Consider the following 144,179-nt stretch of genomic DNA (forward strand, 5'->3'; position numbering starts at 1 on the left):
ACCATGGTCAATTCATCATATTCTTCAGCATCCTGCTTCCTTCAACAGAAGAAAGAGATATTGGTAACATATGAATCCGTGGGAGACTTAGAGAAAACAAAATGTTTCTAGATAAACACTTCGAATTGCATATTTTTTTGCTATATGTTTGTATTTTCTGAAACATCTTTGGAAAGCACCATAGAAATGTTCTCTTTTCTTCAGCATTGCTACCTTTCAGGATTTCATTACCCCCTCTCCTCTTCATACCCATGCTGCACGTTGGGATAGCCTCTATACATATGAGGTTATTTCAATTTAAATTCATTACAACATAGTAATTTTAATTGCTTAGTCTAAACCTGCCAAATTCATGGCTACTTATTCCTGTGGTGGGCAGCATAGAATGAAGAACTTTGGACTTTTCTATGACCTCAAAAGGCCCTATTGCAATTTAATTGCATATATATAAGGTCTGAAGCAAACACTCCTATATGAGAAAGGACATGTTTTACTTTCTGAGGCTGGTGTCTCTCCATCAGAATGATCATTTCCAGGTCCAACAACTTAACTACAATTATCAGGATTTCATTTTTTTTTACACCTGAATAATATTGTATTGTGTGAATGTACCCCATTTTCTTTATGCATTCATTTGCTGATGAACATCTAGGTTGTTTCCATTTTCATCTTATTATAAATACAGCAGCAGTGAGTATGGACAAGGAAATGTCATAGAAATTAACACAATCATCATAACGATGCAGTAACCTATTATAGAAGATAGACTCCTTTTTGGTATATGCCCGAGAGTCCTATCTCTTGGATGAAGACCTCTTGCCCACAGTGGGAAATTATTAGGGACCATGAGAGGTGCTTTCAAACAAGAGGCGATAGAATGTAGATGATGTTATAAAGAGGGAACAGAGAATAACAGAGCAGAAAAAGATTATTTGGCATGGAGATGGGAAGACACTGAAGACGAGGGAGTGTGCTGAGTAATGACAAACACTAAAGGCTGTTGAAAAGTCATACGGAAACCTACTACTTTCAAAGCTTCCTAAAACATCTATGTATAAACACACACACACACACACACACACACACACACACACACACACGGACCCAATTTTAGGAAAAATGCACTATGAAGGTCATCCCTTTGCCAGAAGTGCATAATGAGGGAGGCCCGGGACTGAAAACACATGTAGAGATGTAGAACAGTGGTTCTCAGCCTTTGGGTGGTGACCCCTTTGAAGGTTGAAGGACCCCTTCTCAGGGGTCATCTGAGACCATCGGCAATGTCAGATATTTACATTATGATTCACAACCCATTTACAAAATAATTCATAAGCTTAAATGAAGCTGTCCTATAACAAGGGTACAATGCCTCCTTAGTTACTTTAGCTATAACAAAAAGTCCAGTGACCAGAATGGGTCACCTCTTTAGGAGTTGGGTCACTGAATTCAGAAAAGACTTCACTTAATGGATCAGTGAAGTCCCCATAGACCCCAAACATTACAAGCTATTGTCAATATCCTTGAAGGTGTTGCTTTCATAAATTGATAGCAGGACCATATAGCTGCAGACATCACATACAGGAGTCATAGAACATGAAAAAAATCAAGCTGGAGATGATTCCAAAGCGTCACACCTACTGGCTAGCTTTCATAGTGCTGAAAGGTACTATCTGTGCACACTACTGCAAGAGAAAGGCAAGCATCAGTTTTAGCCTACTGTAAACCCTATGAACTTCAGTGACAACTGGCCTGGAAAGACATGCTCCCTGGGATAGTAGTGGCCTTGACTGCAGCAAGAGTCTTGGCTCACAGGTTCCTGAATGAAAAAAAAAAATTAAGTGGGACTTGGTAGTCAAATAATCAGTCTAGGATTTAATTTGAGTAGAGCAAGCAAGGAAATAAAAATACTTTTTTTTTTTTTTTTTTTTTTTGGTTTTTCGAGACAGGGTTTTTCTGTGGCTTTGGAGCCTGTCCTGGAACTAGCTCTGTAGACCAGGCTGGTCTCGAACTCACAGAGATCTGCCTGCCTCTGCCTCCTGATGCTGGGATTAAAGGCGTGCGCCACCATCGCCCGGCCAGAATACATTTTTTTTAGACAAAGCACAGGCTGAGCATCAGTGGTCTTAAAGTTGGCAGTTGTGATGATTATATTCCTCTACACCAGTGGTTCTCAACCTTCCTAATGCTGTGGCCCTTTAATACAGTTCCTCATTTTGTGGTGACTCCTCAGTCATAAAATTACTTTCATTGTTACTTCATAACTGTAATTTTGCAACTGTTATGAATCATAGTGCAAATAGCTGACATTTCCCGTGGTCTTAGATGACCCCCGTGAAAGGGTCGTTCAACCCTCAAAGGAGTCACAACCCAAAAGTTGAGAACTTCTGTTCTCTGCATGTATCTTCAGGCTTGTGCCTCCCCTCGGTAGCAGGTACAGCAAAGGGGCAATCTTCAAAGTGTATTCTTTCTAAAATTGAGTCCATTATAACTATATGTAAGGACACAAACCCTTAAAGTTGAAATAATCACTGGGGAAAGGGTAACAGCTCTGCAAGCATGTTTCCCTGACGGATTGCAATCCAGATGGACACCAGTATCACCTTTTGTCCTCGGCATTCAGTTATGGAAACCCTGCAATGACCCATCTGGAGGACCACACCCGCTATTTTTGTACCTTGATTACAAGTCCACCACCACCATCATCTTTGCATCCTGTTTTATTTTTTTTATTTGTTTTGTTTTGTTTTTTGTTTTGTTTTGTTTAGTTTTGGTTTTGGTTTTTCGAGACAGGGTTTCTCTGTGGTTTTGGAACCTGTCCTGGAACTAGCTCTTGTAGACCAGGCTGGTCTCGAACTCACAGAGATCCGCCTGCCTCTGCCTCCCAAGTGCTGGGATTAAAGGCGTGCACCACCACCGCCCGGCTGCATCCTGTTTTAAAGCCCTGAGCAAGCTTACTAGTACTTCTTATATCCTGTATTGAGGGATCTGGTAGTTATTCCTTCCCATAGTTAATCTCCTGTCTAACCCCACACCTTACTTGTAATTGAAATAGAAAAAAGTCATTTTCCCCACTTCCTTTCCTCTATTGATCCCCTCCTAGCTACTGTCTCTCAAACTCTTTCTCCCCTCATCTCAAATTAATAGCCTCGTTTTCTTTAAATGTTGTTGTTACACACATACACACACACATAAGTTAATTAAGATCTTCTGAGTCTATTTTTGTTATTCTTGTATATGTGAGCACAAGCCTAACCACTTCACACTGGACAACCAACAAGGGTGCTCATCCTTCTCCAAACAGTCATTGGTTGCTCTTTGTCTAGGGGTGGGAAGCCACAAGCTTTCCAGCTCCATGTTACCATGTTAATGGTATTTCAATTGTTCCACTCCTGTTTGTGCAACCATTTCTAAGAGAGACTTGCACAGAAGACTTCTTGGTGTTCTGGTTCCTGCGGTCTTGGTGACACCTTTGTTCCCATGTTCCCTGAGCTATATCTCCACAAGTTGGATTATAAATGGAGCCACTGGGACTGTTGATCTCTGCATTCTGTCCAGTTGCAGTTTTCTGTGGTGCTATTCATTTGCTGTACAGAGAGACTTCTTTGATGAGACGTGGTAGCAATACTTACCTAAGGGTACAAGTATCAGGTTTAGAATATAGTAAGGAATTATTCTGATCTAACAAATTCAAGGTAGTAGATTTTTCTCTAATGTCTGTGACTAGGTTTCTAATACCACATTTCCCCCATATTGACTAGGCCTCAACTAGCTGTCCAATTAGACAACTCTTTATCGCCATTGACATGTGGCTGTCACCTTTTTGCACTTTTATGCATATCTTACCATGCTGGCTGAAACTGCTTAACTGTTCCCTTTCCTCAGTAGCTTCTCGAGAACCATAGAAGCTGAACCACAGAAAACAGACTTTCATGTCAGATCTAGTTGGACTCATCCCAATTTTGTGTCCTTAGTGTGCAGAGCCTTTAGCAATAGGGTCCCACATTTAATTCCTAAGAGGCAATCAAGGGTTATATTGATAATCTATATTGTTCAGGGAGTCACTAACTTCTCTGGCCAACCATTCAAAAGGTTTCTTGTTTCTGGTACTGGAGTTGTGGTTCATCTATGGCTCTTGTGGGGAGCACTTTCAGCCCCAGTAGCTTAATGGTGTGTGGGGTGTGTGTGAAGCTACAGTATGTGCCTCTGTTTCTGAGTAATCTTGTTGCAGTTCTAATAAAACCATTGGAGAATAGAAAGAGCTTTGGTAAGGATAAAATGTTGTTCTTTCTCTAATCAAGGAGAAGGCCTGTGTACAGCCACTCTCCTGTAAATCCACACCCCAAAACACAGAGATTCACAGAATTTTAGGCATCGGCTGCTAAAAATCCTTTGGTAACAAAATACTCCCAACATCAGCACCATAAAGTGCATTTACTGGACATCTGATGTGAGCAAACAGTTGTGCTAGCGTAGATGCTCACAGTCTCTAGGGAACAACTCGTTTAAGGGCTCTCTGTAGCATAAAGTCAGGCTGTAGTTTCTGGAGAATGGCAATCTCAACCTACATGTCTTACTTTGTCTTAGTGGCACACTCCTCTTCAAAAATTAGAAAGTTTGGTTTTACAATTCCCAGATTTCTTGTAGCTAGATGATGGATCTGACTATGTTCTAATCTTTTCTTCCAAATCTTGCACCATCATTTTCAAGTTTTATCTGCTTGTTTGCTTTTGTTTTGGTTTTGGTACTTCCCTTTCTTATCTCACCACTGGCAACATTGACATTATGCTCTTGAGAAAGCTGAGGATTCATGGGCATACTCAATTCCAGAGCCTAACACATTGCCTGGAGTACACTAAATACTTCATAAAGCACTGCAACTCTTATGAAGGGGAAGAAAGGAAATGCCCTTTCTAAGTCTTGCTCCAGGAGAACTGCCGAGAAAGGGAGCAGAATGCACCACGTGGTATCTAACTATGGCAGGCATAGTGCAGCTCTGGAGAAGCCATTGTAACCGAGGCTTTCATGTACTAGTTCATACTGGTGATGTGCACTTGCTCCCTTCTCTTGGCATGAACGTCTTCTGATTACCTAACTTTCTGCCTATGGCAGAGACAGCTAATATCTTGGTGGTGGGCCAATTCTGCCATGTTGTTTTGGCAGTTATATCGATAATCCCAGCCTAAAGCTTTGCGCCCTGTTTGTCTGAGGATGTTCTACGTGATTTTTCTTTCTGTTCAAATACCCCTGTTTGTGCTGATGTGGTGGTACATGCCTGTGAGCCCAGCATTTGGAAGACTGAAGCAGGAGCGTTGCCACAAGTCCCAGTCTAATACAGGCTACATAATGAGATGAAGATTGGTCTATACTTCCAAGTGAGACTTTGACTCAAAAAAGGCAGAATGCAACAACAAATCATGTTGAAAATAACAAAATGACTTGCGTTGTACAACAATCTGAAGTGGGTGGAATGAAAGAAGAAGAGTCATGTCTGAACCGAGCACACTGTGCTGGCTTTCTGAGGTCTGCATTCTGCAGTGGGGTCTGTTGAAGGTTACAGGCCATTGTCCATTATTGAGGAAAAACAAGGCAGGAAACTGGAGGCAGGGAGCAAAGCAGAGACCATGGAAGAATGCCATTTACTGGCATGTTGGCATGTTCAGCTTGACAGCTTGTTTTCACACACAGCCCCAGGACCACCTGCCCAGGGGTGGCTCTAACCACAATGGGTTGTGTCCTCCCACATCAATCATTAATCAAGATAGTAACCCATGGAGTTTCCTACAGGCCTATCTGATGGAGGCAATTTTTTAATTGAGGGACCCTCTTCCTAGGTGAATCTAAATTGTATCAAGTTGGCAATTGTTAACCAAGAGAGCGTGACAGGGAGACAGTGAGACAGCAAGACAGGTGGAGAGTGAGAGAGCAAGAGTATTCTATCATGAACACACCAGGCACTGGGGAAAGCATTTGTGCACTCAAGTAACAAGCACACATGCTAGAACCACCAGGCGTGGTCATATCTGACCTAACATGCCATTGTCCACTGCTATTCTACATTGTCTCTAGACTACAAATGAGCTCCTAAAAATTCAGTTGAAAATGTGATTCATAAAGTATATAAGATACCCAATTAACTACCAAGTTTTGCCAGTTCATTTCAATACAAAACTGGAAACTATGTATGGGAATGTATTCAAACTATTTTAGGACAGAAATACCACATTGGGCAAGACAATATTGATTTTTTTTTACTGGTTAACATTCTATCATTGGTGTGTTTGGGGAACTAAGAATTCTGATAGTTTAGTGTGTTAGTTAACTAAAACATGAATTAAAGGAGGTATTGTTAATGAAGGTGACATGCAGAAGAGGCTATTCAAAAGTCTAGGGAGACTGAGATTCAAACATGACTTAGCTTGTGGAAACCTTTTCATCCAGGCTCTAGATCACTGCTTCTCAGCCTTGCTAAGGTTGTGACCCTTTAATGTAGTTCTCATGTTGTGCACTCAAGTAACATAAAATTATTTCTTTCCTACTTCAGAACTGTAATTTTGCTATGGTTGTGAATCGTAATGTAAATTACTGATCCCAGTGAAAAGGTCCTTGGACCACCCGAAAGGGTAGTAACCCACAGATTGAGAACCAGTGCTCCAGCTCCTCTAACGAAATTCAGAGAGTCCTTTCTCAAGCCCATATGAAGCACATTTCTGAGGAAGACCATGGACCTTCTTGAACAACTTTACAGTGGTTATTGTCTGTAGAAAAGACCATGTTGGGAGTTGTTGCCATTGAAACGAAATCCTCAGATTCATGAAGAAGATGACAGAATAGCCAGCTTGAGTTCCAGCCACACTTCAGTCGACTGTTTTTCGAAATCGCTTAAGACTGGAGGAAGTTCTCTGCCAATGCTAGGAGCACTGTGATGGCATCCTCTTTCTCACTTTATCTTCCAGACTGAAAATAGAAAAGGAAAGTCCTGGCTAAAAATGTTAGTCCAGGTAAGGCACTCATGGAACTGCAGCTGGAGGATTGCCGTGAGTCTGAGGGAAGTCTAGGCTACAGATTGATGCTGTCCCAACTCTTGATATGGGTTATTATTGGTAGAATTAATTGCTTTAGAAAATAGACTAAACTAATGCTACTTAGAGGTAGAGTGCTTGCCTAGCCTGCTTGGAGACGTGGGTCCAGTTCTAAGTAGTAAGATAAAAATAAAAAGCAAAGTAGATCAAAGAAAACAGCAGTGAACAGGAAGAGGGCGGAGGAGTACATGCACGGGGATATTTGTGCAGAAGTCGTCTATCAGCTTACAATGCTTGAGTGTTGAACCAAAAGCAGACTCAACAAGACAGCGTTCAAGGCCTCTCTCAAACCGTTCCACATGTTCCCAAAAAGGGAAGAGAGTATCAAAGGAAGGAAAAGAACTTCTGAGTTGCATGAGATAATGCTTTGGACATGACACGGGAAAAAACTTGAATGTGTGAAGAGCCCAATTCCAGCACACTCCCCAACCCAGAATACAACACAAATATATACATATATATGTTCACATGAGTTCACCCCAGCTTGAACACACCATCTGCTGTGGTTGACATGAAGATGTCTTAAATATTTGGGAAGCTTTGACTTGAGTGTGAAATAGCATCAGAGGCATCGAGTAGAGGTGGGAAGGCTGCCTCGTGGCTTCATGCATCAAATTTCATCTTGGCCGCATCCCTCAAGGGAAGTGTGGCTTACCCTTTGCCTTGGATTTGGAGGCTAAGAAGAGTCTAGCAGACAGTATCGTCATTCCCACTTATGGCTGCAGAGTCACCTTAAGGGGTTTTCATAACCAGATAGAACAATTATTAATCAAGTCACAGTCACTTGCAGATAGAGTTACTCTACCTTAGGGGATTGGTATCTGACAGGCAATCTGGAAGCTTGTCCTCAAAAAGTGTCTTTGGAGCTCATTGTGGGAGGTGCAGTCCAAAGGTGAGTTTACACATAGGTGACTAAAGTTTCCTGTCACTGAGCATAAGAAGTCACTCCTGAGCAGCGTCCTCAAACCACAGCTACAGGATGTGGGCACAAGCCCTTGTATAATTGTTGGCCAAAAGCCAGTGAGCATTCATCCCTGTGCAAATACTTGAGCTTGTGTGTGTGTGTGTGTGTGTGTGTGTGCTGTTGTTCTTAACCTTTGAAAACCACAGGCATTAGCCTCTCTCTTTCTTCCCGTTGGCATAAGTCATCTTCTTTTCTCCAGCATGGTCTCTTGTCTGTGAAGAATTTCTAAGGAGCTTTTAAGCCTAAATTTAATACCTTTGCCCTCTCTCTGCTGCCCTACGGAATGCCAGGTAGACGTAAAGCTACCTTACAAAACATCTGCTGGCCCTGCTGGCTTCCGCAGCTTTGTTTGGGCGTTTTTTGATCAGATAGGAAATCAGAGTGTTCCAGGAGTGACCTGAGCCTTTAAGAAAATAAAGGTAATTTCTGGAAATCCCCCCTAAACAACTGTGGTCTATTGTTTTCTTGCTTTAGAATTAACCCAGCTGTATGATATGATGATCACAATGAAATTGTCCCTGAAAATAGAGGTGCTATATAGGACAGAGCAGTGGGTCAAAGAAAGGAACAGGAAAATTTAGTGTAATTTCAAAGTTGCCAAGAATTTACTATCTTTTTCAATACATGTTTTCTAGTTTCTAGGCCTATGCTTCATGTTCCGTGAAATGAAAGCATTGGTTTGGCAGGTTTCTATCCTTCCTTAGCCCCAGGGCTCGGTAAAGCGGCTCCTTGAGTAATATTTCAACAAAGGGACCACGAAACTGGGACTCAAGGCCAAAGATCTGGCAACAAATAAGCTAGTTTCTCCTTTCTATGTTAAAAGATGGGCAGATGTTCGGACACGAAAGCACCCAACGGACCCCTGGGAAGTCAGGCATGTCAACCATTACCAGCCCTTCATCATCAGCTAAGATACGTGGCAGCCTTACTTCTGGTCCCAAATGCCCCCCACCCTGGCCTACAGAGTTAAACTACTCTACACCAGTCAGCATGTCTTTAAATTCAAAAAACCTGGTAGATAAACATGACTTGTTCTGTGGCAATAGGAGGAGTTTTTTTGTTTGTTTGTTTGTTTGTTTGTTTGTTTGTTTTTTCTGAGATGCATCAGAAGACTGTGAGGGGTCTATCATTGGAAATTCAAGTAGATTCTGAAGGAAGCCTTATTAGAAATCTTGCATTGGGAAAAAGTGAAAGAAACAAAGATAGATGAAAAGCTCACCAAGCATCACAGGTCTGCGGTGATGTTTTGGCGTTAAGGTTCTCGTGTCCGGTCCAGTTTCAAATTAGATTGACAACTGCCCTAGGGAAGTGCTAGTGAAGGTTTCAGATGGCAGAGGGATGACAGGAAAAAGCCGAGGCACACACGTGGCTCCCCTGGTTTGTGGCTCTCAGTTGAGCCTAAGGACAAAGAACCCAGTGAGAGCATCAAGCATTAAATAATAGTAGCATCGTGGGACAAAGAAATAATTCACGTTGGGAACTGAATTGAGTTATTGTAGATGATGCCCCATGGTCTTTGGCAGAAGTCTCTTTAGAGAGGCAGGAGCTCAGTGTTTTATGTGTCAGTGAGAGGGTTTGACATCATCTCACTGAGGCGCCACATCTGGGAAATAAGCGTCAAGTGTCCCCAGTTTGGATATTAGAACATTAAGCATTAGGAAAGTTGAAGTAAATTTTCAGAAACTCACAGAACTAATTCGGTTCTTTCCAAAAAGAGGTCTCTAGCTATCTGAATGATTAGCAACAGTTGTTTAGAGAATAACAGGCCAATGGCCTTAAAGGATTGTATTGTCTTCTCAGATATTACACGACATAAACGCCATTCAGTGTACATGGTTTCTAATTATCTTTATATCAAGTCAGTTGAGGCTCCACACTTCAAGAAGTAACCCTTCAATCTTTGGATATTTGACACTGAAAAGATTTTCTTTTCTACCATGAAATGCTACTCAAATTCCTGAGTCCTCACTTAGCGGATGGCTCTGCTTTGGAGAACTGATTTATTAGTTTGTCAATGTCTTGTACAGATATCACTAGAGAGAGTTTGCAGGGAAGTTCTGTGCTCACTGTTCACCACACGAAACACAGATACCAGCTCTCACAGTCTAAAAGTCTCCCCCTCCTCTCCTCCATTTTGGGTAGTTTCTGCTAAGGGCGCTATACTGTGTCCTATTAGAAATTCACTTGGGAGTGTCTGAATGAGATTTAAAAGCGGGACAGACATGCACAGGGCAATCCATCATCAGGAAAATCCTTAAATGGTAACTCAAGAGAATAAGCTGGGCATTTCAGAGGCTTCTGCCAGTAAATGCCACTACCTGGAGGCATATGGGAATTTTCAGGCCACAATATTAAAATAATTTGCCAATAATGCCTGCCTCAGAAGCCCTGCCAAAACAATTGAATGACTTTTCATTCCACTACTGTTGACAGGACAGCTAAGGATTTCAACATTTCCTCTCCCAGTCTCAATAGAAGTTCCTTGCCTTAGGGACTTGAACAATATTTGCCATCATGGGGGGAAGAGGGAGGTGTGACAAAGAAGGATGAAGGAAGGAGCAAAATAGTAATGGAAGTAAACAAAATGAAATAAGGGCTCTTCAGGTTCTGGTTTGGAATGTGTGTACCAGACTGATAACTGCCTGCTCCTGAGTCTTTGAATCTGAGGACGAAAGCTTTCAAAAAAAGGGGGGAGAGGGGGAAACAGTGTAAAAGTAAACTTCAGAGGAGCCAAAGAATAAATTAGCTGGAACTTTCCATCTTAGCATCAAGGTAAGTGTCTCAACTTTGGGTCTCAGGAGAGGCAAAAGGCTTCCCGTGATGTTTATAGTGATTGGCATTCAGAGCTTCTAAGCTAAGTTAAATGCAAGATTTAATTTTTTTTAAAGGAAGAAACCAAAAGAAATAAAATACTGTCATAATTTGTTCAAAGTCAGAGCTAAGTCAAGAGGACACCAGAAGAAATAGAAGGAAAAGGAGATGGGGATTAAATTAATAAAGGCAGTGTTTTGAAATCATGCCCCCCATATCCTCTGAGATAGTGAACCTAGCAGAGGAGAAAGCCAGTCCCAACCTCACTCTAACCCTGGGGCTTTTGTTTCTTCTGTGTCCTATGCTGACATTCCACAAAAAAATGTCACTGGGAGAGGAGATGTTGTTAAAAAGAATACTTGAAAATAATACTGCAAAGTAGAACGAGCTATTGGCCAGGATTGACGGACAGTGCTATGATCAAACTGTGCTTTAGGAACTGACAGGAGGTGAAAGCCTCATTGAAAAAGCCTTGGAGTGGAGCTCCTAATTAAGAGAGCATGTTAACAGTTGAAGACCTGATCCAACATCGCCAGTGAAAGATGGAACTGAGAAGGCTGTGGGTGGTTTTTTGACGTTTGATTCATCTTTTTCTCGTCAATGTTAAGAATCAAATTCAAGGCTTTCTACAATTTGGGAAAGCTCTATGCTAATGAGCTATACCTATAGTCTTAAGAGAAGGTATTCTACGTTTGGATACAATGTTATGCCACATATCCATGTGTTATTATAATGGAATGCATTTGACTTAGAATTCAAGCCAATTGAAATTGGTAGGTTTGAGGAGTGGATTATACAAAAGAATCACAGAATATTCTGGATTTGGAAAGTGATTAATGTAAGGCAGCATCAGAAAGGCTGACGTAGGGATGAGTGGAAGATAGAAGGCGTATTCTCAGCCTTGGGATAAATATGAGAAATAGGACTATGGATGAGGATGCCCTCATAAACGGCAGCTACAATAGGAGAACCCGTGAGAGCTTTGTGAGAAGGAAACAGGGTTCAGGGGCTGAAAACTGAACCGTTGAAAGTTTAGATGCAAGAAAGAGAAAGACAAAAGTTTAAACTTTAGCAAATTTAAAATTAAGTTGCATCATGGATTCTGTCCAGAGATTTTAAATTACATAACATTCTAAAATTATATAGCATTTCATGAGCTCAGAAGTGTCTAGTTGGGTTTTACAGAAATTTGACTTCTCTCCTATGAGACTTCAAATGTCTATCAGTCTAATCAAGCTTTTAATAATAGTAATAAATCAGTCCTTTAAATGTTATTTGAAAGTAACTATTGGAATCCAAACAACATAGTGAATTTAAACACATAGGTTATCTACAGGTGATGAACTTTGTTACAAAGAGTCTCAAAAGCCAATACTCCCCCTAGCAAGGGAATAGCCAAGTTTGTTTCGGTTCCCAATAAATGACATGAGCCCGGCGTAGGTCTCGATCAGAATGGGTTGGGTTAACACCATCAGTTCCTCTTCTCTTCCAGATCCAGCAGAATTCTTGTGAGCCTTCTCAATAGCTGGGATGAGCTTGGATGTGAATCCAGACAACTGAAGAACAAAGAAGAAGCATACATTTAGTGCCTCCAGGATTCTCTGAACATCCCCACTCAGTCAGCCTCAGTGGAGGAGACTACTCTGCTGGGGGCAGCAGCTCTTCCTTCTTAAACATGAATGACCCCTCAGAAATGTTGGGATTGCTTTTATTTACCTTTTAGTATAGTACTCAGCCAATAAAGAATGCACATAGTAATATTATCTCCCTTATTTGTTTTCTATTAGTCATAACTTATGGAACATTAAGGAATCAACTTAATCAATATTTGCCCATTGTCTGTTATGAATTAGATACTTGTTGGACACTGCTCCATGCTAAAGGCCAAATATGAACATCTGCTGCCCTCAAAGACAATTGACTATGATGCAGTCTACAAAGCACATCTGTTGCGGGAAATCAAAGATAACAGACAGAAAGAGGGACAGAAATGCCTATGAAGAACGGTGTCAAAAGCGGAACCTAAGGTCTTTTTTTGCAGAATTTCCATGGGTAGAAATGGGGTTCAACAAGTCAGAGAAGGCCTAGAGATGGGCACTATGTCTTCCAGCTCAGCCTCCTTCCTGCCACATGAAAATCCCCAGGAAACATCCCTGTTTCTCATTACTCCAAAGGCACAGACAGAGAAAATACTGAATCCCATAATTCCAAACCATGTTCCTTAAGCACAATACCTAACTGACAGTGTGAACCTTTTGTTTCTGGTTTTCTTAATTTTTAGATGACTACATACATGAATATTGCATCTATATCACTCCAGTCCCCCAAAGCCTCCAAATTCCTCTCTTGCTTGCTCTTTCCTCCCTGATTCATGACCTCCTCTTTAATTATTATTGTTACACACACGTGCACATGTATGCGCATAGATATGCACCCTTTTAATCAAGTCCATTTAGCAGTGTGTGTATGTATGGTATACGTGTACAAGGCTGACCGTTTGGCTTAGACAACACTATGTGGGAGCTTATCCCTGGAGGAAACTGATTCTCCCTTCCCTCTGCAGCCTTTGGCCACTTGTCTACTCCTTCAAGCAGAGCAAAGACCTTATGAATTTCCCTCTATCCATGCCAGCATGCCAACTGATATCATGCAGGTCTTGATAAGGAAACCATATTGTTGAAAATTTCCCATCACTTCTAAAAGACATCAACTATAACCAGGCATCCTGGTCTGCTGGCTCTCCCAGACTTTGAACTCCTGTTCTCAAAGTTGCCTGACCCCTAGGTGTGGGGGTTGTGTTGCAGATGCATGAATTAGGGTTGGGCATTCCAGGGACCCTTAGTCTCTCCATGTTGGCCAGGTGTGAATTTCTGGAAAAATCTCCATCTGTTCCACAAAGAAGCTTCGTTGATGAGAGATGAGAACTACACTAACCCGTATAACTTATACCACAGCTACAAATCAGTGTTTTGATAAGCAGATTGGTGCTATTATTAATAATGTTGCTTTAACAGGTTTCTTTGGGCTGGAGATAAGCATTGTAAAAGAAAATGTAAGCCAAGCAGGTAATCTGCTTCAATCTCTTCACTCAACCCAATAGGATAGCTTTATTCCTTTCATTGTACTTAGTTTAGAGTCATGTTTTACTTTAAAAAGAGATTAATATTAATTAAAACAATTAAACTGCTCCTAACTGGTTCAGCCATTATTCAACCCAAAACATTTTGCAGTTTCCATTTTCAAAGCCAAGTTCAAGATTTCCACTTCCATAATGCCTCCCTGTTGTAGCCTGTAGCCTATTAAAAACGTTCTTATATTTTTGGTTGTGAGCCTAGCCTTTAACGGCTGAGCCATCTTGGGCTGGAGAGATGGCTCAGTGGTTAGGAAAACTGACTGCTCTTCCAGAGGTCCTGAGTTCAATTCCCAGCAACCACATGGTGGCTCACAGCCATCTATAATGAGACCTGGTGCCCCCTTCTGGCTTGCGGGCACACATGGAAGGAATGCTGTACACATAATAAATAAATAAATATTTAAAAAAAAAAAAAAAAAAAAAACGTTCTTTCCTTCTGTAGCTGGAGAGCTGTCTCAGCAGTTAGGAGTCCTTGCTACCCTTGCAGAGTACCTGGGTTGAGTTCCCAGCACCCACAGAGTGGCTCACAACCATCTGTAACTCCAGTAGCAGAGAATCCGGCACTCTCTTCTGTCCTCCAACAGCACCATGGCATGCAGACATAATATTCATGCACATAACATAAAAATAAATAGCCGGGCAGTGTTGCGCACGCCTTTAATCCCAGCACTCGGGAGGCAGAGACAGGTGGATCTCTGTGAGTTCGAGGCCAGCCTGGTCTACAAGAGCTAGTTCCAGGACAGGAACCAAAAAGCTACGGAGAAACCCTGTCTCGAAAAAAATGAAAAAATAAAAATAAATAGTTTAAAAATAATCGTCATCTTTTCTTCTCTTTCATTTCACTAATATCTCCACTCCAACATATTAACAAGTTTTCTAAGCTGAGGGGCAAGTGTGACTTTTACATGGTAAGCCATCACCAGGCTATTACTATTTGGAAATCAAATATAGTTTTACTATGGGGAAGAATACCTTTTACAGTCTGAGAGCACAGCATACTCTGTTCATCTGTCCCTCAGGCACCTATAGAATTTCTGCCACACAAAAATCTCTACTCATTCAAATGTCCACCCTCATCCTAACCCCTCTAAACACACACACACACACACACACTTTAAATTCCACATATTCTTAGCCATTATCTAAGAACATTATATATAGCTTTGCAGTTGCAGCTTTGGGTCATGTTACCTTCGCTCAAAATGCCTTATTTTGCCTTGACTCTAGAACTTTGGGAATCAAAAGGAGACATAACTAAATATCCTTTGGCAATCCAAACCCCCTCTTTCTAAGATGGATGAAAAGTTTGGTTCCAGCCTGGGCTATATACCGAGACCCTAGCTCACTAAAATGTCTCACTGAATTACGGAACACACAGCTTCATGATACATGCAGTATTAAGTACTGGGATTAAATACATGTTAAGTTGTCAATAAGGTACTCACTGGCTGTGTGCCCTTGGATAAATTATTAAGCCTTCCTGAGTTTCATATTCTCTATCCCTAAAAATGGGTATACTGATAATATCACATTCACAGGTAAAACAAGTGAGAGTGATAGACAATGGTGACATGCTCAAATAAAGCAGTAGGAGCCAGAGTTAGCAATGAGACAAGACTGGTATTCAGAATCAATGCAAAAAAAAATTAATAAGTTTGTTTCTTACAAACAAAATCATTAGCTCCATTATCATCATCATCACCATCATCATCAAGAAACCACCGCCTCCTAAAAGGTAAAAGACAGTCTCAGCATTTCTCTTTGCCAAAGCCATCTGCATTAACACGATGCCATCTCAGAGTTTAGTGTTTGTCCAACAGGATTACTGAACACTGCTTCAGCTCTCATTGTAACCGTCATTTCTTGAGACTCCCCTGTGGTCTCCAAATCTAAGGGCTGAAAGGACAATATTGACACTATTTCCTGCTCCACACATCGCGTTTCAATGGATACTCTTCATTCCCAGCCATGTCTGGAACACTCTCAAAGGGGGTCGGCATGCTTACAGAGACAAGCTGCTCCTTAAAGGAGTGGCAGACAAAAGGCCATGTCCCCAAGCTGGCTCTTGAGCATTTCAAGCACCTGAACTCAATCTGTGTGACAGGAGCACTGTGTCATCTGATATGAATGCCACCAGCCACATACTTTTGTCTAAAAGCTTTTATACACCCACCTCTGTCTCCCGCTTTTCTTTCTGTCTCAAAAAACATAGGGTCAAGTTTTAACAACTCCAGTTACACAGGGGCCATGTGTTGGTTGTGGGGGAACACAGTAGTGTTCATGGAGGAGGGGGTGCAGTATTCTTGACTTCACAGCGATTATTTACCAGCTGAGTGCCTGGGCCCCTGGTTGCTTCAGGTGTTGTCTGCCAGCAACTCCCGCATAGAATCTCAGTTTTCTTTATTACAACCATCACTTGCTTCCTGTTTATACTGGGCAGAGAGACCAGGTTTCATGCCTGCAGGCCTACATTCCTTAGCTTGGCAGGTTTTCCTAGCCTTGGGGCCACAGGTTTCAACCTTTCTCTCTGTAGAGAGGAAGGGCACCCTGGGATGAGGAACAAATCCTCATCCAATAGTGAAGATATGAAACCACTTGGCAAGTTACAATGCTGACCAAAATGTGTGTCACTTGTGCACATTTTCTCGGCAATTATCAATTGCTTTGCACGGACCCTGTAACTGTGAGTAATTTAAAGTGTACAGAAACACAAAAAGATGATGAGACAGAAGTTTCTTTTCTACACAAGAAGTTTCCACTCATTCTGTCTTTCAATCTCATCCTATCCACTCCAGCTCTCCCTTCTGAAAACTACACACACACACACACACACACAGAGAGAGAGAGAGAGAGAGAGAGAGAGAGAGAGAGAGAGAATCACATGCATACAACAAAGAAGTCCTTTAGGCTTATACCTAGTTCCATGAATATTAGTAACTGCTAAGGTTTGGATATATATTTATCATTGTATAGTCTCAGCTCATTTACTTAATCCCCGTGTTTAAGAGAATTGACTTTTAAAATGAAGATATTTACTCCTATCTTAGATGTTTTCTTAGTAAATTTACATGACAATATCACTCATGCCAAAAGCAATAAAGATAAAGTAAAAAGTATATAATATGTAAAATTATCTTTATGTGCTATGCAAGTACCTTAAATGCAACATAACCTAGTATCCTACATTTCCATAGCTGTGCATTGTGAGTAGTATATGGCATGTATGCAGATTTGAAAAGATTTCAAGGTGGGCAGGTTATGCAGACTTCTGGGGAGAATCTGCTTGAGCCCCGTGTTTGCACAACATAGACATGGCCTACACTTCTCATGGGTAATGGGAGGTATCATATTTTTACATCACATGATAGAAACATGAAGGTTGAGTTACACGTAGCCAAACTGTTCAATGACTTACAAGCTAATGAATCAACCTATCATTAATAGGCAATGTTTACAGATAGTTTAAACTTGAATTTGAACACCTGTGTATATTAACACATCTCTCTCGAGTACCTTGCTATACTACCTTAGTAACTCAGCCTTGATACAATGATGAAGGCATAATTAAGGACATCCATGAGAGCCTGGAAAACAGAATTACAACTGTTCATTTGGGAAAAACTCACACTAAGAAAGCTACCACTGTCCTCAGCTATTAAATAGTCTACGTTACCTTGCTATTTATCTTAGACTGGACATTTAGTGTGTGTTTCTTGCTTGATGTCGCTCATGTTGGTTGTAGTTCTATTTTTTGTGTATGTTTTGGTCTTTTTCTTTTGGACAATACTTGATATTTGTTCTTACTGCATATTGTTTTGTATTAGATTTAGTGCCCTCTTATTTAGACAAGATGGGGAGGTGTTGTGGGAATTCATTCAGCCAATAACATTTTGGGTATCAGCATCATTAGGACATGGTCTGAAGTACTGCATGTGGACTGATGAGCTCAGATGAAAAGCGAGCTCGCTCTCTTGGCTGGTGATCAAGTTTCTGTACACAGTTCCCCAGCACGAACAGAGCAGAGGACCACAACGGCTTTCTTATTGTGAATATTTCCCAAATAAACAGTTGTGATCTGTTGAGATTCCAGGCTGCTCATGGACTTCCTTAATTACACCTAACCAATGTCACCAAATCTGAATTGTCTATCTCCAACTTTCTCTACGGCAATTTATAAAGTTCTAACCACCTAACTATTTGATGGATGATTCAAGCTCAATATCTCATAAACTAATCTAACCCCTCACATTCTTAGTTATTGCCATTCAAATTCAAGTAATCACCATCTAACCACCCAGTAACTACCTTGCCAACTTCTCTGCTGTTTTCTGTATCTTATTGGTCATGTGTTTTAGTACATTTCTGCTGAGTAATTTGAAATTTCCTTACTCCCTCTTACTATCACTCCAACTTACCTGGGCTCTTATAACTGTTATCTAAGCCATTATATATTCCTATTGGGGAACTATATAAGATTACCACCAGATAAACAACTCTTTCTCTTCACGGACATTACGGACACCCTGACCCACCTTCATTTTTTGTCACTGGAAGCAAACTTGCATTTTAGTCCATTGGTTTTCATTTTAAATCTTTAAACATTTCCTTGCTGCTGTTGTCAAACCCTACCTTGAAGGTGACTCAAATATTATCTAATTTGTGTTTGCATCCTTAGCGACAACTATACCTGTATTCTGTTGATCCCAGAAAATGTAAAGTGAATAAAGAGATTCTAAGAAAAATAACCAGGAAAGAATGAAGAATGGCTGAGGTTTGTTTTTTTTTTTTAATAGACTGACTCATTAGCTTGTAAGTAATTTGAACAGCTTGATTATGTGTACCTCGACCTTACAGTTCCTCTCCCCTGGGACACAATATTTGCAACATTGAGTGGAATTGCTTCTTGACTTAGATTAAGTTATGCGTGTCTCCAAGTTTCCTCTATTTTATTCATAAGAGAAATGGAAAGATCTCAACTTTTTAAAAAATCTCATTGCATGAAAATATTCACATAAGATTCGGCAAAGGATCCCTCTTCAAATCTCCACTTCTGTGTTAGCATAGCAAGGCCTTAGTCAGACTCAGACCCAGAAAAAGTGCTAATGACATATAATATTATAACATGTAAACCAACAACAAAAAGGAGCTAAGACTTGGACACTTAGATCAAAGACTAACTCACATCTCAGATGGAGACCATTTGCGTTTGTAGAAAGCTTCATTTGTGATGATCTTTTTTTGTTGTTGTTTTTTTTGTTTTGTTTTGTTTTTTTCGAAACAGGGTTTCTCTGTGGTTTTGGAGCCTGTCCTGGAACTAGCTCTTGTAGACCAGGCTGGTCTCGAACTCACAGAGATCCGCCTGCCTCTGCCTCCCGAGTGCTGGGATTAAAGGCGTGCGCCACCACCGCCCGGCTGTGATGATCTTTGAATAAGAATTGACTTTAGCAAATGAAAGTTCCAGGCTGGTGCCAGAAAGGGAAAGGAAGGAGGAGGAGGAGAAGGAGATGAAGAAGACAGACCTTATACTAATAATTCAATAAGATATGATCATGCAGTGGTTTCTCTTGCCATGTCTAAATTCATCCCTCCAGACTATGTCCTGTGCAATGTCCCCTTTGATCATTGTTTGTTCTCATCTATTGAACCAGCTTCCCACTCTACTCTGTAAGAAATTCTGCCAACCTTCTTTACAGTCACACAAAGAAACAAAAGGGGAAAAAGCCTTAAAATCAACACATTTAACAGAGCCATAAGGTAATATGATTGACTAGAAATGATCAATATTTATAATATTTGCATGAGCATGCATACACATCACACACACACACACACACACACATACACATACACACCAGGAGCTCTAGTGCTAAGCGCAGTGCTCTGGTCTCCCAGCTATATTCATGAATACTTAGGCAATGATTCTAACTCCCTCCAGTATTTCACCTTTCACGCTCTTTGAAAAAAAAAAAATATTTGATTGCATCTGTATGTAGGAGACCAAAACAAAGTACCATCAAACCATCACATTTCTCTGTAGGCAACAGAACGTAGTCCTTCAATCTTTCATTGTGAACTTCTTCCAGCAAAGGCCATTCAGAAATAAGTACCTACTGCATCCGGTACAAGGAACAAGAGAAGGCTTGTCCCGGGGAGTGACACATTTAATAGCTAAGTTAGGTAAGTATTTGTATTGGCTAATAGTGAAGTTCAACTATTAATACAAAAATATATATCATTTTAATGATTAAAAAATGGTTTTCCTTTAAAGAAAGGAAATTCCCATGAGAAAATATCATTATTATACATTTTAGTCTGGATTAGCAGGTATCTTAATAAATGTCTTCCATTGCAAGTAGTAATAACAATGAAAACTGGGAGTTTGGGGAGGGTATGGACTGAAGAGGCAGAGGCTATGATGCAGGCATGTGTGTGTTACTAATAAGGACTTTTGAACACAAGGGGAGCTGGTACCACCTCTGAAGTTGGGTACTTTACCTTGGCACACATTCTCCCTCTGCCTTTCAACCCCCTCCACAAGTCCGCTCTCACAGTCGGGCTTGGTGGGAGTGTTCTGGTGTTGGTCTTGGTTTTCACTTTGTTTTGTTTTGTTTTGCTGGCTTTAGGTGGTAAAGCATCAGCCTAGGAGCTGCTGTTGATGGCTTGGTTGGGGGATTGTGAAACGGGTATCATATGAAGTGGAGCAACGTGATCCCCGAACTAATTCAGTGCTTGCAATGGCGGGAGCCAGAGTCAGCCATGAAAGCCTGGGCCTCTGGGGACACCTGCATCAATCCCAGCAGGATCACCGACTTTTCCTGGGAGTAGACTGTATCAAAGCCAATTTATCTGTTTATTAGGGAGAATTAAGACCCCGTCTAGTTTCTAATCACAGACACATTGCCTCAAGGGCACTTGCCAATTTACAGTTGTTTATTTACACCACACAAATTTACTTCCATAAATAGGTACATGTATATTAATGCCAGAATTTTAATATGCCATCAATGGGACTCCAGACACTAACTGGCAAGTTTGGAATGCATGCTAAATTAGGTATTAGTGTTTTAAAGTGAAAGACAAATGTTAAGGTAAACATTAAAACAGGACAGAAAAGACAATGACTTCTCAATCTCTGTGCACACACTCATGTGTGTATTTGGTTTTGTAAAAATAGTTTGATTTTTCAGCAAATCTTCCACTCCGACTGGTTTACTTTCTAATTATGAGGAGTGTCTCTGAGCTTTAGCATTTCATCTATGATAAGTAGATTAACTCTATTTAAGTAATAGAAAGCCACATTGGCTGTTTGAATTATAGCATTTGAAGTGTTGCGCTTGAATGCTTTCTTGATTGGTGGCTGCTTTTGAGCCAATGATGGTTCGATATTTTAAGATTTATTCGCTACTAAAGATTGCTTCCATTCATGAGGAGCTGCCCCTCTCTAGGCTAACCAGAAGCGATGAGAGAACAGCACAAGAGACTCTCTGTCACCAAAGAGATAAATGTCTGCTTGAGAGGATGAAAATGGAGGCATAAAAAGAGCCACCGTGGCTTTGTGATGTATGGAGCATCTAGACATGCTATCCATGTCTAAATAACAGTCTAGTGAGATTAGACGAAAGGGCAGTATCCACCACACTCTCTCTAGAGATGAGACCACCAACACTATCCCATGGAAAGAAATGACTTCATAAAGTCTGACCAAAGAGCCAGTATGACGAAACATACTTTACACTATCCCATATTTCTTTCCAGATTAACGCAACCAATATGAATCTATATAGAGAATGTCCCATGCACCCTCTTGCAATAAATATAACTAGCCAACATAAGTACTCTAACTTGCTATAATATTCCATTAAAAGATGACAGCAAGAGGGAAGGGACACATTATGGCTACATAAACATGACACATGACGTCTATGAAATAGCTATACTCTTCATACAAGTGTCTAAAGAGGCATTAAATTTTTAGCGACACACCTTCAGGTTGAGTCTTAACAGTTTTTAAGACAGAGCTTGTTCTAGAAGCACACAGCTTCACCGAAAGAGCTAATATGTGACAAAGTACCATCTACCTTGCAAATCTCAAGGAACTTCTCATTGGTGTGTTTCATAGGATGCTCAGTGAAGGTAGCATAAGGAACCTCAGTGGACCACGGATTCCAGCGTGACAATAGAGACTGTCCCTCGGTGCTCCCCCAGCAAATCCGAAGGCCTTCTCCTGGTCTCCTAAAGGAAGCAGATTTTTATTAGACTGGACATTTCTGTTAAATTCTTTGCAGGATAATTGATCACACTGTGTAAAAAGAGTCTCCTGATTCATTTAATAAAGAGTGAAATGGCCAATAGCTAGGCAAGGGAGAATAGGCAGGACTTCTGGAAAAAGAGAGGAACTTGGGATGAATCTAGACACAGCAAGACGTGGAGCAAGACTTAGGACTCTCAGGTCCCTAAGTCAGTGACTCCTCCCTTGTATCTCCCAGTCCTCTATTCCCTGCACAAAGCTTAGCTGATGAAGCTGCAGCGAGAGACACACCAATGTGTATAGAGACTCTGCCGGCTCCTATCCCTAACCCCACTACTGACTCCTGATGTCCAGAAGGAAGTCATTGTCTAACAGAACCCAGGCCTGGTCCTCTGTTGCATACAAATACAAAGCAAGGGAAAGGCAAACAGGAATAGGAGGCAGGAAGCCATGACAGAAGAACAATGCTACGTGACTAGAACTGGCATGTATTTGGCATCTTCTTTTCAATGTGTCCAACTGAATTTTGGGTTTGTGGTTTCATGGGGCTCTGAATGCAGAAAGGTGCCTGAAGGACTAGCCAAACCCAGGTGCATTCAACAAGCTTTAGAACCAATGGGCTGCAGTTCTGAGCAGCGGCTCCATGAAGCATTCATTCAGTTCATTTCTTCTAGAAATTCAATCCCGGGATTTTGAGAATGAAAAACCAGAGCTTAATGGTGGTGCCTCCACAAAGCTGTCACTTCCTGTATTAAAGAAGGATTCCTTTGGGAAGAGCATGTGGTTTCTGAATGTTTATTCGTTCAGAAATGAGTGTAAACAGTCTCCCACATGCTCACACAGCTCCGCCTCTTAATGGCTGATGCCAAGCTGAGTCTTACAAAAGGAAAGAAAGAAAGGAACACTGCCTGCCCAGTTCTCAGGTATTTGGTGATTGCGTTTGAAAGGTGAAACTCAACGTGTATGTGTGTGTTGTTTTGTTTTTATTTAGTCCTTTGCCTAAGAAGAAGAAGAGGAGGAGGAGGATGGAGGAGGAAGAGAAGAAAGAAATGAAAAAAGAAAAGAAGGAAGGAAGGAAAATAAAATCCGAGTCAAGCCTCTGAAGTTTCCTTTGCAAACCCCACCTTCTCAGATTCTGTATTGATTCTGGTCACAGCCTTGCATTTTTGTTTTGTTTTCTTTTTCTGTCCTGACAATAAATCGCAAACTATGAATACGAGCTTGCTCATTTGAGGAGCATTCTGGCTTGAGCCAATTAACACAACTTGCACAATGGAATTATTTACTACTTCATATGTCAATTTTTGCACCAAGTACAATTTTGTTTCTCCAAAAGGAATGAAAAATCTGTCAAGAAAGCCTCCATAATAAGTAAACTTGTCTTTTTTTTTTTTCCTTTAAGGACTTGAATGAAAGGCAAGCATAAAATTCAAGAAGGATATTATTGTTAAATATCTGATCACTTTAACCATGACAATGGCCTTTTCCGGAACAATAAGAGCTGCTAAGAAGTTGGAGGGAAAATATAAAACTAAGCGTTCACTCCATAGGTGGCATCTGAGGTGAGGCTTGTCAGGCTCTGTAGCATAGGACTTTGATAAACGTTGTGGTTCGCTCCTCTTCTGTTAAATGTTTTTGGGAGAACTGTGATGATTGAACACACCTTATGGCCAGAAATAGTTGATGCTGCAGTAAACTATGCTCACAGAGAGACTAATGCAAATGTGAGTTAATAAAACAGAGAGCAAAGGACAATGAATGAGTGTTCAATATGTTAGTCAGACTGTGAACAATCACGTTCCCCTTTCTGAGTGTTGTACGAATTAGAATCTGATTTATTCATCCTACTGAACCTTCAGAATATGTTTGGACATTCAATAAAAATTGTATGACCTCCACATCCATTCTTCAGTCACTGGGGGTTTAGATATTGTAACATTTAGTTATGTCAGTACTGGGAGTGATATAAAAACTTTGATCACGTCATACATATAACTCAGAAACATCTATAACAAAGCTCCACATGATTTGATGCCCTCTTCCAGCACCCCATTCCCCCAAACACATACATATACCCATATATAAATAAAATAAATCTTTCTTTAAAAGAATAGATAAAAACCATTGTATATGCTATATATGAAATTATTCCATTAACACATTCAAAGCTTCATATTTTTAAATCTGTTTAATCTAGACAATAGTATGTTTGGAGCTAACTTGATAGACATAGGAAACACAGAATGGAATTAATCAGGCCAACAAATCAAGAACTGCTAGTGAACTAAAGCAAACAGGAGGGAACAACCTTCAGCACACAGGAAGTCCCAGGAGGTTCTGTGCTTGTCAAGGTCATCAGCCCCTTTCCTCCACCTGACTCTGCCCTCGAACACTTTCCTTTGTGCTCTGTCTGCTTTTCAAGTCATAGTTTAGTGTTGATGATTCCAGGAACTTAAGGTCTTCGGACAGACCTCCCCACGGCTAGCTTAAACCAGCTTTCAAACCTGTTTTCTTTAGAAGTAAACGCAGCCCCTTAGCTGTTCTAACGGGTTAAGAGAACCTCTGCAATGGGCTCGGAAGTCGGCACCTAACCTGTGGCCTCCGTTCTGTCCTTAGTGCTACTACTTAATTAGAACAGCTTCTGTTTGTGCAATTGTAGGTAAGAGGGGACCCAGACCCCATGTTCCAGGAGCAAATCAGATGATCTCTGAGCCAGGTTGGCCACTGTTTTATCTTTCCAGACCTGCACATACACACAGAAACCTGGCAGCAATGGAAGATTCTCACCGAGACTCCTTCTATTGTTCCTTTCTACCCTCTGAATCTGGCCTGCATTTTCATAGTTCTAGGCGTAAGAAAGATGATGTCTTTACCTGGACTGCATTTTCATCATTCTGGAGGTAAGAAAGTTGCTGTGGTCTTTGCTCCTGACCAACTTCAAAGTCTCACAGACACAGGCCAAAATAGAGCAACTTTCCTAGAGAACTTGGTGAAATGTTTGAGATGATCCTAGACTTCTTAAGTTAGAAGGAACATTCCACGATGGTTTCCACATTATTCTATCTCTTTCTCTCTTGCACACACAGACACTCACATGCATACACATACATATACTCAGTCACATACAAACATACACACACACACACACACACATTCTAAGAGCTAGAAATTTCAAAGGCCTCAGTTCCTTTCAGAGCCATGTTAATTATCTGTTCTCCTCAGTGACTCAGAAGTCTAAAATACAGTTCTTGGTCGGGAAGAAAGCCTAGGCAATCACAGTTTTCAGTCACCACAGCCAACCAGGTTTGCCTTCTACAGTAACAAAGCAAGAAGCACGTTTATCATGAAGGAATTACTCATACAAGAGCCAGAGAACTATGTGTGTGGAGAGAGAAGTATGGTTTAAAGTGACTCCGAGTTGAATGGAGAGAAGCGTTTCTCCAGTCAGGCTTGAGTCTTTTCAGGAAGGCCTCCCGTCCCTCCTAGGAAATGTGCCCTGCCACTGCCTTCTCTGGCTTAACACTTGTCCACTCCACAGATTTTTCTTCCTTGGGGGGGCGAAGCCATGCATCATTTTGCCTAGGTCAGCACAGCCAACTTCCCTGACTCCTGCTCTTCTACCTTGGCCTCCCAAGATTCTCCGCTAAGGCCTGAGCCAAAGACTGCTCCCAAGAATGAGAGCTAGCAGCTTCCATTATTACCTCGTCAGCTGCCCCTCCTTTCCCCTCATCTCAAATCTCAAAGCCGCACCACAGAATTAAAAACATAGCCTGAGGTGCTGAATGGAGATTTATGAGGAAGCACAGATATTAACTCTTACTCTAAACGCAGGGCGTGTGCTTGTAAGTAACTGGTGAGCAAACACAGGGCAGCCCAGGCAGGGGACGGGGGGGGGGGGGGGGGGTGCAGTTCAGAACAGCCCAGCCTATTTTCTTCCTGTCTCCTTTTTCGTAACTTCCAGCTTTCATTGTTGAAAGGCGGATCTGCTAGCCCCATGAAATGTTAGTCCCTTGCTTATTTAATCTGGACAAAAGCAGGGGGCCGAGTTGGCATCGTGGTAGGTATTCAGAATCTCCCTTGCTCATTGAATGACCTCAGATGAAATATTTTCCATGACAAGAACCCAAAAGATGCTGGCACAGAGTCAGACAATGAGATTTGCAGAATGTGTTTACATTTTCTCGGTGTCCCTAGGCTGTTCCAAGCCCATGGGCAGGTGCTGTCTTTATCTCCTCTCTTTGCTCACCTGGCTCTCTCCCAGAAGTCTCCAGGGCCTTGGGCTCGGTGAGATTAACCATTTACTGGCACGAATAACCACAAAATCCTGTAGGTGATGTTACCGGAGGAAAGGTAAGTGGTGACATCGGAAGGACGGCAGTGTCATAACCAACCTCAGACGGGCTATGGTGGCATGGTAAGAGCATACAAAAACTCCTGCAGCCTGACTGACAGCTATTTTATTTGATGTCTTGAACCCTTAACTTCTTTCCAAGTGTCCATCTATGAAACCAGGCAGATGATGTTAGACGGTCTCTTAGGGGCTTTTTTTGTTTTGTTTTTCTCTTCTAAAACAGGACCTGTGCTGAAAGTCCAAATTTAATAATACACTCACTAAACAGGAGTTAAACAAGCAAACAAAACAAAAAGGCTGCTTGATGACTATAAAAAGTCCTCAGGCAGTTGCTCAGGATTGTCCAAAGATGGTTTAAGAAGACATAAAGACCTCAAGGTATGAACTCAAAAGTGGAACTCAAAGAAAGTGAGAGTGAAGAGGTCCAAAGAGGGTGACCAAGGTGGCTGCAGAGCTCCCAGGCTCATGGTCCTTACAAAGTCTGCCCATCTGCCTAGAAGAGCTGCCTCTGACCAGTCAGGCCCGTGGGGAAGAAGTGTAAGGCCTACACCAAGGGTTTACCCAAGTGTCTAGGGTTCCCAGTGTTAAAGTGTGCCCAGGAGTGAGGCTGCCGAATCACTCCACCACTGGAAAGCGACAGTTTCGGGTAATAAGCTCTCTAGACTGGCAATCAGGAAAACTGGGTTCAGTCCCACAGTAACTCTCTTTGTGCCTTGAACCTGGGTACATTTCTGAGTCACTATTTTGCTTCTTACAAAATCATGGTAGTTCTAGATTAGATCCTCTCCAGAGGAATCGCGCTGTATAACACTCCTGACCCACCAGGGCGAAGGAGTCAGTGCTTTTCCATTTTGTTTAAATGACAGAGAAGTACAGCTTTTGTTTTTTCCTTCAGAGTTTGTGTGGTTAGATTATTTAGAGGGAAATTGTTCTAAAAATCGTCCACTTATTTTCTTTGATAATCCTAAAAATAATTCATTCTTCAATCACATGATCAAAGTTGCCCCAGTCCCCATGCTTTGGCCAAGAAGGGATTTTCCGTTCAGCATTTTTGTCCTATCATCCTGGATTTTTTTTTTGTTTATTATTTTTTGGTTTTTTTGTTTGTTTTTTGTTTTTCTTTGTTTTTTGAGACAGAGTTTCTCTGTAGCTTTGGAGTCTGTCCTAGAACTAACTCTTGTAGACCAAGCTGACCTCGAACTCACAAAGATCCACCTGCCTCTCTGCCTCCTGCTGGGATTAAAGGCATGTGCCACCACCATCGGGCTTCACCCTGGATTCTTTAATGCTACGGAAACAGAGAGCAGATCTGGAAGGATGCTGAAGCCCTCAGAGGACCAGCACGTGCTCTAGCACTTTCCTCTCCGAAAGAGGCTGTCAATCATTGAGAGTGAGATGATTTGTCCCTTGACTAAAGGATGCTAGACTGCTGAGTTTATTGGTTGTGTGTCAGCCATCTCTCCATAAACCATCTCCCTGCCATTTCTTGCTCTTATCAACATGTCACTGACTGGAGTAACATTCTACTGACTAGAGTAAAATTCTAGTTTGAATTTTTTTAAACTCATAACAGGAGCATACTTACTAATACTATTGGATCCATAGGCAAATGATTAAATAAAAATATTCCTCTTTGCGGGCCATTTTCTCTAACGGAAATACATAGTTCAAGGGGAAAAGCTGAATTTCTCTGGTGCCTTTTAAGTAGAGACCTAATGCAGTGGCACTGGCGCGAAAAGACAAAACCTGCAATTCTTTTGGACCGGGGCACTTAAGTGGTCCAGGCTGTTCTTATAGTGCTGGCATTTAACATGACGGCTTGGATTGGAGGTAGCTCAAATGATAAAGTCCTTCATGTCAAAAGCATGAAGACCTGAGTTTGGATTCCCCACAACCCACCCAAAAGCTGAGTGTGGCCACATAAATCTGGAATCTTACAGCCAGGAAGACAGGAGGACCCATGGAGCTTGTTGGTCCATCTGATCTCCCCAAGTCAGTGAGTTCTAGGTTCACTGAAGACTTGATCTCAAAAATAAAGGTAAAAAGTCATAAAGGAAGACAGTTGACATCATTCTCTGGCTTTCACATGCTTGAGCACACACATAAACCCATCCATGAATACATCTACATGCATACACCACACAGACACAGAGAGACAAACAGATATACATGCATATGTATACACACACATGTCCACACACACAAATGACACAAATGTACACATAAACACACACGTCTTTCTATGGATGGAACTGACATAAAATTTTGTCATTCCTAGAGTCATTCTCTGGCAAATACTAGCATTGTCATTTTCTGGATAAAAAAACTGATATCCTGTAACGCTCTAAAGTGTTTTGGAATGCTATTTCAATAATATTTAACTATTACTTCAATTAGAAATATTTACGTTCATCTCTACTAACCTATCTTCTAGAGAACAAGGGATGTTTCTCTGGATAACATAGCAATGAGAATTCAGAGAAAGGAGCAACCTTCTACAATCCGATGCTGAAAGAAGGTTTACTGCCTTACAGGAGGGTTTAAAAAACAGACAACCTTTTATATGGTAGTTGGTGAACATGAAGACTAGAAAACATGAGAAAGCAAGTTTGAAAATATAAATATAACGTGAAGTTAATGAAGAGAAAGGAACCCATGAAATCTATATAATAAAAAATGCATCATGAGGTATGATTTCTGCCTTTATGTGATAATATTTATTTCTAGTTGGAATATCTTAAACAAACAGTTGATAGAGACAGGCCAGAACTCTAGAAATCTGTAGAAGTTGTGATGGAAAGTTCTGGGGACTTGAGCAAGCCTGTGAACCATCTAACATAGCCTAATTCTATCATGGAAGTCTCTGTGGGGAGTGGCTTAATTAACTGAAGAAACTTGTCTCTCTCTCTGGCTGCCAAACTCAAAACTGGAGAATGAAGAGGCATTGTGTTCACAGAGGTGAGGGGGAAACACTGCCAAGCCAGATGTCCTTCTTGGTCCTTAGCCATTAGTGGAGCCTAGCTTTGTCCTCTGCCAGTCTCCTAGTCCACATCATCAAGAAGAGTAAAGATGAAGGTACGGAGAAGAGCATCAAGGTTTCAGCGGTAGCAGTGGTGACAGAGAAGGCAAGAAACAAAAGACGAACCATTAAATGACACACAACAAGCTAAGTATCTGGCTTTCTGCCATTTAAATAAAGACAGTGAGAACTTTAAGACATCCTGTATGAGCTGAAATGGACCATTTGGAGCTACATTTTCTGAAGACTAGGCATTCAATATTTGCTAGTCAGACTGTGCTATGGAGAACACAAAACACTTTTAACATGCATGACCCCACTGTTCTCTGTGAAACTGCCATTACTTCAAGACAGATCATATGAAAACCTGAATACACAGAGCTACTAGAATTAATGCACAGATACTTCTGAGGATGAAGTGGCATTCACTTTATTTTTTAGTCCACAGATTTGAGCCAAGTCTGCACATTGCAAATGCTAGCTAATAAGATGACACTTTCAGGAGAGGTTACCCATTCCCAGCTATGTTCATAGCCAGGTCTGGAGCTGACCTATATCTGCAGCGGTGGAAAAGCAAGGCCACATGCAAGAATCCATAGCCAGTGTGGTTAATTCTAGTTCTACTTGCAAACCAAAAAGCAAGCTTGCCTAGCAATGGGAACTTTTTGCCAGTCCATGGACCTAACATTGAACATGAGGGACAATCACAGAAAATGTTTTTTTTAAAAATAAATAAATAAATAAAAATACTAGGAAGTTAGCACTCTTGCTACAACTAGGGCATTGTTTTTCTTCATTTAAAAGGTCTTACTGTAAAGGGTTTACGCTGATTTAGTGTGGATATAATAACCTACATGTTTAAGAAATAAATGTCAGCATATATAGCAAAGACTAACTGCCAGGCAAGAGGTCAGAGGTCTACTTTCAACATCTCCAAATCTCATTGGAAGCTCACAGTGTAGGCTTCCAGTCTCTACACAGGATGAAACTGAGGCCCAAAGTCTTCAAACAGCAAGGGCCAGAACCGATATCTGAACTACGTTCCCCAGCTCCTAACCATCCCATGGTCTCCTACTACCAAACAAGACCGTGAAGAATACAAAGTGTTCATCCCCCACAAGCAGAAGAAATCGGTGTGTTGAGAGTGCCCAATCTTATCGGTTGCCACTCTTCCCCTGAATCCACCCTAACATTTACTTCTAGCTTTTAAAACACACATTTATTGATTGATTTGGTTTTTTGTTGTTTAATACACATTGGGCTTTGCCTGTGTGTATGTCTGTATGTCCCCTCCTGTTTACTGCTTCCATTCACCCCAAGTTTACCTAGAAGATCTCATCTAATTCCCCTTCCCAGAGCAATCCATGTGGCCCTCTTAGGGTCTTCCTTGTTTTCTAGCTTCTCTGGAGCTGTGAACTGTAGTCTGGTTATCCTTTGCTTTACATCCTATATCTACTTAGGAGTGAGTATATACTGTGTTGATCTTTCTGAGTCTGAATTTTTTTTCTAGTTTCATCCATTTGCCTGCAAATTTCATGAAGTTATTGATTTTTTTTATGGCAGAGTGGTACTCCATTGTGTAAATGTACCACATTTTCTTTATCCATTCTTTAACTGAAGGGCATCTAGGCTGTTTCCAGGTTCTGGCTGTTATGAATAATGCTGCTATGAACATTGTTTAGCAAGTGTCCTTGTGGTAGGATTGATTATATGCCCAAATTGAGTATGAGTACTTTACCTACATGTGAATAGCTATATTGTATCTATGCCTGCTGCCCAAGAAGGTCAGAAGAGGGCTTCAGATCCCCTGTAAATGGAATTCTGGGTGATTGTGAGCTACCATGTGAGTCCTGAGAAACAAATTCAACTCCTCTGCAAGACTAGTACTTAAGCATTGAGTCATGTCTCCACCCTATTATCTGTAACTTCTAACAGACAGAGTGCATAGTCTACACTGAACATTTTCCCTTCTGTTATGGTCAACAAGAGTCATTCAAGTTGTCCTACAAGAATAATGTGGTCAATGGCCTGTTCCCTCCCAGTCAAAGTGGTTGATTCTACCAAACACGGAAGAAACATCCATGTCAACAAACATCCGTGTTTCTCATGAGGTACTTTGATGTCATGAAAGCAAAGCCCTAGTTCAGAGAATCCAGGTTATAATCCTACATTAAACATTTTTACAATATCTATTTCTGTATTGGAGAAGCCACTACAAACTCACAGTCCATTTTCACATCTATCTGTTTAGCTGACCCACCCACAGCCCTGTATGTAGAGTGCTGGCTTCCTCTGATTTTAAGCTCCCCTTGAGCTGTATTAAAATGTCAACATGATGGCGATGAGAACTCCATGTATTCCTGCGAGGCTTTTTGCTCTAAGCCTACCAATTCAGAAACTGATGGGGTAGAGAGGAAGAAGAGAGTGAGTTTGAAAATACTAAACTACACACAAAAAAAAACTTAAGAAATTCTAGACATTTCCTGAACTGGGAATGATTCACCTACAGTCCATAGTGTACATGTGTCTTGGGGGCAAGTGAGCTAAAGTTTCCTGGGGTTTTTGATCTATCATTGTGCCCCAACAGTATTACCCTATGCATTTGAATTTGAGGTTTCATAATTTCTTTTGACCATTGAGTTTTGCATTTCTCCCCAGGTAAAAGCAGCACAGTAGAGGCAGAACTGGATCTTCTTGAATATTTTTTTTCAACATGAGTGTCTGTTCCTTTCTTGTCAGGCTTTTGCCTTCATGGATTAAACAGAATCATCAGCTTAGGCTTCAATGTACCCTCACACAGTCACTTCCCAAAAGAACAACTCTTAGTCACCCCTTGGGCCTAAGTATATATCTGATGACAGCATAATATTCTCTTTGGTGGGAAGAATTATCAAAGAGCTCCAACAGGCCTGGAAAGTAAATGGAGGACCATTGAGACACAGGAGTTTGGATTCTCAGGCAGATGGATCATAGTCTAGAGCAGTGGTTCCCAACCTTCCCTAATGCTGTGATCCTTCAATACAGTTCCTCATGTTGTGAACCCCAACCATAAAACTATTTCATTGCTACTTGAAACTGTAATTTTGTTGTTAGGAATTGTAATGTAATTATCTGATGTGCACGATATCAGATATGCAACCCCCAAAGGGGTCTTGACCTACAGGTTGAGAAGCACTGGTCTAGAATAATGCTTGACTAACTTTGATATGCATTGAAATCATCCAAGACCTACTGGAGTGTTGATTCTGATTCAGATGATCTGTTGTGGAGCCCGAAGTTCCCAGTTCTGTACATCTAAGTTCCCAGGCATCCTGTTGCCACTGGACCTAAGCACAACTATCTGGATAGAGATGGCGAGTCCCTGTGTAACCAAGAGCTTTTTGGGCAGATACACTCTTTAAGAGTAAAGCAGTGTTGTGTGAAATGTGGGTCCAGGGCATGGGTTTTCATTGAGCAGTGAAAGTCACCAAGAGTTTTATCTGATGACAGGTCAAGAATCTGTGCAGAAGAAGTCTCTAGCAATGATCTGTGATTAAAGTCAGTCTGCTGTCTCAATAACCATCCCACCACAGAGGAATTATTGAAATCTCTCCTCAAGTTCATTTTTCGTTAAAAAAGAAAAACCAAGCTGCTTCTGTGTTTAATAATCACAAAATGTTAAAGTGAGGTAATTATTTTATTAGACTAGATTCTCTCTCCATTCAGGGGTGGTGTGTGTGTGTGTGTGTGTGTGTGTGTGTGTGTGTGCATGTAACTTACTTATTTTAGAAAATACCAGCCACAACAAACACTTCATTATTATTATTTCAACTCCTCCTCACTCAAGAAAAAAAAATTCCCTGGTCAGCCAGGCTCCTCTTGTCTGTATGTGTTTTAGTTCTCTAATGCCCTTATTAAGATAGAGGATCAAGTAAGGAAAACAATACTCTGACAGTGAGCCCATCCCTGGGGACCATGCCATGGCAGCCTCCCCCTCCTTTCTGTAGGCAGAACACCTACCCCTTGTAGCCAACAACGCCGTCATTGTGTTGGTGACTTACCACACTGAGGCTCACCTGGAGTTCACCCTCAAATAACAGTCTCTAACTTCTGTTTTTCCTGCTCCTCGATGGGATTTCCAGCAAAGGTAAGTGTGGCAGCAACAGGGGGGGATTTCTGCGTCGCTGTCACACCTGCTGCTGCTAAGTACATTGCGAAAAGTTGATTTTTCTAATTGACTTTGGGAGGCATTAGGCACGGAAAATGTACCTCATAGTTTAATTCCACATTTGGCAGCTGATCTTTCATAAGGAAGCTTTTGATCAGAAACTGTAAGGCAGAACAAACAATCCATCCTGATGACTTATTTAGGCTAAGCGCTCAAGGCAAAAGCCAAAGTACAGAATGTGTGCTGTCTTGGGAGGACAGGCCCTCAGCTACCATCATGAAGTGTACCCACATTTCAGAAATGTTCCTGAAATGAGGAATGGGATCTTAACCGGGTTCCCAAGTATATACCTTGGTCAAAGCTTAAGAAACAGCTTCCACGGTCGAAGACCAACTAAGACTATCATTGGAAAGGAAAACAAATCCGCCATCTTTTCACAGCTTCATTAAGAAGAGGCAGAACAATTCGATATCTCGCAAATTAATCTATTTGAGTTGTAAGTGTCATCCAAGTGTGGGGAAGAGCCAAGAAGGCGGTGCTTGAGCCCGGCTCTTAATTAATCCTGCAGCATGCCTAAGGCAGACGTGTACCCTTGAGAGGGCTTGATCATTTACATTTCAAGTTCCCAGAACATACTTTGGTTACAAATGATGTCTTCTCCCAGCACGTCCCACATATTTTTACAGAAAGCGGAGATGAATAATGAGTTTAGGAGAGCAAAACAGCTTCTTCATAAAAATGTGTTGGTCAAAGATACCAAGAATTTTTTTTTTTTTGAAGAGCACCCAAGAGTTTATGTCAAGTAACTGCTGGATGCAATAGTAAACAAAACATGTTCTTATTTACAGCCGCAAAGACCAAGGCATGTAAAAGACAAAAGAGTAAAGGACAACCAACATTATTATTGGCTAATATACGTGATAATTAAATTTGTCACAATAATTTATCCAATAATGTATTATTGGATAATACAATGTGGCTCATCAACATTCCTAATAATCAACAAAGTATACTAAATGGAACTATGTTCAAACTACTAGTCTAGGCAGCATTCAGCTGGGTGACCAAGGAAATTCTCCTATGTCCAGGCTGCTCACTATCTATTAGGAAAGACCATTCTAAGAAAGGCAGAAGGAGAAAAGCCATGAGAGAAGAAACTAACACTGCAGAGAATGAGATTATACCACAGACTTGATGAACAGTCAATCCTGGAGGAAATTGCAATTGGTTTGAATGTTACCAGATAAGAAAAGGACATCCAAAGGTTGTGAGGATGCTATCACAAAGAGCAATATATATGAGGCTTCGTACTGAAGTTCCCTAAATAGGAAGAAAATGAGCTTTCTCTTTAAACTTGAAGTATTTAGTAAGCAGCACCTTCCAGCCCCACCCAGCCCCAAGCAAGTGGAGTAGTACAGAAAGCAACGTGGTAGAGAAAAGCAAGCATTCGTGTTCTGCATGGATGCATTATATTTACACACAGCAAAAGACCCATGGTGAGTAACAGCCTGGAATGATAAGAGACCTTGTGGCTACTTATTAACCGGGTGCTTTATAACCACAGTCTACATAACCCATAGCAAATTATGAATCAAACATTACTTTCTATATTTAACAAAGAAATGAAAGTTCACAGAATCTACTTTCAATTGCCAAAGTAATTAGGGTCTCTGGTCTGCTGGACCTCAGAGCTTGTATTTCCCTCTCAGGACACTCATTCCATTTGTCATCTGTCTACAGGGATAAGGGTTTGGGATCTTGTAATAGGGAGTGGTACTTTCATATGTATTTCCAAGACAAATCTCCTGCAAGAGTCTTGTAGAGTAGAGAATGGTTCAGGGATGTCAATTTATCATTGAAGATCAATCCTTCAACCATTTTCTTCCACACAAGGAACAAAGTAAGCCCGATGGATGATTATAGTTCTTTCATGTGTTGTGAGGAGATGTTATGCCACCAGCATGTCTATTACAAGATTTAGAATCGCTTTCAGGAGAGCTTTCTTCTCTTTCTTAGCCCCGTGGGTTTATCACTGCAGATACAATACCGGATGCCTAGTTGTCTTCGTTATCATTGTCAGAACATAAACTTCACCCTAAAATTCATGCAAGTGCTCCATGGTCATCCCTGTGATGAGAAAGGTAAACCGACAGAGAGAGCCTCCAATTTCATGCATCTCTTATCTTTCTACTTCACATTCCATATAGTATAATCAGAAGAAATTGTAAAGCTCTGTACAGAAGCTATGTTTTAGCATGCCTTAAACTTATGGAATACATTAGCCAAAAGGTTGGAGTTGGGAAATTGAGGGTGTCAAAGGACAGTCTAAGCAGGCTGTCTTTTTCTATTATTGTACAAATGGGGCAAAGGGAGGGTTTCATTGATCGTCTTAGTTAGGGTTTCTCTTGTTGTGGAGAGACACCATGGCCATGGCAACTCTTATAAAGGAAAACATTTCATTCTAGTAACTGGCTTACAGGTCAGAGGTTTAGTCCATTATGGTCATGGTGGGAAACAGTGCAGCACAGGCAGGCAGACATGGTGCTAAGAGAAGAAACTGAGAGTTTTACATCTTGATACACAGGCAATCAAAAGCTATCTGAAACACTGGGCGGTATCTTGAGCATATATGAGACTTAAAGCCCACCTCCACAGTGACACACTTCCTGCAACAAGACCACACCTACTCCAGCAAGGCCACACCTCCTAATAGTGCCATTCCTGTTGGGGGCCATTTTCTTTCAAATCGCCACAGGGAGGAAAGAGATATGATCTTGACTATGATTTTGTATTTTGAAGAATAAGCGACAGATTTTGACAACAGGGTAGATTTAGAAGCTTATAAACAACTAAAAACCAGACAGCATCCTCTGGAGCAAGTGTGAGGATCCGAACTGGGAATGTGATAGTAACACAAAGAACAGATTCCAGAGTCAAAGACAACAGGATCTAAATCTTCAGCTGGGATTATTCTTGAAAAATCACATCACAGACTCCTCTCTGCTGCTGAGGCTTTTCCTCTCAGACCAGAACATAGAAGAGAGCAGGGCCCTAACCCAAGCATCCCCTGCTGAGTATTTGTGTAAGGCAAGAGATTTACTCCTGGGCCTGCTGAACTAGAGGATTCTGGGGGTTGCAAGCTCATCCTTGACACATGAGCTTCCTTTCTTGACACTCCTTCCCCTACGTTCCTCTGCCAAACCCCTCCAGGGTGAGAGAGCAGTTGAGTTACTCAAGATGCAGGTCAGGAAGCCCTCAATTTGAAGTCAACAGAAAGGAAGACAGTGGCTTGCCCCTCAGGGCATGTTACCACCAGTTTGTGGAGGTGGAGAAAGGAGCTGAGGGCCTCCCTCCCCAACAAACCCAGACTGCAACTTGCTGAATTTGGCAGTGAAGCTAAGCACGCGGCCAGACCAGCCTGCACATCACCTCATTTATAACTCGGGGAGCAACAAAGCAGATATGGGTGGTACAAAGTCTCTCCCCACAATCTGGCATCCGGCTGCCAACTCTCAAGAAAAGGAATTCCAAATGGATGACATAAGCCAATTAGAGAGGACCTAAGCTGAGCCCAGCTCCACAAAAGAGGCTCTGGCTCCGATCTGGTGAAGGGATCTAAACAAGGCCAAGATGAGCAGACGCAGGACCCTGAAATGCTTGCACCCCAGCCTGTCTTGGAAGGCAGCCTGCGGTACAATGCAGAGAGCCTTTCTGTTGTCCCCTAACTTTGCAGCACTGTTCCTAGGATAATCTAGACAAGTGTCTCTGCCTGTTACCGAGCAGCATTTCGCTAAGGAGCATAGGCGAGCCAGTCTTCAAAGGACACCTGGGAAAGAATGGAGAACTGGGGCTAAAAGTCACCTTAAAGGCTATGCTTACATGCTTTTGCAAAATTGAATAGTTTATTTCCTGGAGAATCCAGAGCCAGTCCTTGAACTTCCCTAGCTCTGACTGTTGACGCTAGACCCAGGACTTTAAGACCTGTTTTAGGCCACAGTCCTTAAAATGCATTACTTCCTTATAATTTCCACACAGACGAAAGAGCTGGGGACTCATATTCTTAACTCCTGTTTAAAGACTGATGTATTTTAGTGTGTGTGTGTGTGTGTGTGTGTGTGTGTGTGTGTATGTGTGAGTGTTCTGCCTATGTGGATGTATGTAACTGCACATGTGCCTATTGTCCATGGAGGTCACACTGAGATGACAGATCACTGGAAACTGCAGTTGTGACCCACCCTGTGAGTGCTGGAAGCTGAGCCCAGCTGCTCTGCAAATTGCAAGGGAAGCAAGTGCTCCAACGGCTGGGAAATCTCCCTACCCTTTCTCACTGTTACTTCTGTCCATAGATAACAAACCAGGGAGGCGAAAGGATGTTTTCAAGATTGCCAAAGCGGTAAGTGGAAAGATAGAAATAAACTCAAATGTGTAGTACTCTACGCTTGTAAACACAATATAATGTTATTTTTGTGTGAAACTTAATGGGTCAGAGGGTGGAGGAGAATAGGTATTAAGCTCAAGTAAGTATAAAAAGAAAACTAAAAGGGAAATTACATCCAATTCCGCCACCCAGAGATAACCAGTATTACTATTTGTGAAAATGCTGCAATTGCATAACTTTTAACTGCCTGAGTTCGTTCATTCACTGATAAAAAAAAAAAAAAAAAAAAAAAAAAAAAAACAAGTTTGAAACAGGTTGCCTCTTTTCTTTCATGCCCAGAATCATCAAGGCAGAACACGGAAGATGTCCATGCCTTTCTGCAAAGTGAATTCATCAAAAACAGTCATCTAGTTCCACTCCAGCCCCCAGCTTTTATGCTGTCTGTCATGTAGAGAACTAGAAATAGAAAGCACGTGTGACCTGTGACCTATCTAGGTAAAGGTCAGCTGAAGTGGGGGAGTCAAGAGCAGGCCAGAGCTCTTCAGGATCTCTTCAGCGGTCCCAAGAGGAATCTACTGCAATCATCAGGTGCATTCTATGATTATGACCAAAATGTGCTGCTCCAGCTTCTGTGTGTCCTTCACAGTTGGCGGTCCTGGCTCTTGCCTGTTTAATATTCAAGGCTGTTTTCAGGAATTAATGAAGTAAATACTTGTAAAAAGCCTTTTGAAATAAGCAAAGCAAAGCATAAACAAAAGAGAGTCGTAAGAATCTGTTTCTATGATGACAGAGCCAGCCCCAGGAAAAAGAATTTTCTAAGAAGTTGCAGAGAGGCTGCCCCAGAATTACAAATTTTTCTCAACCAAAACCAAAATGCCACTATGACTACTTAATTATGTCCTTATATGTCCTTATTTATGTCCTTTTATTGATGAAGAGCATGGTCAGTTGGGTGATGATGAAGTAAAGATGGTGGTACCCCCTGGACATCATGTTTCTGATGCCTTGTAAATACTCTGCATTGGCTTCCCCCTGAATTCTCGTGCAACAACCCAATGATGAGACACATTGTCATCCCCATCTCTCAGATAAGGAAACCATTATAATTTATAAGGCATTTACAGACGTCATTAGATCACCACATCTGATTCTCATATTGCCATTATCACTTCTGTTTTGTTAGATGATGGAATAGTGATGCCAATTTTTAGAAGTTAAATAGAGGGTTAGTAATTGTCCTCCCTCTGTATGCTGTGAATATGTTTTATTATCATTGGTTAATGAATAAAACCATTTTGGTCAATGGCTTAGCAGAGCAAAGCCAAGTGGGAAATCCTAACAGAGATATAGAAAGAAAGTAGGTGGAGTTGGAGAGGCGCCATGTAGCCACTGAAGGAGAAAGACACCCCACCACACCCTTACAAGTAAGTCACAGCCTTGTGTCGATACACAGATTAATAGAAATTGGCGAATTTAAAATGTAAGAGTTAGCTAATAAGAAGCCTGAACTAATAGGCCAAGCAATGCTGTAATTAATATGGTTTCTATGTGATTATTTGGGTCTGAGCAGTCGGAAAACAAATGAGCAGTCTCCAATTATACCTAGATTTTTTTCAAATCCAACTCTCCCGGTATTCATTCACAAGATCTCAGAAAGCATACTAGTGTGGGGAACACCTAAGTATGCACGATATCAGCATTCACCCACACCATTTTAAAAGAGGGTTTTTCTAACTTAGTCCCCACCCATCTTCCAAGCCTTACCATAAACATGACTATATCTGTCCTGGAATCACGTGGGAGATAGTTTTCATTTATAAGTTGATCTATTAATAAATGTTTACTTAATTGCTGGTTTCATTAATAGCAAATATATCTATTTGTCCTGTTCATTCCTAACAAAGCTTAAGAAAACATGTTCTACATTAAGGTCCTCAATGGAAGACATCCTCAAGTTATCTTCTTTACATCTTCTATCCGTCACCAGCACCTGGACTCCACAATGCGGATGAATATGTAACAGGGTCATGATTAAGTGTTTTAGCAGAGGTAAGAAGGGAGGGGCCATAATTCTACTCTGACAGAAGAGAGATGAGACACATATGGGAACACCAGCATGTCTGATTTAATAAGGGTATAAATTATATAACTGGAATCCAGGAATGGAAAAACTAGAAAAGTAGGTTGGGTCCATATTGCAAAAGACTTGTACATGAGCACTTCCCACACTTGGACACCAGAGTATTCCCACCACTACAGGAGCTAGGTTACCTGTCAGAAAAACAAAACTCACTTGCAGTCTCTAACTTGGTCACTAAAATTATTTTTCCTATTGAAGTGGATGTAAATAGAGGATTGAAACTTCAAAGGAGAACCTTCCGAAACTTTATTTACCAATCAAAATGTAGGCTCTGGGTGTGTGCATTGTTCTTAGTCCACGGTCTCACCGCGGCTGTGGCAATTCTGTTACCTGAGATATTCTGTAACCCAGTTTGTGAACTCTAAGAAGATAATGAGGCCTCACTGAAAATGTCTGAGCACAGAGATGAGCTAACTGGGGTGGTATTTTAAGGAGATAATCTGATTGTGGTAAATTGAATGAATGTGAAGCAGTAGACATGTAGAGTTAGGAGCATTTACAAACTTCATGGCGCCCAATATTTACTTAGGGCTTAGATACAAACATCAATAGAAAGCCTCAATCCTCACAAACCCACAGAGCACCAACAGTCACCATTTTCATCCCAGAGGGGGAAAGAGGCAAAAGGATAGAGAACGCCAACAAAGTTCTCCATGCCCGTTAGTCAATGGCTGAATGTCACCTTGAACCACTGCCTTACAGCTCCAGAATCAATCTCTTAAGCACAAAGCAGGAAACCATGACAACTCCGGCCGGCAGAAGTCATGAAGATGTCTCCTGGGAGCCCAGCAGTAGTAATGGAAACGGCTGGACTTGAGAAGTGGGGCAAAGAGAGACTTGACACAATTTGACAACACGATCAGATGAAAAGCAAGAAGAAGAAGAACGCTTCAGAGATGACAGATTGTTCAGGCCGGAATAATTGGGAAGATAATGAGGCCATCATCATAAATAAAGGTCTCCAGTAGAGGGGCAGGTTGGTGGGGAAGCAGAGGCTGGGGGAAGGTGACAGCTGAGTTTGAGGTGCCTGTGGGGCAAACAGGTGGAGTGAGCCGAAGGGAAGAAACGCAGGTGTAGTGTGTTTCCCATCACTCAGGCCCCAGACCTTGCTAAAGGTCCAATCAGACTCTGTCAGCACCCATTTCCAGCTGGGGAGATGTAGCATATTACCACATGGTGCAGAAAGAATTTTCCATTAATGCTGGTGAAAAGTCACAGTGCGCTCAGACTCGCCTACAGCCACCTTCAAACCCTGCTACCACACAAGCTGAAATAAATCTTTTCCCAAACCGCCTTAAGTCACTATATTTTCAAAATTCAGAGTATTAGGCACGAACCAGTGGCTTGTGGATAGATCCGATAACAGCTGAGTAATTCCTCGGGCAATTTGCTTCGGCCGGATGCGGAAGGTCCACTGTGCTTTATGAAACGTCAAAGTGACTCAACCTGTTTTGTTTTGAGCAGGATTGAGCCTACGAAGACCCCCACTTCCATCTGCCCTCTTGAGGTGGGAACAGAGAAAAAAGATAGAAGGAGACAATCAGAACAGAGAGTAGAGGCAGCAAGCATCCAAAGATCCATGGCAAAACTGTTTCCAGTACTGGAGATTCTTGATCATGAAATTGGTCAGGTTTGTGCCCTCACCTATGTAAACCACCCCTTAAATCCACAATGAGTAGATACACATCTTAGCAGTTCATCCCGCATGCTTCAGGAGGTTGCCTTTCCTAGAGATGGCCACTGACCTTTAGAGTCTCCCTTTGTTCCTCGAAGGAGTTTCCGTGCACACTCGAGAAATAACTTGTTAGGATGGATAGGCATTGCTCGCAGGTTATCACAAACAGCGTCGCACATGCCATATGTCACCCACTTGAAACGCAAAGCAGCCACACTATCGATCTAAACACTGTGAAACTTTTATCATTTAGCTGTAGTTTGGATGCTTACACACTCAAACACACACCTGCCCTTTCTCACACACATACACAAACATGCTATTTCTCATATTCACACACACACCTCATACATATACTCTTACCGAGTCTCACACACATCCTCATATAAGCTCACACGTATGCACACACGTCCACAGGCACTCCCACACATACTCACACATACTTTCTGATATACAGATTTTCACATGTACTCACACAATTTTACACACATCTTCACATAAACTCAAACATGCACACACACTTCCACAGGTACTCATACACATTTTTACACACACACACATTCTGATACACACATTCTCACATATACTCGCACAATCTTACACACCCTCACATAAACTCAAACACACACACGTTTCCACAGATACTCACACACATTCTTACACACACTTATACACACTCTCTCCCACACACAACACACACATACTCATTTCTGAGTCTCTTTTCCTGTGCCTGTTTTCTCTCTCTCTTTCTCTCTCTCTCTCTCTCTCTCTCTCTCTCTCTCTCTCTCTCTTCCCCTCCCTCCCCCCTCTCTACCCTCCATCTCATCGTTTCTGATACTAATTAAAATACTCTTTAAAAAATAAACTGCTATCTTCCTTCATGTTAAACACCTAATTACCATCATGGGCTCCATTTTTAGTATTGGTAACACCCTCCCTCACACACACACATACATTTCCTTTTAAAATTATTTTCTTGACAAATCACATCTTGCATTTGGGACAAGACATTAGAAGAGAAAGATACCTGAGTTCTGCTTTGCAAGTTTACACTGAGGGATATATCTGAATAGTGTGCTACTCTTTGCAAGCTGCACACCTGTGTGATGTGTTCAAGATCCTGGGTACAATACCTTACTGAGTTTTCAATCACTCAGTATGAATGTACTGTGATTCTTATGGATCATATTAACTCAGGATCTTCAACCAAAGCAACAAATACTGTGTTCACATCCTCCATGTCTTTCCCAACCTCATATGGAAACCAGAAAGAATCAGATATGATTACTCTGCCTGAAAGTGCCCAAAGACACTTAACAGTAAGTGGCATGAGGAATTCCCACGGAATGTTCCCCCATGAACAAGCAAAACCTCCACCAAAGAAACCCTTTTGATTTCCCTGCTCCCTCTTCTTTCCTGTGTGGGATGCATAAAGGTGAGGCCCTGAGTTGTAGTTCTGTCTTCCAACCTTGAGGCAGGATCATGGATGCCCTGGGTTTGCACAAAAGGCAGCAAAATGGAAAGAAGGCAGAGTCCCCAGTGTCCCCAGTGAGCTGTTGTAAAACTATCCCCGTTCCGTTCCACGATCTTCATACTAGCTGCTACAGGAACTAGGCTTAAGATTTAAAAACATACAAACACAGACAGAAATGGACAGACAGACAGACAGGGCCACAGTGCCAAACTTGCAACAAGAATGCCCACTTTATTGTGCTCAGGGGAAGCTTATATAGGGCTCTGGCCACGCCCCAGCTCTCGCCATCTTTCAGCTGCAGACTCATTAGAAGCAACTCCCCTGCCATCAGGGTCTCATGCTCAGAGCAGCTGCAGGCTGCTCAGATAAGAAGAAAATAAGTTGTTTACAAGAAATTCAGAGTCTGATGGTCTGCAGTCCCCAACAAGCTGTCAGCCCTGAACTTCTTGCAAAGAAGTGTTTTAGTCACTGTTAGTTTTCATGGCTACATATAATCCTCAGAGTTCCACTATTCCAGCTGAACTACATGAGAAGGAGAGGTGCTGTATACTTGCGGGGGTTCTTTTCCAATACCCATTAGAGTATGGCCCACTTTTTAAAGCAGGTAACAACACAGAATAGAAAATACCAGGAACGAGGTAATCATCACCTTTCTCTCCGTCCCTGCCTCTTAGTCCCCACTGACTGAGCTTCTCTCTCTGCAGCTAAAGCATTTTTCTGTCTTTGCCCAGAGATCACGACATGCCTCTGCTCCCACTTGCATATGGATTTTCTTCAAATCTGAGGGAATGTCTGTTTTCAACCTACCCCCTACATCTCAATTCTCGTGTAGTGTCTCTAAGTCTTAATTTCTCAGGTCCTAGCTGGGAGAAAAATGCATTCCCCTGAACTGGGTCAAATATGCATTCACCCACATGTTTTCAGGATCTATTTTCCAAGTCCCTATTCTAGGTTGGCTCTCAGGAACCAAACCAAGAACTAGTTCTTACCTTTTGATGCACTGGGAGAATAAGAAAACAGTTACATAAAATGCAATAGAGGTCAAGTAATAAGACCTGGTAGAGAAAAGCGCCTGCTGCCAAATCTGAGGTCCTGAGTTTGATCCCCAGACCCGATATGGTCAAAGTAAAGAACCATCTCCCACAAGTTCTCCTATGGCATACACAAGTGCATTGTAACATCCACACACTCACACATACACATCCACACTCACTCACATCCACACACACACACACACACACACATCCACACACATACACATTCACACTCACACACATCCACACACACATCCACACACTCACACATCCACATCCACACTCACCCACATCCACACACACACACACACATCCACACACATACACATCCACACTCACACACATCCACACACACACACATCCACACACTCACACATCCACATTCACACTCACACACATCCACACACTCACACATACACATCCACACTCACACACATACACACACACATACACACACACGGTGGGGGGGGGAATCAGTCAAGATATGAGAAAATTTTAAATAAAATAGAAATATTTTCTATAAAGAAATAAAGCATTGTAAAACCCAAGGATCCCAGAAAATGAAGAAATGACTATTCCTAATAGATTATCGGGGTTCCATTGAGATGCTGTTTGAACAGAAATCTAAAGGGAAAGAGAGCATAATCCTGTGGAACAACGATGTAAGTAGAGGGCAGAGCCAAAGCCAAGATCCAAGTATTAGCTCTATTGCTTAATGCGAAGCATGAAAAGCCAATATGCCTGCAGCAGAGTGAGCAGGAGGCAATGGGAACATGGAGTCAAGGAAGTGTCTGAAGCCACGCTCAGGGAAATCTAACATGACTGACTGGATCTGCTAAGCTCCTCCAGCTCCAGGCAGAGAGACCGTGGAACTTTAAAAGAAGAAAAGTAATGCATAGAATGTCAGAGGAGTCTTTATGGAGAACATTTGCAGCCATGTTGCCTAAGAAGACCATGTTATTATGGTCAGAAAGGTATGAACTGGAACTACAAATAGACTCTAAATACACGATTAGAACTGTAGGACCCTGGGCAAATGAATCCACCTCTGACTTGGTAAATATGGAGTTAATGCCTGTCTTAAACATCTGTTACCAGAATAGAAGGTATTTGTTGTACAATCTATGTAATCGCTATTCAAGAAAGGCTCCAAAGAAAGAATCCCATGCTCTAAAATTTTCAGGAAGCTTTTCTCACTTTTGGATAGTTATAGCTATCTGTCTAAGACTCTCAAGATAGTATACATCAATGAGAGGCCTGTTGAGTCCCGTGCAGTCTGATCCTGCTTCGTTGACCTGAAACACTCAGCTGTGTGTGAGTATGTGGATGCATCGGGGCAGATGTGCACAGAGGGCCTTTCCACCTCTGACATCCAGAGAGGCTGCAAGGGCCTCTAGAATGGGACTACATACAGCAAGGGTCCATTAATCAGAGATCGAGATCTCCCAGGTCCTGTGTGATAACTCATAAGCCAGAGTCCACTTGCATTTCCTCAAACTGCATGTAACATCCTAGGTCTCCTAACATTACCTATGAAACTCGTTGCAGAGGAAAAGAATAGCGTTTAAGAGAAAGTGAGACACACGAAAAAGAAAGAAAAAGAAAGGATTCAGGGAGATGGAGGAACAGGCAGGCCATTTCCTTCCTAAAGTTAGCAGAGAAACATGAGCCCAAAGCTCCGGGACCTGGGCAAAAGGCTTCACACTGACATCCTTAGCACCTGATTCCCTACTACTCTCCTGCTTCTGGTTGGCTCCAGGGCAGCCACAGGAGGAGCTGGCTGTGAATGCCTTGTTTTCTGTAGAGTGTGAGAATGGCTATGGAGAAACGTGGAGTGCTGGCCACTTAGCGAGATCTTTACAAATTTTACCCATGATTCAGGTTTGAAGCCTGACTCTACTTGCCCACTCTGTGGCATTAACAAGTAATGGAGATGCTGCATATCTGACTTTTTCTCCTTTTTAAAAATGAGAGAACTACAGTGAAGATTAAGCAAAACCCTGAGGTGATGATGTCTGGTCACCCTTGGTGTTCATAATTTCATGAAATAAGAGGCAGCTGTGGGTGCTGTCACCATTACTCACCCCCAGCCTTCTCTCTTGGATTTTAGGAGCCCACCCATCCCATCCATTGTTGTGTGCTGTCTGAGGTTTCTGCCCTGCCTGGTCTCTGTCCTCCACCAGGTCCCATAGCTGTTTACCCCAAAGAAAATCACACAGAGAGTCTACATTAGTTATAAACTTATTAGCCTGTTAGCTCAGGCTTCTTGTTAACTCTTTTTAACTTATATTAGCCCATTATTCTTGTATCTGTTAGCCACATGGCTCAGTACCTCTTTCAGCGAGACAAGGTCACATCTTGTTTCTTCAGTGTCTGGACAGGACTGGGGAGGAGTGGGCTTCCTCCTTCCCAGAATACTCCTGTTCTCATTGCCCTGCCTCTACTTCCTGTCTGGTTGTCCTGCCTATATTTCCTGCATGGCTACTGGCCAATTAGCGTTTATTTAAAGCATAATTGACAGAATACAGAATTGTCCCACACCAGTCGTTTATTAGGGAAAAGTTGCTTTGTTGTAGAAAAACTCTAAATGTATTCAGCTACTCCCCATTAAAACGTTCATCAAAGAGAAGAGCACTCAAATTTCACAGCATCAAACCTTCCCAACAAATCATCTTGTAGAAAAGTCTTATCTTATTCATTAATTTCTATTATTGATGAGAAATGGTCCATTGACTTTTTGGAAGAATACAACTGAATAGAGCCTGAGAGCCACGTTAGAGAGAGTTCCCACCTAAACTCTGGCAAAGCTGAAAGCCATCCAAATGGGCCTGGAAATTGTTGCCCATCACTCAATTCTGGGGCATCTCATTGCATTAAAAAGAAAAGCCTGGCATAAATAATGAGGGTTTTATAAAAATGAAAAGGCGTGTCCAAAGAATCGCCAATCCTTTAATAATTAATATGTGAACTTTCTGGTATTTTAAATGATGGGCTAGGTCACTAAGACCCAGGACACAAATTTACCTTTGCAAGCGGGTTGATTTAAAGTTTCCTTTTCAGGTATGCACGGTTTACTCTGTAATAACAATAAAAGAGAACCACAAATTCCACACGTACAGCATCACCCCTTCTGAGCCAGCCCCAGCATGCCAGGCTCCTGAGCACTTAAACCCACACACCAAGAGTTTAACTTGAGTTTGGCTGGAGGACTTGGACAAGACTTTCACTATTCAGAGACAGAAAATATTAATTATCAGCAAGTCTGTCATTATCGACCCATCCCCCCGCTGGCTGCACACCCTCATCTTGCCTATCTGCTCCTTCCCCCTCCAGCCAGCAAAATGAAAAGCAGTGATTTGAGGAGTGGATTGTGGCTTTTACTCAAAAAGAAAAGGGGCCAGCTGTGTGCGCCTGCTTGGAAGAATCAAAAGAGGGAGGTTGGAAAAGCGGGTCTTGAAATGCTTCAGGCAATTCTGTAGAGAAGCCAGAAAATAGCATTTCATTAAAGGAGCTACCATAGACAGGAAGAGAGGAGGATGGGAAGTAGAGAGTAGAGAGAGGAAGGACAGAAAAACAGAGGAGGGGAGGAAGAAGGGAGGGAGGGAAAGAGAGAGAGGAAAAAGCTCAGGAGAGAGAAGATCCGAGAGAAAAACAAAGAAGCGGAAGAGAAGGAGGAAAACAAAAGGTATACAACCTTGCCCATAGCGCCCTCTCCCCCACTCTCTCTCTCGCTCCTTAGCTGCATGTCCAGGCAGATACAGTGTTTGAAGAGAGTTTGGAAGCAGGAGCCAACGATGGCCTAGCTTGCTGAAAGAACCGACAAACGCCCACAAGATATGACTTCAGAAGCGCCTGGATGACCCACCACCCAAAATAACACACTGCAGCCCCTGGCTGAGACCTAAAATTCCATGGTTCCTGCTTCATGTTTTTGGACAGGACTGCGATGTCTGTTGACATCTTCTGGGTGAGAGGACTCATCCAGCCTGTGTTTGAACCCTTTTAAAAAGTGTAGGTGTCTTTCCTGGGTAACAGTTTGGCCCTGGGAAGAAAGGCGAAACAAGGAAGCTAGCAGATGTCTAATCTGGAAAACGGGTTAAACTAGGAAAGAGGAGTTACTGAAAACAAAACGGAGTTGTCCAGCAAGCAGAGAACCCTGAAAGCCATGCCAGGGAGAGTTTGGCTTGCATTCAGAAATGTAGAAAGGTGAAAAATACTAATTACCTTTTGATTTTATATTTGTAAATTATGCCATGTAATTAAGATATCAAAAATCCCAATCTGTCTGTGTCTCTGCCCCTGTCTGTCTGTCTCCCTCTCTCTTTCACATACACTCACACTCAAACACACGCACACACACACACACACGCACAAGCACCCACACAAACACAACCCATGCGCTTGTTGGCCCAACAGCGAAGTGTTCACTTCCACTTGGCTCTCTCTTCCAGCTTTGCTCTCTCTCCCTTCTACCCACGTTTATTGTCACTATACCACCGCAGATGAAGCTACACCAGCGTTCACACGCAGAGCCAATAATGTAGAACAACTTCCCATTGGGGAGAAAGCAGGGAAGAAAGCATCTCCTTAACTAGTAGCATTCTGATTAGCAATACTGATTCGGGGCCTAGACTCTTGAGTTTGATCCCAGATCTACCAATTAGTAGCTGTGTTTTCTCAGACTATCTACTTCACCTCTCTGTTCATTGGTTTCCTCATTTGTAAGATGAATTTAAAATTAACAACCACCCCATTGTGTGCTGGCTGTGTTGATGTATATAATGCATCTGGTTCCTACCAAGTCCTATTAAACAGCAGCGCTAGGGCTGAATTGGGTACCTTCCACCTATAGCTGAATAGGAAGAGAGCTGAGCATCCCTGATTCCTAGAGCTACACATCTCTCTTAAAAGATGACTTTTGAGGGGAGAGAAGATCCATGATGACGCTGGTTAAACAGAGGGGGAGGGCAGAAGTGGGAACTGGGTAGGCAAGGAACACTCTCTGTGGCAACCCTATCTCCATTCATCAGCATTGCTTCCCTAGGATGCAGATAGCAGATAGCATCATATGCCTGTTATTGAAGCCAACCATCAGAGATGATGATATGCTATGGCCTTAAGTTAGTTTAAAAAACAAAAACAAAAAAGAAAAACAGTTATGGTAGGACTCCTGCTCTCTTCTCTCCTCAGTCCTGAAGCCTCTCCCATTATCGACTTCTGAGGTCACCCGAAGAGCCTCACACATGGCTCTCTAGTTAGCTTGACATGCTGCTTTGAAAGTCCAGGGCAGGACCATGCAAACAGGCTTTCTGCGCTTGATTAAAACTAAGCTTAAAAGGGAAGAGATGCAAAACTACAGCCCAAAAGAAGAAAGAAAAGTTCTTCGTCTGTTTCTGTCAAGATGTGGAAGGTGAACTGGGTCTTTTCTCATTTGCGACGCTCACACCGTTAAAATGTTTTACCTCGCACGAAAATGGCTGAAATCCAAACAGTGCCCAGTCTATCCCGCAAACTGTCTTTCCTCCTAATCTGGATTGAAGACAGCTGGTGCTAGTGTGAGCTATATGTTATATCAGGAATGCCTGGGTAGTGAAGGACGGGCTGGGACTATGAGTAGCCTTTATCATCTGGAATATACACCCCACTAACTGCAGAGAACTGGGGCCAGGCTACAGACCCACTTATGGGTTTTTAGGCATAGACCTCTAACCCACCAGACAATTCTAATGTCTTACTTAGCGATGTCTTCCATTCTTGCCCTTGCCCTTCTGAAGGACCAGATCCTGGTTGTCCTTCCCTCATTCCCATCCCTCTAAAACTGCCCACAGGGGCTTGTCCTATAATGCTCTCTGTTCTGTATCCAAAGTTGCAGCATACAGGCTGGTATAAACCTCCCGAAAGACACAAACTGAATGGGAACCAGCACTGTGTCTCTAATGAGTCTGCTCGTGCCATCTCCCACCCTCACCATTGCCCCCAGCCGTCTTCTTGTAGAACTCATTTGGTTTTGCTATTTGATCATTAAGATTTTCTGTGATCCGTAAAGACAAGGTAAGAGACATTGTGTTAAGCATCTCATACATGTCATTGAATCCAGTCCTTGGCATGATCCAACGACAGGTAAAATTATGGCCATTTGACAGATATAGAAAATCTACTCAAGGAAGGCAGGATGGCACATGCCTGTAATCTTAAGACCTGGGAGACTGAGGCAGAAGGATCAGAAGTTCAAGACTGGCTTGTCTACATAGTGAGACTGTTTTAAAAGATGGAGAAGAGAAGGAAAGAGAAGAGAAGGGAAGGGAAGAGAGAAGAGGGGAGAGGAGAGGGGAGGGGAGGGAAGAGGAGAGGAGATGGAAAGGGAGGGGGAGGGGAGGGGAGGGGAGGGGAGGGGAGGGGAGGAGAGAAAGGGAGAAAATGAGGGAGGGGAGGGGAGTAAAGTGAAGGAAGGGGAAGAAAGAAGGGGATGGGAAGGGAGGAGAAGAGAGGAAAAGAAGAGAAGGGAGGAGGAAGGGAAGTCAGAAACGTCAAATAATTCACACAGGTTTGTAAGAATTCCCCTAAATAGAAGGTTGTAGAGGTATAATTTGAGAGCAAATCCATCTAACTCCAAAGGCAAAGCTCAGTCATTAGGCCTCTGTCTGCACCCTAAGTGTGTCAAAGGGTATATTCTCAATCACTCCTGATTCTTGGAAATGTGACAATGCTCTGGCTGTAAACTCTGCCGTGAAGTATTTCGTGTCCAGCAAGGGTTTTGAACAGAGCCCTGTAAGGCCTTTCTAGAGAAATGCCTGCGCTATGCTAACTCCGCTCACTCAAGGGGAAGTTAGGGCCCACAGGCCAAATTTAGCTTACTGTCTATTGTAAATAAAACTTTTCTGGTCCATAGATACCCCAATTGATCAACATGTTGTTTATAATTGCTTTTGCACATCGTGGTTTATGCCTGGTCCATAAAATCTACTTTGTGTAATGTCATCTCCCTTAGGGGTAAATTTTACTGGTCTCCAGTCTAGAAGAACATCTTTGACCTCAGACTTGCAATCTGGTTTGTTAAATTGTATTTCATCCTGTGGACACTTTTCCTATCCACTGGACAATACGATGGCTGAAGCCGGCAATGGAATTCTAGATCTAGTTTCTGGTCCACCTTCTCATTTTAGGTAGGGGATGATGAAGAAACGAAAGGAAAGAAAATGTGAAAGACCAACAGATCACTTGCAAAGCGTGGTTATAGAGTGGCCTGTTACCCTCAGGTCAGCCCTGGAATCTGAACAGTTGTAGGAATTATAGTTCACAGGTAAAAAACCAGGTTGCCTGAGGAGATCATAAGGGTCCCATTGTGAGCACGCCAGCTAAAACAACGGCAGCATGAACTTAGAGAGCGAAGCTGCGAGGGACATTCAGTCCCTGGATTGCTATTCCCATACTTGTTCCTCGTCGTTTCTGCTGGTGTTATGTTTTGAAGCTGACTGTACATGTTTTCCAATAGATGTGACTGATGAGTTGGCTTCTCGAACTTAAAGACCACAAAGCACCATGTATTCTCCTGTGTTCTGCATTGGACAAATGTGTGCCCCCTTAAGGGACATATTTTGTGGGGGCTTGAGTCCTTAAGGAAACATGCTTTAAAAGCGAGGAGGTGACTTTTAATGCAGTGGTGTTTCATGTGCTCCCTCGTTCTTACCATGTGTGTGTTTTCTGACACAAATCTCTCCCCTGCCCATCCCTTCCTCTCTTTCTAATATACTGTTGTTGTTTCAAATGTACATGTGGTTTTGAAATTGCCCTGGTATCTTACAGTATGAGGTGCTGTGTATTTATATGTGTGCATTTTAAGTTCCTCCTTCACAGCCTGACGATTATGTCTGGGTAAATACTGCATATGAACTGACTCCCATCTCCCGTTCAATACCTTTAAAGCCTCAGGAAGGCTGGAAGTGGTAGGGGAAGTGGCCTTTGTTGGGCAGAAAGCCACATACTACACATTTCTTTCACACAGTCCTTCTGTTCCCTGTTGCTTCCTCTCTAGCCTTCTGCTGCCAAACCACCACAGTTCGGCTAATTCCTCCTCAAGCAGCGTCTCATCCAGTGCTGTAATTACAGTGGAGACAGAAACGGAGTTAGAAATGAAGTAATAAGGAGGCAGGGAGAGGAAGCTTCCATGATTCATCCCTGGAGCATGTGGGGTCATTAAAAATATAGATGTGGTCCAGTAATCACCAATTTTCCTCAAGAACTAAAAAGAAGGGAGGAAAAAAATGAAAATTATGTATTTTAGTAGAATCTTGCCTCCCTTGGTCTTGTCCCAAGGAAGCAGCTTGCTTCAGGGAGCATGTGTACGTTCCAGGCAGAGTGTCAGGTCAGCCACCATAAATAATCCCAAGGTATGACTTAGGAAAGCCATGAACCAAGCCGAGGAAGAAGCTGGGCACTGTTAAGAGTGTTTGGTCTTTCCGCTTTGCTGTGCGTACACATGGCCACCTAAGTTTGACCAAAACAGAACCATTTAGACACCAATACTTTAAAGAAATCTTGAGACAGGATCTGTCATAGCTCCGGTTTTCAAGTAAGGAGAGGGGAATCATAATCCCAGAGCTAAGAAATTTTGCTTGTGGTGTGATTTTCCATGGATCCGTTCACTTTTGTTTCACTGTGGTTCATCATGGAATCCAGGACATCGCTCATGCCAGTCTCTGGACAGACACATTCCACCCGAAAGCATGTTGCTTCCATCCCAGAATTCCAGTCTCCATTATTTTAACATTCCTTGTGCTTTTTCTTTCCTGAAATTCTCATTCTTCCTTCTGCTTCCAGCGTGAACTCGAGCTCTGCAGTCTGCTTCTCCCATAGGGCCTCACTCCACCGCCATTTCCTACACACCTGTCTGCCACGGTGGCTTCCCCTTCCCCCTTATTCAGTCTTCTACACAATCAGTCCTCCTAGAATTCATGTGTATCTACAAACTGGTTCGTCAGTCTTTCAGGAAGAGGATTCCTCATTTCCTCCACTTGGGAAGGCTTTCCCCAATGCCTAAAACTTCCTCTAGCAAGGCTTCCAAAATGGTTTCCCATTATCTATTTTGATAACTGTATCAAAATCATCATATTTATTGAAAGAGGGAGGTAGGGAAAGGGAGAGAGGGAAAATAAAGAAGCAAAAAGGGAATAAAATGCTGCCCATTCACTCAGATTCCCTTTCCCAACGTTTTTGTTCTGTTTGTTTTGTTTGTTGTTTGTTTGTTTTGAGACAGAGTTTCTCTGTATAACAGTCCTAGCATCCTAGAACCCAGGCTGACCTCAGACTCACAGAGCTCTGCCTCCTTCTGCCTCCCAAGTGCTGGGATCAAAAGCGTGAGCCACCACCACCCGGCTTTTCCCACCGGTCTAACCCACGTTGCTTAGAGCACATCCATCATAAGAAACCCAATTGGCTCAGAGTCCTCTGAGACTCTCTTCTCTTTACGACCATGTGGCTGTATTCTTGCTCTGTGTCCCAAGCGGAGAAGCCCTTTCCACTCCCCAGTCCATCAGACCCCAACGCCATGCCAAACTCTATTTCCTTCCTGTTGTTCGGATCCACTATAGCTGAATTATTGCCTCAGCATGAATGCCTCACAACTGCCATGATCACCCTGTTCCTCACAGCACACTTTTTCAGGTCCCTGAAATGTCTCTGCCATTGCGCCATTAACAGCAAAGGCCATGCCCTTTAGGTCCACCCCGCTTCAACAGCTGGAGTAAGCGAGTTAGAGACGTTCATGTTCAGCACATGTTTGTTGTGCTTGAAGAGTTTGTTTGAACCCAGCTTCAAATAGCATTTCTATGCATGTCGTAGCCAAGTTGTCAAGAACAGGGCTGAAATGGAGGAGGAGTACAGCCAAAAAGGAAAAGGCCCAAGAACCCCCCCCCCTCGGGTGACAGATCTTCTGTTCTCGTTATTTTGGGTTAGGAAAAGGACATAAACACATTTAATACCGTCACCTTAGCATAATTTGAGAAATTAGTTTGGGGGGAGGCTGTGATTGTAAGACTCAATATTGGTTTGACATATACTAATATTCACTAAATTTCCCAGTTATGTTCCTGAGGAGATGTTGTGTCCTTTCTTTAAAGAAGAAGTTAAAGCAGTGATTAATCTTAAGAAAATGCACTAGAAAATCTGTGCCCTGTCTTATGGTATGGATACTCAGTCTCTTCTAGAGGGCTGTGTGGTAAAGGCTCAGATGTAGCTGATGGCAGAGCCCGGATGTGCTGGAACTTTCTGGAGGTGAATCCAAGTCACCATGGCGACAAGCACTTGAACTTTGCCTCTCCTCTTTTTGATTTCTGGTGACCATGACCTGAGCAGTTTTCTTCACCAAGCACTTCAGTCATGGTTGCCTCACCAAAGACCTGAAGGCACGAGATCAAGAGACCATGGAAACTATGGGAACTGAGCCTACACAGACCTTTTTATTCCTGAGAGGGGTCGAAGGTTGATTTTTCTCAAGTATTTTCTTTAGTGGACAGTTGGCTCAGACACCTCAGTACCTTGGGCCTGGACAATTCTCAGCGACCCTCGCAGGCTCCGTGAATGCTCTCCATCCTGCACACGTGATAGCCTTTGCAAACCAACTACGCTATATAAGGTCATGGTCTTAACTTCCATAAATATAAAAATCCCCCAATCAACAGTGTCTTTGACCTTGAAATCCACCCCATATGAAGATGTGTGATTACATTTTAGGACATTTTAAAGAAAAGAATCTTTCCTGGGACCAGGCTTAGCAGCTGGATCCCATACCCTAGTGTTAAGAGGCTTCACTCCAGTGGTTGTGAGTCTGTTTCCCACTGGCTACAAGAAAACTGTCGGTCTAGCTGAACTAGGATGGAGGAATGCCTGTCCCCTTTCTTGGAGGCTCTTCAGATCGATGGAAAACTTTCAACTGTAAGAAATTTGCAATCAAGGATTTTAAGTGGCAAAGGCATCTCTGTCTCAAAACAGGCTGTCATCAGACCATTTTCAACCCATATTCTTCCTTCCTCCTGGCTTCTAGACAAATACAACATGATTTCCACACAGGAGTGGGCAGATACCACCCTCATCATCTTTGCGCCGGCCAATGGAAAGAGCCTGGGGGCAACTGCTAATGTGCCTGGGCACGTTAGCAATTTTTGTGGCTTTTCTCAGGAGTGCTTTCCATGTAAGAACTGCAAACATTCCAGTCACATGCTAGGGGCCCCTCAGTAGAGGCCCATGTCATCGAAGATGGAGTGCACGGAGCTTACTAAAGCCAACACCCAGAAAGGATACAATACTAACTTGTTCTAGGGGAAAGAGAGAAGGAGATCAATTAGACAGCAAGGATTAAACAGCCTAGGCCACTGGCCTCCTCCATCCGTCTTTGCACATTGAGCAATGGTAGTAAGCCTGGGTTGAGAAGGCAAGGGTCCTCAGTCTTCCTCGGACTCTCCAAATCATGCCTCCTGTCACTTCCTACAAGTGCAGTCCGCCCAAGGAGGACAGAAGTGAGGGAGAGAGTGAACGTTTTCCAATTTTGGATCCTTAAAGTACCCTCCCTGTCACCTCATCTGAGTGAGCGCAGCCTTCTACGCCCTGAGGAGCCACCTGGGTCACAAGTATCAGCTTTTGCCCCGTGCTGTATGCAGGCAATGCATTTAACACTTCTCCAGTCTCAGTGTTTGCCCTGGAAAAGGAATAATTCAGACACTGCTCTCCGAAACTCAGCTCCGGCATGCTTGAAACACCATGGAAATTGAACTGGTACTGAATTAGTGACCTGGCTCCTGACTCCATGAAGATGCAGAAGGCGAAAGGGAGATGACTTCCAGAAAAGCTCGTTTCCACTCAACACCGGGAAAATGAGTCTCCCCCAAGTGAATTCTGCTGCTGGGGTCACCAGCAGTCTTCTGAGGCTAGGTGACCACCTGTACACGTAACTGGAGAGTGGAAGCCTGCTTTGAGCTGTCTCCCGTGTTTACCTACCTGTTCTGTGATTATTTCACTCCAGGAGGTTAACCTCATCATTGATCTAAGAGAAGAGTCTCTAGCGCCACCTTCCTGTAGGAGGTGGTACTGTTCCCGGATCCATCCACGTCTGAGCTGGCTACTGGACTCAGCAAGAGCTTCAGGAGTGAATTTAAAAATCTGAGCAGGACAGGTCTGTGGAAACCATCTTAATCATCCACTATTGAGCTGATTTAAGTCTCAGCACTCAACAAGAAAACTTATAAAGGTGAGACAGGCATCTCGGATGCGTTCACAAAGGAAGTCAACACAAACGAAATCTGGAAACGGTCATGTCCACTTAGGTTTTTGAACTCTCACTTTACGGATTCAAAAGGAAATTCACTTACAATCACAGAGCTGGAGCCTGTTAGAGTTGGCACAAATTTCAGCTGATTACAAGGCCAGAATTCATTGCATTGCCCAATGCTGTGGAGCCCACTATAATATAACACTTAATTACACAGGTTTGGCGGTGCAAGTCAAAGCATATTCCCAAACATAATAATAGATGCTTAAACTACATATGGGAAGAGCATGCTATAACTTGGTTAGCCTATGACGTGAATAAATTCTGAAGGGACTGATTGCACCGCCTGCCCATCAAGGACTGAGGTGCGCTTTCTAGCAGGTGGGTGGGTTACCTGTGCTGTTGACTATAAAACATACGATCCAGCTAGAGTTCAAACCGACCATGAGAGACTAGGTATAGCCGCGTACATAAAAACAAAGGTGCAAGCAAACAAAGGCTCCCCAACAGAAGAGCTTGTTTAAAGGGATCGGCATCCCCGAAAAGTCGTTATCATTTTCTATTTCTACTGATGAGACTTAGATGATTGGCTGACAGGAAATGCGAGGCGCCACGCAACACCTCCTTGCTCTGTGAGCCAAGCCCATGCATTTTCCTATGCAGCCAGGACAGCACAGTTGTACGTGTCTCTGTAAATTTAATTTCATCTGAGTTGCTTTGCCTATCTGGGTCATATATAATCTCTAGTCTCCTCTGTCTCGGGGAGTTTTTTCTGCCACAAATATTAAGATTGGAAAAAACCAATCATTTATAGGTAAATAATGTAGACAAATAGTGAGACAGTTTTCTCTGAGGAGGCGAGCCCCGGTGGGTCAAGCACACTTCAGTGGAGCATATGGGCACCATAAATTGGACCTAATGGGTTTAGAATAAAGAAGAGAAAATCTAGTTAGGTGAGTGGGAGGGATCTGGAAGGGGTTGAGGGAGGGAGAAGACTATGGTGCGAGAAACTCTCAAATGACTAATAAAAATTCCAAAATCAAAACTAAATACAAAGCATGAGCATGCACAGCGCCCAGAAGAATCAGCTACTTCCTCTTAGAGCTGGGTAAATGTTGGTAGCCACAGAGGGCCCTCAGCAAAGGAGCAAGAAGGTCACAATTTCCATGCGTGTGTGTGATGAACTTCAATTAGATACCTACTGGAGGGACTCTAGACAGCTGCAGCCTCATCAGTCTTTACCCTCAATGAAGCCCAGAGTCCCCCAGTGCTGAAAGGTGCACGTCAGCAGCTTGACAGGACCGTCTGGACACTGTGCAGTGCAACCTAAGACCGCCCCTCTCCTCTGAAGCCACTCAGAGAAGTTTCGTGGAAAGCAAACAGCTCATCTCTTAGTGTGGTCGGAACCAGCCCACGCAGCCCAGCAACAAAGAGACTCAAAAGTTCCACTCTTTACTGTTCACATAGTGATTTCATAGCTGGTGTCCTCGGTTTCTTTATAAGTTTCAAATTAACCACCATTTTGTCTCTGCCACGTGTGCATGTGCATGTGTGTGTCTGTGTGTGTGTATGCATACGTGTGTGCACATGTCTGCTTAGGCCTCCCTGGTGGTGTGCATGTGTGCGTGCATGTGCATCTGCGTGTTTGCCTAGTAAAGCATTAAGTGTGCAGAGACTCCTGCAGCTCTGCCCTCCTACGCTTCGTGCAGGCCACTACCGGAGCATTTCTGCTGCCACCCAGCAGCTGCCGGGGTAACTACATGGATTTCAGACACACTGCCTTTAAAAGGGGAGTTATTTGAAAATTCCAAGAGGCTACATGGAAAGATTTTTTTTTTTTTTAAAAAAGACTCCTCCCAGCAATAATTTAGGAGGATATGGGAGCTTAATTGCTAAGATGGAGTCAAGTTCAAAGCTCCTAACTGCACGCACGGCCTGGGTCCTCACTCCAGGCACGCTACTGGGAAAGCCACACGGATGTCTACTTCACACCACACACTATTATTTTTCCCAGAGCACCTCAGCAATGACTTCAGACTGTAGAATAGTAGTTCTTAAAGACACTTGGATTGTCATAGACGCTCTGTCTTTGCTCTACAAGAGAAAAGTCTTTAGAGAAAGGAAAAGACAGCATAAGCGAACACATTTATGAAAAACCAGCTCTGGAACTCCACATTTTCCCTCTATCCAAGTGATGTGCCATTCCTTGGACATGTCCAGAAAGGAGATCTTTGCTTGCTGATAACATGAGATGAATGATAAAAAAAAAACAAACAAACATAAAACAAAACCACTGTTGGCATTCAGAACAACCCCCTTAGTCATGTCGAGTCCTCCTGGCAGCTTTTGCACCCAATGTATGTGAGTGTACATATGCATACATGTATAAATGTGTGTGTTCTTCATCTCTTAACTGTGAATGAAGGGAATTACTTCCAGTTCTAAATTTTCCTCACATTGATTGGTAATAATGGCACCTTGGAAGGATTGCAGCACATCACAATTAACCGTCTTTTCCCCAATGAGTCTGAAGAAATAAATCCTGAACTCTGATGTTCTCTCTGCCAAGCACTTCTAATTCCCCTTGACATTTCTAGGGAGGACTCCATTCTAGACAAACCCTACACAGCTCCAGGGCTCACCCAGTTGGCGAAGGTCTTCCACTTCTGGGGTGATCTACACCAGTGAATATTATTATAACTCCAAAACAAAAGTAATTGATGCCTCATTGTTGGAAGACATCTAAGGAAATCATGGAGAGAGTCATGGTTTGTTATTGTGTTTGAGACAGGGTTCCACTGTGTAGCTCAGGCTGGTGTGGAATGTGCTATGTGTAACCTTAAAGGTGTGGCAATCCTGTGTTTGCCCTCCACATGCTGGAATTGTAGGCACATGCCACCACAATCATTTTATGCCATGAGACCTTCAGCCTAGACATTTTTATAAAAAAACATGTGATTAAGCTGGTTATTGATAGGACTAAAACATTGTTATTTATCCCAGAAAGTTAGAGTAAGTTTTGTCACTTAGGGTTTTGCTTTCTGCCTAGCCTTCCAGCCTCCCAGCCATCGATTCTATGTATTTTTGTTCTCATTTTTCTGTGTTTTTTTCTTTGACAAGAAATAGTGAGCATAATTGGAATTTTTTTTAATGACAGATGATCCAGAAACCGACGTAAGATTTAATTGCTATGTCTCAACCCAGTGAAGGAAAATACAGAAAACAAGAGGTTCTTCCCAGAAAGAGGGTGGCAATTTGATGGTGATGGATAAAAGCAACACTTAAACACAGATACCAAGCAAGAGCAACTCAAGAGAACATGGACCCAAGAGTCTAGACTCTGGGGTTGCTAAGGAAGGGTCAGCCCTGAAGAAAACCACCTTCTCATTGAAGTCAAGACCTCAGTGGGTTTCATCCCTGCTGGAGTCCTGGCCTAACACTATTGCCCTGCTGCTGGAGGCCAGGAGCACTTTCAGAAGGAATGCTCTCTCTCGATTATATCCTTGTTATTCAGAACACAAAGCAGGTGTCCTCCACAACACAGAGAGTGCTGGGTAAATTTAGGGTACTCTCAGGCATTCCTCCAAAGGGGTAGGATCCTGATGTTTGCAGGAATCCCTAGGCAGCAACTTCTTAAGGAGGTATTTCTCATTTAAATATAACTTCTTGGCAACCAAATATTTATGTGGAAGAAATTAGGAGTGGTCTTATCCAATCGGGCACCTGGGTTTAGTCCATTACTCAAAAATAACAGGATTGTGGCATTTGGGGAACGCCTCCCCACAAAAGCTTGCCAAGAAATAGCTCAGAGATCCTCCCCCATCCACCCATCCTTGTCAACATGCCTCCCTGGCCATTATGAGTGAGTGTCCAGGGCCACACCCAGGATCAAGATCAAGTCCAGGGCATTCTTGGCACAGATCCCCAGAGGCAAAGTCAGGGTGTGCGTGACAAAATCCCCTGCGGCCTGTCATCACAGCTTGTGATACAACTTGACCTTTTCTGAGGATGGTTGGTCTATAAGCCCCAAGACAGTTCTGTTCTGGATTTTATACCCATTCAAGCAAATTTCAAGTGATTTTGTACCATTGAATTCATTCGGTATTAGAGTGATGGGTCAGGATTTTATGTATGACGTCTCCCGCCAAACCTCTCCCCTAGACTTGTTCAAAGACCTCATGGTACTTTCCTCAGCCATCTAATCCACCCCACACACCACCCCGTTCCAACTGCACATTTAACATGCACTGAGCACGCAGCAACGTGCTCGTCACGTAAGGTGGTGTGTTGCACGTTATGGAAACACAAAGATGTGCAAAGCCTCCAGGCTTTAAAGCACTTGACTCAAACTCAATCAAGATAAACAAAACCCTCTGTCCTGGTATTCTGCGCCATCCACGAACATGCTCGCTTCTTTCTGTCCACACTGCCTATATTCCAGTTGCCCAGGAGACCCCGTGATGGTTTCCTAAGCAACTTGTTACACTCTTCTATCTTCCCATCTCTTTGGCAAATTTCCCTCCTCAGTCTCTGAGCCACTTCTCTCTTCTACATCAAAATACATTCATCTGTCAGCTTTCCTTCCCAAAACAAGATTGCCTGGTCTTTCTGCAGCCTCTCTTTCTTCCATTTTTTTTGTTTACAAGTTGTCAAGTTATATCTCATAAGAAAATTCTTTCTTCATCTTTATCTCTTTGTACGCAATGAGAGCTCAAAATGATCGATGACAGGGTCAACATACTTCGTCTCTTATTGCCTACAAACACTATTAAGCTATTATCATCTTTCGATTCTAGCATAACCACAGTGAACTTGCCATAACTAAGCCTCATTTCTGCCACCTAGGTGCTTAAAAGTCTAATTTACCGTGCAAGAAAAGAGAAAATCACCGGGAAAATATGTATGGCACTTATCACACATGATATAAAAAACAGCTTTTGTTTGTTCAACAGGGCTCCACAGGGCTGCCCTGGAACTCACTGTGTAGTTAAGTCAAATCACAGTCATTTACCTGCCTCATCCTCTTGCTTAGTAAAATGTACATAGTTCTTGGGATTTCATAGACCATGACGATCCAACACACCTGGCATATAAAAAATGAAACTCAGTAGGTATTTATCCCAATGTTCTTGCTTATATGTTGCATTTTGTGAAAAATAGCTTCTCCTCATCATCAAATGTTCCAAAATCAAGATGCTAGAGCTTTATGAGGCCATGAGGTTTTAAAATTGTTTCTTAGACTTTTCATTTGTGTTTCCTGTCTGGTCTGAATTTGGACACACCATCGTGTTCCTCTGGGCATTTTATATGTAACTGATCCAGAAATAAATAGGCTATCTCTTACCAACAGAGCTCCGAGGTCTTTGATGAATCCATCACGTTGCTATTGCCATCAGAACCCTGACTCCAGCACTATTGGTCACAGAGTAGCAGACCTCCAGTGAGGTGAATGGCCAAAATGCCTCTCTCACTGAACTCACAGCACAGACCAGTAGGTGTCTTCCCTGCTCTGAGACTCGGTAGCTTTTCAAGATAAGCTACCTATTAGCATTTTGTTATTTCTACAAGATATTGAAGAAGTCATTGCCATCTTTCAAGGGGGAAAAAACGCAAAGTAAACAGAATGGAAAACAGTAGAAAGCTAATTCATGTGGACTGGCAGACAGCAACATGGCCTTAGATAATCCTAACACATCTGCGAGGTAGATATTGTTAATCCCATGCGTGTGTAAGGACAAGAGCTTCATGAAAGTCATAGAGCAAAACCAAAAGGAAACAGATCTAAAGCAGAGGCCCTATTCTGTGAAATCCTGAACCACATGGACATTTTATCCTTTGAAGCTGTAACCTTATCACCCCAATACTCAAAAGTGGGAAGAACTCATGTTCTCTGAATCTGTAGTGAGAGTTAGCATGGACTTCAAATGATACAGAACTCCCATTTATAAGTAACAACACACATTTTCTCTGGATAAAGGAAGACCAAAGGGCAAAGCAGGAGTGTGGAGATGATGCCAGGCTGCACCCATCCTGATGTCCTCAGTCCCACATTAAAAGGAGGGGAGAGCATCCTTAAGCACCCTAATGGGCACAACTTAGACAAAGGAGAAGGCTTAACTCCACGATACCCTGTGCCCATGATATAGTACAGTGTTTCTCACCCTGGGTCACAACCCCTGTGAGATTCACATATCAGATACGCTGTAGATCAGATATTCACATTACAATTAATAACAGTAGCAAAATTGCAGTTATGAAGTAGCAACAAAATAATTTTATGATTGGGGATCACCACAGCATGAGGAACTGTGTTAAAGGATCCCAGCCTTAGGAAGGTTGAAAACCACTGGGCGTTGGTGGCACATACCTTTAATTCCAGCTCTTGGCAGAAGCAGGCATATCTCTGTGAGTTGAAGGTCAGCCTGGTCTATAAAGCAAGTTCTAGTACAACCAAAGTAGTTATACAGGGAAACCCTATATCGAGAAGGAAGTTTGAGAATTGCTGATACAGTATTTCAGTTTGGTATATGGCTGCCGAAGTGACTCGGGGGTCCTCTCGGAAAGGGAGGCAGGAGGATTCCTTGAACCAACACCACACCTTCAGTATTTAGCACACATCTCTCCTACTCCAGCTGATTTAAGGGCGTGCAAACAGAATTTTCAGGATTCTAACGTAACAGAAATGTGGGGAAAAATTATTCATTACCGAAAGCAGTCTGTAAAGAAGGCAGAGACTGTTACTTCTTACCCGAGTGGAAGGAGAAGAGGGGCCCTTGTGCCAGTCCATTTTTACTCGACGCCATTCCTCAGAGGAGGAAACCTGTGAGCCTACTTTGCAAAAAGGCTGTGTTCATCCCCGCTACTCAAGCCCAGATCAAAATACAAACCAAACTAAATGGCAAGGTAGAACACGTTCACAGACGCTGAGATTAAATTAACTTCTTTCTATCGTAGTTTGGAAACTTTGGAAAAGAATGTTTCAGCAGGCTTTGGTGACATGTTCCATCGCTGCTTACATCTGCACCTGTCTGCCTCCTGGGTAATACAACACTGTTTGGAATTGCTTTTCGGAGTTCAGTGGCTCCAGACCTCTTATCCTGACTGTGATGGACTGGAGACCTATTTTCCTAGCCACTAATTTACAAGAGGGAAAACAAGGAGTACTGAAGAGCACTCACAAATGGAGAAAACGAGAAAGTCAGGAGCTGCCCATAGGAAAGGCAGCCACCCCGAACCCCACTCATCAGCTTCTCGCCCATCCTCTCAACAGAACTGCATTTGTTTCCCTAGTGGATAGATAAGCCTAGTTATCAGCTACAAATAAATGGAGAAAAGCTGAGCGTATTTCATAGCTAAACATAGTTCGTATTGCTGTAGTTGTTCTGGTTTGAGACCGTGTCACACTTTGTGATCCAGGGTGACCTTGAACTCTATCTACCTTGACTGTCTCGGTACTGCCACTACACTAGCCCAGCTGATTCCTATGTGTTTTTAATAGAAAAAAATAAGAATTATAAAATGGGGAAAAGTATGAATTACATGACTGGAGCTGAGGGTTTGAACTCAGAAGAGCAGGGGAAAGAAAAGGAGAAAAGAAAGATGTGAGTGGAATGGGGAATTTCCCAGCTCTGGCCTGACTGCCCTCCCCTGCGTCACCCTTCCTAGGTTCTAAGTCAATGTGCATATGCTCAAATGTACAAGTTCTCTGCAGCATTAAACATTCCCAAGGCAAAGCAAGAGCAGCTTTGGGTCATCGTTCTCTTTGCCCATGACTGAGTTCCAACGTTCAAAGCTTCTAACATTCTGATGAATCTTTATGCACAAGGAATGGCAGAGAACTATCATTAGCGCATTTAACCCTTCGCATGTTAGATGGGAGCAAACCAAGACTCGGCAAGGAGAAGCCACGAGGCCAATTGGAGAGGGAACCGGGACGAGAATTCAGATTTCATCCTCCAGAGGTGGAGGAGCTGCGCTGTTTGCGGGCAGTCGCCCTCGTTCAACTGGGATTAGAGGGTGCAGCTGTTCGTTATGAGCAGATCAGCTGGAAGAGCCGCACTTGACCACCGCACCTGTCTCCCCACGCCCACACTCATCCCAAATCCCAGCAATCCTCTGCTGCCTCGGCTTATCTGCTTAAGTGACCATTTGAATCCCAATGCCAGGGCATCCAGATGCGTGTCTCCCTGCGGTCTCTCATGTAGCTCCTTGGTCGATGATAAAGGCATCTGTTTATATAGAGTCTTTGCCACCACAGAACCTGGGTGATTTAAAGGCACCGCCTCATTACATGAGAAGCAGTTACCCGAAGAGGTAAGCGGGCCGTTTTCCTTATTGTGTACTCTGCATCAGACCCATTGCTCTGAGGCCCCATAGTCTGTGACAGGGACTTTCTGCTTTATCGTACCTGCGAAGTTCATCACTCTGTTGTGAGCGCCAATACAAGCAACGTGTAAATTAGGATTGTCCTAGGTACTGCCCCATGGCCCTAGCTTCTCAATGCATCAGTAGAAAACTCATTGCCATGTCGTTCCTTCAGCCCTATGTAGCAGACTGGAGCCACACTAATGTTTCCAGCTCCTCAAAGGCTTCATGCTCCCTTTCTACTTTGCATATATTCCTGCTTTCTGGAACATTCTCTTCACAATGTCCTCCACCCTGACGTGTGGTTATCACCAGAATCCCTCCTTTAGGGAAGTCTTTCCTTAGCTCCCACCTCTCCACTCCAGTCTAGGTCAACATCCGTGATACAGATTCTAGTGTTCTGAGAGTGAGCAGCTGTCTGTAAGATGCCCTCCAGCAACGCCTACTTTCTGATATGCCTCTAGAGCAATGCAGGATGCTGTAGAAATGATGAGATGTTCCTTTTAGAATTGAGCTACCCAACACTAGTTCCGATCTTACTCCGCGCCTCTCCTCCCCAGCCCGTCTCTTACTCTCGCCAAGAGAAGCCAGCAGCCATGTTGTCAGTGGTTGTACAAAAAGGCTCACATGGCAGGGAAGCTGATACCTCTGTCAACTCCTAGTGAGGGCCTGGTCTGCCAACAGCAGCCCGAGTGTGAGAGCGGTGCCTTTTGGCAGGTACTTCCTATGCCACTGGCAGCTTAATTGAGGCTGTGGAAGAGGCTCGGAAGCCCAGGAATATGGCTGCTGGTTGACACAACCGAGTTCCCGTTCCGTTGTAGGAGTTATCCCAGCTCCCATCTTTCCGCGTGGTCTCTTCTGCACTCCAAACACTCTGCGACAATCGACACGAAGTACGCCCCTCGCCTGTAAGTTTATCCTGAAGCTCCTTCCACTCCTGCCCACACCACAAATATCCACTCCCATGATCTCATGCCAGAGATTCCACTCTGGCCACGTCGTCCCACGCTTGCCTCCTCCTTTTCCTCCGTCCAGCAGACCAGATCCAATCCTTGTAATTATCCAACCCTACTATCAAGGAGTTTATCTCCTCGCTAGCCACTTTCTCTGTGTTATTTTTTTTTTAACCAAACCATTTCTCATATTGTTACTACTCTTATCTTCTACAAGGAAGATATAAATGGTTTCAGGATCCTCCCCCAGAACTCTCAGCCCCGAGCCAGGATATGACTAAACTCCAAACCCCTCACACTATCATTTGAGATCATTCATAAATTTCTAACAAGCCTTTAAACCAGCTGGGCTTTAAGACATGGGAGACTTGGCACATCCCACTACTCAGGCATTACCTATCCACTCTACCTAGACTAATCTCTTGCCCCTAACTCCTGCTCCTACTACGGACCTGTCCATTTTATCCACTCCTAGAAACTTCTTCATTCTGCCCACTAGAAATTCTACCCCCTTCCTCTGTGACCATGACAAATTGGTTTGATACTAGAGCCTAAGACAAAGCTTTCTTTGGAAGCATGTTAATGGCATGCACTGATCTGTCTCCCTGGGAAGCTAAACATCTTGGAGGCTGAGATTATGTCTTCTTGTTCTGAGATACCCAGTAAACCAACACACACACTATAGCCAGATCTCGAGAAGGACTCCCCAAACAAAATTTAAACACTTAGTTGGAAAGAACTGTGTTTATGGAGCTGCTTTGAGTTTCAAAATGTTGTTGGGAGGAGATATTATTAATAAGTGGCTTAAAAAAAAATAAAAGCAACGGCCACAAAGCACCTCTGAAGCCAAGGGGGGGGAACATGTAATCAGAAGGAAGTACATCCGTGCCTTTAATCCCCCGAGTTTGAGAAAACAACAAAGCAGCAGCTTCCACCAGATTGTTTCTTCTTAATTAAAAGTTATTCAGATTCCTTTGGTACACTCAATTTTCTGGTCAGGTCAACACAAAGTCTCTCAGAGCGTTCACACTTCTCTCTGTCTCCCCAGCCCTGCTCTTGGAGTTATGCAACCCTTGGGGGCGGCATACACTTCAGCTATGTGCTCTGTGCTCATAATTACATTGTCTAGACAGGAGATGTTGCTGGAGCAATAGGAAAATATTTTACAAGGTGTTCCGCAGAACCACACTTATAACAGTGATTAGAACACACTGACAGACGCGAAGCCAGCAGAATCAGCCTGGGCCGGGAGCCGATTTTAGGCAGAGCAGAATCCCTTTGAAGCTCTTGGGTTAGGAAGAGATGCCAAATTAGAATGGTGGGACATGGAGCGTCACCCTGGCCTTCCAATTCCTGGGTTCAGAAACACAAGGCTGAGGCGACTTGAGAGTGTCTAGGAATGTCCTCTTTCCTTCCTCTCCATGCTCATCCCAAGTCTCCAAGGACAGAGGATGCTCCCGCTGTCATGAGTAACTCCAGAGACAGGACAGGTGTTGGTCAGAGAAACCAGCTCCCCAGGCCTGCCTGACTTCTATGGAGAACAAATCCCTATGTTTACAGAATGCAAACGGAAACAACACAAAGAGATATATGTATAATTAGTCCTCTTGCAGAAAGACGTTTCTTGGCCTGAGCCACTCTGCTCAGCTTTGGCTGGCATATCCGTGTGACAGCAACAATATTTTCCAGCAGAGAAACCTCTTTAGAGCTATTTTTCACAGGAGGAATTGATTAGGTAAAATTGTTTAGCTCACAAAATTGAACGGCTTTTGTCAGATTGCTATGCCCATAGGGGCCCAGCACATAAGAGTGCCAGTGCAGTAAAGATAGCACAGTCTAGAGGCTTTGTCACATCAGCAAAATGAGATTTAGCAAGGACAAGAAACCTATCGGGAAAGCTGGTGAGGACAAGGTGCCACCAAGTTTTTCTGTGTGCCTCTGTCGCTCGTGCGTTTATTTCTTATCCGATACTGTTATCCGCATTGGGCATGTTTACCTCATCAAATGGCAGCAAAGGCCCAGGACACTGGCATTAAGACAACCCACCTTCAGTGGGATGTACAAATGAGGAAACGGAGGCAATGAATTCAAGTAACTTGACCCAGATCATTCGGAGGTAGATTTGCCTGTTAGAGGCACTCTGTTCTCAAATGAGAACAGAGCGAAAGAAATGACCCCCTCAGAAATTAAAACGCACTTGCGAATAAGAATTAGTTTGACACATACCTTTAATCCCATCACTGGGCAAGGCAGAGACAGGTGGAACTCTGAGTTTGAGGCCAGCCTGGTCTAAGAACTGGTTCCAAGACAGCCAGGGCTACACAGAGAAACCGTGTGTGTGTGTGTGTGTGTGTGTGTGTGTGTGTGAGAGAGAGAGAGAGAGAGAGAAAGAGAGAGAGAGAGAGAGAGAGAGAGAGAGAGAGAGAGAGAGAGAGAGAGAGAGAGACTGGCAAAGGTAGGGGGCCTCCAAAGACAGCGAACCAGGGTGTTTCCATCTCAGAGGACCCTACCCTCTGTTTCCAGGAGAAGGAAAGTCGTTTGCTACTCAGAATCCAATTTTCCCGGTGATCCTCTGGGAACACATTTTTAAGGTGACAAGCCAATGTGAGTTTCCTCATCTTTTAATGTATTTACAAAACACTCTCGTGCTGATCATGTACTGCTACAATAACCCTAAAAGGTGGCCTGTAAGGATTTAACTATTGATATTTCATGAGGGGAAATTGAGGCACATTAGAACCAAAGTCACGTCAAGTATGGCAGCACAAGACCCTAATGCTCAGGACATTAAGTCGCGGTAGTTGTTGGACCAAATGCTGAAACTCAGTATCAAACGAGCAAAAGAGTTCTAGTGATTTGTCCAGATTCAAACGGCATAGAAACGTGTGGGAGGATTTTCTCATATGGTGAAAACCAAGACTTCCCTCCACCTATTTTTCTGGCAAGTTATAAACACAACACAATTATGGAAATTAGTTTTCAATTAAAATCTAGGAATGGATCCAATTACGATAGAAATAGCATTTGGGGTTCCCACTAGAGATCAGGCAGCTTCCTGGTTTGGTCTATGGTTAATATTCTAACCTAAGAAAATCCCTCTTTGTTCAACCCATAAATAAGTGATCTCCAGTCTTTAGTTTTCTCTTGCCAGTACCCCTTCCTTTTCCTTGCACACACACACACACACACACACACACACACACACACCAAACTGAATTAACGAAAGAGCTGTTTTGTCAATACCAGAGTATGGCATACATTAGCGCATGCTCAACTCAATTCTCACGGTCCTCATGGTTAAGGAAGAAGTATAGTTCCCATAATAGGAGAAGAGGTCTTCACCCTGACGTGTGGAGAGGAGGAAGAGAAAGACCAAGTGCAGAGGAAAAGAGGAAAAGAAAACAAAACAAACAAAAAATGGAGGGGGGGCAAGGGAAAAGAGGAGACAAGAGAGAAGGGGAGGAGAGGGCAGGGAAAGAAAGGAAGGAAGAGAGAGAGAAGGGGAGAGGAAGGGAGTAAAAGAGATTAAAGAGAAGGGGGAATTTAAAAAAAGAGGTAAAAAGGAGAGGCTTGGTTGGAGACCCAACTATAATAGGCAATAGCTGATGGTGTCTAGACCCCAGAACCTCCCGTTTGTATTATCTATAAAATGCGGCCAGCCTCGCTTATCCCTGGATGTTGAGAGTGGTCTATTACAAAGGAGACCATACTTGACAAAGAGTATTAGCGGCAGCCGGGAGGTATAGGTATTCCTCCAGAGTTCTTAGCTGTCGTTTCCTTTAAGGCAGGAACTCACTGGACTCTACCCAGACTTTCTCAGGCATCCATTTGTCTTGTGCTTTTGCCACTGGTTCACCCTTGCCTCCTACTCCGCCTGCTGTAGTGTCACTTCCAATCTAATAATAATAATATTATAGTAATAATAATAATGGTGACTTAATACCTGAGAAAGGCCAACTCAGTTGGAAGCAAAGATAACAATCAAGTTATTCTACTTAGTTCCATGTTAACAAAAGCTTTAATCTCGAGAAAAATCAGAGCTTGCGAACACTTGATCACCGTGGGGCATATTACAAAGTACATATCTCTGTCCTGTCATTAGAACCTAATGCTGAGGCTGTTAATGAAGCAGAATGACTATTAAAAAATAAGAAAATAAAGTTACCAGCTGGAAAACTGGGGATGGAACCCCGAGCTGTGCTCCCAAGCCAATGCTCTGATGTAGAAGTTCCCACTAAAACTCCTAAACAGTACTCACTCAAGAGCCCCTTCCAGGCAGATGCCGACCTCTGGTGCACAGCTGCAGACAGCTGGCCCAGCCTCTCTCACTCTAACCGCAGGACACAATGCTGGATACACCCGCACAGGTTAGTTAGGCCTGGAATTACATCAGTTCCCGGTGGTAATAATTGGATGCGCCGTGGGACAGTGAAGGAAAAGGAAAAATTGTTTGGTGAAACTAAGGGGGCAAAGGATGGAAAACTTGAGGAAATACGCAGAGGTCTCTGGGCTTTCCAATTGGGGGTTCAGTGTAAATTAAGAGAGAATGTCAAGTTGAAGCATTACTTAAGAAAATAACCATTAAAGTAATAATGCTTACATAAGCAAAACGTATTAAAACTCGATGTTGCACAAGAAGTGAACACAAACAATAGAATATGGTATTCAGTTATGGCTGGAGCCAGTCAACAGCAGAAAGAGACAGACTCCACACATAAATTAGAAAATATCCCACTGAGTCTGTAGATTGAAGAGTACATTATCCATATTCATAATGTAAACTGATAAAAGTAAAACCATCAACTTGCTAACAGGAAAATGTAGTTCTTCTCTTCCAGCCCATAATGGATGGATCAAGAAGCCAAAAAAATTTACTAAATAAATAGGCAGAGAGAATAAATATAAATACCATGACTGTGTGTCTAAGTATCATGTATCAGATTTGTACCTCAGAAAACAAAAGCATCATTTTCTAATATTTGTGAATGAAAAAAAAAACTAGCTGTTTGAATGTGAAATATTTGATAAATTAAATAGAGCAAGTAAGTGTGTATATACTCTTACTCAATGATTCATTAAGCCATGAAAAACACAAAGTAATCTAAAATAAATATTTCTGGGTCAAAGGCACCAATCTGGAAAGTCTATTATGTAGCTTCAAAGTGTGTGGCATTCTGGAAAAGGCAAAGCTATATAGAAAAACCCTGAGTGATCACTAGTAGATGGTGCTAGATAGAGATGTGTCCGGGAATGCTGCTGAAGGCTCTACGGGATGCAAAACAGCTTCCCAGAAGTAATAATTCCCCTTTCCAAGCCACCGATAACGCTAGGCTGATGAACTCTACCGGAAAGCAACCAAAACATATACTATAGATGAAAGCCAATGGATGGACTAAAATCTGAATAGGACAAGTATTTAATCAAAATATAAGCAAAAAAGGAACATAGGAACCAAAATAAAAGGAAAAAATAAGGAGCAAGCAGCAGGCAGCCAGTCACATCAAAAGCACAGACATGAGTAGCCTCTCCAGTTAAAAGGCAGCGATGACTGGACTGGATTAACTGTGTGATCTATGGGACTGCTACAGGAAATACAGAGGGCTAGTCAGTAGAGGCGAACGGATGGAAGGGGATATTCTAGTGAGGAAACGTAAGTATCAAAACAGTGAAGGTGCTGAAATAATATCAGATTTAAAACCAATCTTTAAAACATCAGGCCTTGCCAAGGATAGAGAGAAACACTGAGAAGCCTGGGAGGTGGTTTGGCTTTTAAGAGCACTTACTCCTCTCACGGAAGATCCAGGTTCAGTTGCCAGCACCCATATCAGGTGGCTTACTACCTTTTCAAACTCTAGTTCCAAGGGATCAGATGCCCTCTTCTGGCCCCCTGAGGTACTTAGAGGTTCATGATGCACATAAACTCATACTTTAAAAAAAAAAGAAGCCGGGCGGTGGTGGCGCACTCCTTTAATCCCCCAGCACTCGGGAGGCAGAGGCAGGCGGATCTCTGTGAGTTCGAGGCCAGCCTGGTCTACAAGAGCTAGTTCCAGGACAGGAACCAAAAGCTACGGAGAAACCCTGTCTCGAAAAATCCAAAAAAAAAAAAAAAAGAAAAAAAAGAAAAAAAGAAAAGAAAACTCATTTTTAAAAAATAATGGCCACGCTGTGGTGGCAGACACCTTTAATCCCAGCGCTTGGAAGGCAGAGGCAGGCGGATCTCTGTGAGTTCAATGCCAGCCAGCCTCGTCTACAAGTGCTAGTTCCAGGACAGGCTCCAAAGCTACAGAGAAACCCTGTCTCAAAACACCAAAACACACATAAATAAATAAATATGAATAATGAAAGTAAAATACAGACACACACAAATTTAACTATTTTTTTAAGAAAATATTTTTAAAAAGGAAAATTGAATAAGGAAACAAAGATCATCTTATCAGGAAAAAACATATATATATATATATATATATATATATATATATATATATATATATAAACATATCCAAAAAATGAAGCAAAAATGGCAAAATTAATGAAAGAACTAAGTTACACAATGACAACTTTTAATACTTCACTTCTCTTAGATGTATTTTTGTGTGTGTCTGAAATGTCGCAAAAGCTCATGTATTGAACACTTGATCCCTAGAGAGTGGCACTAGCTTAGGAAGCGGGTCTAGTTGGAGGAAGAGACCTAATGAGGATCTGCCCTCAATCACTGGCTTTCTCTCTTTCTGACTCCTGCTCCTCATGATCTATGTCCTCCACCTGCTCCCCAATGCTGACCAATGGTCAGTCATGTAGGTCCAAGAGAACTTGGATTGAATCATCTGGAACCATTGGCCAACATGAACCCTTCTGTCCTTTGAACTTGTTTTTGAAGGTACTTCATCACGACTGCAATAAAACTGACTAACCAGCAACCATGGTAAAGCTGGATACAATTCAGTCACAGTGCAGATCGCTAAATTAACATTAGTAAATACATTAGCCTAAGTCATGTTTCAGTCAACTTAAACATAAAATTGGTACCATCTTGAAGATAGATAGCAGTTTAGTTCATGAAATAAATCTCAGCATATTCATAAGGTCTTAAGTGAAGGACATGAGTTCCTGAGGCAGGAGAGATGGGTCAGTGGCTAAGGTCACTGGCTGCTCTTACGGAGGATACGGCTTTGATTTCCAGCACCCACATGGCAACCTACACTAGTCTGGAACTCCCTCTTCTGGCCTCCACGAGTATCTGGCAGATACGTGGTACATAATGTACATGCAAATAAAATATTTATAAAGCAAAATAATATTTTTAATTTAAATATATAGGTGCTCTAAATGAAATTTCAGTAATATGCAGCTATTTAGAAAAAATCAGATAATAGGAGTTACAGCTTGCAAAGTATTTATGGATTCAGGAAGAAATCACAAAAAAAAATAATTAGAAAATATCGCAGAATGAAACTAGAAAGACAACACATTTCAATTTATGTGAGGCGTGAAAAACAATAGTTGCAAGTATCACTGTGAGTACTCACAGTAGAAAACAAGGCAGATCTTACATGTTAACCTTGCTTTCTTCTTTAAGCGATTGTGGAAGAGGAAAAGCAAACCCCAAATAGACAGGTGAAATAAATTGTAGAGAAAAGGGCAGAATTCAGTAAATAGCAATCAGGCAATAGGGATGTGCAGAGGGAACAAAGGGCGTGTCTCTTTAAATCTAAATTAATAGATGAGCAGGAAACCCAGAGGACACAGATCGCCCTTAGCGAGAAGTGAAGACATTACTAACACATTGTACTGACATCAAAGGGGAAATGAGGAATACTGTTAATAACTTTATAACGTCAAACCCAACCAGCCCAAGATGCTTAAGAAATTTGTTAGAAAACACAGTTCACAAAAATTAAAGTAAATCAAAGAAAGCATAATTATATACTATTCAAAATAATTTTAGAAATTATTCCACCTAGTGATGTCATGATTTCCCATGTTAATGCTATCAAACATCCAATCACACATAAACAAAATCTTCTAAAAGATAAAGAATAGAATATCTCTTAACTTACTGTCTGAGGACAGCACAGGGCATATGTTAACCTGTGACAACCTCACAGTGACAAATGACAGACTACTGTACCTCACACGTCAGCACAGAGTTCAGGACAATAATTGAAACTGCACTGTGCTTGGGTGAGCGGAATGGAATAAAAATTGTGGAAATACCCAGATATGTGTGAGGAAGGTAATACATGACGCAGGTGCAGTTCAAACCAGTATTGAAAGGTGGGTTACCGAATAAATGATGGGGAGAATTTTAGTTGGTTCATCTCTAACAAATCCTAAAGGACAAATGCTTGCTCTGGTCAAAAAGAGGAATTTTACAGAAAATTGCTCTCTTCGCATTCTTGTAATGTAAATTAAACAAAACAATATTTTTTTTAAAAAAAAAAATCTAGTTTATCAGAGACCTCTAAGTGCCAGCCTCAGCACCCCTCAGGGTTCAGACAGGATGCTTACAGCACGTGGGACTAGCTAATGGGATCTGAGGGTGCTCTGCAAATGGGTTCCCCCACTGAATGTGATCCCTGTGGGTTAGCCTGGTGATTTTGTCAGCTGCATTCTCACTGTAAAATCCTGGGGACCACAGCATCTCCCCTTCTTTTGTTTAATAAATGCCATGTGTGTCTATCTCTTTGGGCAATAAATATTGTGGGTAATTAAAAGTCTGAGGATGGTTTTGAAATTAATAACCAAAAATTTATATTGATGGCAAGCTGAGAACTAGTTTAACTATCTTGTAGATAAGTTCTATATGTTTTAAGAATATCTCTCATCTACACAAGTTTATTGTCAAAGTAAGAAAGTTTTATTACACACACTGTTAGTGAGATTAGGTACCAAAGGATGCCCTCTTGCATCAACATTTACACTTTACCAGGTGGGCATTTGTCTATGATGGGGCACTGACTTTGGTGAGCTCTGTCCATCTGGTTTTACAGAATAACTTGAGTCACCAATCACACAGCATGCCCTCTGATCATGCCTTACTCTTTCAGGCTGTGGTGTTCCTCCTGCTTGGAATACTGCCTGCCTTAGTAGCTCCTATCCAAATACTAGCTCAAGTGCTTCTACAGGGAAATCTCTTATTGTTTGCCTCATGAATTGAGTAGAAACATTTTCTCTATGTTCCCGTAGATCTCCCTACTTAACTACATCTAACTATTTACTTAGGTTCTCATTCTAAATTACCAATTTGCTTATAAAATCATATCTCTGGTGCTTAACATAGAATAGAAGCTAACTTTGATGCTTTGATGAGCTTAATGGTAGGACTTTCCTTCTCCTCTGCTTTTCCAGCTTATATTATTCAATTGACCACATACTTGATTTCTCTGCATATGTCTGTTTGGCTTCATAGCGTCTTCAAGTCCAAGACATCCTACTCACTTGTCCAGAGACATCCCTGGGAAGACGAACTTGCCCAGGTAGACGCGACAGATGGAACTCAGAGGAATCTGCTGCGTCTGCACACAGCTAAGCATGATGAAGTCATATTTGCAGATCAGGAGGGTCTTGTCTGTAAGCATCAGGATCTTCTCCTTCTCATTGTTCCAATGATCAATCCTGTAGGAACAAACACAGGGTGATGGAAATAATTACATGGCCTCTCGAATAGCAACAACAGCATTTACTAAAACATCAAGCACTGCATAGAACAGGGGCTGATAAATACCTACTGCCACTCTTTGTCTGTCGATCTATCCCAGGTGTAAGAGATGAGAGAAGGATAAAGAAGTCAGGGAAAGAAATATGACCACAGAGCTCAAGATAGTTTCCCATTAGATAAACCCATTTGAGGAAACCAAAGTCTATATCATCTTGGCCTCCAACCAATTTGTACTTCACACCCTTCCAGCTCTCCTGGAAACCTTCATGCAGCAGTCCTCCTCCAAGGATACCAGAAATGTCCTTGTCCTAATGCAGGCTACACTACAAAGGCCTCTCATGGCCAACTAGCTTAACACTGATCTCCAGGAACCCTTTGCTATGTGGAGAGGAAGCAGACCACCATGATCTAAGCTCATCACATCACATCCAACTGGGGATAGATAGCCAAGCAACTGGTTTGATTTGCTCCCAAAGTGAGAACCTTTAGGGGCACACAGGGAGTATTTTGACTGTAAATTAAGAATTCTGAAAGAAAACAAGAAGAAAATACAATAGTGTTTTCTTTTTAAGAGGGAGTGATCATATTATGCAGTTCTTGTCAGTATAGCAGTTAAGACTTTATGACTTATGGGGCCAGAGAGATCACTGGTTACTCTTCCAAAGGACCTGGGGTTTGATTCCCAGCCCCCACATGGTAATTCTGTGAGTTCAGTTCTAGGAGATCTGCCACCCTCTTTTGACCTTCGTGAGCACCAGGCATATACATAATGCACATACATGCATGTTGTCAAAATAAGCACATATACAAAGATAAATTAATTTTTAAAACTTTATGACTTATTAGAATTTAGTTTATGCTTTTCAGCAAACAACTGACATTGTTTGTTTTGTGACCAATTCCTGTCTGAGTTCTGAGCACATATAAACAATCTAGTGGTGGAGTGTTAGGGACTTCCTGTCCCCAACCATTTCCTGAGTAGAAGTCATTGGTGTAGTTCTTGAAATGTGAAGTGAATGACTTTGCTCCCTTCTCTTTCCTGCACAGTTTCCCCTTAACCTAGGCTCCTAAGACAAACTACCCATCTCTATATGACCTGGACTTTGCCCAGAGTTGTCTTACAGCAGAGAGAATACTTGGTGTCCTAGTTGTGATTCCAATTTGTGGGTTTCTTAAGCTACTTTATAAGCCTGTCACCTTATTGGGTTGTCGAGAACCAGCTTAACCCTTTCTCTTCCTGCCTATATCTACATAATTTATTTTTAATTTATTAAAGCATTTTACAAATGCATTGTCTTTTATTACATGTAATTTTACATGTAATTTTATTATAATTACATAAATATATTTGAGAGTGAAAGTATAAAATCCAATGAGAAGCCCCACAGCTTCCACTCCGAGTGGCAATTTCAACTGTATTCAGGTTCATCAAGTTGTATCATTTTTGAGTCTGGCTAATTTCATTGTCTGATTTCTTTCATATACATAAGTTCTAAGAAGGAATAATGTACAAAGTATTCAGCAGCAAGTATCATAAGGGCACTGGCCATGAAGAATAAATACTGCCTATAGAAGGTGGCATGGTTCAAGTAGGTGTGGACTATCAGCCCTATTTGTACAAAAATGTATAAGGAAATGGTTAAGGTTAGGATTAGTGTATGTGTCTATGAAATAAAAACATGTGTCTGAGAAAATAAACAGATGTCAAGGATGATTTTGGGTCCTTTGAGGAGATGACTATTATAAATGGAAAGATGAATTTCTATCATTTTGTAATCCTTTACAATTAGAGCTATAAACTTTTGGCTTAAGTAACTTGTCTGTGAAATGGATACAATACCTACCTCATTATTCTGGAAGAGGAGTATGGAAAATGACTCCATTAGGGTTCTAAACTTCTCAGTGCTTATTAATGGTGTGGACTTAGGTCACTAAGGGGCTTTGGGCAACAGAATATATATGTCACCTTCTTTGTGGTCTAAAGATGGGCAAGAGGAAATAAAGTTACATCCATGGGAGAAGGAAGTGGAGAGGAATGAAAGAGGAAACTGGAAACAAAATAAAAAAAAAAAAAGGGAAGCCCAGGAGGAGTGGGCTGAGAAGCTAAGCATTGGCTGGAACCCCAATGCACAATGGCCATTGTGCTAGATAGAAAGTTAAGTCAGAGTTACAGATGGTGCAAAGAAGCAGCCTCGAATCCAAGCAGTCTTACTGAAGTCAGGATTCTGTGGTTCCCACCCACTCTAAACAGCAGCCTTCAACTCCCACTCCCCCAAGAGATGATTCTTGATAGTTGGCTTAACAGCGTCTGTCTTAGGAAGATGCAAAGACTGAGGTGTCCTATCAGCTATCTGCGTAAACTTCTCAAAATAGATCATGTCTACTTAGCAGTGTGTTATACATGGCTGTCTAATAAACCAGACTTGCTTAAAGTCTGAGAAAAAGAAAAAAAAAAAACCCTGCAGCTTTTGGTTGAATGGTTTTACTGAAAATGTCAGCACTCCATAATGAGATTTATTTTAAAGGTAAAGGATTCCGGGGAAAAAAGAGGATTCTTTTTAGGAACACAGAGTGCTCTGCTGTGACACAGACTCTGCATAATTTACATGTCGGGATGCCTGAATCCAAGTAAACACGCATGCCTATAAAAAGCTCTGACCACCAGTTCCAGCTCCTAGGTGGTAGTGTTTATTTGGACTTCAATCATATCTTAATTTCTTGTAGAACTCAGGTAGACATTTGAACCACATAGTCCTGAGATGAATGCCCTTGAAAGCTGGAGTGCAGCAATAACAAACACAGGAAAAGGAGTAACAACCACACAGCTCTGCTGCAGCTGGGGAGGTTACTGAGGCCTGGGACATCAATGCTCTTTTTCACTGCCCACAAAATCTAACCCGTTAGACGAAACGTGATCACTCCTGTTTTAAATATACGTAAACTAAAATGGTACACTGGGTATATTACGCATAGGTACATGGTCCTGAAATGAATATTAAGATATCCAATCTAGGCATAGATTTTGTTGACCGAGGTTTCTGTCCCACCAGGTCCTGCAGTCGTTCAGTCCCAAAGAAATACACAGAGGTCTACATTAATTATAAACGGATTGGCCCATTAGCTCAGGCTTTTTATTAACTCTTATAACTTATATTAGCCCATAATTCTTGTCTGTGTTAGCCACATGGCTTGGTGCCTTTTATGGAGAGGCAGTCACATCTTGCTTGCTTGGTATGTGGCTTCCTTTGTGACAACTGCGGACTGAAACTTTCCTCTTCCCCCAATTCTCATTGTCATGCCTATACTTCCTGCCTGGTACTGGCCAATCAGCATTTTATTAAAAATAATAGCAGTGACAGGATAAAAGATCATTGTCCCACAGTGACTACCTGGGCCTGCTTTACCTTCTCCTGCTCTTCCTGCTGACCTCTGCACCCTACTTCACTGAGGGCAGGTTCTGTCCTGGGCTTTGCTTTTGGTTTCTTTGTCCATTTGTCTTTTGTGTATTTTTGTTCAGATGGTTTGATTTGGTACGTTATGTAAGAAAATCAGTTCACCCATTACTCACCCTGACTTAAAAAGCTTTAGTAGGTTCTTTCAGTAACTCTTAGAGCAAATAACAAAAGAAACTAGAAACTTTGGAGGGAGGTTTGTTGTTGTTGTTGTTGTTGTTGTTTTTTAATGTTTTGGTTTTGTTTGTTTGGGAGCTTTTTGGTTTGGTTTGTGTATTTGCCTGTTTCTTTGTTTTTGAGACAAGTTCTACTCTGTAGCCCAAGTTGACCTCAAACTTATTAAGTAGTACAAACATTTGAGGACACTCTGCCTCGGCATCCCAAGTTCTGGCTGATAAGTATATGCCACTATGCTTAGTAGAAAATGACAAATTGAAATTTAATCCTGCCTTGCAAGGTCAGGCCCCGGTGGCTTCATTTCAGGCCCAGTTTTTGGACTCTATTCTCCTTTGTCTGATTCTGTGGTTGTATTTTCGTTTGTTTGCCCATGTTTTAGTTTGCTTGGTTTTGTACTCCATCCTCTCTAAGAAACTTTGTCCGTGCTGGTCCCTTTTCAGGCAATGTTTCTTAGCTCCTTTGCCTATGTAATGCCTACAGATGCCTATGTAATGCCTACAGATGCCTATGTAATGCCTACAGATGCCTAGGTAATGCCTACAGATGCCTAGGTGATCCCTACAGGTGGCCTGAGCTCCATCCCTGCTTACTGCAGCACAGCCTGGCCTCTGTGAACACCTCCAGTCTCTCTAATTGTGCACTGGCACAGCACGTCTATTTCCTTTATCCCAGATGAAATATTATTGTTCTTTTAATGATTGCATGATCTATATCTCATTCATCTTGACCTGATGCTCATGTTATTCATACTGTCTGGGGATTCTGATCATAATTTTCAACAAATTGAAATATTCCCTCCCCGCATAAACTAGATCATTAAAAAAAAAGTATATTTGGGGGAATGCTCATGCCATAATAATAAGAAATAATAAAATGTAAAGGCAAAGCACTTCATGCATCAAAACTTTAACATTCATTATTATTCTGGAGTGGTGAAATTTCAAATTTTTTTTTCTTTTTCTGTATGCTTCTACCTACTGAAACTCAATTTATTTATATTTGTTTATATGAACACATATACACGTATATACACATGTATATGTATGTATATATGTGTTCATATAAGCATACATACATGTGTGCATATATATATAAAAGAATATATATGTGTTCATGGCAAGGCAGATATAGTATATATATAGAGAGAGAGAGAGAGAAGAGAGAATGCATATATTTGCACATACACACTTGTATAGACAAATATATGTGTGCATATAAACATAAAATAGACAGACAGACAGATATGAGTATGCATGTCTGTGTGGCATGAGCATATACAAATATATGCACTTGCATGTGGAGTTCAGAGGTCAAAGTCAGGAACCCCCCATTGCTTCTCCAACTTATTTTTGAGACAGAGCCTTTCATTGAAACTGTAGCTCACAGATTGGCAAGACTGGCTAGTCAGGTTCCTGAGGGTTCTTCTGTCTCTCCCTCCCCAGTACTGAGATTATAGGTACCCACCATAGCGCCCAGTTTTCACAGGGGTTCTGGGGATACAAACCTGGGCCCTCATACACGCATAATGAACACTTTAATGGCAGTTGGTTGTCTCCCTTGCCCAAAATAACTACTTTTAAAATTAGAGAAAATTTGTACTTCTCTGATGGATAAGATGGCTAAACAGTTTTTCAAAAGTATTTCTGAGCCATTTGTATTTCCTTCGAGAGTTTTCTGTTCAGATCCACAACCCATTTTGAAATCGGGTTGTTTGTTTTGTGGTGTTCTAAAAGCTGTGTGTGCTCTGGCTTTTGACCCTCCGGAGAAGTCCAGCTGACAAAGGGTCTCCCCGCTCCGCAGACCTCTTCTGCAAGCAACTAAATGCATCCTTTGTGCTGCAGAGCTTTTGGTTTCAGGATTTTCTATTTGTAAATCGGGTTGGGGGGCTAATTTTCAAGCACACCGGTTCCTAGTTAGAGATTTCCTCTCACCCCAGACAGAGTAGCCAAGATTAGGAAAAGAAAGCTGAGGACAAATTGCAAACTGGTGCAGCTACTATGGAAATCAGTGGGAAGACTTCTCAAAAAGCTAAAAGCAGCTCCCTCATATGGTCCAGCTATACCACTCCTTGGCACCTACCCAAAGGATGCGGCACCAGATTCCACAGATAACTCACTCGGTCATGCTCACTGCAGCTGCATCCCCAAGAAAAGGAAGCAGCCTAGACGTCCATTAACCAATGGATGGATAATGAAAACCTGGTATATACATATAGGGGCTTATATTCTGATATAAAAAAATCTAAAATTTCAGGTAAACAGATGGACTTAGAAAATATTATACTGACGAGGTAACCAGCACCCAGAGAGACAAAAACTACATATTCTCTGTTCTTTGTGACCCCTGGCTCTGCATCCTCGGTGCTGAGCAACCATGGAAGCCAGGAAAGAGAAAAAGGACCACTAGAGGAGGGAGCCATAGAGAGTGGGAAACAGGACACCATACTACAAAGAAGGATGAAAAAACTGCAGGAGGTCTTAACTGGGGAGGAGGGAGGGAGGGAGGAAAGGAGGGAGAAAGAAAGGGAGGGAGGGAGGGAAGGGAGGGAAAGAAGAAGAAAGGAAGGTCTACACAGAGGAGGAGGAGTTAGGGAGGAGGTGATGAGTGAAACTGAGGACTGAGGTGACTGTAATGTAATCATATTTTCTGGACAGGACAGAAAGGCTACTCCCATGAACTCTGAACAATCCATCTGCTCTCATAAGGCCCGCAAGGACCACAGCAGTCGAGGGACTGATATGAAGGAGGGAAATTGAACAAGGCTTCACACCTTGATGAAGAACCATAGAATTGCCGCCGAGTAGGGGAGAAACTGTTCCTTTTCCCCAGGGAGGAGATCCTAATACAAAATGATCAGCCCTAAACACATGTAGATCAGGACAGCATTGATAGGCTTACATTATCCACCACCTCCTCTCTACATACACATCTAAAGAGGTCATTAATTTGGAAGGGAGAGAGGGAGGGAGGGAGGGAGGGAGGGAGGGAGGGAGGGAGGGAGGGAGGGAGGGAGGAAAGGAATTGGAGGGGGCTGGGATGGAAATGAAGTAAACACAATGTGCGCCTTTATGAAACCCTCAAATAATTTTCAAATAAAATAAAAAATTCAAAATTGAATTAAAAGATGGAAAACGCAAACGATCCTTCAGGTTCCCAGTTTATGTTGCATGGACCCTTATTCTCCAAGTGGATAAGCCATTTCGTCAAAGAACAACAAAGCCACTTTCAGTATCTATATCTTGTAGCCCTAGCCAGTCTCTGTAGTATGGTTTATTTCTGTGTTGGACTCAGCTCACATATGGACTGGAGGTTCCCCTGATGCAGAATCTACACCTCATTTACACCTGGGTCTCTGTGCTGAACCCACTAAGGCCTCAACAAACAAGGAGAAGGCATGATGAAAGAACAGAACCCACCACCTATCTCCCGATGTGAGACACAGTCGTGCCTGGTACCCTTACCTCAGCATCACCATCCCTCCACATCAGCATCCTGTCTTTGCTGATAGATTGGAGGAGCCTATGCACCAGCGAAGAGAGTCACAGAGAACTCCAGCTCCAGCTTCCCCAAGATAACAAGACTCACCAGCAGAGGGCAACAGCGAACTAGTAATGACTGGCTATACTAATCTTACAAGTTACCAGGTCTCATTTCCCCTTATCCAGTAACTCTGATCATCCTAGGCACCCTTTTTGCAGCCCAGACCTGAGTCCAGTGATACTTCAGTTGTTCTTGTGAGACAAAGGGATCAATTTGTCATTTGTAAGTGATCTTCTAAAAAGAATTTTCTACTAATGTTCTCTCTCTCTCTCTCTCTCTCTCTCTCTCTCTCTCTCTCTCTCTCCTTTGTGTGTGTGAGAGGGGGGTATCATTGTGTGTGTGTGTGTATGTGTGTGTGTGTGAGAGAGAGAGAAAAAGAGAGAGAGAGAGAGAGCCATTCATATCTGTCACTCAGTACAGACGTTTTCCTTGATGCTGAATAAAGTTACTCTCTGTTATCAACAAGTCCACTCACATGTCCTGCTCAAGCCCTTGAAGAGGGCACGCATCTTGGCTACCCCAGAGTTAGTGGACTAGGAGGAAAACATGGAATCATTCACTCCACACACATTCCTTGAGCAGCACTGGGTTCTAGAGCCTGAAGAGAATCCAATTTGGGTTTGTTGTTTAAATACAAACTGTTGAAAACTACATGGCATTAGAACAAGGTATCCCCCTGCTCCAAGTTAAGTGAAGTCTTGTAAAATGTTGATCCAGATACATTTCTTTCAATCCTTTGGTTACTATTTCTCTAAGCCACTCCGGTTTGTTTGAAATGGGAGACCGTCAAAACAAACACAGTTTCTAATAAAAATCCAATACCACAAACCTTTCTTATTCCCAGGTCTCTAAACCTGGCTGCTTGTAATTCATTTGTTTTTCCCCATAACCTGTGGCACCGGCCATGTAGCAGGCTCTATGCTCCTTATTAGGAATGCAGAGAAGCTCTTCCACCCTGGCATACCCACAGCTCCATGTTGTGAGGAAGAACACAAACAAGAAAGAATTGCACGGTGCCCGACAGCAAGATGTGCTGAATGAGGGCAACTCGGATCCACAGGGGCAAACTGTGGTCTCATGGTTCCCTGCCCGCGGCCCACAGGGCTGAGGATAAAGAGTCTCTGGCATCTCTTCCTTGCCCTGGCAGAAGGTTCTCTTAAAGCATGCCATTTTCTACAGCCTGGCAAAGATCTCCATGCTGGGAAAGCACAAGCTGAGAAGTCTGGATGACATTTTGTAAGGTGAAGGAGAGAAAAAAAACTCAGGAGAATTTTTTTCTTGAGTGTTTTTTAACTTGTACCTAACATTGGGCAGATGGGGGATGCCGGTAAGAAACAGATAGGAAGGGAAAGAGAGATATCTCAATTGGTAAACTGCTCCCTTGCAAGCACAAAGATCCAAGTTCAAGACCCAAAACCCACATTTAAAAAAATGCTGTGTGTGGTGACATGGGATTGTGGAGACATGCTGGGGTCAGAGACAGTCAGACCCGTGGAGCTCTGACAGTCTGCTGTCCAGACAGCCCATTCTATTGGAAGGGTTCAGGCCTGAGAGATTTCCTGTCTCAAAAGTCAGTGAACGAATGGCACCAGAGTAACAAGTCTAGCTTCAACAAGCACGCATACACACATACGCCCCCTCTTTCTCTCTCTCTCACACACATGCACGCAGAGAGAGAGAAAGACCTAGAAACATAATCAAACACCATGTCAGATGCTATGATTGTTTTCACCAGACAATCCTCGCAAGTAGAGAAAAGTAAACTGAGGCACGGATTCCTGTTCGAATCTGTCCATGTGTTGAAGCCCAAGTCCCCAACATTGACACCGTGGAGTAGAGCCTTGGAAGGCAGTTAGGTTTAGGTGAGATCAAGAGAGGACAGCTCCTAAAAGGACAGCTCCTTCAGTAGAGTGAGCACCTCAAATGAAGGAAAGACACTGGCTTCCTTTCTCAGCACAAGCACACACTGAGAAGCTGCTTCTGCTGGCCACAAACAAGGCCGGCAAGCAAGTTATCAACAAGCAAGTTACCCCAATCAGCCGGCGTGATGAGCTTAGGTCTCTAAGGCTAAGGAATAAATGTCTGCTGTGCCACCCATCCCTTATATAACGTTCTGTTAGCTTAAACTAGCAAAGACAGGATGCTAACTTGCAAGAGACATAACCAGCATTTACCCAGCATGTGTGTAATGAGCTCTTGAGCTCGCCACACAACCAAACCACCATTCATTGAGGGATGACATTAAATTTCTCCATTAAGTCAGCAGTGGTTGCTGAGTGCTTGTGTAGGTCTGTATAACGGTCCTCTTATTGAGCTAAGAAGGTTTCTACCATGTTCCCTGCCCTCTAAGAAGCTTATAACCTAAAGAAGGAAATACAAACACACTGTTATTTAGAGCTATAAATGAGATGGAGACTTACACAACGGGCAATTGATACCTGGTTAACAGTTACCATTACCTGATGCTCCTTTTTTTATATGTTTTGCTCTATGAGCTTCACGGGGATTGCCCCCTTTAGACCTTCATCAACTCTGTGAGCAAGGTCAGAGTCCCACACTATCACAGTTGAGGAACCGCAGCATAAAGAGAGACAGTAACACGTGTTGTATGCACGAGTGAGCGTACACACGCCATGACCCATGGACGGATGTGAGAGAACACCTTGTGAGGTCATTTCTTCCTCCTCCACCCATCTGGCTTCCAGGGATAAATGCAGGATGAAAACCTTAGTGACAGTCAGTGTTACCAGCTAAGCCATCTCACCAGCCTAGCCAATGCTTTTAATTAGATGCTCTATCGAAGAAAGGTCCTGAAGCCATCTATAAAGTCAAAACTTAATGTGAATTGTATTTGAAGAATGTCTTAAAGGATGATCCAGAGATCTAGCTAGACACAAAATTATCAAGTTTAGGCAGAATGAACAGCCTGCCCCCAAATACAGAACATGTTGCAGGATGGCTGGCCAGACGAGATGTGTTGCATATGAGATGATCAAAACGTGGCTGGAGAGATGGTTCAGTGGTTAAGAGCACTGGCTGCTCTTTCAGAGGTCCTGAGTTCAATTCCCAGCAACCATATGGTGGCTCTCCCGGCCATCCCTAATGAGACTTGATGCCCTCGTCTGGCCTGTAAGCAGACATGCAGACAGAACTCTGTATACACAGTAAATTTTTAAAAAAGAAAAAAGAGTCAGGTGGTGGTGGTACACGCCTTTAATCCCAGCACTCGGGAGGCAGAGACAGGCAGATCTCTTTGAGTTTGGGGTCAGCCTGGTCTACAAGAGCTAGTTCCAGGACAGGCTCCAAAAATACAAAGAAACCCAGTCTCAAAAAGCAAAACCAAAAAAAAGAAGAACGAAAGGAAAAAAGAGAGATTATGAAAACAATTGGAGGTGGAATCATTCAGAAAAGCTAGCTATAACTCACAAAATGTCTGATTCAGGAGAAGGGACATGGGGTCTGGGTGTCTAAAACCTTTTAATAAGAAGCTCCATGCAGAAGGAGAATTTGTGGCATTTTGGTGAACCAAACACTTCCCGGGCCTGCTCAAGGAACTGCCTTCATATCTAAAAATGTCCAGCCTGCCTGGTCGCTGCTCTTTGAACTGAGTCCTGGGGGACTTTGGGGCAGCATTGAAAGATTTGTGCATTTCCATAAACTTTTATGTGGGAACGCATCAGAGAATTTCCGAGTATTTCTTGTCCAACCCAGAGAATTGGTCCCTCGCTGTCATAAACCAGGAAAGCTAGGATGACAGAGCCCTACTGCCTGAGGTCGCACTCCCGGCCTAGCCTGGTGTAAAGGCACTGACTTAAAACATCTCTTTCTTTCCTCGTGTTCACTGAAGATGATCTGTATGTGTGCAGAAAATTTGTCAAGATTCTTAGGAGCTCAGGTTGTAGCCACAATTCAAGCTCTTTTTCTTTGGCTCCCCTTCAAGTGCTAGGTTGCTGAGGAGGGACCATCTCTTTGTCACGCAGGCCCAGAGTCAAAGGAGCAGCGTTGCCCATGCCAGCTGTTAAGACCAGGCAAAAGTTACTTTTTCCTCCTGAGACTCCGTTTCCACATCTCCAAATGAAGATAGCACTATTGTATTACCAAAGAGCCTTATAGGGCTGTGTGAGGAAAAGAAACACTCCATACACAGAGTGTAATAAAACACAAAGCAAACGTGAATTAGTTTATCATAGTCGGCTAGCAATGCAATCACAACGAAGGAAACCATTTCCAAATCCCTTGAGAATCGCGGAAACGTGTGCAGAATTAACAAACCAATTAGTAAAGATCAAGTCAAATTCACTTAAAGAGAGTGTCTCAAGCCTGTCAATCTTTTCAGATATACAAAATACCTGTTTTCAACTTCCTAAAAATAGGAAAAGAGTATTTGCTCATTCCATACACATAAGGCAACTTCTGTATGTTTGCCTCTTTGTCTAGCGTGGCTGATTTTATTTTCATTATATTAGATGCCACATTCAAGTTGTTCTGAATTCAAGTATAAGCCATATGTGAAATTCCCACTAAAGGTGGCCAGTGTGGGTTGCTTTGAAAGGTTAGGAGCCGAGCAGCTTGAACACAGTAAGTGAGAGGGTTGATGGAAGGGGGTGTGTGTTCCATCCATTTAAGACAGCCTGACCAGACCAGCCAAAAGTCGACTCGGACATGAGCACAGCTCAGAAGTCACGAGGCAGAAAGCAGCTCAGGATTATGGTGCACAAGAAAATTTGATTTCTATCGATTTGCGATTGAACTTCCTACTACATGGAACAAAGAATTTCTTTTAAGAAGCAATACCAGTAAACTAAATTAGAAGTAATTCTTACCCTTACCAATCCCCAAATGCAAAGTTACTCAGTTATAGGCTTTAGGACTACAGTGATGTACCAAATGGACCTGGGGCTTCCTGTGCTTCCATTCCAAAAAGAGTTCCAGATGGAGGAGGGTACAAAATGCTGGACAGGAGGACTGAGGAGAGGCTAAAAGATGGCTCAGTAGTACAGTGTACTAGCTGCCCTTGTAGAAGCTGCGTTCACCTCCCGGCACTCATATGATGCCTCACAACTTGAGTTCCAGGGACCCTGATCTTCAGGTCTCCATGAGCATGTGTCATTCAGGCGGTGCACAGACATATATGAAGGCAAAACACTCATACATATAAAATAAAACAAGTTTTAGAGCAGAGTTTGGAGATAATCTGTGAGAATAGCATACAGTGGAGAGATTTTGCAAGTCCCTGAGATGTATTTCAGCGAGATCCATAAAGGACACAAGGAAGGGGGAAAGCATTCAAGCAAAGACCTGATCATGGACAGAAACAATCACCATTTCCTCGAAACTTATTAAAAATTTTCACATGCCTATCATATACTACTTTACAGATTCAGGAACCACGCCTCAGTAAAGTGACAAGGGCCTAGCATCACGTGACCAAGGCAACAGCGTGTTCAGGTTGACCACTTCCGGTGGCTACCCCAGTCCGTGTATATTCCATCAAGATGGTTTTCCTCCTATGTTTCCCACACTGGGAGGAAACTTTGCTCTCCCCACAATGCTGCCATCACCAAAACAGCATTTCGATAGCTGCAAAAAGAAAAGGGTCTGGAACACGCCACTCGTTCTTTTCCCCCACAAAATTAACAATAGATGGTGAATCATTCAAGCCATCTACAGCACACCAGGAGCGCATAAGATGCCCAACCCCGGGAGCATCCGCTTCTCTCCTGAGTTCTCTTTAAGGAATTTGCTTGATCAGAAGCCAAGAACGAGACCCACGGTGAGGGTCCAGGAGGAGGGAAGAACGAGACAAACCTACCCATCTCATCTCCTCCACGGTCTTCCTTTGATTGAAAAGGGAACGATATCTGCTTGCTGTAGACTATTAATTATGGCTCTCTGGGTACAGAGATCACAGTCCTACCCAGGCAGACCCAGAAGGAGGGTAGATGCTATAAAAACATGGGAATCCCAGTGAAAGCCAAGAACAGGAACTACAGAGCAGCTAGCCCCCATGAGACCTGGAGAGCCCCAGGAGCCGGGAGTAGACAGATCTACTTCTTGCCGTGGTAGTCTCTATCTAAATCTCTGTGCCTCTCCCGGCCTTGTCTGTTTCCTCTCGACTGGAGTGGTCCTGTTGTGTGCATTGGTTCCTTTCCTTTTTATTCCTCTTTAGTTCCACCTTGCTTATAACCTTCAGCTTCTTCTTGTGCAGACCTGAATCTCTCCCCGTCAAATCCTCAAGAGAAGGAATTCTGCTCCATGCATATTAGCTCATTTGTGTAAATCATTCCCTTGATTCACAGGCAGGGATTATCCCCTGTGTCCAACCAGATGTAGCCAAGGACTGAAAGGTTTATAATAGGAAAAAAAAATAGGACTTGAAGGACCCCAAGTTGGAGACACCAAGAACTCCTCTGCTTCTTTGTGAATCTGAAACCCAACATCACCTTTAATGAATTTTCAAATCCTAGTTCATCCTAACAGTGCCCTAGCTTCTTCCATTTTTCAGCCTCATTAGAGATGTAGTTGATGTTTCTGGGTATCTTTTTACTACATTTGGTATCTGGTTTACTATTAAATTATTTCTATTTTTGTTATCTCACTTCTCCCTCTGTGTGTAGTAGGGAAATACGGGAGTTATCACAAACCCAAAAGAAAACTTGGTTTCCTAATAAAAAAATGAGAATTAAAAAATAGAAAACAATCCTAAAAGACATATTTGCCCCAACAGAAGTACACAACACAGTATGAAAAAGCAAGGAATATGAGAAATCAAGGCAGTGACTTCTGAAAGAGTATAAATTATACCTTCTCAATGATCAAACCCAAAGGTACTGACATGGCTAAAGTGCCGGAAAAGGGAATTCAGAAGTACAGTTTTAAAAATTATCAGTAGCATTAAGGGTATTCAGATAAAGAGATAAATACAGCAAGGAAGTCAATTTGGAACCTCAAAAAGAGGATTGCAAGATGGATAAGAAACTCCACAAAGAGCAGCAAGACTGCAGTTCTGAGCTTATAAGCACGCACCACCACACCCTGATGTTATCTTCTTAATTTATGCATTTGTTTTTTTTTATTCTTTGAGAATTTTATATATGTATACAATAAAATATGATCATATCCACTCTCCTCTTCTCCTCTTCAGCTTCCTCTGGATCTCCTCACACACAGCAGTCTCCCAACTTCATATCTATGGTTGTTTGAAAGAAAATGGCCCCCATAAGGAGTAACACTATTAGGAGGTGCGGTTTTGTTGAAGTATCTATGGTCCTATTGGAGGAAGTGTCACTGTTGGGGTAGGCTTTGAGGTCTCCTATGCTCAAGCTGGCTCTTCTATGCTTAAGCTACTCCCAGTGACACAGTTCACTTCCTGTTGCCTGTGGATTAATATGTAGGACTCTCGGTTCTTTTTCTAGCACCCTGTCTGCCTGCATGCTACCATGTTCCATTATGATGATAATGAACTAAACCTCTAAAACTGAAAACTATCCCAATTATTTTTTTTTCCTTTTTAAGAGTTGCTGTTATCATGATGTCTCTTCACGACAATAGAAACACTAAAACAATATCATTGAATTTTTTTAATACCACAAAATCCATTTAGTTCCTCCCATATGTATATGGGTACGATGCCATCTACTGGAGCATGGACCACCTACTCATGGCTACATCCCCAAAGAATGATTCTTCTTCTGTCAGTTACCAATTGCCTATGTCTTCAGTCAGGGGTCGGATTTTGTGAGTTCTTCCATAACGTGTGCTGTAATTTGGGTTGGCTTGATCTTCTACAAGTCTTGTAGAGATAACCATGGATGTTGTGATTTCATGGACCATGTTGTGTTCAGAATACAGCATTTTGCAGAGCTCCTCCCATTCCCTGGCACTTACTTCCTTTCTCTCCCCTCTCCCTTATGAAGTTGAGTATTGTCATTTCAAGTTCTATATAGAATTGTATTGAAATTTTGGTATGGATTGCGTTGAAGCTGTACATTTCCTTTGGTGGGATGGTCATTTTTATTACGTTTATCTTACTGATCCATGAACACGAGAGATCTTTCCATCTTCTGATATCTTCTTCAATAACATTTTTCAAAGCCTTGAAGCTTTTGTCATACAAGCCTTTCATTTGCTTGGTTAAAGTTATCCCAAGATGTTTTATATTGTTTGTGGCTATTGTAAAGGGTGCTGTTCATCTGATTTCTTCCTCAGTCTGTTTATCATTTGTATATAGGAGAGTTACTTTTTTTTAGTTACTCATGTAACTAGCCACTTAACTAAAAGTGTTTATCACCTGTAGGAGTTCCCTGGTAGAAATTTTAGGGTTGTTTATATTTCATATCATTGGCAAATAAAAATACTTTGATTTCTGCCTTTCAAATTTGGATCCCACGAGCAAGGAACTCAGGACCGCGAGGGGTGCACCCACACACTGAGACAATGGAGATGTTCTATCAGGAACTCACCAAGGCCAGCTGGCCTGGGTCTGAAAAAGCATAGGATAAAACCGGACTTGCTGAACATAATAGACAATGAGGACTACTGAGAACTCAAGAACAATGGCAATGGGTTTTTGATCCTACTGCACGTACTGGCTTTGTGGGAGCCTGGGCAGTTTGGGTGCTCACCTTACTAGACCTGGATGGAGCTGGGTGGTCCTTGGACTTCCCACAGTGCAGGGAACCCGGATTACTCTTAGGGATGATGAGGGAGGGGGACTTGATGGGGGATGGGGAGGGAAATGGGAGGTGGTGGCGGGGAGAAGGCAGAAATCTTTAATAAATAAATAAATAAATAAAAATTAAAAAAGAAATAAAAATAAAAAAATTTAAAAATTAAAAAAAAAATGGATCCCCTTGTTCTCCTTCAGTTGTCTTCTTGCTCTAGATAGAATTTCAAATACTGTATTGAATAGATTTGGGGAGAGTTGACAGACTTTGTCTTGTTCTCAGTTTTAATGGAATTGTTTTGAGTTTCTCTCCAAAAGTGGGTACTTTCAGTATTTTAGTCAGTAAATATATAGCGTGGCAGTTAATCCTGATTATCAATTTATGGGATTTAGAGTTACCGTAGAAACTAGTTTCTGGGTATGTCACTGAAGAATTACAGGTATTAGATTCATTGAGATTGAATGATCTATGCAAACCATGGGCAGTAGCATTCTATCAGCTGCTCACCTGAGAACAAGTATCCATTGTTCTCTCCTCCTGCCACCATGACCTCCCCACCATGATGGACGATACCCTCAAGCTGGGTCAGAATAAACTCTTCCTTTTTAAAGTTCTTTTTCTCAAGATATTTCATTATGGTGAGAAGACAACTAACAATACATATCACCAAATAAAAAATTCAACAAATAATCACCAAAATTAAATTATACCATATGTCAAAATTTTCTAATGGGCAATTATAGATATTCTCAGTAACCCATGGACATTCTACAAAATAGATCAGATTTTAGGCCATAAGTAAGTTCTGACAAAAACAAAAAAAAATATTTTCTTATATCTTGTAAAATATTAATAAAATAAAGAGCAAGAAAAGTTATAGAATTTACTTTAATGAATAAAGATAAAATAGTAAGCTATCTCCAAGTGCGCTGGCACCTGCCTGTAATCCCAGTACCCAGGAAGCAGAGGCAAATGAACAGACACAAGCTCAAGCTCAGACAGGGCCACACAGTGAGACTCTGTTCTGAGCAAAGAAACCACTAAAAGTATATTCCCTAATGATCGATGAATTAAAAAAACAATAAATAAAATTTAAAATTTCTAGAATTAAATGAAAATGAAAACAAAATTTGCCAGAACCTTTTGATATGGCCAAGCTAGTCATAAGAAGAAAGTTTATACATATATGTTTATATTAAAAATCAGAAATGTTTTAAAGATATACTTCTAGGTCTTAGATAACAAAAACAAGTTGGTGGACAAGAATGTATAGTAAAATATCATAAAAAGATCAGAGTGGAAATTAATGAAATGAATATCAAGAGAAAAATTCAAAGAACCAATGAAGTACAGAGTTAATATTATGGAAAGATAAAATATATTGACATCTCGGAGCGGTAGCCCTTACCTTTAATTCCAGCACTCTGGAGACAGAGGCAGGCAAGTCAGTATAAGTTCAAGAATAGCCTGTTCTACAGAGCAGGCTCTGTCCAACCATAGCTACACAGTGAGGCTGTCTCGATAAACAAACAAAAAGATATTTACAAACAGCTAGCCAAACTAACCAACTGCAAAAAAGAAGACCCAGATAAATAAACTTAAGATGAAGATGGGTTCATTATAACAGATTCCAACAAAATTTTGAAGATTTTGGTTGTGTTAGTCAGGGTTCTCTACAGAAATAAATACAGAGAGAGAGAGAGAGAGAGAGAGAGAGAGAGAACGAGAGAGAGAGAGAATTTATTAGAGTGATTTACAGGATATGATTCAACTAGTCCAACAATGGCTGTTTACCAATGGAAGTTCAAGAATCTAGTAGCTGTTTAGACTACAAGCCTAGATGTGTCAGCTTATATATCGTCTTTGGTATATACTGGAGTCCTTAAGAATTAGTTTGTAATGTATTTATTTTCAACCTTTCTAATGCTGTAACACTCTATGTTGTGGTGCTCCCCCACTATAAAATTACTTTTGTTGCTACTTCATAACTATAATTTTGCTACTGTTATGAATTGTAATGTAAATAACTGATATGCGTGGTATCTGATATGAGACCCCTATGAAAGGGCCATTTGAGTCCCCAAAGGGGCCATGACTCAGATGTTGAGAACATCTCCTCTAACGTCAGTGAAAGAATGAACTTACCAGCAGGAATGGGAACATGCAGGCAAAAAAACAAAGGCTTTCTTCTTCTTTTATATAGGCTGCCACCAAAAGTTGTGACCCATATTAAGGGTGGGCCTACCCACCTAAAGCATTTAAATAAGAAAAAAAAAATCCCTCATGAGCCAGACCCTTGTATGTTAGTTAATTCCATATGTAGTCAAGTTGAACAAATTGGAAAATCTATGAGAAAGGGTAAACTGCTGACACATATGATGTAGGTTCATTAAATCTGGCAGATATAAACAACTTAAAGAATCCTAGACCAGCCATGAGATTAGAACAGTAATAAAGAGGCCCTCAAGAAGTTAAATCCCAGACCAGATGAATTCACAGGTGAATCCTACCAGATCTTTAAATAACCATCACCCATGTTCCTCGAACTATTCCATAAAATAGAAATGGATGGAAAACCAGCAGACTCCTTCTATGAAACCAAAACATCTCATATCAAAACTAGTTGATTGGTCTTTAATACTATATGCCAATATTCCTGATGTAGATACATATGAAATTTCTCAGTAAAACCATCACAGGCAAAATTAGACAACACGTTGAGAATATTATACACTATGACCAAGTTCATTCTGTTTTAGGAATCTAGGAAAGACTTAACATTCAAAGACCAATTAATATAATTCACCCTACACACACTCAGAGGCAGAAATCACATGATCACCTCAGTAAATGTACAGAAGGCCATTGACAAAGCTCCACAACACTTTGTGATAAAAGTCCTGAAGAAAGTAGGAATCCAAGGAAAACACTTCACCACAAGGAGAGTATATATGACAGATGTGTAAATTACTTCATATTAAATGAGGAATACCTTAAAGCGTTTCTCCTAGAGTAAGGGATGATACAACAGTGATATTTTCATTCTTGTTTAATGTTAAATTCTTTGCCAGAACAAGAGAGCTATAGGCAAAGGGGGGGGGGCAAACTAGGAACAAAGAATTCAAATTATCCCTCTGCAGATCATAGGATCCTATATTTAAAAGACTCTGAAGACACCAGGTAACTCTCAGATCCAAGGAACACTTGAAGCAAAGTTGTGGGATCAATAAAAGATTAACATACAAAACTCACTGATTTTCTATAGCAATAATGAACACTCTGAGAAAGAAATCAGGCAGACACTTCCATTAATAATAGCCTCCTGGACACATACCTGGAAAAGTTCCAGGTGATGGTCTTGACCAAAATTCCAGCTTGGTCAGTATTTAATATCTTTAGTAAAAGGTTGCTTAAATTCAGTCGAAATGGTGATAATGGTTTTTCTGATAAATTTCAGGATTAACATATGGAAGCCCCAGAGAGATAATTCCACCTTAAATTCTGAAACCCAGCTTTTTACTCAGGCTCTAAGGACTCCATGCAGTGAAGAGCCTTGCTTTGAAAAGAAAGTAGAGGATAATTTTAATGGAGACCTCCCTTTTTGTTTTTGGTAAGTTATAGAAAACCCTTTAAAACTCTATGACACTTTTCTGCCTGGTTTTTGGATTCTGGTTTTGGGGTACCCTATTGGGGATGAAGGGGTTCTGACAAGACCCACAAAATCCTTCATCCAGGGCACAGGGAGCCATCTCACAGTCCTCTCATGACTTTTTATTTTATTTCTGGTTGGTTGGGAATTCTGTTAGAGCTACCAATTGTTTTCTGACTTGCCTTGTACCTCTGATGGCATGCCCTAATGATGCTGGGGACCTGTGTAAACTAAGGCAATAGGACATTTTAGACATTTTAGAATTTACACAGTATTTTATTAAAGTGTCTGTGTTAATATATGATTTTGATAAGTAGATAAGTAAAAGGTTAGAAATTAGGACCCCAGCTAAACACCAGAGACTGAGGTATTCCTATCTTATGGTATAGTAAGACAGTGACCTAAGCAGACCAACAAAGAACTTAGAGTTACTGGCTTAGAGAAAACCTCTCCTTGATTAAGGTATATTCAGGCTAACGAGACTGATTTGAAGATCTGTGTCTAACCTTCTTGTTGCTTTCTAGCACTGTTATGCGATGGCTACTTTGGTAAATCAAGTCACACAAAGAACTGTTATATTCTGTAACAGTACACTAGGTAATGATCAGCAAAGCTCCCAGTCTCTTTATGAACTGTGTTTATGAGTTAAAGATATTATCTTGATATTAAAAGAACTTCAATTAAGAAATTGTTAATATGTTCAGATTAGTTTTTTATATATGTTTTCAAAAATTAAGCTTAAAACAAACAATGTCTAGTTTAGATGTACTTAGCAGATAATGGTCCACAAACACTTCAGAGACCTGAAAATATGGCATTTAAAATGTTTAATAATTTTTATGATAGAAAGATGTGCCAGCTCCTGTAAGTACGCCCGATCTCCTTCAAAGAAGATAGAGGGCACAGAAGAACACCCGAAGCTTGTTTGGAACGTGGCAAAGCTAGTCATTGGGTGAAAACTTGCCCTTCATCTCAACTGCTACCAGGATGCTGTCTAGACTGTAGGCAAGTGGGACACTGGAGAACTGTGTGCCCTGCCTTGCCTAGACAAGGTAGGCCAATTCCCCCAACTTCCTACTCCACAGGAAAGTCTATGGGATCTTCTGGGTCTAACAGCCAAAGAATGATGCTGCCCTTGGACTGCTGTCCCCAACAACCATGGAGGAACAAGTAGCTGTCTAGATAGCCAGTAGGTCTATCATTTTGGTTGGTCCTTTTCAAATCTCTGATCATGCATCATGACTAGGCTAGTGATAGCTTTGCCTAGTTTGATAGCTCCTTCCCCCAAGGCTGCCACTGCCGTACTAGTTTATTAGTCAGTAGGCTAGCTAGTTAAAGCTAACTAAAGTCTCTTGTTAAGAAAAGACAGGTTCGCCTTGTTCACAAGCTTTATATTAAAGGATAAACAGTTTTCAGCTGTAACTGTTCACCAATACAGTCATGCTTTTCAAAGGCTGTTCTCTAATAATTCTGTATGTCTCTGGTAAATGATTAAAGTTCATACCAGGCCTAGGTTCTAATGTTCTAAAAAATGGTCTAAGATACATAAGGGTCTAATGTTGTAAAAACTTACATAAGTTCTAAGAACCTCATAAAATGATTTAAGATATATAAATACAAACTATAAAGATAAAATGTTACACTGTGATTTCAAGGGTTCAAGGTTTTAACATAAACAAATAGAGTTCTGATAAATTTGTAGAACACTGGCTTCAGTCACAATCTCAAGGTATTAAATTTGGTTAGCCTCTAAATATAGTCTTAAATGTGCTTTTTACTAGGTCAAAATACGTATATCAATGAGACTTTCTAGACATAGGAAAAATGTGCATGCTTTTTAACCCAAAACCATAGCCTTTGCAATGACACCGAGGTGTAAATCTGCCCCTGCTTGCTTTACAGATGTCTGTCCACTGCTTTTTCTACAATGTGGATTTTAACACAGTGGCAATGCTGATGGAACTAAAACTTTTTTCTCCTTGTGCAAACTAAAATTCATTCAAGCTTCAAGAAATCAAAGCCATAAGGCTTGGATTCGACTGTTGACAGGTCAAACAAAATAGCTTCAAATGTAAGGTTTATCATTAAATTTGTGGGTTTTTTTTTTTAATTTTCGAGACAGGGTTTCTCCATAGCTTTTGGTTCCTGTCCTGGCACTAGCTCTTGTAGACCAGGCTGGCCTCGAACTCACAGAGATCCTCCTGCCTCTGTCTCCCGAGTGCTGGGATTAAAGGCGTGCGCCACCACTGCCTGACTATTAAATTTGAATCTTAACTTTTGTTCCTAGTCTATATCTCAGCAGATTTCCACCTGGCTGACAGACATACCATCCAGCTACAAACTGCTGGGCTCTGGACTTGCTGAAAGCTGGTGTGAACCAGTCCAGCAATGTGACTGTTCCCTGCCCCTTCACCACGATCAGACGATCAGATGCTTCTCCAACCGCCTCATTCTCCAGCCTTTGATTAGCTTTTCAGCCTTCCTGGGACCTGACTATCAATTTTTAACTGGAAGCAGCTACAGAAAAGTGTGTTGTCCCTGACCCTCATAACAGGCTGAAAAAGGCTAAACCTAAAGGAAGCTCCTGACACAGGGAGCAAAATGACTACCTATAATGCCAACTGATATACCAGAAACATGGGCTCAGAGTTAGCAACAGGTAGATTCATTAATTGATTCTCCAATATGATAAAGCACTTGGCCTGCTTTATGCAGAATGAAGCAATATTATCCATCAGGAGCCTTTGGCCCTTCTGCTTCTGTTAATTACTGTTGGCTGTTATATCACTGATACAACAACCAAGTGATAATTCCTATCTGAGTGCCATTAAGCTAATGGTTATTGCATCCAAATGAAAACTAGTACTGATCATAGATGTAAAGATTTAGCCTGGGGTACAACTTCAGGGGGAAATGTTAAACCTAAAGTTAACCTATAATCCCTACCTGCCCAAAGACCAGATGACTTCCTGGTTATCTGGGAATTGGAGTTCTTGGAAACTAACCACAGTGCTTCATGGAAAAGTAGAGTGGCCTATGGGTTTTGTCCATATAATCTCTGTCAACACGTGTCTCTGGGCCACTTCCCTGGAAAATTTCCAGGTGATGGTCCTGATCCAAATTCCATCTTGGTCAGTATTTAATTTATTTTTGATTAAAAAGCTTGCTTAAATTTGGCCAAAAAAAAAAGCCTCATTAGGCTTGTCCTTGTCTAAAGGGACACAGAGGATGGGTGGGTGGAGGGAGGGACTAGGAGGAGAGAGTAGGGAGAGGGAGGGAAACTGTGGTCAGGAATGTGAGAAAAATGGCAATAAGATCCACATTACACCTAGGAAAACGGTGTTTCTAAGAGAGCAGCACTTCGGTTTATCTCAGAATTGGTCAAGCTTTTCACCTTCTTTTGCCTTCCAAAAAAAAAAAAAAAGGAGTAAACTTATTTGCCCTCAAAATCTTCTTGCAGACGATAGGATCTACACTGAAAGAGTGTATCAGATTGGAAGGCAATTGACATTGTGACCCTGTCAGATCTTCCCCTCCAAAATGCAACGTGTCAGTCCCTTCCTCAACATCTCCCAGGGTTTACCTTCCACAGGCACTTTGCAGTTGTCAGCACACAAGTCCCGTGTGTGTTGTGTTTCTTCTTGTTTGCACTATTATCTTCTTGTTGGTTTGATTTTCACTTCTCTGCTGCTAGATGTGGACATACTCAGCGTCCATTTACACATTTTGACCTTGTGTCTTGAAACTTGGCTAAATCTCTGGGAGTTCTTAGAGTTTTCTGTGCATTTCTTGCAAGTATCTATGCGTACAGTCATATCCTATACAAATAAGGGCTTTTGGAGGAGATCAAGTGTGTCCAAGGTGGGAAGACCATTAACAAATCAGAATTTTTAACATGCACTCTATGTGTCGCCTTTGATTACGGTACTGGCATTGCTGTGACAGCTCAAGCGTCCACCACTCTGCTGAATGGCAGTAGGGAAAATAGCGGCCTCCTGTTCCTGCTCCCCAGTCTTGGGCAGAAAGCATTGGTCTTATCTCTGTAGCATGATTGTACCTCTAGGACTAAATGGCTACTCTAAGTCATACAGAGGAAAACACCCCACACTATCTTTCTAAGAGTTCCTTTGTTCGTCAGGAATGGCTGCTTAGTTTTGCCCAAATGCTTGTTCTGGATTGGTTGAAATGGTCATGTGATTTTTCTTCTTTCGATGGTTTATATGTTTGTTACATTACAGAGTCCAATATTTTTTCCATAGCTGACCCTTCCTTGCATCCCTGGGGAAAAAAAACTCATTTAGTCACAGTATATATAACTCTTTATATACATTTCTGGGTTATATTGGTTATTATTTCAGGAATTTTTGCATCAGTATTTGATGAAGGATATTAATTTTTCTTATTATTTTTAGCATCTTTGTCTGGTTTGGGCTTATTACATTTGCTTCAGAGAATACCTCAAAGTTATTTCTTTCTCAAATTTCCAAGAAAGGTAACTTGGCTTTCAGTTTTTTATGTAAACAATTAATATAATCCTCTGGTAAAGATATCTGTGCCTTGGCATTTCTTTTGGTGTAGGTTTCTAATTAAAAATTAAATTTCTTCATTGTTATAGGACTACCCACAGTTTCTGTTTTGTGTTCGTTGAGCTTTTGTGGTTTATGTGACTCAAGCTGGAGATATAAGCTCTTAACCTTACATGACAGAGTTGTGAGCTCTGATTTCTTACTGTTTATTTGATGGCCGCAAGCCCTATAGTGGCCTGCCCCATCTCCACCCTCCCCTACCCATCCCCACCCAGTTTCACCGCGGGTGTTGGCAATTCTGCAGTACCTCCTCTATTTGTCAGCCTATAAAAGTTGTCAGTTTGATTCCTCCTTCCAAAGAACCTGCTTTTTGTTTCATTAATTCTATCATTTTTTTAATTGATTTCAGCTGCTGTCTCCATTATTTCCTTTGGTCTTCTAGCTTTGGATTTACTCTTCTTTGAGCTAGATTTCTTTGAAGTGGAAGCTTCAGTCACAGACTTGAGACCTCTTCAGTTGATGGGGGCACTTTTCTTGCAGTGTTCTTAAGTACCCTTGTGGACAGTTTTCTATCATCCCACAATAAAGCATGCCGCGCGTCTCACAATGCAAGGCGCCTATGGCTCCCAAGTACATTAGCTTCCAAGCAATAAAACATTGTCCCGTATAATCTTTCTGATCGTAATTTCTCCTCCAGCTGACACAGGCAGAAAGCAGTGTAGATGGCTTCCCTTCTTTTGAATTAAGTGGCATTTCTTTTGTGGCTCGGGATTTGGTGTATCCCAGCACAATCAATGTGTATTCTTCAAAAGAATGTGTGTTCTTCTATCAAGTCGAGTGATCTATAAAATGTTGATTAGGTTCTGAGCACTGTTGCTGGGTGAGTTGTCCTAAATCTTTCTAGGTTTTTTGTACAATTATGTCAATTAAAATGAGAATGATGTTGAGATCTCCAACTGTGTCTGTGGATTTTGTCTCAGCTTTCAGGTCTCTCAAGTCTTCTTCCACATAGTCTCAGTTCTGCTGTTGGCTTTACGCACCTTTAGAAAGCAAGCGATGTCTTTTTAGTGGATTGAGTTTTATCGCTCCCATTATGACTGCCCTCATTAACTGATCATCTACTTTACTTAGAGCTTCAAGTTTTACTATATGTATATTAAATCTTGAAGGTCAGGATACACCTACTGAACAGACCATTGGAACAGAGGTTTCTGTTTCTTTTTCTTTTCTTACTCTCCCTTCACACACTCTATTTTTCCTATGACCAAACTTTGAAGTACACACATTTCCTCCAGAACATGCATCAGGCAGTGTTTTTACATGTAAGAAACAACGATACTTTTACAAGTAACAGTTGTAATGACTCACAAGCGTTAACAACCTCAATATTAAGATGGAAGACTTACTTGTTTTTATTTTTAAAAAAATAACTTGTATTGGTAGGTTTCTAAATAATTAAAATTGAGTTTTAACTAACTTAATTATTGAGCAATTTTTTTTCAGAGCCAAATGTCTTCCTAGCAATGCCAACTCCCCATTTGATAACATTTGGGAAAAAAAATACTTGGAGGGGTCATGAAAGAAACATCCTAGCAATGGCGTACTACACACATCAAACAAGCTCAAAATTAAAATGCTATGATTCTATTGTAAGTGATTACCACGGCCAGTGTCAAGGTGCCAAGGAGAGGTCACAGAACCTGTGTGTGGAGATGCATGACTGGCTCTTAAAAGTTAGTAAGAGATGATTTTAACTTGCTGTTGCATCAAGGGAATGGGGAGGGGACAGTTAAAGAGTGGGGACAGGTAAGCCATTAGGAATTCTGAGAATACACATCCTGTCACACACAGGCAGGATGGGGACAGCCTGTGAGTAGCCAGTGGACGACTCCCTCAGAGAAGATGAATCCCCTGCTTAGGCCTGTGGGTAGCCAGTGGACGACTCCATCAGAGAAGGCGAATTCCCTGCTTAGGCAGTCCTCAGAACCAGTGTTCTCTGCTTCCTTCCTATCTCTCCAGCCTTTCCCAGGCTCTCTTGGCACAGTGCAGTCTGACAGAGACACGGAACTGATCACGATTTCCAGAGCTTGCCTCTCTACTTTACACGTGTTCGCCCCATCTTCTGGAATATTGCTCCTTCGTCTCCAGTCCTGTGCTTTGTTTGCTTTTCCTTTTGTTATTTTATATCTTTGCTCTTTCTTTAATCTTGCCCATCCCCTTTACTCAAAGCAGTGATCCCCAGTGAGTTGTCATAGAATCATGTATGGGACTGATACATGTGTATCGTGTTTGCTGGGATTTCATTATCTGTCCTCCTCTCTCTTAAGATTGAGAACTCAGAAAAGCTGGAAAACTTTTTCTGCTTGCCCCTGGTTTTTTCAGCACTTGGAGAAGAGTCTGACTTATGAAAGGGGCTCAGAAAGCATATTAACAAATGTATGAATGAGAGACTATTAATAAATAATAAATAGATTTCTTATATGGTGCATAGCATGCAACAATTGTTATTATAAGCACTAAACAGATTTGGGTAATTTAATCTTTGAAATGACTTTTTTAATATCTCTGTTTTGTAGATGATAAAACCGAGACTCACTGAACTTAAGAGATTGGCACAAGGAGCAGAATAGGTAAGAAGTGACTGAGCTAGGCATTTAGAAGCATCAGACTCCTTTTGCCTCTTGGCTCTTTTCTGAGTTCTCCCTAATTGGTTGCAGTCATGGGAAAATAAACACTCCCAAGTACATTTGTGACAGCAATAACTATATGCTCTCACTGTGCTGTAATGCTGGTCACTCGGGGAACATTGATATCTGGTTGAGGCTGCCACCATGGAGAACTTGTAGAGAAAAGCAATGTGTTTAATTAAGTGGTCATTGAAAACACCCACCAGGACAAATGCATTCTGGCAACAAAGGTTGCTTTTGTTACTACCAGAGTCCTGCCACAGGTCATTAAGATCTTGATAGATTTGAGGCAATTTTCTACCTGAATGGTTTCATTCAAGGACAAGGCCAGTCTTCCTGGGTTTCTGATGCTTGGAGGCTTAGAGACTTGGAGACAGGTCCTCCATGGGCCCTGGTAGTATCAGTGGAGAACTCTACCAAAATTTGAGTCGTGCTCTGGGTGAGTTCAGAGCCATACCATGTAACATTCACTGTTCTAAGCTTACACAACAGTGCCTAACAATGCTGTCACCACGGCACGCGTAAAGGGAGTGGAACCACACAACAGGAAGTGCGTGTAAGGAAAGGATATGAGATTGTTTGGGCTGAATTAATATGGGACTCTTCTATGGATCCAGGGTCTCAGAAAGACAGGAAAAGTGCAGGCTGCTACAAGGAAGGAATGTCTTGCAAAAGAGAGGAAACCAGGTGAATACGATCACAAGATCTAAACACAGTAAGAGGAATTTGGGGAGCTGTGAAAAGCGATGGCATTTCTAAAGGGAGATAACGGTAAACAGGGCTAGAGTGAGCGCATGGCTCACGGGACAGCAAAAATACAAAAGAAGCAGTGTGGGCCCAAGGAAACCATGGAAGAGCATGCATAATAGAGAGGGATGCCTCTCAGATTTAGTGTGCAAAGGAATCCTGTAAAAATACAAGTTCAGGCTTAGTAGTTCTGGGCTAAGGACAGAGGGTCAACAGCGCTATCAGCCTTCCAGGAGTTACAAGTGCTGCTGACCCATGGACTACAGCTTTGGCCATCGGGGTCAAAATCCACGCCAGTCAATAGAACAAAAGAAGCAGTATATGGTGACGTGCATAGCCATTATAGTCTTTAGTACCTTGTATTATAAATAGTTAGAAATGGACAATTTCCAGTTTTCTGGTCTTCGTCCCTTTTAATTATTGTTAGCTGTATTTTCCATTACAGAGTGGTTCTGTAATCCTTACCACATAATAAGACTGCGACAAGATGGAAGTGTGGCTGGCTTTCGTCCACAGGCATCGCTCACCACCCCCTACAGGCCTCTGGCTATTTCAGTGGTTCCTGGGTAAAGACTGAATAAAGTCAAATGAGCAGCACACGCAGAGAATGGTCTGGGGAGCGAAAGTGGAAGAGGTCTCCGATCCTGCCTGGTGAACTTCTGACACCCCCACCCCCACCCCCCACCCCCCCCAGCCCTGCACACAAAAGACAATCAACAAAGATCAACAAAGGAACCAGAGGCTGGCGCAGAGATCATTCAAGCAATTTAAACCGCTGTGATCTCTATGTCAGGGGCGGGAGAAATCACAAAAGGCACCCAGGGCAGCTTAATGGAAAGACAACAAGGCCAGGAGAGAGGTGTTGCTAAACCAGGCTCTCCGGTGACCTGTAGTAAGTGGTTGCCCTTGAACAGGTCATTTAATCTCTGGATTTTCTCATCCATAAAATAAAGCCAGTGGCTGTCATGGTCCTGCCCTTGCCGTCTGCTTGAGGAAAGCAGGTAAGAAAGAGGCCACGTGCACTGCCCCTCTGCACAACTACGTGTCCAGAGCTAATTGTCGGGAAAATGGAGGGCCTGAGCGCATGTTCGAAGAGTACCCGTGTGTCTTGGTTTGGGTTTCTCTTGATGCCATAAGAGCACCATGACCAAAAAGCAAGCTAGGAAGGGAAGGGCTTGTTCAGGTTACACTTAGTCCGCCATTGTAGGAAGTCCAATGGAAAGTAAACAAGGCAGGAACCTGGAGGCAGGAGCGGATGCAGAGGCCATAGAGGGGAGCTGCTTACTCGCTTGCTACCCACAGATTGCTCCGCCTACTTTCATATAGAACCCAGGAACACCAGCACAGAGATGGCACCACCCACAATGGATTAAGCCCTCTGGTTTGACCATTGATTGAGAAAATGTCTTATAGCTGATCTCGGGGACGCACTCTGATGACTTCAGACTGTCAGGTTAACACAAAACAAGCCAGTACACCCTCTTTCCCCTGAATGACTTTGATTTGTTTAAATTTCTATTTAAAATTCTTTATGTTGTTGTTGTTTCTATATATGTGTGTGCGCACGTGCGCATGCATGCACACATGTGCCATGGCCTGTATGTGGAGATCAAAGGTCAGTTTGAAGGAGCTGTTTTTCCACTCACTATGTGGATTTTTAGATTGAACTCATGTTGTTAGACTTATCCTGTGCTGAGCCATCTTGAAGGCCCTGGCTTCGTTTTATTTAAAGATCTGGGTGAACAAGTCTGAGAAAAACTCTCTTAAGTCAGCAGGGATGACATGTGCACTTCCCCCTTACCCCCACCAAAGCCAAGAAAGAGAATTCTCATTTTTGACTATGTTTCTGCTGAAGGAGCCATGATGGCCTCTTGAAGGGATGACACATATGAAAGAAGTGAGCCCTCTCCGTCAGCAGGCTTCAGAACACGTAAGCCCTGATACGACAGAACCCTGATCTTTGCTACTGTAACTCTAGAGTCCTCTTCGGAGCCTGGCCCCTCATCTTTACACAGATAATGCTTTCCCTTTTGGACTGTTACTGTGGAGACTACACGGAGAAGAGCACTTTAAATGCTACAGAGATAGTCATGGGTGTTTTTTCTTTTCCTTTTCCTTTTTCTTGTTGTCAGATAGTGTGACGGATGCTTCCATGCCTTTCTAGTCAATGTCTTTCTCCACCAGCATCCTTGGCTCGGTGCTTTAATATTAAAGAATCATCATAAGCACTTAATTCTGTGTTGGACTCACTGGCGGTTTGAAAAGAAATGGTTAAATAAAAGCTAAGCCACCTAGTGACTTTCAAAAACTATGTGGCATCTACGAACAATACAAAGAAAGTCCTGGGAGCAGCACCATTTAGAGATCATGGAAATTGCATGGATTCCACCCTTTCTGTGGTAAATGCAAGGACAGCACTTATCGCAACGTGGGCGACATTTTAAGTGTTCAATTAAATGCAATTATTAAAACACAGCCGTCTTTAGCAAAATACGGAAACTAGCTAGACTAATATATTACAAAAATTAACAGTGGATGTTTTTCTGTTATGAGATTAAACATAGATTAATTTCTAACGGACTGAACAATATGCTGAACCAAATCCATTAGCTCAGAAAAAAAGATGAAGCTGAGGGTGATAGTGCATACCTGTCATCTCAGAACATGGAAGCAGGAGGATTAAAATAATGGCAGCAGTTCCCTTATTTTTATTTTGGTACAACAATAAAGTACCATTATTGCTTCAGCTTCATCCTTGGCTACATCCAAGGCCCTGTCTCAGGAGAGTGAAAATGTGGGGGGGGCACCCTGACTTGTGCTTGTGCCACTGTTAAGAGAGTACCTGGCAAGCAGGGTCCACACCCAAGTCTTCGGCTATACACTTGCGCCTTCGTTTCTGAGAACGGAGGTGGCTTCACCCCACACGCGTTCTACTCTCTGTGTGCCTGACACAGGAAACTCATGCAGTTTCATGTGTTCATCATACCAAAGTCCTGAGACAGAAACTGGTTTGGCTGGGGAAAAGCAGGTAATGAAACACATCCTAAATGGTTTTCACAAATGTGAAGAGAACAAGAATGGCTTGGCCCTGCCACTACTAGCGTGAATTCTCATTCAGACATGAGAACAGTCTCTTCCAACCTTCGTTCACCCTTGTGTGTGGAGGAGGAGCCCATCTTCTCTGCCTCTGGACATAGGCACCTGGAGTGCCCTGGACTCAAAAGGCCACACTGCCACCGCGCCACACTGTCTGAGATTCCACTAAGCATCAAGATGTTCTTGGTGCTGCTGGCTTAACAGATCTCTTCTAAAAGTATGTATTAAAAAAAAAATTTAAAATGTCCTCTTTTAGAAGGGCCAAGAAGGAGGAGAGGAAAAGAGAGGTTGAAATAAGCATTATTTTGTCTTTATAACTGTGTAGGCATAAAAATCCCCTTGAAAAGGTGGCTGAGAGCCTGGACCCTTACAGTTTCTCTCAAGTGCTTGTCCTATTTTAGCAAAACTAGGACCTAAATGGAGTTTATGGCTCCCTCTCTGGTTCAGGCTCCCAGCTTCTTGGGCCACTGTCTGCATCCATTTTCCACACGCTTTCAAACTCAGTTTTCTAGTATTACTGAAAACTGTATACGCATCAGTTTAGATTACCATAAGGGACTCACCCGGATTAATGTGAAGACAACTTTACTAACGCATTTTTACTTCCTTTGCTTTGTATAGAAGTCCTTCTACAAGAAACAGTCATGCTGGGCTGACTCCCCATTCTCTGATGAGAATATCTGGACCCATTTGTAGAATGACATACTCAACCTTTCTGTATGGACGACGCAGACATATTCTTTCCCCCCAAATTGTCTTTAGTTCTGTAAGTGATGAATGGCAATACTCAGGGAAGGATCTAATGGGATTGTAAGCATGTTTCCTGCAGAATGTTTCTTCCATAAAGTAGGACTCAGTTGCCTTCTAAACAAACAGTGACCCAGCCAACTCATCTGTCTTCCAGGCCCCAACCCAAAGTTAACTGATGACTTTTCTTACAGGCAATGAAGTGCAAAGATCCACTAAGCCCAGCTATGTCGGGTATCAGTTTTCCCTCTTGCCTCCCAAAGCATCCTTCAATAAACGCCCTTTGATAAATGACACTGTTCTTAGCATTTCTCCTCTGCGACAGAAGCATGTGAATCTTCTGTGACAACAGGCGCAGCAGACTATTACAAGAAAGAAGAGGAAGAATTTTGTTTTTTAAACCTTGCAGCCTAGGCAAGACAGGGAGAACCAAGGAAGGCAGTCTGGGTCACAAGCCCAGAACAGGCCCTGCAAACACGCAACTTTCACCTTCGAAATCTTTCTAAAATGTTATAGCCAACTTTTCCATCCACTCCACCACTGGAAGAGGTGGCCTCTGTGAACCGAACAGCAGACTAATATTTCATTAGTTTTTCATGGTGTAAAAGCTACAGGCAGGGCCCACCTGAGTTTTGTCTGCCCTGCTGATATGTTTTCCACCACTGCCTCAAATTTAGACAATCTACAAAGTGATTAACTAGGAGATTAAGTTTCGATCTGCTGTGATTGCCAATTTTGCCAATATCGGAGTAAATAAATATCGTTGCCGTGTTGAATTCAACGTCTCCAGAAACTGAAAGCTTATCTTCCCTAACCAAAGAAGATTTCTCATTTCATGGGTCCAACATGGCTCACTGCTTGAAGAGTGGGGAAGGGGAGCAGATTGTAGATTTGTCCAAAGGAATTGGTGAAAAGTTTAAGTTATAGGCTTTCCTTTTCAAATTCTAGAGATGCGTAAGAAACAAATGGATGAAGGAGAAAGTGAAAGGAAGATGGAGACAAGACGGAGCAAAGACAGGCGGAGGAGCAGGAGGAGGAAGAGGAAGGTGAGGAGGAGGAATAAAGAGGAGGAGGAACAGGAGGAAGGGGAGTAACTAGGAGGTGGAGGAGCAGGAGGATGAGCAGGAAGGAGATGAAGAAGTATGAGGAGCAGGAGCAGGATGGGAAGGAGACTACTTTTTCATCAATAATTAGTGGTTTGACTAGGAGAGGGTACCAGTGAAGAATTTTACAGTAGCATCACATTTTGTGCTTTCAAAACCTCATCAGATATAAATTTAGTCTCATTTTATAAATAAAGTCACAAAGAGTAAAATAAAAAAATAAAAAAAGACAAAATGTTTGAAAAGTTTCTTTTCATCCTGTTCCGGGAAGGTGTTTGGAAGAGCAAGGTAGAATGGTAACCAGTCAGGCCTCCTCGCACGGGGAGCTGATTCTCCTTCCTGCTTGTTGGAGACTCCATTTTTCCAGCCTAGATGGTTAAGCCTTCAACATTTCCTTCTGGAAACTCAGCCTGAAAAGCTGCTCCGCTCAAGGGACAAAGATGACACATCTTTTCCTTCAGTCGTATGCAGCACTGGGTTATTGGAACTAACCTGAAAACAATATTCACCAAACCCATCAAGAATTGAGATGTGTCTTTTAAAGATATTTCCACAACTGGGCAGTGGTGGCACATGCCTTTAGTCCCAGCACTTCAGAGTCAGAGATAGGTGGATCTCTGTGAGACCAGCCAGGTCTATAGAGCAAGCTCCAGGACAGCTTGGAGCTATTAATACTGAGGAACCCTGTCTCAAAAAAAAAATTTCCATTTAATATTATAGGTTCTATAGTAGACAGAAGACAGACACCCCCGTTTGCCTTTTTATATGTATTGTTGAGTAGGTGAAAGGTCACTGGCAGGGCAGTTTCTAGGAGGGACAGAAAGGTGATTATCTACATGTAGCATTCACAAGGGGTACTCTCCCTTTAAGGGAATTCCTCAAGTGAAAAGGATGGTGTTACATGAGCAATAGACCTGTATGTTCGCTTAGTTCTTACACTAATGTTCCCCAGTGGTCTGACTTCCCTATACCTCATGAGTTCCCTAGAATCACTGTCCACACCGTATGTAGAACTCAAACTACATAGTAGACCTCAGGTGGCCCTTTTCTTCCTCTTTTTTTCCATTTCTCCTAGAATAAAATGAACAGCAGCCTGGTGTCAATACAGAAAGCATGCTTGTAATGGAAAGAGATCAGAGCTGGGCACCTAGGAAGCTATTCCAATAGTCCTTGAAAGCCAGGACACAGACCTGATCCCAGGGTTGCAATGGTAGCTGGGTGGGAGTCCCAGCCCAGAAAGATCACAGTTGCAGTCAAATGTGTCCATTCAACCAACTAAAAGAATCCTGTCTGGCAGGGGAAAAGTCAATAAAGCACCATATACAAAGCCCAGAAGAGTTCCGTTGACAAACTTATCTCCCCTTCTGTCCCAGTGATATCAAGAACATAGTTTGACTTCTTTAATCACACAGCCACATACTCACTCTGTCAGGAGCCAGAAGCCTAGAACTCTCTCTCCAGAAGTTTGTGTAATGTGTCCCCTCAGGTCTTCCACCGCAGTCTCAATGGCCCCTGGCTGAGTGGGAGAAGAAAGCATTTCACTTAGAGAAGACTGAACACACTCTGTGTTTTTGATTAGTTAGAATGGCCAGCACCTCCTCCTCCTCCCCTTCCTCCTCCTTCAGGAGACTATGTCTGGTTCTTGCATTTGCATATTCTATTTCACTTTGTGGCACAGAACTTGGTCTTGAACACTGTGTTTTACTGCTAGCTCTGTGGAGTAGGCCCAAAGTGTTCCTAGTCTTATCTTCTCAAATCCTATGCTATCACACTGAAATGAAAACAGCCATTTTTAGAACACTTCTTCCAGAGAAATAAGTTTATCAGGAAGTTCAAAGCAGCTAACAATATATATACTAAAAAAAAAAAAACCTTCCCAGATTCCAAGAGCACTTGTTGGTAAAACACAAAACATAGCTCCCTGCCAATGCTCCAACCATTAGTGTGGCCGACTCTGCAGCTCAACTCTCTCTCCTCCGTGTCTTAACTTTCACAAAACAAGTGTTCCCACATCTGGGTCTGGTTATGCTTCTATGAGGAAACAGATTGACACTTGTCCTAGTAAATTCATACTCTCTCTAGTCCAATGATTCTTTAACATCTGTGGACATCAGAAGCTTATTGAAACATTTCTAGGACTGCAGTTGAAGGTTTCTTTCCCACCCACCAATTCCCAAATAACCTCTCAGAGCCTTAATATTAATTACAAATGCTTGGTCAATAGCTCAGGCTTGCTACTAGCTAACTCTTACACTTAGATTAACCCACATTTCTTATCTATGTTTTGCCATGTGCCCATAGCTTGTTATCTCTTTTTCTACATATCCTGCTTCCTCGGCAACTGGCTGATGTCTCTCTGACTCCGCCCTTCTTCATCCTGGTCTTCTCAGTTTGATTTTCTCACCTAATTTTGTCGTGCCTTGCTATAGGTCAATCAGATTCTCTATTAACCAATGAGAAGAATACATATTCTTGGTGTCAAGAGGGTTATTCCACAACATAGGACCATCCCCACTTTCATATCCAGCTAGCTTGAGTTGGGACTTGTATTTCTAACATATGTCCAGGTGACATTGTTGGTCTGAACATGGTACTTGTAACAACCAGTTGCTTTCTAAGCAGTTATTCTCAGTGCTTGACTCTATACCAGAATCATCCCAGAGCCTAAAAAAATCCTAACCTGGGAAACATATTAGGCCACTTATCTCAGGAACTTGGTAGATAGGTACATAAGTACATCAGGAGCTTGTAAGAATGTGTACTATCTTATAGGAGAATGGAAATAAGGAAAGGGTACCAGTGCTTCGTGTGTGAGCAGTGCAGCGTTTGAGCTAGCTAGTTACTTTATCCGCATACCAGCTCCTTGTTTTCTTCTGTACAGCCCAAGTCACCTGGAAAAGGATGCTATAATACCTGAAGTGAGGTGAATGACAAGATATGTCCCAAATCAGTTCTACAACGTGAGCTTACTACGTGGCTTTTTGGCTGCTGAACTGAACAAAACCTCGGAGCCACGCTGATGACCATAAGCTCTATGGATCTTCAAGAAAATGTGACCATAGCTTTTATAGCCAAAGATATTGGCTCCCTCATTATAGTGAGTTTATATATTATATATTATAGTGCCCATCTTGAGCTGGGCAGCCAGCTACTAAACTGAAAGATTTTTCCCAGTGTGTCATTGTCTGCCGCTGGCTTAAGTCTGGCCAGGAAGCTAAGATTGGCACTTCCTGCTTGCTGAAGGCCATGTGCCATAAAATCAGGAACTTCTGGGGTTTCAGTCAAATATGCCTACTACTGCTGCCTGAGAAGTTTATACTGATGTCACTCATTTCCAGGGACCCTGCAGGTACTCAGGCTACCCTGGAAGGAGTTCCCTGTAGCCTCCTGGTAGTTCTTTCTTTGTCCAACATTACTTTCCTCTGAGGCATTCTGAGTCTTCTGGGGCCCACTTTCCAAAGTCTTCTGAAATATAATGCTCTGTTTTGTGACTCAGCAGTGGTATTTTCTCATACGTTCTTTACATAATTTTAGCCTCACAAATATAACTTGGTTGTGAAACCAATACTTTACAGAAAAAAAAAGTAAGTAGAATTGGAGAGTAATTAAATAACCCTAAAATAAGCATTTTGTTGAATGTTTTTATGTCATACAATTCACCAAAAATATGTGAGATGAATATAATACTGTTTGAACCTTTAAAACCTTACTATCTTCCATACCGGAGCAATTTCCAAATCCATAAAAATGAAGCATAATCTGTATTTGATCCAGGTATATCTCGGTGAAGTTATACTTTAGAAATTTTAAAATGGCATGGGTGAAGAACTCTTTTCAGCCTTGTTTGCAGACAGCAATAAACGAGGAGCAACATATGAACGCTGATCAAGAGGGTATTATAGAATATATTCAGATAATAGAGTATAGCAAAGGTATAGAAGCAACAAAGTATATCGATAAAAGAAAAAATAAAACAGGAGAGGGTAAGGTAGGCTGCCTTCCTTATGCAGAAATATGTGGAGTAAGTACATTCCTGTTGGCTGACACACACAGCTAAAGTAAGCATAAAGAGGTCTATAAAACATATCAATGATAGTTTCCTTAGGACGGGAAAACAGGAGATGGAAATTGACCATGGAAGTGATGCTTTCCTGTATACCTTTTCAAAAACTAAACCCTCAAGTGTGTTATCTATGGAAAACTCTGATGTTCTCTATAGCTCTGTCATTGTCTGCACCATTCTTTGTTCTCAGTGTGAACACTGCTTGGGCCCCATCTCTAGACTATAGAACAAAATGTAGCCTGACACATAAATGTGCTCCCTTTACTTTTATTATTGTTAATTAATAATTTTTACTTAATAAATTTAAATATAATAATTTAGGATAAACATTTAAGAATATATATGTACTTTGTGTCTTGGATATCAAGGTTTGATCTCAGTTATTCTTATGGACACCTCATAGTGTTCTTTATTAGTTTATGAATTTGGTAGATTGTTGTGATGATGATTACTATAACTGAACTACTGGGAGATCCCTTGAGACCCTGTATCTTAAACAGTGACAAATACTAAATAATTGAAGGCTTGACCATTATGCTCATTATTGCTTATGTTAAAGAAAAGGGAAAAGCCATACCAGAATTCAAGGATCAATGCTTAATGCAGGTAAGCACTTAGTTCTGAGACTGCTGTATAAGACAAATAGGAAACTATGACCAAATACACCATCTTATAAAACACAGTGAATCTACTGTCTCTTACATTCTAGCCCTCTGTAGTTACAGGCAAAGCAAACCTTCTTGGGAAATTGCAAAGACTTGTATATCCATTTCCACGCATTTCCATGATCTAGGCTAGCCTGGGGCCAATGCTAACCCAAACAATACCCTTGACTTTGTCAGTGTTTTCATATACTAAGCTCCTTGTGTGCAGAAAAAAGAAGCAGTGGTTCAGAAAAAAAAAAAACAGATCTTAAAGACTCTATCTCTCACATTTCTGTTGTGACTCCTATGATGGCTAGACAGAGGCCATTTTGCAACAAACACTTAAGTAAGAGCATTAGCTCGATTGGCCATGATCTGTAAAGGAAAAGAAAGTTTGTATGTTTTTTTGAAAAAAAATATGAGAATTCACCTTATCACATCTTGCTGGAGTTCTGCTCTCACAAAAGAACAAATCATCTTTAGGATTCTCCTCAAGGAGTTTCACACAGCGGAAGCTGAACAACCTCTTGTCCAGTGAGCTGTTTATTTTCTAAACTAAATGGAAGTTCACACAGGCAATAAGAATAAAACTAATAAATGTATTTGTTCCCAATGTGAGGGCAAGTCACCAGGAACCCTCTAGCAAGAGGAGAGGGAGAGAGAGAGTATGAAAGCCAAATTAGTGTCATGAAAGCAATGGCATCTCACTACACAATGGGAAGTCCTGAACCTGCTTATTAAAGTCTCGCTGCTCACAATAGAACACAGGCTATAAAAAGGCCATGGGGAACCATTAATTAAATATTAAAAGATCAAATAGTTTTAGTCCCATTAGTTTGTATGTAATTTACATTCTCTAGTATAAATTTAGAGATAATTCTCCATCTTGAATCGCTTTCAACTTTCTGATAAGGTATCTGCAAATACAGAGCCCCACAGGGTGTTTAAAAATATCTTTCTCCATGTGGGCTAAGCATTGTTCTTTTCATAAAAAGTTGCTTTTGAACATCAGTCTCCACAACCAAGATGATTATCATAATATACCTCAAGTTATTAGCTTTGAGGGATACTTTTGTTCGGAGAAGGCATGAGGCCTTTTTTAGATATATCTAAGCAGTAATAGCAGACACATTACAACAAGAGAAAAGGAATGCAAATGGACCGAGAGCAAGGGTTTTAGACTTTCACTTCTGGGACTTCTCTCATGTCCTAAGGTCACATGTAGTCCAGAGACAGTGTCAGGAGTCCTGCATTGCGTGTATGGTTCCCAGTCATGGCATGATCCTAAGGATGCTGGTTGACCTTGGACAAGAAATAATTCCTTTAGGTACTTTAGAAGTTCTCTTAAATGAAACCATAGAGGCATAGTTTTCACATATAATAATAATAAACAGCAAACCACAGTAGGGTTTTAAGAGGTTAATAACTTATTTTATGATCTAGTACTTAGGTGTGTGGTATAACGTCTAATATTACTATGCTAAAGCAAACACCTATTTGTCAAGAATTCCTATATCTATGACATTTATTTCTTTGCAAATCCCTCTTAAAACTCATAGATTTAATCATTCTCCTCCTTATATCCTTGCATATCAATTCCCGGCACCCGATAAACAGAAAGCCAATAAATACCTTTCTTCCTTAGATCAATGATATGAATAGAAAATAGTCTAAATACCGAGTTTAATATTAAACACATTTCAGCATATATCCCCAATATGGGATTATATGGAATTGATTTTTAAAAATGATATCACAAAATATTGTGGCCATATGAAATATTTAGCATATAACTCTAATTGCACATAAAAATATATATGAAAAGCAAAAAAGATCCACCCTAAAATGTATAAGATCATATGCAATAGATTTTTTTTATTTAGTATTGAACAGTAAGATTACAGTGACTATTATTTAGCCTATCTACATTTTCTAATCTTTTATCAATAACTTACTTCTTGGGTTATGATTCTAAAGTTTTTTTAATAAGATACTTCAGCAACAATTTTTTTTGACTCATTCAGTGTTCTTTCCAATTTGCCGTGCATATATCTTAAATTTTTAGCTCAGCCGAAGTTGATTGACTGTGACTGTGGCAAAGAACCCCAGAACTACACAGAGGTAGCCAGGAAAGTGGTTGTAACCCTCAGTTTGCTAATCAGTAGATTCTTGGGAAAGGAAAGTCTCACTCTTTATTGTGCTGCTGGAAATGAGTAACTTAAGCAGCAAGAGCACATCAGTACTGGCAGAAAGTTTGTAGAAACGCAGAATCTAATTTGTTCACCAGCTGGACCGTGACATCTGAGATCTCACTTCAGATCTAGGAAGTCATCGCTTTCTGATAACTCTCACACATCTGAAACTTCAAGCCTCGTGGTCTTACCAAATTATTCCTTGAGAAAGCCCGCCATCCTCCTCTTTACTGCTACAGACCCTTGTGTCAACATTTATATCTCAGCCCAGAGATTGTGATGAGGTCATAGGCACCCTGTTGTCATTTCTATAACCATTTATAGAATTGTGGATGCAAGCAAAAATAAGAGAGGAGGTACTGAAAGTAACAATGTTTGAAATGTTTATAGATGTGTCATATACTCTATGAATATTGACAAAGTTAGTTCACTTAAAGCTCTTTACAAAACTTGTATTTTATCTATACTTTTCAGGTAAAGAAATTGAGACTCAAACATATGTGCATGCACACGTGTGCATGTACACACACACACACTCAGTCACTCACACTTCTGTCTTCTTAATCAAAACATCTTGGATTTGATTTGCAAGTTAGCAAAACTAGATCATTCTCTCATTTATTTAAAAAAAAGTTTATTGGGATAATGTTCATCCCAGAATATAAAGGTAATCAGACGAAAATCCCTGTGCTAAGTATGGGATATTTCCTACTGAAATTTTGGTTATGGATTTTCCAGAGACCCACAATTCAACAAAGGTTACTCGTAGTCAACCACAAGAACTTAATGGTAAGACCCTGTTTACTGCTAAAAACATCACTTTGGTCATTTTACTTGGAGAAACCAAGCTCATACTGACCTTGAAACGTCTTCCTTGTTGTGTAGCTTTCAAAGAACTGGGAGGTACTTTGTAGATTAATAAAAGAGTCAATCCATCAACAGTCTTGTGCAGCTGTGAACCCTGTGAGCTACAATAATGACTAGACTATGCAGTGGGGACAACAGAAGTTGGCTGTCATGGGACAGTCAACAGCTTCTTAGTTGAATTTAAGACCTGCTTAACAGAAGGAAACTCACGTCCGTAAACATGGCTAAGAATTCATGGGTGGGGAGGCTAAAGGTCCCATGAATCTTACTTTGTGAAAGGGACATAGTACCAAGCTATCTTCTAAATATTTATCTTTGTACTCAGAAAGTAGTACAACTCTCACCCCTCATTCAGACAGATTTTTTTTTTAATGCAATATATGGCTATCATCTAGGAAGAGCAGTGGACTCAACACCTTATTGAAGTTCTTGAATTTAGGTGATTTCATTCACCTGAACCTTGTTCACTCTTAAAAAAATGATTGATTTATTTTTATATTTCACACATGAGTTGTTTGCTTGCATGTGTGTGGATGCAGCATGTGAATGCCTGCTGCTTGTGGAAGCCAGATGAGGGCATGAGATTCCCCTGAAACTGGGGTTACAGATGACTGTGAGCCACCATGTGGGTGCTGGGAACCAGACCTGATCTTCTGCAAGAGAAATAAGTGATTTTGATGACCAAGTCATCTCTGCAGCCTTCTATACGTTTATTCTTAAGACGAAGATGGTCTGTTTTCTCCTGTCTGCCTCACACGTTTGTATAAAGCCACATTTTTTTTAAAGAAACTGTAAATATCTAATGACATTTATTACATATTCATACATTTAGTATGGGTCTGTGTTGGCTCATCTAAATAAGAACTACATGATTTAGCTTTGATTTCCCTGTTTGCTTCCAAATGGGAGTTAGCTGCAGAGACATCCATATTAATTTCGAAAGGCCGACCAACATGAAACCAGTTGTTATATTTGCTGAAGATCAATTCAGGTCACCATGCACTACAGCACAGTCAAGGAAATTACTGCCCTGACTCATTTGCTGGCAAGGGGCAGCATTAATACCAACATTTCCTTCCATTACAGTTGACTTCCTCCCTAGGATTCTCCTATCCCTGATGCCTTGGCAAAGACACAGTTTCTAACCGTTATTTGCCATTAAGATTAAAGTTGGTGGCAGAGGTCAGTTTTTCCTCGTGGGCTCTACTTTACCATGAGATATTCCCTGTTCCTACTCTAAACCACCAACTTTTCTACTTATGCCAGCTTCAGAACTGCCATCACAAGCAAAGAAAGAAGCTTTGCATAGGTTTGCCACCTGCTTTCATAGCTGCACCAGCTTCTGTCACTGGGCCCCCTATTCTGCACCACTGTTCTGTATTTTCTCAGCAAACCCTGCCATCATCCTTATCAAGATCCTAAAACTCCAAAGGATGCTTACATTTCCTTCGCAGTTCCATCTCAACTTAACTTTGCATATTCAATAAAGTTCACATATTTTGGAAAACATACCATATGCTTGACATATGCAAAAACACTCACATAAACACAGATAACATAGCACCTACCAAAGTGCCTTGCACATAGGAGTCTACGTAATGTTTAAATACACACATATGGGTTCACACTCACACATTCAGTTGCTTTAGTTAGAACTTCATCTTAAACAAAGGTATATATCGTTAAAGTCACCAAATCAGGATCTGTTAAGTTTTGTAAATAGTCTAAGATTCTTGACTTCCAATTACTTATGATATTGGACTGAAAAAATATATTTTGAAGGGTCAGATAGAAGCCCAATCAGATAAAAATACTTTGCTACACAAATCAGAGAACCTGAGTGGGATCTCCAGAAACCACACAAAAATCTCAGCACTGGGTAGGGGGGGACACATGAGTAAGTCCAGCACCTCTATTGGAAGGTGTGAGGTGGAGGCAAGATAACCGGCCAGAAGCCCTCGAGCTTGCTGGCCTTGAGTAGGCACCAGAGTAGAGGCGAACTCCACAAGAAAGAACTTGTCTCAAAGTAGAAGGCCAGAATCAACTTCCAAAAGTTGTCCTCTGTCCTGTATACAACACTCCCATGCAAAAGAAAGAAGGAAGGAAGGAGGGAAGGAAGGAAGGAAGGAAGGAAGGAAGGAAGGAAGGAAGGAAGGAAGGAAGGAAGGAAGGAAGGAAGGAAGGAAGGAAGGAAAAGGAAGAAAGGGAAGGGGGCTATTTTTCAAGAAGAAGGTGTCGCACGTATTCATGAGAACTGTCTTTGCTGTCATAGTTCGCATTCCCCCATTGTCCTCCCATAAATTATGGCTTTATAAGAACTTTGAAGAATTGCAAAAGACCGGTAAGTACAAAAAAATGAAAACACAAAGAGATTAAAAAAAAATCCAGGAAGTATGTTCCCCTTTATCTCTGCTAGCAACTTAATAGCAGCCTTTCATACCCGGTACATAAGCCTTGTCCTCATTCATTTCCTTTTCTTGTCCACTGCTCAAATGAGAACTCAGAGCCCCACGCCGCAGTTGCAAACCGAGGGTTTCAAGGTCTTGCTCCCATGATACAACACCAGCATCCCAGCATCCCAGCCTCCATCCTGAGATTCAGCTCAGTCTCAGCACCATTTTCCACGTCACAGTCTATGTCTTTTTTTAAACAAAGTTCACAGCTTTACATTCTAGCTACCATGTTAGAGATTCTCTAGTCATTAAACATTAATTCTTTGAGGTCAAATTTTGCATTGGAGGACCATACACACAAATATATAAGGTTACAGCCTCTCCTTGAGGCTGTCTGAGAGATAAAAACCCGAGACTTGGGTTGTCTGAAGCTACACCTTTCAGCAGTACAAAGGAGGTAAGGACAACTGCATGAACATTATAGCCACTATTACAAAAGGTTTGTAAAAATGTGTAAAAACTTGGCACAATGCAATACAGAAAAGATAGTAAGATTTCAAAAGAAAAGTTTGAAGAGTATTTAAAAATCGCGGTTTTACCCGGGTAGCAAAGTACTTTCGTGAAGCATAGGGCTGGTGATATGGATTGGGGTAAAGAGTCGATTTAGTCACGCTCGGCTGTCTTGAGATCCGCCTTTGTCCTGGTTTCTTGCCCGAGTCCCCCTCGTCCATGGCCAAGTGGTCAGTCTCAGAAGGTTGGTGATCTCCCTCTTGCTTCAGGGACACTGGCTGGAATCCTTCAAAGCTCCCAATCGTTGTCATTTCTTTAGCCTAAAACAAGCAAACAAAATGAAACAACCCTTTCATTAGAGGGCAAAGCATGCCGTCTGTATCCTAGCTATGGAAAATGAGGTTATAACTGAAGAGCTGTAGCAAAAGGTCTTCCCTCATGGGAAACAGCCACACTTTGATCAAACAGAGGCAGCAGTGGATAGGGCAGGAGCACAGACGTCTAAATGCCATCTCTGTGTGGGGCCTTCACCAGAGGAGTGAAGCAGGTACTCTTGGGACAGAGAAAATGAGCCTGCAAGTCACTCTGTTCCCTTAACTTTAACACAAGAACAAGAACACAACAAGGGAAATGTACCATGAAATTACTCCAAGGTAATTCTTTATCACGATTTTCTGGCATTTTTGTCTAAAACCAGGCTTGGTTTATATTTAAGAGTGAAAAGCAATGACACTGTAGCTCTGATCAGCTGCAGGGATTGGTGTGAGGACACGTGGTGGTTTGAGAAGAGTGTCCCTATAGGCTCATCATATATTTGAATGTTTAGTCATCACGGAGTGGTGTTTCCTGAAAAGGATTAGGAATAGGCGTGGCTTTGTTGAAGGAAGTACATCACCAGGGATTGGGTTTTGAGGTTCAAAAAGTCCAATCCAGGCACAGTGTCTCTCTCTCTCTCTTCCTGCTGCCTATGGAACTACAAGCAAACCCCAGTTAAAGGGTTCCTTTCATAAGAGCTGCCGTGACCATGGTATCTCTTCACTGCAACAGAACACTGGCTGAGACAGAACAACTGGAACTGGCATATTTTCAAATCAAATGTCTCAGTTCTAAAAATTTATTTTAATGGAATAGTTTGGAGAAATCTCCAAACACACACATTCAAAAATCCCATGTATTCCATGACTGTTAAGTTTTCTCATCACATCATTATTGTAGGATAAAAGGTCGAGTTCCTGATTTGAAAACCCACCAATCCCTGGGCTTGTCCCAACCTCAGGACCTGAAATCCCACAGATTCCCACCCTGGGAAGTTTTGCCCCCAAGAAACCCTATATAAGTCTGCCTCTTGCTCAGTTCTTCTGCTCCTAACCCAAGCAGAGGCAGCCCCCTCTTACTTTTTCCCAATAAATCTCTTGTGTGAGGTTTATTGTGCAGGGTAATTTTGTGACATCCTTTGGTTCCTGGCTGCCAGGATACCTTTCCCTTCAGAGCTGTAACACTTACAATTATGGCTAGTAGAGAAATACTGTGTATGATAATAGTAACATTAAGCAGTCACACAACCTTGCATTTAATAACAAAAAACTAAAATAAGGCTAAGTATTTACTAGTAGAGAATTGGCCAAATGAAGCATATGCCTTAGAGTCAAACACAATACAGCTCTTAAAATATGAAGTATACTTTATCATAGAAAAATACCCAAAATATATTTTATAGAAAAAGAAAGTTATATGAATCATAATGTTCAATTGTCTTAAAATCAATCATAGAGAAGGGACGAAACTATCACACATGTATTTGCAAGTGCATGTACATATATGGATGTATGTACATAATATTTGAAACTGAAAAAAAATAAAATGTTAAATAAAAGCTGTTCTGTTTTCATGATGATGTTGTCTGTCTGTACCTCTCTCATTTTCGGTCTGTTTCTGGGTACTAACGAAATAATCATTTAACATTTAAGTAAAAACAATAAATTGATTACTATTTGTAAAGTTTTTTTTTTTTAAAAAAAATAGTAAAAATAGAAGGAATGTGCAGGCCTAATATGAAGTCCGTATGATCTAGCATTCTGTTTCTTAGCAGAGCAAGAAAACCATGTAAGGACATTGCCTGTACCTAAGTACTTTGTCCAGTTGTCCAATAGTCTTTCCAGGAGGCCAGCTACTAATGTGTCTTGGAAGCAAGTCTCGTGTCTAGCTCACCATTAGGAATGACGTCTTTTTCTCAGAGCTGCCTTTATGTTCTTAATCAAATAAAAGGTGGTTCTAATTCCATTTCCTTGGTTCCTGTGAAATGCCAGAAAGTGGGGGGAGGCCTCGTTTGCCAGCATATTTTCACCCTTAAAACTGAGACAAACTAGAACATTCAAGAGATATAAAAATAGCAGGATCCCACAGCGTCTTAGAGCCCTTTCCTCCTAATTGAAACATTGTCTGTGGGAGGGAGGAGAGAGGCTCACAGGGCTTCCAAGGCTGGGGAAGCTCAGAAAGTTAAAAAGTCACAAGGCTCCTAGCCAAGGATTTAAAAGCAGGAACAACTGCTGGGAGAGGGGACTTTCCAGCCAGCCAAGCAAGCAGCAAGTTGTGCAGCAAGCCGCAGGGGTGGATAGTTTTCATCCTAGGATGGGCATTTATGGTGCCACTACCTGTGAGCCAACCACGCTCCCGTGAAGTGAAACCTCGTCTATGCTGCTGTAATCTCAACGAAGTCCACTAAGGTAGACTTGGATGGATCTTTCTTTGGTCGGCTGTTGGAGCCCTACTGGAGGTCAATACACTTGGGTCACATCTCTCTACTAGAAGTGGCGTGAGGGCGTTGTCTAACTCTAAGTACTTAGGCTTAAGACGATGCTATTAGCGCTTGTGACAGGATGATAGGAGTAAACAGAGCTGTCTCTGGCAACTGTGGATGTCACTCTGAGGGGGCTAAATTCAGTAGAAAATACAGTTGGTGAAACTCCTGGATTACCGTATGCAGCTCACTTGCCATTTTCTCTCAGCTGACCCTCACAACCCTGGCCATCTGGGTTCTTCCACACCAACCCTTCTGAGGATGCAGCGTAGGGAGAAACTATCTAAGAGCATGCTTGGCAGTTCTTCTGCTGGCTTGCCTTTGAGTCCAGCCTGCCCACCATAATGCCAAGGTTCCTGCTAATGGGAAGGCCTTTCTTGAATATCCAGGTCATGTTTTAAAGGCAGGTTCCCATAGGTTGAAATTGACCTTTATTGTGAGAATAAAAGGTGTGAGGGGGGCAGAGAAACTGAGAGACAGAGAGACAGGACAGGCAGAAGGAGAAAGAGAGGCACTGTGGCCTTGCTAGCAGTTCTGTGCTCTGTTTATGCCCGTTGGTCATCTCCTTCACAGTGGGTGTTGGAAGGAAATGCATTTCCAAAGTTCCCATGAAGGAAGGTTTGTGTCACTGGGAAGGAAAGCCTGCTTCTGTATTTGTGCACTCTGTGAATGCGCGCCTAACAACAGACATCTGCTGGAGGCTCGTGTGCCTGGAAAACAGAGGGAGGATTTAATTAGCACCACTTCCTCTCCCTCAGGCTGTCTTCTCTGGAAACACTTGGGGAAGGCAGCACTCAGAGTTGGAACTGTCTGAGATCCAGGAACTGAGGAATCTCTCAGCCCCATTTGCATTCTTAAAGCCATAAACCTTGGAACATTGAGCTAGGCTTCCTGCCGGGAATTGGAAGGCTCAGCAACCACCCTGAGTACATCTCCAAGGACCGGGAATGAAATTCTTTGGCAACTTCTCCACTCCAGCTAGAGGGGGCCAGGTACTTTTATCTAAGCATCCCCATCCCATTTGGTTCCTGAGTCCTGAGCCCCGAGAACTGCCAAGTCAATCGAGAGTGCCCTCTCCTCTCTGCTTAGAAACGCTGTATATACTGAAACACTAAAAGGACCTAAATCAATACCAATAATGAATACAGCTTCCATAAAACGACGCATTGCTTCTGCGGCTCAAATTTTGCCTGGTGACAGACCTATTGAGAGCCACTTAGAACAGGAGAGGATCATAGTTCCATGAGTTACCCTAATAAATTTATCTCAGCCTTTAGTTCCTGAGTTGAAGCCGTGCAATACTGTAACTGTAGGGAACTAAACACTCGGGGCTTGGAAAAACCATGTGGCCACTGTTGGCCAAATCTTTTTATTCTGGAGAATTTGTGTAGTGGAGATCACCTAAGAACGAAAGGTTTATAATATCGCTTGCAAATTCCGGTTGGAACTGACTGAACACTGAACATCTAATAGGCAAAGACTCCTATGTACATCCAACAGATATTGGGCAGACGTTAAAAATATCATCCAAAAACCTGGAGCAGCGACATGAGAATAAGAACACAAGCTTATGAGTTAAAAAAAAATAACAACAACAGGAAAAAAAAACAAATAAAACCAAAAAATGCAAAGCAGCAATCGGCATTTGAATAAAGATGATTCCAATTCTCTGAAGTAGCGAGATTAGGAGGGAATTTCTCCTTTGCTAAAGATTCAGTAAAATAACCTTACCACTGCTTCTGCAACTAAATGAATACATATAGGAATACATACTAAACAATTTCCAAAAAAAGTTCCTTTCTTTTGGTTGAATAATAAAAGTTCTGAAACTCTCAGTTGTATAAAAATCGGAGCTAATTTCACATATATATGTGTGTGCATGTATGTATAAATATATATAATATGTAGATAAGTTACTTCCAAATCTTTCTCTAAGTATAACTGTATCTATACAAGACTTCAATTATCTCTCTAAAGCTTTATCTAGTATTTCAGGATCGTGTAGGGCATAAATTATGAGTAGAGGATTACCATCTGATCCTACTCCTTCGTTTTGTAAACACTGGCACAGAACTGTTGAGACGAAACACCTGATTGAGGTCATGCAGCTTCTGGAATCAGAACAGGAAGTCAACATCCTCACCTTCCACGACCTTCATCTTCCCCAGCCTTCGTCTTCCACGGCCCTCATCTTCCCCTCTCTTCCATGGCCCTCACCTTCTATGACTCTTATCTTCCACAGCCCACATCTTGCCAGACCTCACCTTCCCAATCCTCACCTTCCATGGCCCTCATTTTCCATGACTTTCACCTTCCATGACCCTCATCTTCTACAACCCTCATCTTCATGGCCCTCATCTTCTACAACCTTCATCTTCATGACCCTCATCTTCATGGCCCTCATCTTCATGGCCCTCATCTTCATGGCCCTCATCTTCATGGCCCTCATCTTCATGGCCCTCATCTTCATGGCCCTCATCTTCTACAACCCTCATCTTCATGACCCTCATCTTCTACAACCCTCATCTTCATGGCCCTCATTATCTCCAGGACTCTAGTTCTCTGTTCTTTCCTATTCTTTAAACAATGAAGTTTACCTGAAATTCAAAACTTGCCTGTCATGTGCAGGGCCTCAGTTCCATTCACAAAGAAAAAGGGGGAGGAAGCAGAGGAGGAGTTCTTAGAAGAAGCCTTGTAGGCCGTCTGGCAGTCGTGGGTTTGCAGATACTGGTCCATGAAGCTGGACCCATCTGCAATTTTTTCACAGCAACTCACAGCCAGTTTTATAGGCTGAAACTTTTCTAGATCCTCAAAATCGGGATCCAGAAATGAAATATTTTAAGTCATAGACTCATAATATTTTTAATTTTAGCTATTTTTTTAAAAAATTTCCTGTGTGTGTGTATATGTTTGCATAAGTTCATAAGCACCACCTGCATGTGGGGTCCCACCAAGGCCAAAAGTGGGCATGGGAATTCTGGGAACTGGAATAGCAGATGGGTGTGGCTGCTGGGAATCAAACCAGGGTCCTCTGACTTGATGAAATGGTCTTCACCACCGAGCCATCTCTTCAGCCTTAACTCATAACAATGTTATTACAATGGTGAGGTCCTCCATAGCCATAGGGTCTTGGACCCACTGTGATTATATGCTTCCCAGGCTCGAATCTATACCCCACTGTTCACATTCCTGTTGAGTGAATTCGGGTTCTCCCCTCTTGACCATCAGAGTAAGCATCACCTTCCCTGTAGGGATTCCTCTTGATCTACTCCATAAGCTCTACTACATCCTGGAAATCCTCTCCTGTATGGAAGCTACCTGCTCTGACATGGTCCTTTCTTTCTCTTTCAAAGTCAAAAAGAGAAACAGTTAATATGTTGATCCCAGAACACATTTATTTCTCAATGGATTAGCTGGAAAGGAATAGCCAGCCACATTTCATTGGTCAGGACTTGAGTCAAAAGAGTATCAAAGGGAGTTGGGAACTTTTCCTCTTACAATAGTTCGATGAAATGAATAAACAAATGAATTAACTAACAAAATGCTTTGGATATAAGGAAAAATATCATAGTTCAGATGGAGCGCACAAGACCGACATTAACCTGGGACCCTGGTATAATTGGAAGCTGTTTCCTGAGGAGCCTCTTTGCAAAGCCATGCAGTTCTGTCTTCAGAGTTCTCCTTATCTTTTAGGACTGCCTTCCTGGTGAAACTGCACAACCATGTGTGCTCTCATTCTCTGTATTTCCCCTTCACTGACACCCTAGAAAGTCATAGAAGGCTTTTAAAAAGCCCTGCCATGGGCATCCTTAACATCTAAGCTTGAATGTAATATGGAAAAGTAGAAGCTCTTCCTCACTAACAGCACGTGCCTATTTTACCTACCACGGTATTTGTCTATTCGTTCTGCAGTAACAAAGTCACTGAGGCTGGATAACTTAAGAACAATAGAAAGAGATTCTCATTGTTCCAGATGGGAAATCCAAGACGAAGAGAGTGGATATTACATTCTGAGAAGGGGTCAAACAGGGTCTTAACGTGGCACCATGGACAGAAAGGGAGAAAGGGCCTGGCTAGTTAGATCCAATCCTTTTATAAGGTGGTAATGTCATCTGCAAGGAAGGGACAAAATGCCATGGTCTAGGTACCTACTTAAGACCCCACTTCTTAATACTGGCACACATGGGATTAACACTGACTGTGAATTCTGAAGAGCACACAAATGTTAAAGCCATAGAACCCAATTTTTGAAAATGAGGAAAATGAGGCCAATGGGGATTAATTATCTCTTGAGAACTTGCAACTGACTCACTCAATTTTGAAAAGTTAAATACAGACAATAAAATTCAAATTACAGGCACCATAGGACAACGATATCATAACCCTAAGAATGCTTGTGGGCAGACCTAGACCTTAGAGCCAAGTCTTTAGCTTGTTGGCTAGAATTCTTCCTTTTTCCCCAGGTCAGCTCGTGCATGATGGAGGAGAGACCATGGATGCCTGGTCCTAGTCTGTGTGCTGCACTCACAGGTGCCACCTGCACTCCTCCATCAGGGCCCAACCAATCTACAAGGATGGGTTAACATTCTCCAGGCACGTCCCCAAAATAAAAATCCACTTTTAATTTTGACATTTTGTAAAGGTAATTTATGTGAATTTATGTGTGCAGCCTTTCGGCGTCTCTGCGCAAGCAGCCGAGGGATGTGTGGTAGGTAAACAACAATGCTCCAACAGCACGCAGCTCTCCAGCAAGCTCGCTTCTGTGCCAGTGGAGATAAGAGTATTGGCAAATGAGTCTTCACAATTTCCCGTTTTGGGCATTAGTGATAGCATGCTTGCTCGGAAGCAGTGTCCTGGGGCAGGATGGGTTGAAGGAGGGTCTATTCTTTCCCAGTCCTTCCCGAGTCAGATAGAGGCCACTGCTCTGTCCCTGTCCCTCTATGTCAGAACAGCTGTCTAGGGAGAGAAACACCGAGCCACTGAGGAGCACGGGCTGCAGCCACAGTGGCCATGACCAAGTATGTCACTTCCTCACTTCTGCATCAGTCTGGACAAAAAGAGACGCCAGACCTGGTGTACGCGAATTGTGCCTCTGGGAACTACTGAGGATGTCTGCAAGGTGGGTGAAAGGTGTATCCAGTCTCTGAACCCAATTTAGTGAAAGCGAATCCCTTTACCTTTTGTGGAACTTCCTCCTTACCCTTTCAGGTGCTCGAACAAAGGCACTCAAGCTCTATTTAAATTTTCTTCCAGCTCAACAACTCTGCAAGATCGTCCTGAATTTTACAGTTATAAGCCCACAGAGAGAGAGCAAGGAGATTCTCCACACATGGACAGGCTATGATGTCAAAGGCAGGGAGAAGACCATGGTGACTGTCATCAATTTGGATGCTCAACATGAAGATTCTGGGGCACTGTTCTCTGGCTTCCCTCTGAATAGGATGGAAACCCACATGGACCTGAGAGACTGGAGACCACCAGCAGAGAGCAGGGGCATCTATGTCATCATGCCACAGCTGGTGGGTTGGCACCTCCATGTCTATTCCTGCATCCAAAGTAGCAAGAGTTGAGAGGTGTGTTGAGGATCTCACAAGTTATTAATGCTTAGGGGAGTTTTTTTCAAAACCGTGTGATGGGGACTTTTGTAGAGTTAAGAATATTGATCTTAGAGATTCCTTTTCCTGCACATCTTCAGGTGCACTTCCACCACTCTTTCAATCTGGATTATGGCAGCACTTTGGTATTGGTCACAATGGTCTAGAACCATTATTCTCTTTCCTGCCATCAATTGTGAGCCATGAACACCCCCAGAGCAGGTCCTGTGCTGCACTCATCTTCCTGATCCAGTAGCTGGATTCATAGCTGGCCTGCTTGTTTCTCTGTAGTGTTTCTGCTATAAAAGGCATAATGAGCGCTCAGCGACTCCCTGTGGAGTGAGCAGTGTGAAGGTGTGCACAGAAACCTCTCCCACACAGTCTCATGCCACAAGCGCCCATCTTCAGAAGGTCACAGACTAGTGGAGGCATAAGAGCATCCACAGGTAATGACAACCTTTGATGATGGAGCCACGGTGGCATGTCTGAAACATGATGGAAAGGGAAGAGAGTACCAGTGATGGGTGGAGAGAGCAAGAGGTGTGGAGAAAGGTGCCTCCGAACTAAGCACACATTAGCAGATGGGCTGAGGACATTCCAGACGGAGGTGTGAGGTACGAGGAGGTGTGTGCCAGGGATAGCAGATAATATGTATGTGTAAGCAAATGTCAGCTGGCCAGCTCTGAGGCTCTACCCTTGAAGAGCTGGTTATGCTTGGTAGAAAACGTCTCTGATTGGACACAAGCAAGAAACCCTCTTGGGATTCTTCTGTGTCCCCTTATGTCTGTCTTCACCCCTCCGTATCTGCCTCAAAAGCTCCCTCCCAGTAGATGCAAACATAGAGCCAAGTTCAGCACTGTAAAGATTCCAGTTGTCTCAAGGGTTTAAATCTTAAAGATTTAGAGGTCATAGAGAAGGAAATCCTGTTTGTGTTCAGTCGACATGTTCATTGATCCACTTCTCGGGTCTTTCTTTCCCAGCTAAGGAGCTCTTCACCGACTGCATGTTTATTTAATATGTCTATCTCACTTACATACTGAGGTCTCTCCAGTTCGTCCCTCCACAGCCTGATAAATATAAATCTAGAAGCAGACATTGATACAGACCTATACAGGGCCTTTGTAGACAAGAGGACATTGAGCAAAAAAATACTTGTAACCCAAAATATAAAGAAGTCCTTCAGTAACCCAGGAATGGAGTCAGGCGACCTCACTCAGGCGGTGGCAGTGTCCTACTTTGTAACTGCCTGAAGCACTGGCAAAGCAGCAGCAGCAGCTTTGTGGGGAAGAAGATAAGGCAGCGTCAGCCAATCCCAGACTTCTTCCCATCCTGTGTCTCCAAAGGGAGACGGGAGAAAACACAGTGTAAAAGCAATACACCAGGAACTAGCCAAGAAGGAGATGCTGGTTCTGGTGGACTTTAGACCATGGCTAGGACTCAGGTCTTCACATGTTATTGAAAAGGGAGCAGAGAGATCCAAACAGACAGCAAGGCTGAGAGCTAAGACCCGGGGGCAGCTCTTTTCTGCTCTCTTCAAACACAGGAAGGGCTCTGATTTCATTTATTTTTCTAATTTTTTATTTGGCTTTTTGGGAGGGATGTTGTTTTGTTTTGTTTTTACATTCTGACCACAGTTTCCCCTCCCTCCTCTCCTTCCATCTCCCCCCACCCCCCAACTCCTTCTCCTCTGTTTCTCTTCAGAAAAGGACAGGCCTGTCATGATTATCAGCCAGCATAGCATACCAAGTTGCAGTGAGACTAGGTACCTCCTCTTCTATTAATGCTGGATGAGGCAAGCCAGTAGGAAGAAAGGGTGCCAAAAGAGTCAGAGACAGTCTCTGCCCCCTCTGTTAGGAGTCTCACAAGAAGACCAAGCTACACAACTGTAACATATATGCAGGGGGCTTAGGTCAGTCCCATGCAGGATCCTTGGTAGTCAGTTCAGTCTCTGTGAGTTTCTATGAGCCCAGGTTAGTGGATTCTGGGGGTTTTCTTGTGGTGTCCTTGACCCCACCAAGGAGCTCTAATTTACATTTGTTGATTTAGAATTAAAAGAAAGACAATAGTTAGAAGTTAGAATGAATATCAGTTCTAATTATTAGAATATCACAAACGAGTGTATGGATTAGTGCCCAGCAAAGATCACCACTTTCCTGCCTAACTCAGTCCACACGGAAAGAGGAACAGAGTTGCTCCCAGAAGGCAGCCTCCCCGTTGAGCCAGCCATGACCCCTCACACACAGATTCAATAAAATTCAGAGTAAAGCCTTTATTCGTGTGTTGACAAAACAACATTTCTCGGAAAGAAAATTTGAAAAAGAAGAGGGGGTAGTAGCAGGTAAAATAATCAATTAATACACACTAAGAAAAACTAGCCCATAAGACCTCGAGAAATAAATAAACTGCAGCTTTTTGTGATTTTCATGAAGACTTTGTGAAGAAAATGTTTCACTAAGGTATAGAGTGCATTCAATCAGAAATGCTTGCGGGTTGACAAATCATCATACAATAAATCCACCCACGTCACATCCCCGAGGTCAATAAATACCATATGGAGGGCATGCTGGAAGCTGTCCTTCTCTCCTCAAAAGGACTTCTTCAATTAGTATTGCATGAAAGACACTAAGGGCCGTGACTGGCATTTTCACCAGTATCATCAGTAACTATACCTATGGGAAGGCAGATCCTGAGCTGAGAGCTGGAGAGTGCCTTAAAGCAGGTCTCCAAACAAATTGGAGGTTACATCACAGCTCCAGGCCCCTCTTCCTTGTTCATATTTTGAGAGTCCTAGGAAGGCTTAGCCATCCTGGGAGCAAGAAAAACCCGTCGTCCACGGTGAACAAGTCCTTGCTGCATGACTCAGAACTTGGTTCTTCTCTCTCTCCCCCAACAGCAGACTGTACCATTCTGTCCTGAAGACACTGCTTAAAATCCTGTTTAAACCATCGCTTCCTATCAGGGACACCCAATGTACACCCAACATAGGGATTAAATAATTCAGTGAGTCAGCAGAGAGAGACTTCACGCTCCTCAGCAGATATGTTCTGGATGCTTTGGGTTCCATGATCAGCTAGGTATTTTGATCCACGGCCTGGTGAGGTGACTTTTCTCTTTTAGAAAGATGGTATCCCATGGATGGTGCAGGAACACTGACCCTTTCTTGGGAAGAACAATAGAAGGTACCCGAGACACTCATTCGCAAAGAGAGAAAGAAAACAGACACTGAAGATTATGGTTTGGCAGAAGGAAGGAGGGCAGTGATTACATTTGCCCTTAGAAAACAAAAGAGGCGTTAATGATTCTCTTGCTTCTCATGGGCAACCTTCTCAAAAAGAGAAAGGGTAAAAAAAAAAAAAGGAGTGCAACCATTGCTGTCTCTGTCCTGTTTCTTTGACACTATAACACACAGCAAGCTGCTTCTGGTCACAGTCCTTTATCTCAAGAAAGCCCTTTCTGAAACGGAGGCAATAAGGACACTGGACACTCCTGACCATCTCTGAGTTCTTGGACACTGCTGCCCATTGCACCAACCTTTCTAAACTTCACACTTCCTTCTGCCCCTTGGAACGTGGTGGGAGATTCAGAGGTGTTTTCTTATTCATGAGCTTGAGTTTCTTTAAAGGAGACTCTTAAGGTTTGGCATAAAATGCCCCACAAAGGGTTGCGTGCTCTCCATCTTGTGTGAACTGTATCCAGAGGATGTTCAGCCTTCAGGAGGTAGGGCCTGGAGGCAATGGCTTCTGAGGGTTGGTCCCACTAGGATACAGCCCAGATGAAGTTCTAGTCCAAGTTCCCTGCTCCCCGATCCACGGAGGATGAAAGAAGCAGCTGCATGCTCCTGCCACCGAGACTGAGAACTGCCATGAACTCCACCATGCCTGGGCTGAGCCTCCTCAGACCGTAAGCAGAAATTACTCAGGCCTCCTGAGTTGCTGTGCAGAGGGCGTTATCCCAGTGGGGGAAATGGCAGGTAGTGCTGAGTTCTGCCTCTCATGTGCTCACGTGAGCGCTCAACTGCAATCTCCTGACTACCTGCCTGCCCCTCCTCTGAGGGCTGCCAGACTGCTTGCTCAGGCTGCAGATCATCTGGACACCTATTCATCACCTTGGTTGATAAGAACTTCTCTTTCAACATAGCCAAAAATAAGCTTACCATCCTTTTACCTCATCCCTAAGTGTATCGGCCTTTACTCAGAATCCAGGGAAACAGATGACAATAGTGACATTCTCCTAATCATAAAACTTGAGTTGCTCTTCTTGCCCAGTCCTTACCTGTCCATTACTCAGTCTCACTGCCTTCCAGCCCCTAATGCCTACTAAACTCTCTACTTGGCTCCCTTTCCCTTTCTGCGACTTCTAGTCCATCTCATAGAGGTCATTACTTGTCCTTAACTGATGATTCACCTGTGGTGGTGAGGGTCTAGGATCTAGAATCTAGGATCACGTGGGAGATTCACCTGTTGCCATACCTATGGGGATTATCTATATGATCGTAACTGATGGGAAAAGATGCATTTGGATGGAGTGTAGGGCTCTTCTCCTGACAGAATAGCTTGGAGACTAAGAAGTGAAGAAAGTGAGCTAGCCCTAGCAAACATTCGTTGCTGTGTTTCTTGACTGTGGATGCAATTTGGTCAGCTGTGTTAAGCACCGGCTGTCTTCACATCCCTGTCTTGTAGGCCTGACTGTGGAGTTATGAACCTGAATCAACAATTTCACCCTTATGATGCTTTCATCAGGGTATTTTGTCACAACACAGTAAAAGGAAGCTAAGAAATTGTTCCTCCCTTTTATCCTCTCCTCTATATTATATATAGTAGGGTAATAACTCCTCCAGATGCACAAGTTTGCAGAGTCATATCCCTTTTAAACTTTTTGCTGCATTCTGTATATATCCCAACTCCAAACGATGATCTGAGCTCTACCTGCCTGTGGAGACTCATGTCTCAACACATCTCTTGTTCCTCTTCTCCCATCTCTTCTGTCCTCCACAACACCCATACTCTGTTTCGGTCGCCACCCATTGTTAGTCTTACTTACTCAACACGTCCCTTCTCATTTCCTTCATGCCATGATTCCCTTTGCTGCCTACTCATAGCTCAGGAATCAGATACAAACTTTCCCCAATTAATATCCTCTCGTGGGTTATTCACCCTTCCACTGTGTCTTCCCGCAGCCCCTCAGAACTGACTGCCAGTGTGCTGTAGCTCCTCATGCATTGTGAGCTTTCTCATTCTCTCCACCTGTACAGTCCTTGATGACACTGACAAGGTTTTATTCAGCATTTTGTATCATTAGTATCAAGTGGAACATGTCGGATGTGTTCCTTGTATATCAGCGGAACAAATGGATACACAAGAGATGTCTTCACTTGGTAAATGCATGACAGAAAACTCAAAAGGTTTCCCATGCCTTTGGTAGTTTGAACGAGTAATTTCAGCACATGGTAGGCTGAGAGTTTGTAGGATGACTCGAGTCCAGGAGTGTAGGTCAGTTTGGGTGAGACAGCAAAATCCTTCTAACTAAAAAAAATGAACAAAAAAAGATGGAAAATGCGTAGAAGACTGGAGAATATCTCTCTTCAGATGATTCAGGAAGACAGGACAAGAGATTTGAGGTCTTTTCTTCTAGATCCACCATCCAGCAGGCACACTCGTTTCCAGAATCTTGTCATGAATAGCAATACAGAAAAACAACCTAGTTTGTTTGCTAGGTACTATTATACTATATCAAGTTCTTCGTCATTGCTTGAAACTGGTTCTGTGCACTGTGTGGTTAACTGCAGGAAAGACCCATGCCCTCTTTGACCCCCAGGAACGCCTACAGAATACAGAACCCCGAGTGACACAGTACACCCAGTCACGAAGGATGCCACAAATGTTGCTAACACCACCAGACATAGACTGAACAAGGAAACACCTGCTTCATTCTGAAACCACCTTGAGAGCTAAATGACAATCTCAGTGCCTTCCTTAAGAGCAGATCTAGTGATAGAAGGGGCAGAGGAGAACTTTATCCTGAAAGCAATGGACACTCGTCAAGCAAGCTCTGGAGGACCGTGGGATAATGCCAAAGAAGTGAACCCTAAAATTTTAACAAGAGATGCTGTTAACTTCTAACAAAAAAGTTAGAGAAATAATGAAATGTGCATGGAATTCCTAATATAGCAAGTGCTAAACAAGACAGCTCTTTAGACAAATTAGCTTTAAGATTACCTGAGAACAGTATCATTTTAAGGTCATTTGACCCACTTCTACTCCACCTGCAAGAGGAGGTTAACACCTGGAAGTCATCCTGTTCTACAAGATGCCAGGACATTTAAATGTGTCTAGAAAGTTCCACCCAGGGAAAGAAAAGACAAGGGATCTAAAGCAACACAGATAGCTCTCATTGAAATAATAGAGCTCAGAGCAGAGGTCTGAAGGTAAGAGCAATTCTGCATCAAAAGTGCCATTTGGATTCTCTTTAAGATGGTTGAAGAAAAGTTCAGAATGTCAAAGAGCAAAAGCCAAATGTAGTTTTACATTTGAAGGTCACTGGCAGACAGACAAAGGAGAAGAGTGACATATGCCTCTTCTTTTTGCCCTCAGTAAGAAGATAAAACAATACAAAAACTCTCTGGCCTGGTGTGATAGAGAATTTAGGACGATGAGGCAGGAGAATTGCAATGCCAAGGCAAGCCTGAGCCACACAGTAAATTCAAGGTTAACTTGACGATATAGTAAGACCGTATCTCAGTTAACAACAAAGAAGCATACTTAAGAAAACATAGCTGTGTAAGCATTGTGCACATAAATAAGCCCAGACTATTAGAAAGTAAAGAGTGCTACCCTTTTTTATAGGTGACCCTCTAGGAGCACAGAAAAACTGGCAGTGACAGCCAGAGTACAGAACAAATGGGCTGTGAAAGATATCCACACGTCTCTGCTTCTGTGATTGTGTGCTTGTGGGCAGGATTAGTGCGGAGAGATGATGTTTGGTTTGAGGTAGCCTTTCTGTAAATGCATGTCATCAATCACACATGGACCAAGAGGAAACAGAGGTAAAAAGAATGAAAAGGCCAGTCAAAGCACTTGCCACATGGTGTGGCCAGTAATGCCTCTTTTGTTTAGTAAGAGTTTGTGCAAATTGTAATAATGACCATACATATCTCCAAAACTATGAGGGACGATTGCCTTCTTCTAACACTCCGACTGCTCTTGCTCCAGACTATTGATGATTTTTCTCTCTGCCCTACCTGATTAGGTAAAGTGAGACTCTGTATTTGACTCTCAGTCTTAGATTCTTCCCCCAACACCTCATCAGAAGATAGACATATTAAGAAATGTTAGACAGTAGTCAAGGCCAGTTCCCTCTGGGTAGCAGGGCTATGGGTATAGAACCTTTACACCAGGAAGACCTTACCCACTCCAGGTCAGCATCCTAGCTGCACAGGTATCTTCAAAGTTGCTGCCTTGTTTTAGTAAAAGTCTTTCCTAACTATAGGTTAGGACCCATGATAAATAAAAAATAGCCTAATCAGTTACCACATTTTCATAAGCTGTTTGGAAATAATTGAGTACATGGAAACATAAGACTCCCTTGAAATAATATGTATCTAAAGGTGTGGTAAATCCAAGTATGTCCTTTATTCCACTTCCCTTTACTATTTATTAGTGAGACTGTCTCATTGATAATTAATGTACACAAGCAGCTACTGAAAGTGATCCAAATGTAGCGTAGGTAGAATATTATATAGCTGTTAAAATAAAAAGTATACAAACTATAGAAAGGAGCCTCACTACACTTTTATTTTTAATCAGGCAACAAAATAGGACCCAAAACATAGTATACCATTAGGTTTATAATAAAGTATAAATATATAGGGGAAAGAGCTTACTATTTGACAGGGCCCATAGGCATAAGTCCCTTCTATCTCGACTAACTTGAAACTTCTGTTCTCTCAATGTTTTTGTCAACAGGTGTGGCTGATATCCAGACCTGGTGTTTCAGGTATTAAGAAAGAGATTTGTTTGTACCTTAAATAAAAGTCTAAGGATCCAACACGGTTCCTCCTCCCTTAGGAAGATAACTATAAATTCCATGCAGGGAGTGGTTTGCCTACAGAATGTTTTGGTTTAGGTTGAGAACATTACTTGTCTAGTTCCAGCAACAGAACATTTAACTAATAATGCAGCCTGTAACTTCCACTGGTCTGTTCATTCCTTGTATCATGCTAATGCAGTTTTTATCCTACTCCTACCTTTCGGGGTTGGGGTATTTTAAGTAAATGGAAATTAATCATGGGCGATTTCAGTATTCACTGGAACTCCCTTCTGATACTATCCTGTTTCTGTCTCTTATTTCTCCTATATCTATGTTCCTTTTGCCTAATAATTCTATTCCTCATGCTTCTACCCTGGAATGTTTGAAATCACCACGGCTAGGAGCCCAGCAGAAATCACCCCAGAAAGTTAGCTCATGACAACTATTACATTCATCACACTGTTGATGCTAGTCTTCTTTGAGTTGTAGGAGGATAGACTTTTTTATCTTTTATTGTATTTTCTAATTCCTACAAAGTGAGTTCCATAAAGAATGTCTAATGAGGAAAAGTCTTATACTCACAAAAATATCGAGGATGTAAAACGCTGTTCTTTGAGCACCCACATTCTCAACACAGACTTTCCTTCCCTCAGAACATTCCATTATGGAAAAATCTGTTCTACATAGGAAATACATCAAAGTCTGATCTTCAGAAAATCTCAAAAGCATCAAAAGTCAGAATAAGACAAAAATGAATGCCAGAGAGAGAGCACACATGATACTTGGAAACTCAGACTGGTAACTTACTTTGCTGCTTTTTAATATGTAAACAGTTCCTTCAGGAAATAAAATGAAGGAACGCTGGATGAGGAAAGACAATGTGTGCTGGGAAAGGATTTTTGCAGAAGGAATTATGAAATTAGTTTGTAGGCCAAGAAGTTCCAAACGTGTTATGTAAAGGATATGAACATATTGGGAAGTGATATGTCTTGTACAAGTTCAACACTTCCAAGAAACCAAACTCCTGAGAAAGAAGTTAGCTTACAGATAGACTGGACACCTTGGCTTGGCAGGAACGTGAGTGTTCAGAGCAAAGGTCTTATCAGTGAAGAATATGGAAGAGAGGGAAGAGGCAGAAGTAACTATGTTTTAGGCTTGGGAGAAAGCAGCTCAAGAATGTTGACCAAGGCAGTGTTTCCTGATGTGGCCTAGACCTTGGGCTTAAACAGTCAGGCTCAAACCGAGCAGAACAAAATTCTCCCATTCTTTCTTCCATATTGGAGCAAACATCCACATTATAACTTCTAAGGCTTGGAGAACCAACAGGGCAGGAAGATTGTATGAGCCAGAAGGTCAGTGTATTCCCTCAAGAGAGTGTCTTCTATTCATGACAGGGACCATGCACCCATGAAATCTCAGCAATATGTTTTCCTAAATCGGATCTGAACAATTGCAACATTTGACATGCCAGTGTAGATAAGGGACATTTCACAAGGCTCCACCCCTAGAGGAAGAGCTATGAGCAAGCAAGGACTGCTGAGAGAGGAAGAGTAAGTCTTCTATAGAAATAAACTCCATGATAAATTATCTAATCCTGAGTGGATAGTCCCAAACACATACACATGCAAGTAAACACAAACACATGTAAGTAAACATATACACATGTAATCAAACACAGGCACATGTAAGCAAAGGGATTCTACAGGCTGTATTTATGAATCATATATAATTACATTATATAATATATGTGCAACATAATTAAAAAAATAAGAGTACATGGATTTAGTAGGGGATGAGAAAGACATGGAAGGAGTTAGAAGGAGGAAAGCTTGGAAGGAAAATGGTGCAAATATAGCACTCATGTATGAAATTCTCAAAAAATGAAAAAGATCAGATTGTATCTCCCCTAAAACACATCTTCGCTATAATATGGTGGCATTGTTTGTGTTTGTAAGGGGTCAAATTTTCCTTCATCAATAGTTGTGGGGTTTTTTTGGTATTTAATCTGTGGCTACACTTCCATCAACAGTAGGGTGTAGTGGCAAAGCCATAGTGCTGAGTTTTTTCCCCACTGGAGCCTGAATGATGTCTGTACTTTCAATTTAAGCACAACTTTGTGGGTTATGTGTCAAGATCACTCACCTACAATTCAGAGACACAAATGTTAGGAGAATTAATTAAGCCAACCCTTTCACGAGATAATGGGCAAGAAGCACTGAAGACATAAATTGATTCATCTAGGGTAATCAATACGTTTTCAGGAGATGGCGTGGCAGAGTAGCGAGAGCTTCAGAGTCAGATAGACCCGATAGACCTGGGCTTGAATCCAGACTCCACAACTCACCAGCTGCCGGAGGTCATATAACAATTAAAACCCTTCAACTTCAGTTTTCTCAAATGAGAAGTGGTTCCAAAATATGCCGTAGGGAGCAGTGTAATGCCGGTGTGAGCTAATGGATCTAAAGAAAACTAGCAGAACATTAAACTATCATAGGAATTCCATACGTAGCATTTTAGGCAGCAGGGCGAGAAGGTAGTCAAATGGATCTAGCTGAGAAAGACGCCAACAATCACAAGCCAAGAAATGGAGGTTAGTGATGGCGTAGGAGGCTTTGGCTTAGCACCAGCCTGGAAATCAGAGATCATAAAAGGTTGTTTCTCTCTTCTGAGCATCCTTTTTTTAAAAAATTGCTTTTATGAAGAAGATATTCATCAACTATTTGCACTCAAGTTTCCCTCACCAGCTAGCCTAGGACTCTTCCCAGGTCAGGGTGGAATTCCAAAATTAAAGCTAGGAAGAAGTTTAAAGTCACTTACAAAGTAGACCAAATAAAAGAACAACACTAAGGGTGCTTTACCACCTTTATCTCACTACAAATCCAACTTTCTGGTCTGTGTTTTGTTGTTGTTGTTGTTATTGTTATTCAGATAAACTTTAATCTATGTGTAGCAGGAACAGAAAACGTAGCAAGACAATGGTTACCTGAGCTGTGCTTCTTTAAAGCAGGAACACTGCATGATGGGAACTTCCTGTCTAATTCATTATAAAACCAGGGCAAACAGCACTTCAGAGAAATCTAAGCTAGATCCTTTTCTGGATGAAATTTCCTTCCTATCCACCAGTTCCAACATGGCGGGCCATTGCTGATGCTGCCGTCTCTGTAGTAGCCCAGCCATGGCTTCTGGGATTCCTTTACACAGACCCCATTAGCACAAGATTATGATCATTGTTCCTTGCCTGTGCTACAAAACTGAATAATGAATCAAACCCAGATTTGATTGCATGCAGTGTAGAGCCTGGTAGGAGAATGAGGTAAGCATCGACCCTAAATTGAAGCAGTTTAGAAATTAAAGGTATGTCAATCGGAGTATGAGACAGAGACAGGTGGATCTCTGTGAGTCTACAAAGTTCCAGGACAGTCAACATTACACAGAGAAGCCCCATCTTGAAAAACCAGAAAAAAAATAAAAATAAAAATAAAATAAAGGCACTATTACACCATGCTGTGTATGTACAGTCGTAGTAGAAACTGCTTAGGTGGAAACCCTACCTCTGTTCATGTGTATACTCAAAAGGGTTTGGGATGTTGGGGAACTCCAGCAAGGCACCCCATTCCACGCTCTGGCTTCACTCCTCTCATTCCAAGCTCTCCCCCTGAGAAAGCCCAGCCAAAGTCAGCCTCTCCCTGGGTCTGCTCAAGACCACACTTACAGGCTACATAAGACCTGGTCGCCATGTTTGCCCTGTGATTCCTCCCCTGCCTCACCCAGGAGTTGCTTTGCTCTGCTCAGATTAAAAGTAGATTTACTAATTCAACCTGATCTGACTTAATCCATCAGCGGTGGCATTACTACCAGGGGATTTCAGAGACCATAGCTCTGAAGATAATTAAACGTAGGTAAAGCTTTGCAAGATAATATTGTATGGGAAAAAAAAAAAACAAAACAAAAAACAAAACTGTGGTCAAAGGCTGCTTACACGCTGTGGTTTGATTTTAAGACTCTGAAATACATAAATTAACCCAAGAAAAATGTTGGAGATCAATCCATTAAAGCATCGAAGTGGGCTTTATCTCTGGTACAAGTGTAATAAAAGAAGACTCCCCAGCAGGAGCATCAGACAAGCGCTCTGAGCCTCCCAAGGAAGAGCTCTCTACGCACTGCCTGGGCTCTAAGGTACTTCTCTCTGGAGGAAACAGAAGCTCCTCTGGGTCAGGAGTCATCCTGTAAGCCATCGTGTGTTTCCCTCCCAGCCCCAATGCCAAGGGTTCTAAAAAGAATGGCTGCTACTGCGTGCTTCTGGTGGGTCCCATCTTTGGGAGAGCAGAGACAGGCAGAGTTAAGAGAACTTAGAAGTGAGCGTCTCCAACTGCCAACCACTGCGGTGGTAGGTGAATTAAGAAGATGCTGGGATTCAAGAGTGAGAACAAGTGAACGGAGTCAGAGCTACTGCTCAGCGGATAAGAAACCTGCCTTCAAACTCAGCATGTGAAAGACAAAAGTAAGTGATTTTTTCTACAGTTACCTCTTGACAGTGTCAATTTCTTGCCTACTTCAGAAGTAGAGACCGCTGTAAATCTTGCTTCATTCACCACTTTTACACCCATAGGAGGAAATGGATACTAACCATGGCAGCACCGTGACTCAGCTCATCACAGCTCTGCAGCTCAGGCCCTATAATTATCTGCACTTACAGATTAGAGAACGAAGTCTGAGATTCAGCAGTTTTCCGGGGTCACTCGGAGAGTAAGTGACAGAGTTTTAAGTTGACCAAAGGTCTCTCTGCCTCTTTTATTTCTCCATAGTCCTAGAAGTTAATGCAGCACCTCATGAATAAATAGTAAGTTCTTTATGCTTGAAATCAGTGCAAGGGTACATATTACACGTTCTCAGCACACACACATACACAAGTGATATAATAGATGTGCCATTGGCCTTTTAGCTCAATTATTATAGCAATGCCATAGTGTTTACATATGTTAAAACATCATGTTGTATGCCATGATCATCACTATATGCTAGTTTTATTTTCAGTAATACTTCAATAAAGATGGAAGCAAATAAATACATTCTTATAATACTGTTAGTGACTATATAGGATGCCATTGTACATGGTTATTTAACTTATCCTCTATTATTAATTACTAACACCATTCCCCCTTTGTTTGATTATATGACTGTGTGCTAAAAATCCTTATAGTTAAAACTTCTCATATACCTTAACTTATTATAATTTTAATTCCTGAACATAGAAATTATGGGTCAAGCCTGATTGATTTTAGGGTTTGTTTATGTGTGACCAAATTACATTCCTTGAAATGACTTAACAATTAAATTCTTAAAATTTCTTTTGAGATTATAATTTGACTTTGTTTCTCTCTTCTCTTTCCTCCCCCAAACCCTACCATATATACTTAAAATATTTGCTTTTAGTTATGTGTATGTATGTGTCTGGGCATCCACTAAAGCCAGGTGAGGGCACTGGATACCCTGGAGCTGAGGTTACCAGGGGTTGTATGCTGCCCAGAAAATGTGTTGGGAACCAAACTTGGGTGCCCTGCAAGATCATATTTCATGCTAAGCTATGTTTCCAAGATCGTTGACTTAAACTTCTATAGATTCCACAAAGGCCTGCTTTATGAAGGTCTACAGAGGGATTTTTTCAGCTTTCAGTTCTTAAATCATCATTTTAAAATGTTTGCCCAACATTTGTTTTAATATTCAGTTCTTGGCCAAGTATTGAATATCTCTGTGAGTTCAAGGTTGGCCTGGTCTACGTGGATCTCAGGCTAGCCAAGGATACATAGTGAAACCCTGTCTCAAAACAGAAAACAGACTAACAAAATGAATAGTAGTAGACTGAACTTCTTTTTTATGTGGTGAGATTGAAAAGCTTGTATAGACATTTCTGTCATTGATAGTTTTATTTTGTCTTACCACAAAAGTTCATCTACTAAGTGGACTCACAAATAAATATTTATGAGATTAGAACATTTTAGTAATTGCAACAATACAATTCTGAGTTAAAAGCATGTGTAATGATGATGTCAGATTTTCAAAGTATAAACACAAATTATTCAAATTTATGCTTCCCTAACTCAAGAGGAAAATGAATTACACTCGTTGGTTTCTGAAGCTTTAGATTTGATTTGCCTAATTAATTAATTCTGCATATAAGACTGCCTTGAATTTAGGTGCTTCACTCTTTTTTTCCTGTCTGACATATTCTAAATGCCCTCGTGTTGCTCTAAATAACACAAGAGAGCGCCTCAATTATTTAATTAATTTAAACACATTTTGGGGGAAGGCTCTCTTGGAGAAGCACAGGTCGCTTGTGCTAGAGAGAGGGGACAAATAGGAAGACACATACAGATAGTTTCTGCCATTGAGAAGTGGCATACTCCCAAAGAATTGGCTCTCAAGATGGATGATAGCAATGCGGAAGGGTTAAAGCAGTAGATGTCTGGAAGATATGTATCAAGAATGTACTAAATGTTCCACAGACTATGTTTCAATGACTATTCCAACTTGGGCTAGTTATGGATATAGGAGGACACCAAATAGAAAGATACCTAAGGTCGAAGGCCAGAAAGATAGCTTCTTCTGGAAAGTTGTTCTTTGGAGGTATCAATGAGAGAAGAAAGCCACCCCATTGGAAGAATGGCAAATGGTGTATAAAGCTCTATTCTGGAGCTGAAGGGCTGTGTCAAGATAGTATATGATTAAATGCAGCTCTTATAAAGAACAGAAACATCCCAACTGCAAGTCAAGTAGACTTGAAGACCCAGGAAGACATGATTGGAACTGTGTGGAAAGAGACCAGCGTGTGTGGCCTTTGAGTAGACAGCTTGTGAATGTACCAAAGATGTCAGTGGCAGACCCAAACCTTCTCTTAGAGGAAGACGAAGAAGGCAGCCAGGCCACGAGCATCAGTCTAGGAAACGCCATTTCTACACTCTAACATGCAGGTCATCAACTTGAAGCTGCGATTGGCCCAGTTGGAGGAATTTTCAGTGCTGCCCATGATAAATTGTAGTTTCTTTCTAGGTCTCCAAATATCCCACACTTAATGCCAAAGTACCTTCGTGCAGGAGAAATTGCTGGGCAGCGTGAGTTCTCTGAGAGTTAGAAAAGAGTCCAGCACAACAGTTTAGGGACATTATCAGCGAGTTCTAAAGTTGAAGTGATTTCCAAACTCACATGGCTAGACTCTTCACTGTGAGAACCTTAAGCTCAAGTTTTCAGAACTCGGGCTTAAATCCCATCTGCCATTGGTTTTGAGCAGATGACTTTAAGCTCCTGAGCCTGATTTTCTGCGCCTGAAAGAATTATATGATGGTAATCTCATCTCAGCGGCGCCACACGGTCTATAAAATATTAAATAAGATGCCGTTATCTATGTGTACTGATCACATGGTAATCCCTTTGCAAGTATATTTCTAGCATCTTTCTCTCACCTTAGGAAAACGGACCACCCCCGCTCAAACCCACACTTCCTTTCTGCTAGTACCAATTTCCCTATTTCACACGCTCTCCTTCGGATGAATATCTATCGCCCCCGTTTTCAAGCCTCTCTGCTTTCTCTTGAGCTTCAACACTGCAGATTGCTCCATCCCATTCTCTGGCATCCCTGACTCCACCTCTGAGGAGTATCCTACCTGTTTCTCCACCTTGGCCTCAGACTCATCACACGGTGTAGATGCACCACCACCATCCGGACTCGTGTTCCTGCAGCTCCACTTTTGTTCTCATGGAACCAGAGTGGGCAGTGAGTAGTGGACAGAGGTGTGCTAAGTGTGGCATGTGCTAGAACGTAGATGAGAAGAATGTATCGTCTACACCAATTATGAGTGGAAACACTCTCTTTGTTACGATGAGATGAAGATTACAAATCATTTCGGTGATCAAATCCTCTTCTGTGCTAGCGAGGGACCCTCCTGATAACCCTTTTCTGATTTGGTACACACTAGCTCTACCCCCTCAAGCTTCGTAACTCAAAGACACTGCAGCATCCCAGAAGGCAGCTGTAAACCTCTTATGTCTGTCTATACTAAGCTATTTAGTAACGCTTTAATTAAATATATAGGAAGGGATAGAAACACCTTCATTGAATATCACATTATTGACTACTCAAATTCTCAAAATTTATCTAAGAGGAAGAAAGCCCTTAATATTCATCCTGAAGCCTGTTCCGTTCACGCCCGACTCCATTTCAGATGAAGCCATTGCTTTCTACACCAGTTACTCAAGAAGAGTCGTAGGACCACCCCTGAGTTCCCACCACATTGTTATTTCCCATTCAGCTAACCAGACACAAGAATCCACACAATCTGTTCACCTGCGGGGCAAAGCATTTGTCTGCGTGTACCTCCACCCCCTCACTTCCTCTGTCCTTCCCCCAGCTGCCCTATACCTTTATGTCACACATGCCTTTTACCTGTTGTCGTGTGTCACCTTCCATCTGCCTCACCTCCTTGAAAGCAGAACCACTACCTACAGAGTTAGAGAACAGAGGAAATCTTGTTCCCAAAACCTAGAATATTCAATAAATGGCCTTTAACAAATGCAATTATAGCATTTTTTAAAATCTAGCAGATGCTCAAAAGAGCATTATGTGAATAGATTTTATTCAAATACTTCCTCTCGCTCTGCATCGCAGCACCCGGTGACCTCCCTTGAAGTAGGCATCTTCAGTGAAATGAGGAAGCCCTGGCCTAATTGCCCGCTGGCTCTGTGATCAGTACAGCCTTCTGTGGGATGATAACCTTTGTTCCACCCACTAGGGATGCTGTGGACAACATGGCTACACTCATGTTTCTCAGCGACCTTCACTGAGGAAGACTATGAAGTGGGGTCATCCACAAACCTGCCCTGTTATCACCCACCAGAGAGGAAGAGAAACACTCCTCAAATCACACACCATGAAACATTCAGAGGAACTCATGGGACACCACTTTTCTGACTTCCAAATAATCCGTAAGAATGTTACAGGGCAGAGGAAAACCTCATCACCCCTT

General features: G+C 42.0%; 1 protein-coding gene across 1 annotated transcript; it reads right to left on the bottom strand.

The window, feature by feature from the left end:
- Nucleotides 1–12,215: 12,215 nt before the first annotated feature.
- Nucleotides 12,216–119,057, bottom strand: Tprg1 (tumor protein p63 regulated 1). The gene is made up of 5 exons (XM_057766096.1): nt 118,836–119,057; nt 109,502–109,593; nt 75,468–75,644; nt 22,066–22,219; nt 12,216–12,410 (listed from the first exon to the last, which is right to left on the bottom strand). The coding sequence occupies exons 1-5, from the start codon at nt 119,055–119,057 to the stop codon at nt 12,216–12,218; spliced, it is 840 nt and encodes a 279-aa protein (XP_057622079.1).
- Between the last annotated feature and the right edge of the window lie 25,122 nt (nt 119,058–144,179).

This window comes from Chionomys nivalis, chromosome 3 (assembly GCF_950005125.1).
Source record: "Chionomys nivalis chromosome 3, mChiNiv1.1, whole genome shotgun sequence".
Classification (NCBI taxonomy): domain Eukaryota; kingdom Metazoa; phylum Chordata; class Mammalia; order Rodentia; family Cricetidae; genus Chionomys; species Chionomys nivalis.

What these genes read in the sequence shown, in the direction of transcription:
- Tprg1 (XM_057766096.1), bottom strand. Translation starts at nt 119,057, where the DNA reads ATGACAACGATTGGGAGCTTTGAAGGATTCCAGCCAGTGTCCCTGAAG. An exon ending in GGCTTCTGGCTCCTGACAGA is followed by an intron (nt 75,645 to 109,501) that starts GTGAGTATGTGG and finishes TTGTTCCTACAG; the next exon opens with GATTGATCATTGGAACAATG. An exon ending in CCAGGGATGTCTCTGGACAA is followed by an intron (nt 22,220 to 75,467) that starts GTGAGTAGGATG and finishes TGCTTCCTTTAG; the next exon opens with GAGACCAGGAGAAGGCCTTC.